Below are 144,179 nucleotides of genomic sequence, written 5' to 3'. Positions count from 1 at the left end.
ACGAGGCTCTTCCTGGAAACTCAAAAATCAGGATCTATGCCAAATGTGAAAAAAAAAACCCCACCACCAAAATGAGCTAGAAATTTTTAGCAGTTTCCAGTGAAGTGGCACAGATGATAGATAGATAGATGATAGATAGATATGTATATATGTGTATATGTATACATATATGCATATTAACAAAATATCCTAAAACATGTCAGAATATGAGAGAAACAGGAATGCAGAAGTGCAGAAAGAGAAAGGCAGTACCAGATGGGTCTTGCTTGTGTTTTGTCTCTAGAAAGTCAGTAGGAAAATGAGGTTGGAGGCCAATTGTGACACCCCAAGCTGTCGGATCTGCAGATAATAAGGGAACATCGCAAGCACTGCTCTCCCAAAATAGAAACTCTTCACTTATAGAAGCCACAGGTCATGACCTCCCGGGTTTTGGCCTCCTTATGTATCATCCATTCCTAAAATTACCCTCCGCTTCTGCCTGCAGGGTCCACACTGGGAAAAGAAACAAAGAGGTTTTGACAATTCTTAAAAAGTAGAAAAAGAAAGAAGCAATGTCTTTGCGAATTTTTTTTTTCTTTTCACCCATTTGGACAGGGAACATCGGATTCTACACGTAGATAGTTACAGATAATTTATTAATACATCCAAGTGTTTAAACAGTTTTGGGGGGCTTAACATGGCACAAGCACTCATACAACATCTCTTTAAAAAGGCAAATATGTATAATTTCTCACCACCAAGATTCAAAATACACATTTGAACTAAATATTGTAAACTGTCAAAAGGCCTTTAATGGTGCCTTTCACTGACCTGAAGCTCTCATAGAAGGCTCCACATAACTCTATCACCTCTGTAACAAGTTTTACTACAGAAAGAAACAAAATCAAAGAGGAACCACAGAACCGCAAGTGGTAAAGATGGAATTGACCTTGAGACATTAATTCCTCCCTCCCTCAGCTGCTCCTGCCGCCTCCACCTTTACCCCACACCACAGCCCAAAGGATAGTTTTCCTTTTAAGCCTCAAAATATGAGATACCACAAATTCCCAACACGAGCAATTGCCTCTTACAGAAAATTTGACTTGCAAGTGACCTACATATGTATAAATGGCCACTTCCTGCCCCTTTTGATTCCACACTCACAAGTAGCAAAGCTAAACCCTCTTAAGGAGCCCCTCAGCCCCCTCACCCTTGCTGGGCAGAGCCCCCCATCCCACAACCCAGCCCCTGCCATTAATGTACCAATTCTCATGGGAGCATCTTCCTAGTAGAAGTCACTGGAGTCCCCGACTCTATTCCCAGTAGACAAACCTCTGCCTCACTCCTTCTTCAAGCCCCCAACTTTGTCTAAATAAAACAAAAGTAGGATGGGAAAATCACCAAAGTTAAAAGGCATGTGTTTATAAACATACAAATGCACAACATATACATATGCATATGTACAAAGGTTCATAGGTATACCTTTATGTGTGTTATATGCACATGAAATTTATAGATACAGATAAACGTATGTATAGGGAAGAAAAATTCTTGACGTGTGAAACCAGATAGAAAATGTAGTGGGCACAGTTGGTGCCCCACCAAGATCCTTGTTACTGAACTGGTGCTCCCAAACCCTGGTTGAGATGAGGGCTAATAGTTCAGGGCTGTACCCTTCCCCATCAAACTACCCCGAGCTAGAGGAGAGGCATTGCCCAAAGATGTTAGGCTGTTAGAGTCCCAGACAAAGGGTCTGCACCACGTCCTCAAGGTAGGACAACTCTTGGTGTCTTTCATACCCCAGAGTTCCATGTGGGATCAGACTGAGGCTGGGCTTCAGCTAACGCCACATTTTGCCTGGCTTCTGTCTCAGTCTGCGACACTTACTCCCTGCCAGTGTCCACTTGAGAGAACTGCTTCAATAAATCTGTTGCTCGAGAATTCCTGTCTCTGGTTTGGCATCTAAGGAATTCAATCAAAGCCAGGGAGCAGCAGAGGAAATGACCAAATATAAAATCAGAAGAAAGGACATGAGTTCATACATACAAAGTCATCTGTTACTTTGGGAGTTTACTGAAGAACATGTCAACTTAATTGACAGGAACTGGTATTCCTGTCAACTCAGGAATATGACTGAGAGGTATTCTGCTGTTCTTCCCGAGAGGGAATTGGACCTAGGATGGAATTGTAGAGGAAACACAAGTGTTAGATTTGGGGGAGGGGTGGTATCATGACATGCTGGGCTGCAAAGGACAGAAACACACCCAAGCTGGTTAAAATTAATGGAAGTGGTGGCGGTGGAAATGAAGATACAAATTTATGAAATCCAAAGAAAAGCTTTTTAATCAACCTCAAAAAGAATAAAGAAAGGAGAGCACTAGGACCTCAGCAGGATTTTGTGGACCTTCCCTTTCATGCACTACCTGAACAGATGAAAGGAACAGATGCTGTTCCTTGCATTTTTAATAATAAAACTCAGGCATTTAACGTCTCAAGTAAAACCCCATAGAATTCTAGGAAGATGGCTGAAGTGGCAGTGGCAGTTTGGGGATCTTCCTGAATCCCTACACAGAAACTAACAGAGCAACTGGAAAGCAAAACTAAAAGCCCATGGACATTTACAATAAAACTAAGTGACAGAATGAATGAATAAACAAATCATGATATGTATTTACAATGGAATATTACTGAGCCATAAAAAGAAATGAAGTAAGGATACATGCTACAGAGTGGATGAACTTGAAAACATTATGCTAGGTGAAAGAAGCCAGACACAAAAGGTCGTATAGTGTATGATTCCATTCACATGAAATGTCCAAAATAGGCAAATTTGTAGAGATAGAAGGCAAACTGGTAGCTGCCTCTAGAGGCTGAAGTCCAAGGAGAATAGGGAAAGATTGCTTAATGGCTATGGGATTTTCTTTTGGAGTGATGAAAATGTCTTGGAAGTAGATAGCAGTGCTGGTTTCCCAACATGGTGAGTATACTAAATGACACTGGACTGTACACTTTAAAGTGGTTAATTTTATGTTATATGAATTTCACCTCAATTAGAAACAAAACATTCCCAGCCAAAGCACTAAAATAAATAAATATTTTTTTAAAAAGAAAAGAAAAAAACAAAACCATGTGACGAGGCAGTCCTACACGTCAAAATATAAGTGGATAGGGCCAAATTGCCAACAGCCTCTAGATCTGTAAGTTATTGGTGTCTGAATAAATGAAAGCAAAGGGAAGCAATAGGGCATCTGACAAACCTGAGAAGAGGAAACTATCACAAAAGTAGACAGATTTCCCTGGGAAATGTGAAGGGTCCATTTGAAATCCACAGCTGGAAGGTGTCATGCCTACTCCAGCAGTGGATGCAAACAAGGAGCCGTCCAAGGAGTCCTGAAGAGGCTGGGGCAGTGTAGCCCCTGTGAACTCTCACAACTGGCCCCCAGGCTACCTTCCAGAACAGAGGTCCAGCCTGAAGAGAAACTACTAGAAGAAAAACAAAACTAAACAGAACAGGAGCAACAGAGATGAAGGAAAGAGATGGTTCAGATAAAAAGGTGCAAGAGGAACAACAGCCTGGAAACTCAGAAAACAAGCCTTCATTTTATTGAACATGTGAAAAAAGAAAGGAGAAGGAGTGTTGTGAAGTTGAAAAGCTTTCTGAGCTCAGTGTTTGTCTAAATTTCAGGAAAACTAAATTCATGTAAAAATGAGTCACTGAAAATATTAAGGTCAAATCTACAAAAGTGCCACAAGAAAAAAGAGAATGGGAGAACAGTAACATCCAGCATGACAGAAATATGTGCTCAAAAACCAGATCAAAACTGTAATGGACTGTTTCAAAATGGGCTGGAAGATATTATGAAAACAACCAAGACATAAATCAGCATTAGAAAAACTCAAAAGTTATGTGGCAGAATTCAAGAAAGAATTAGAAATAAAAGGAAAAAATCACTTTAAACATGAAGACTAAACTGGATGAATACAAGAGACAATACACATAATAACTAATGCCTTATGAGAACTAGAAGGTGAAAAGGAGAAAATCTTTTTTAACATTTTTAGTCTTTTGATTTGTGTTTTGGTTTTGGGAGGGGTTTTCTTCACCCATTTTGCTTACTCTCACCCACCCCATAGAAAATATTTTAAATTAAAGGTAAGTGAAGTAAGAGAGAAAAAAGGATTGAAGAGAACATGACAGATATTGAAGACAGGCAAAGTCCAATTTACAGATATAGAAATTTCCTTTAAAAATAAATAAATAAAGGAATAGAATACTTAGAAACTTTATTTCTAGAAAATTTTCCTGAAATTTAAAAAATGTATAATTCTCGGGCTTCCCTGGTGGCGCAGTGGTTGAGAGTCCGCCTGCCGATGCAGGGGACGCGGGTTCGTGCCCCGGTCTGGGAGGATCCCACGTGCCGCGGAGCGGCTGGGCCCGTGGGCCATGGCTGCTGGGCCTGCGCGTCCGGAGACTGTGCTCCGCAACGGGGGAGGCCACAATAGTGAGAGGCCCGCGTAACGCAAAAAAAAAAGAAAAAAAAAGTATAATTCTCAAGTTCATGAGAACATTGGACCAGAACAACTGACACTAAAATGTATTCTAGTAAAATTATTAGGCTTTAAAGAAAAAGAAAAAATTTGAGGAATATCTAGGCAAAAAAAAGAGCACATGATTTATAAGAGAAAAAAATCAGATTATCTTCAGAGTTTTTAACAGCAACATTTTATGGGAGAAGAAAATAGACTAATATATTTAAGCTTCCCAAGAAAAGAAAACGTGAGCTAAGGATTTTGTATCCTACAAAGCTGTTTTCAAGTACAAAAGGCACACAACAACTATTATCAACATTTCAGGGAGTACTGTTCCCATGAGCCCTGCCTGTGGAATCTACTAAAAACAAGCTTGAGACAGCCAAAATGACAAAAAAGACATAAACATGAGGACTACTAGTGAGCAAACATAGAATAACTTATAGAACACAGACTAAATGAGCATTCAAAGGGAAAAAGTCTAAGGAGTAAATGACTATATATCTGAAAATGAAGACATAGTGCAGCCATAAAAAAGTGGGAGAGTGAGGATAGCATGTACTAAATAAAACTAGCAATAACTGTTTTCAGTAATCAGAATGGTGAAAGTATCATTGGCATTGTTATTCTGAGATTACATTACATGAATAATGTAGGATAAAGTTAATGTAGAATTCTAATTCTACATCCCCTGTGCCCTTAAGAAAAAGAAAAAAGGGGACTTCCCTGGTGGTCCAGTGGTAAAGAATCTGCCTTACAATGCAGGGGACGCAGGTTCAATCTCTCATCAGGGCACTAAGATCCCACATGCCGTGGGGCAACTAAGCCTGCGTGCCACAACTACTGAGCTTGTGCGCCTCACCTGGAGCCCACATGCCACAAACTACAGATCCCGTGCACTCTGGAACCCATGTGCCACAACTACAGAGCCTATGCACCCTGGATCCTGTGCACCACAACTAGAGAAGAGAAAACCCACATGCCACAACTAGAGAGAAGCCCACGCACCACAACAAAAGATCCCGCATGTCTCAACAAAGATCCCACGTGCCACAACTAAGACCTGATGCAGCCAAAAATAAAATAAATAAATAAATAATAAATAAATAAATCTTTAAAAAGTAATAAAGTTACTCCACGTCTTAGAAAAAAAAAAAGGAAGATAAAGAATTAATATAGGAGAAGTAAAGACCCTGTATCCTAAATTTGAATTGGAAATTTCAGTATGAATTTACAAGGTTAGATGTATGTGTATATGTCTATGTACATATGTGTGTGTTTATATCTGTGTATGTATGTGTGCACATTTATATGTGTGTATCTGTGTGTATATCTCTGTGTGTATCTGTGTGTGTTATGTATGTACACATGTGTGTGCTTACACATGTGTATGTATATGTGTGTATTTACCTGTGTGTTTGTGTGTATACAGGTATACGTGTATATCTATGTGTATGTGTGTGTGTTTATGTGTGTGTGTGTACATATTATGTATGTGTGTGTGTGTGTTATTATTTTTCTCTCCTTTAGTTCTGGACACTGAAAAGACCCAGAACAATGACCTACCGAAAATCAGTGAGGGCATCCCAGTACCCATATTGCTGTCTTGAAATATTTCACACTAAAAGAAACCAGAACTTCTTGGAGAAATGGCTTATTATTGGTCTGAAGAAACAAATATATAGGATGAGCCAGGGATGTACCAGAGAGTCAAAATGGTATCAGAGATTATTAGGGTCACATTAAAGGGAATCAGAAGCCAATTTGAAGAGACAGGCCAACTTTAACTTCAACAAAAATAAGAACTACAATGGTTTGAAGTCTATCAAATATGTCTAAATCCATGAGATTATAATGTTTAAAATCATACTAATAATTAGTCATCTGAGATGACAGGAATCAAATCCATTGTCTTAAAAAAACTGAGTAAATAGGACTTCCCTGGTGGCCCAGTGGTTAAGAATCTGCCTGCCAATGCAGAGGACACAGGTTTGAGCCCTGGCCTGGGAAGAACTCACATGCCACTGAGCAACTGAGCCCATGTGCCGCAGTTACTGAACCTGCCCTCTAGAGCCCGCGAGCCACAACTACTCAGCCTGTGTGCCACAACTGCTAAAGCTTGCCCGCCTAGAGCTCATGCTCCGCAACAAGAGAAGCCACCGCAGTAAGAAGCCCACGCACCGTAAGGAGGAGTAGCCCCCGCTCGCCGCAACTAGAGAAAGCCCACGTGCAGCAATGGAAATCCAATGCAGCCAAAAATAAATAAATAAATTTATTTTAAAAACTGAGTAAATAAAAGGAAAGAATCACATATTTTCCTTGTCTTTTCTATAAGAACTGTACCACTGGATAGAGGAGGGCAAGCAAGCATCTCTTCATAAAATTATTCTAGCTACTAAATGAAAACAAAATAATAAAATTAGAGTTACCACGATTTTTCAGTCCTCGGTGAATTAATGCAACTAGGCATTGCATATCAATATCTCCTAAATCAAAAAAGCAAAATAAATATGATAGCCCTTTTTTGTAAATGAAACACCAACACTTATGCTGTTTTCAAAGGGAAGGAACCTGAGTCTAATCTAGCACCTGCATCCTGCTGCTAATTTTCTGAAAAGACAGAGGACTGATGAACATGCAATCAGCAAAATTCAGATGGAGGAAAAAGCCTACAGGTTAAACACCCTGGGTTCTTCAAAAGATAAATTACAAGCAAAAGAAAGAGCTTAAGGGATTACCTGTAAACAGACTTTGAGACAGAGACTTGCATGCAGAAGGGTTCATTGGGGAGTGAACTAAGGAACAATATCTGTAAGGAGGTGAGGGAAGCAGCATCTGGCAGAGGGGGAAGTTGAGCTACGGGTTAGTCATAACAGACACACAACTGATGCCACAGCAGAGCACAGGAGCTAGGTGGCCCTTCACAGTTATTCAAATTGACAGAAGAGGACCAAACCAGGCAGGCAGAGTTTCTTTCCACATGAGCTTCCCCAGTAGGGTCACTTACTTCAGCAAACCAGAAAGGAGAATCTCTACAATGAATCTGCTAACAAAACAGTCTTCTATAATGTAACAATCACAGAAGTGGCACTCCATCACCGTTGCCATATTCTATGTGTTCGAAGCAAGTCATAGGTGTCCGCTGAAGGGGACAGAATTATACAAAGGCATGGACTCAAGGATCCACAGTGCCCCTGGCAGCTGGAGGTATGAGTGCCTCAGTCCTGAGTAAGGAATGGAGGGGCCACCACAATATCTATTTTAAGGAGCAGACTGTAGATTAGAAGAGACTTCTAGATCTGAGAGGCTTCTAAGTTTTTTGGTTTGGTTTGGTTTTGCTTTGTTTTAATGAGCAAGACTAAACCACAGGGTCTAGAATGCACAGTTTAGTAATAAAAGAAGAAAGAAGCTCAAGAAAGTGTTAAATGTAAAAGTCAGGATAGTTATTGGGATTGGACAAATGAAGGGGCTTCAGAGTTGGCTGACAAAGTTCTATTACATGATCTGGAGGGTAGTTATAAAGGTATTTGCCTGATTATAATTCATTAAGCTATGCATTTGCGTTCTTTTTTTTTTTGTATCTGTATTTTATTTTAAAACGTAAAGGTTAAGGGGGATTTCCCTGGTGGCGCAGTGGTTAAGAACTCGCCTGTCAATGCAGGGGACATGGGTTCGAGCCCGGGTCCAGGAAGATCCCACATGCTGCAGAGCAACTAAGCCTATGCGCCACAACTGCTGAGGCCACGTGCCACAACTACTGAAGCCTGCACACCTAGAGCCCGTGCTCCGCACGAGAGAAGCCACCGCAATGAGAAGCCGGCTCACCGCAGTGAAGAGTAGACCCCGCTCAATGCAATTAGAGAAAGCCCGCACACAGCAACAAAGACCCAATGCAGCCAAAAATTAATTCATTCATTCACTAAAAAAAAAACAAAAACAAAACTGAAAGGTTAAGGGAAAAAAATCCTAGGATATAAATATGATTAATCCAGTTGAGACAATTGTCCAGTCTCTTGAGTCAAGTGGTAGCTAAAGAATGTAACAAGATCCTTGAAAAACATGACCACCCAAGCCCACCCCTTTTAGCAGGGCTATAGCAAATGGCCAATTTCAATAAAGGATGAGTGAGCAAGAAAAAATGAGCAGGACCTCTTACAACTCCAAACATTTTATTTTTGGTAGAGGCAAGATGAAAAAAGTGGTGTCCAATGGTATCACTTCCAACTTAGAAGCCCTGTTCATTTAGAGTAATTGAGGTCAAAAACGTGGATATTTCCTAATATTACCCAAGCAGCCATGTGGATGATGGAATAAAGCTGTGTCAAAATTTTTCAGTACCATGGTAATAAGAGGTTATACCACTGAGAATGTTATTTGGCTATAAGCAACAGAACCGATCTCAAACTGGCTTAAACAAAAAAGAACTTTAATCCCACATAACAGAATGTCTGAAGCTGAATAAAGCTTCAGTGTTGGTTGATTCAGCAGACCGATGATATCAAGAGGAATCCAGGTTCTTTCGTCTCCTCTCTTCTGCCCATATCTGATGCCTCCCAAAGCTGGATCAAAATGGCCAAATTAGCACCAAACAAACATCACACCATGAAACAATGTCAGGAGGAAGAAGATGTGTCTGTCTCTTCCTTTGACTTTTTCTTGGGAGGCAAAACTTTCCTTGGAAACCAGCTGATAGACTCCCTTTCGCTGAGTCACATGATTAGTTTTAAATAAATCATCATCAAGGGGCATTAGATTCCCTCTAGACCAATCACACCCACCCTGGAGCTGGTAGGGGGCGGGATCAACATGTCCTGACCACACAGCTGTACGGGGTTGACTAAATACCCAAATAATATCACAGTTCTATTAGGAAGGAAGGAGGAAAAGGATGCTGAGGAGGCATTAACAGTGTAACTAACAAGCAACCAGCAAGTGCACCACATAAATAAATCCTCCATCTGTGAGCTTTGTCCCTTAAAAGGCTCAATTACTGGCCACAAAACCTTAGCAGACATGTAGGGAAAAAAAGTAAATGTTTTACTAAATCCCTATAAGGTCCCTGTCTTTAGAGCCTTCCTTCATCCACAATTGGGTCAGCAGATCCCCCGCACCCATCATTCCCATCTCTTCCCATATGTCCATCCCTGCCTCAGCCCCTGGAATGTCTCTTTCCAGTAATCAGGGAGAATTTAAGGACCATAACACAATGCCCAAGTTTAGTCAGCCCTGATATTCATCTGCCATTCTCTGAACTCTCACAAACTTCCTTTCTTCAGTAAGTCCTAATGAGCCAGGCATAAGGCCTTTCTACTAATGGTAAAAATTATGAGCTTTGCCGGAGATGGAAACAACCTAAGTGTCCATCATCGGATGAATGGATAAAGAAGATGTGGCACATATATACAATGGAATATTACTCAGCCATAAAAAGAGACGAAATTGAGCTATTTGTAATGAGGTGGATAGACCTAGAGTCTGTCATACAGAGTGAAGTAAGTCAGAAAGAGAGAGACAAATACCGTATGCTAACACATATATATGGAATTTAAAAAAAAATGTCATGAAAAACCTAGGGGTGAAACAGGAATAAAGACACAGACTTACTAGAGAATGGACTTGAGGCTATGGGGAGGGGGAAGGGTAAACAGTGACAAAGCGATAAAGAGGCATGGACATATATACACTACCAAAAGTAAGATAGTTAGCTAGTGGGAAGCAGCCGCATAGCACAGGGAGATCATCTCGGTGCTTTGTGACCGCCTGGAGGGGTGGGATAGGCAGGGTGGGAGGGAGGGAGACGCAAGTGGGAAGAGATATGGGAATATATGTATATATATAACTGATTCATTTTGTTGTGAAGCTGAAACTAACATACCATTGTAAAGCAATTATACTCCAATAAAGATGTTAAAAAAAAAAAATTATGAGCTTTGGAGTCAAACAAATATGGGTTCAAAATATAGATGACTTTTACTTACCATTGCACAAATTTCTTTTTTTTTTTTTGCTGAATTATAATTACCATAAATATTATATTAGTTCCAGCTGCATAACATAGTGATTCAGTACTCTTATACATTATGAAATGATCACCACAATAAGTCTAGTTGCCATCTGTCAACATACAAGGTTACTACAATATTATTGACTATATTCCCTATGTGTACATTACCAGCTGGTGACTTATTTTATAACTGGAAGCTTGTACCTCTTAATTCATTTCACCTATTTCTCCCATCCTCCACAGCCACAAGTTTGGTCTCTGTATCTATGAGCCTGTTTCTCTTTTGTTTGTCCATTTGTTTTGTTTTTTAGATTCCACATATAGGTGAAATCATGCAGCATTTGTCTTTCTCTGTCTGACTTATTTCACTTAACATAATACCATTCAGGTCCATCCATGTTGTTGCAAATAGCAAGACTGCATTCTTTTTTATGGCTGAGTAATATTCCATTGTGTATATAAACTACATCTTTTTATCCATTCGCCTATTGATGGGCATTTAGGTTGCTTCTATATCTTGGCTATTGTAAATAATAGTGCAACAAGCACAGGGGTGCATATATCTTTTCAAATTAATGTTTTTGTTTCCTTCAGATAAATATCTAGAAGTGGAATTGCGGAACATATGTTAGTTCTATTTTTAAATTTTTTGAGAAAACTCCATGCTGTTTTTTGTAGTGGTTGCACCAATTTACAATTCTACAAACAGTGCACAGGGTTTTTTTCTCCACATTCTTGCCAACATTTGTTATTTCTTGACTTTTTGATAATAACCATCCTGATAGGTGTAAGGTGATATCTCACTGTGGTTTTAATTTGAATTTCCTTGATGATTAGTGATGTTGAGTATCGTTTCTTGTGCCTGTTGATCATCTGTACATCTTCTTTGGAAAAATGTCTATTCAGGTCCTATGCCCATTTTTGAATTAAGTTTTTTTTTTTGATGTTGAGTTTTATGAGTTCTTTATATATTTTAGTTATCAACCCCCTATTGAATATATTGTTTGCAAACATCTCCCATTCAGTTGGTTGCCTTTTCCATTTCGTCAATGGTTTCCTTTGTTGTGGAAAGGTTTATAAGTTTGATGTAGTCCCATTTGTTTCCCTTGACTGAAGAGACATATCCAAAAAAATATTGCTAAGACCAGTGTCAAAATGCTTACTGCCTGTGTAAGAGTTTTATGGTTTCAGGTCATACATTTAAGTCTTTAATCCATTTTGAGTTTGTTTTGGTATATGGTATAAGAAAGTGGTTCAATTTTACTATTTTGCATATAACTGCTCAGTTTTCCAAACACTATATATTGAAAAGAGTTTCTTTTCCCCATTTTATATTCTTGCCATTTTGGTCATAGATTAATTGATCATAAAAGCGTGAGTTTATTTCTAGGCTCTCTATTCTGTTCCATTGATCTACGTGTCTGTTTTTGTGCCAGTACCATACTATTTTGATTAATATAGCTTTGTAGTATAATTTGTATCAAGGTGTTTATACATCCTGCTTTGCTCTTCTTTATCAAGATTGCTTTGGCTCTTTGCAGTTCTTTTTGGTTCCATACAAATTTTAGGGTTTGTTCTAGTTCAGTGAAAAACGCCATTGGTATTTGCGTCTAATCAGCAGATTGCTTTAGGTACTATGGACATTTTAACAAAATTAATTCTTCCAATCCAAGAGCACTGTGTATCTTTCCTTTTATTTGTGTTATCTTCAATTTCTTTCATCAGCGTCATAGTTTTTGGTGTACAGGTCTTTCACCTCCTTGATTAAATTTATTTCTAGGTATTTTTTATGCAATTGTAAATGAGATTTTTATTCATTTCTCTTTCTGATAGTTTGTTATTAGTGTAGAGAAATGCAATGGATTACTGTATACTAGTCGTGTATCCTGCAACTTTATTGAATTCATTTCTTAGTTCTAATAATTTTTTGGTGGAGTCGTTAGGGTATTTTATATACTGTATCAAGACACTGAACAAATTTCTTACAATTGGAGATGATAGTATCTCCTCCTGGAATTGTTGTGATAATTCAATAAAATAAAGCAAGTGACATGCTTACCAAAATTTCCATTTGATAAAAGTTAGTTTTCATTATCACTTTTTCCAGGAATTTGATTTGTGCTAATAAAATCATCATGCTGTAAATCACAGCAAGATCCTTTTTGACCCACCTCCTAGAGACATGGAAATAAAAACAAAAATAAACAAATGGAACCTAATGAAACTTCAAAGCTTTTGCACAGCAAAGGAAACCATAAACAAGACCAAAAGACATCCCTCAGAATGGAAGAAAATATTTGCAAATGAAGCAACTGACAAAGGATTAATCTCCAAAATTTATAAGCAGCTCATGCACCTCAATAACAAAAAAACAAACAACCCAATCCAAAAATGGGCAGAAGACCTAAATGGACATTTCTCCAAAGAAGATATACAGACTGCTAACAAATACATGAAAGAATGCTTAACATCATTAATCATTAGAGAAATGCAAATCAAAACTACAATGAGATATCATCTCACACTGGTCAGAATGGCCATCATCAAAAAATCTAGAAACAATAAATGCTGGAGAGGGTGTGGAGAAAAGGGAACACTCTTGCACTGCTGGTGGGAATGTGAATTGGTACAGCCACTATGGAGAACAGTATGGAGGTTCCTTAAAAAACTACAAATAGAACTACCATATGACCCAGCAATCCCACTACTGGGCATATACCCTGAGAAAACCATAATTCAAAAAGAGTCATGTACCAAAATATTCATTGCAGCTCTATTTACAATAGCCCAGAGATGGAAACAGCCTAAGTGTCCATCATCGGATGAATGGATAAAGAAGATGTGGCACATATATACAGTGGAATATTACTCAGCCATAAAAAGAAATGAAATTGAGTTATTTGTAGTGAGGGGGATGGACGTAGAGTCTGTCATACAGAGTGAAGTAAGTCAGAAAGAGAAAGACAAATACCGTATGCTAACACATATATATGGAATCCAAGAAAAAGAAAAATGTCATGAAGCACCTAGGGGTAAGACAGGAATAAAGACACAGACCTACTAGAGAATGGACTTGAGGATATGGGGTGGGGGAAGGGTAAGCTGTGACAAAGTGAGATAGTGGCATGGACATATATACACTACCAAACGTGAAATAGATAGCTAGTGGGAAGCAGCCGCATAGCACAGGGAGATCAGCTCGGTGCTTTGTGACCACCTAGAGGGGTGGGATAGGGAGGGTGGGAGGGAGGGAGATGCAAGAGGGAGGAGAAATGGGAACATATGTATAACTGATTCACTTTGTTATAAAGCAGAAACTAACACACCATTGTAAAGCAATTATACTCCAATAAAGATAAAAAAAAATCATCATGCTGCTGTTTCAAAGTATAACCACCCCTTCACAGATCACTACCTGAACTTTTGGGGATTTTTTTTTTTACAGCACTAGCAATGATTTAATAAATGTATTGGGAATTTTTCTCCTAAACTTGTATTTGTCTATTTATCCATCACTTCCAATCTTAGTTTTATCCATCTATTTTATTTCTTTCTCCCCTAAATCTGTTTATCCCATCTGAAAAATGAATATTTAAATTATAATATGCCAAAGATGCAATCCATTATAGCTTATTGTGCTAAAATAATAAATGATAATTTCATGATCTGAACTGATATTAATGTGGATGATTTCAAATCTTAATTGTGTTTGGCTGACGTTTGCACTAAGATTGAACAAAACTGAATTTTGAATCATGAACACGTGAACAGAACTGATCCACATAGAAATGCTGGAGTAGAACTCTGCTTGATAATTCTAGCTTGTGCACAACTGCACAGCTCTATGGGCAGCCATGGGTCCAAGATACCTCATTTCTCTCCTGGGCCATTTCAGTAGCCTCCTGCCTCCACTCTTGCCTCCCTCGAGTCTATTCAAACAACAGCCAGATAAATCTTTTAAAAACAGCAATTAAAACCTCAGTGTCTTCCCTTCATGCTTAGAATAGAATTCAATATTCCTACTGGGACCAGCAAGGCCTCCCATGATCTGGATCTTTCCAGTTCTCCCAGACACACGTCCCCTTCCCTCTCCTCTTTCACTTTTTCCCAGATGAGTTTATCCTCCAACACACCAACTCTTCCCCTTTACATTGCCTTCACACTTTCTGACCCTTTGTCTAGAATCTTCTTCTCCCAGCTCGTCGCATAACTAATTCTTTCCTGTCATTCAAATCTCCTCAAATATCACCTGGGTCTTTCACCAGGAGTTCAATGAGAGTGAGCATTGAAACAAGAATGTGACCCTTCCATGGCGGAGAAGTATTACTTTGAAGACGAAAGTCTTCTTTGAACACTGGATCTAACCCCAGACACACTGGGTCTAACCCCTACATAAAACAGCTCCCCAACCCTAATGTCTTATCTTGCTTTATTTTTCTCCTTACTATTACAACCTGACCTCGCATTTATTTACTGTCTGTCTCCCCCCTAGAATGTAATCTCCATGAAGGTAAGCATTTTGTTTTGCACCTCTCTACATCCCCAACTCCTAGACATGTGTCTGTCACATAGTAGACACTCAGTTAATGAATTTATACCACAGTGGCGAAAGCTGGTCACAACACAATCACTGTGATGTTTTGTAGACAGTTGGGAACAATCCTTATTTACTTATGATGTTTGCAATATAATGTTTGTTATATAGATGATGTTGTTATTATTCTTAAAACAGTTTCAAAAGTGCCACTGAAATTTCTAGTGTTCAGAACAAACACAAAGGGTTTCTAAATCAATCTAAAATATCAAAGAAATTATTGAGCAAAAGAGTTAGACAACCTGATACGTTGAAAATAAATACATGTTAGATATACTGTGCTTTTATATCAACTTAATCAGTATTAAAAATATACTTTATTTTTTACATTCATGGGAATAGCCTGTGGAAATAAATGACCATTAATGGATGGCCACCAATGAAAATCAGAGAAGCACTCGTAAGATTTATGAATGTTTTCAAGTCATGAAAAGGAAAAACGTCAGCTTTCAGCTCCTAGCTTTCCAGTGAAAGGATATAAAACAGCAGTGTAATTATGTTCCACAGATGTTGTGCTAGTAAGTTTCCCGTTGCATATTAACTCAACTGGGTGCTGGAGGGCAGGGGGCAAGGAAGGAATTGATATATTCCCATATTCAGTGGTATTAGTTCATAAAGAAGGGTAAAGCATGTTCTGCTACACTGCCTGTACTCCCAGAGTTAATTCCCAATGAAAGCAGAAACCCATGGTCTTTATAGCCAGAAATATAATAAGTGACAAATTCCTTCAAACTATTCACCATACCTGATTTGAACGTTTTTTCTTCTTTTTCTGTCCATAACTTAAAAGAACACAACCCAAAACATTCCATTACAGATGCCCCATGATGAATTAGTGGCATGTTAATAGTGACTTATAAAAAGAGAGAAAGCCATTATAAGTTATGCTGCTTCTTGCAAATTCTTTTGCAAATAAATCAGCTTTTTAGAAAGTTGGTCTTTTTTCTGCATTTAGGCAATCATTTGGCTTTTCAGGCTGGAATTAGCTGCATAAGGTGTCTACGTTCCCCCTGCGATAGGAGCCTTCTACAAGTATTTAGCACACTATCCTTGTTTCAGTGTTCAAAGAAGACTTTCGTCTTCAAAGTAATACTTCTCCGCCATGGAAGGGTCACATTCTTGTTTCAATGCTCACTCTCATTGAACTCCTGGTAAAGATCTTTCTTTGAAATGGCTTTCTTGGAGCAACTATAACCCAAAAAGACAGTTAACGCCAGGAAAGAGTAAAACAACATGACAAAGAAAATGAAGAAATAGGCATTGTCATATGGTTTGGATTTTGGATTTTTTTCTCTTCTGTAGCATTTTTTACTTCGCTTTCCAGTTTTCTTTCCAGTAGTTGAAAAACACTGAGAGATGCAAGAATCCAGTTCTCTTGATTCATGCTGTAGCTTTTCTCAAAAATGAAAAATGGTAACATCAACTTGAGATCAAACTAGTATCCTGTACGTTTACTCCTTGGAAGGTAGCAACTTCCCTACTTGCTGAACTCTGGCTGATTGACTGTGGATGACTTGCCCTAAAACCCTAAGTACACTGAAAAGAAATCTCAGTTTTAAAACTGAAACTAAAATGCACTTACAGACTGAATACAAATGTAAATATTCATTGCAACTTTAATTAAAACAAGTTTTACCGTTAGGGTAACATGCAGACTTGACTTCCCTTTTTTCCCAAGAAAAATAAATTGAAGTGGAAAAGGACACATCGGTTTTCTATATAGTTCTTTCAAACAAAAATCTGAGTCATACTTTTTATTTCATACATTTGCCCTTGAAAAAAATAAGAGATAGAAAAAGCAAATTCTAAAATCTTCAGGAGAGACTCAAAATTTAATATTTTCACTTCAGTTCCTATACAAACAAAACCATGTTCTAACTTCACTCCCAAGAAAAGGAAATGCTTTCATAAATTTCTAAGAAAATGAAATCCTTAACTGTCCTGAGCAAGGCAACCGCACAGGGACGTTTCAGATGTCTTTTTGGTGTGGTTTGTCCTAGATCAAGTCCCCTTGCTTGATATTAGTGACCTGGGCTTCTGTGGACACTAACTTCCTATTGTGTTTCACCAGCACAGCCACCTAAAGTAAATTGTTGTTTTACAAAGTAGTGAAACCCAATCTCAGCTACAAACATGCTCAAACAACACAAACCTTCCATCTCTGGACAAACGACAATCCCAGCTGTTTCTGCCTGGGATCTAAATTCTCGTGGCCAAGCACGCCCCCTTTGAAGTGGAGAGCACCTCTGCCGACCTGCATTTTGCAAACTTTGCACTGTTTCTCTAAGCCTGACCCCTGAACTGATTGTCTGATGACTAATTCACATGCTAAGCTCGCGGTATATCAGTATCACTGGCCTGCCTGCGTTTGTCATTAAGGGTTTGTAGTGAAAAGAAAGATGAAAGAGAAAGGTGTAATATTAGACCAGCAGCCAAACATCTTATGAGTGTGTTTTGAAAATGTGACTTATAAGAGAAATAGGCAACTCATTTTAAATAAGTCTTTCAAGTTAGGTAGAAGGCCTGTATATTTTTATTTGTAACTTCCCAAACTTTCATTCCTTTCTTTCCAAACTATTGGCTACTGTTAAAAGTATACCTTATACATGAACAACTTCACTGCTCTGTGAGTTTCAAAATTGCGTAAGAAAGTAAAGATTAGTTCAACAGTGCTTGCATCTGAAACTAAACTGCCCTTCTGCTACCATCGTTGTCGCCAACGTAGTCTAACAGAAATTAAAAATGTATATGGGTGTCCCTGATTGAAAAAGCTAAGTGGCTTGTTAAATCAATTACCAATTTTTCTGAGCTGTTAGGATAACCGTTTGTCTTACACGTATATACAGAAGATGAAAAATCTAAAGCATTTTAACTTTTTGTCACAAAAAATAATTTCACTGAGCATCATTTTGTCCACAAGATGTATGTGCTATAAATACTGTGAAAGATAGTCTGTTGGGACAGCTTGGCAAGTGCTGCAATGAAATTCTTTAGAGAAATAGTAGGGCCTCTAACTGTGGATAATGGCTCTTTGAACACCCTTTAAAGACCCATTTCCATAGACTGGACCAATTCTTTGAAAGGAATACATAACGAGAAGTCAAATAAAAGGGGTGGGGCAAAATGAGAAGATTAAAAAGAGTAAAAGATTAAAAGAGAGAAAGAATATAAGGAAAATTCAAAAGGAAAAAAGATCAAAAAGAGGATTAACCATGTTACTTGTTGTTTTTCAGAAATTAAAAAAGTATGGAGGATAAGGAATTTGTTTCCTTTTGGCCCAAGAAAAATGCCAATTATGGTAGCTAAACTGCCCGGATCACATATCAGCATGCTTTGGAAATGTGAGAAATGGATGGGAAATATAAACACGGAGCAATAGCTTACAGTTATGTTATGAATTAAGCCAGAAAAATATCAAGATTTAGTCACTGAATAAGCTGCCAAGGTCAATTTTCCCTGATGAACTTGAGCCAGATCAGAATAGAAGCGATAGCGCTGTAGTTGCATGTTTTGTGCCACAGCCCCACTGCCTTCTAGATTCAAATTCTCCATTTTTTCATTTAAAAAAAACAAAAACCTCAGGCTAAGAGAACATAGTCAACAATAATGAAGTCATGAAATCCCTTTTCATTTCTTGATGTTTATTTGATCAGTGTCCTAGGCTCTGAGTTGAGATCTCTGATGTAGTGAAAGCAGCTAGCCAACGCTGCCATGCACCATCATTTAATAATGGTCTTTGTAGATGACGACCTTTTCGCTTTTTTATGACATAATTTTGATATCAGGAATTAATCCTTTAAATTCACTTTAAAGGATTAAAGGATGTATATATTAATTTCAGGATGTATATATTAATCAACTTGATAAAATTAATTGGAACATCTTAAAAAGCAGTATTTACTTCATCATTGAATATGTGTGTGTGTCAGACTATTTAGTTTATTTTAGTCCTGGTGAATTTATAGCACTTTTTTCGTTATGTTTTTTCCGGTTCACATACTTCTTTTGGGTTTGGCTTTTTTGGTGGTTGCTGTTGCCTTTACTTCAGTTAACCTAAAACTAAAGGGTTTTTTTAACCACAAATTCTTTTAATTGCCAAATATTAATTGCTTGAAAAATACAAAAAAATAAATAAGAAGCTCTAAAAGATAAAGCAGAGAACTAGGAAATCATGAAAAAGAAGCTAGAATGAAGAGAAAAAAATCAAAAACCTGTTCTATTACACTAATGACAAATGAATTCTAATAAAAATACAGATTTAGGGCTTCCCTGATGGTGCAATGGTTGAGAGTCTGCCTGCCGATGCAGGGAACACGGGTTCGTGCCCCGGTCCGGGAAGATCCCACATGCCGCGGAGCGGCGGGGCCCGTGAGCCATGGCGGCTGAGCCTGCGCGTCCGGAGCCTGTGCTCCAAAACGGAAGAGGCCACAACAGTGAGAGGCCCGCGTACCGAAAGAAAAAAAAAAAAAAAAAAAAAAAAACAGATTTAAATTCTAAACCATGTGGTGAATTTATCTAAAAAACTGTCTGTTGCATTAGGTACTCTAATGATACGGTTAATATAGTCTTTCTTAAACTCTCAGGGGTGTATATACCAGCAACACATTAAATGGGACTTTGAATGGCAGCATCATTATCCCCTCCTCTTTTATGAACTATGTAAAATTTTTCCAAACTCCCCGATGTGTTTAGCTTCATTCAAAGTCCCCTTAAAGGCAGGTAGTACAGAATACAATCCAGAAAAGGGCATGAATTTTATATTAATTCCTCCCCTTGTCAGTGGTCAAAAGGAGCAGACTGCCTGCTTCTGAGGTGGGGGTCACTATAAACAAACAGCTTAGGTCAGGAGCCACAACAGCTAATTTACCTCCCGTGGTCGCCATCTTGTGTGCACTTTGGTGGGACGGTTGGGGGTGGGAGTCGTGAGTGAGCTAAGGCAAGAAGGGCGCTAGGTTGCTGAAGGGCTGGGAAGTTGACTGAAAATGAAATAGCTTACCACAGCAGTCCCACTTCTGGAAATCCATCCTGTAGAAGCAAAAGTGCCAACATGGAAAGAGATACAAATAGAGAGATAGAGACAGAGACAGGGACAGAGATAGAGATATATAAATAAGTTTACCCCAGCATATTTACTAGCAGGAAAAATCTGAATGTTGGTCCTTCCATCAGAAAATGGTGTAATGAATTAAGACAGATCCACCCTCTGCACCATTATGTAGCAACACAAAAAAATAAAGCACAATAAAGTGCAAAAATCAAAATAAAAACAACTCCATGTGTGCCAATATAGGTTTATATATTTGTATAAGCATAAAGAATAAGTGGAGAGATACTGTTAATTTGGGGAGTTGGAGGGAGCTACACGGATTCTTAACTTTTTATATATGTGCCTCATTCTAGTTTGGTTATAAAAAGTAGAGAATTTTATATACATATACTAATAAAGGATCTTAAGGAGAAAAAATACATGGGTTTTGCCCCGCATCCATTTTCTTTGGATCCTTTGCCCTAGAATCTGATTTTTTGAACCAACCTTTAGGCCTCCGAAAGTGACAAAGAAAATGGGGAGAGGGTGTCTAAGTAGGTAAAGCAAAATGAAGTTGCAGAATATCTGGATGATCAATGTTTCAGCACGAATAAATATGAAGTGCAGAGGTCCTGAGGTAATGGGTGCTTGGAGTGCTAAGAAACAGCAAGGAAGCCAGTGTGGTTAGGGCTGAATAAACAAAAGGATTACAACCAAGGAAGCTGTAAAGGGATCCAGGAGCCAGATTATAAAATAGGTTTGCGATTTTTTTTTGCTGCAACTCAAAGCAAGAAAAACACTTTTGCATCACAAACCAGCACATGGTTGCATACATGTACACACACAGAGACAGACAGATCACAAACCACAACTGAAAAACATTGATTGAATTTTATTCTAGGTGTGAGAAAACATCACTAGAAGATTTGATCTGCGTTTAAAATAATCACTGTGACTGCTGCATAGAAAATAGACTTGGTGGGGCGGTAAGAGTGGGGGCAAAGGTCACATTGGGAGAGTACTGAGGTGGTGGTCTAGGTGCTGAGAAAGAGCAACGACTACATTAAACTGTTAGCAACAGAAGTAGTAAGAGGTGATTGGATGTGAGAGAGAGAGAGAGAGAGAGATATATATATATATATATATTTTTTTTTTTTTTTTTTTTTTTGCGGTACGCGGGCCTCTCACTGCTGTGGCCTCTCCCGTTGCGGAGCACAGGCTCCGGACGCGCAGGCTCAGCGGCCATGGCTCACGGACGCAGCCGCTCCGCGGCATGTGGGATCTTCCCGGACCGGGGCACGAAGCCGCGTCCCCTGCATCGGCAGGCGGACTCTCAACCACTGCGCCACCAGGGAAGCCCCCAAGGTATATTTTTAAAGCTACTACAATGTGCCGATAATTTGGATGTGCAGCATGAAAGAAAAAGAAGAGTCAAAATGACTCCCAATCTGGGGGCATGATCAACTGGGTGAACAGTGATGCAACTTACTGAGATGAGGGGCAGCATGATTGAATCAGACTGTGACAGAACGGGAATGAGGGGTTCTACTTGGGATACGTTAAGTTTGAAGCGAGAAGGACCATGTGGTTTGCTTTGGCTGATGAAATACGAGCAGAAGTGAAGTGCGTCACTCTGTTGAATGTGTAAATTTGGGTGGCGTCACGATCTAGATCTAGACGGCTAGCTAGGAAACAAAACGAAACAAAAGGAAGATTTTGAGGGCAGGATTTTTCAGACTGTTAATCTTGGCCATGAAATTAATGTAGGGATCAAGACCAGAATGATTTTCATGAACTGGAATAAAATGAAATTAATCGAATAGGACAGGACAGGATAAAACAAGATAGAGCTGAATCGAACCACATAGGATACGATAGAATAGATCAAAGGACACCACATGTACACTTGGCAAAAAACTGTAGCTATTGTGATGAGCCATGTAAGAGAGACAGTTTGTAAGAAAAATGTAATGAATGCTTGTATCAGAAAACAGTGTTTTATCTTTTGCTCACCTGCATCTCATTTAACTTTCCAGTAGGTAATGATTTACCATAACAGGATAGTTAACATTGTACCTATTTTCAGTTAGGACACAGGAAGTCAGTAGAGAAAAATCCTGAGGTCATAACCTAATGCTAGACTTTCCCTCACTGACCCTTTTCTGCCTTGTTCTCTTTCTTTATAGCAGTTTATAAATTATATGAGATACATAATATTAAAAGGACTGAAGGGCCCAGTCACGACCACCCCTTCCATGGTTATTTCTGTGTGTACTCAAGGATCTTGATGATGGTGTCATTTTGCATGTTAATGTCCAAACCTCTATTTGTACTTGTGTGTCTTGGAAATTTAAGATCTTAAAATTAATAAATCGCAGTTTCCTTTCTGTTCTTAAAAATTCAGGTTTTATACAATAGAATACAGAAAAAATGAGAGAATCTCCACGGCATCTATACATTGGAGTGCTTACTAACTGTTACCTACTATTATAGTAAGATTCAGTATGAATAATCCCTTCAGTTCAAGCTCAGTGACTTGGAACACTCACCCACAAATTTTTATTGAAAGGCCATTAGGTTACAGGAAAATTACCCCATTTATTTCTCATGACAGTGCCGTAAGGGATGTGTTAATATCTCCATTTCATAGCTGAGAAAACCAAGACTTATAAGGCTTGGATGAGTTGCCTATTCAGCTAATCAGGGGGATTTAGGATTACAAACCAGATCTTTCCGAAGCCAAGCCAGGTTGGTTCTTATTACACTACATACACCACAGCAGCTTCATCGAAGTGTGCTCTTAGCATTGCTGTCAAAGGAGGAGATTGGAAACACCCTACCATCAAAAAGGAAGTGGTTAAGTAAAGTATGGTACATACAGCCATATGTATTAGTGGTACATAATGGCCACTACTGCAGGAGAGCTATATGATATATAGAGAAAGGTTTTTTTAAAATATATTATGTAGAAATAATCCAACAACCAAGAATAAAAGACAGAAGAGTGTTATTGAATATTCTTATTTGAGTACCAAAAAAGGGATGTATGCATACATCCATATACACACCACATATATTTTCATATGAAGAGAAAATTTTGAGCAAGATATACCAGAGCATGTTAGTAGTGGAGAGGCTGGAGAGAAGGATTGGGAATCTAGGTTAAGAAACAGAATTACTTTTCATCATTTACCAAGTGTGCTCTTAACCCACATAGTCATCACAAGAGCTCTAGTCAGAATAATTCTAGATCTCTTTCTAAGCACAAGGTGGGAATGCATATCCTCCACCTTTTTGGACGTTAGGCTGTGTGGCTTGCTTTGGTCAATAAAATGTGAACAGATATAAAATGTGTCTTGCCTGGGCAGAAGTTTTAAGAGCCAATGTTCAACTCATCTATACCCTTCTCCTGTCCCAGCCTTGCTGAAAGCATGTGCAAAGATAAAACCTCCATCAGCCAGGGTTCCTGAGTGACCACGATGAGCAGAGCTCATTGGACATGTAGAGAAAGTTAGAAGTAAATCTTCATCGTCTTAAGCCACTAAGATTGGAGGCTGTTTGTTATGGCAGTGTTGTCCTGGCTGACACAATATCAGAAGAAGTGCTGATGTAAAGAAAAACATAAACCTAGTAATTACGATAGAACTTTTTAGTATTTTTAGATGTTTAAGAGGGAAAAAAAAGATGTGTTTTAAAATATAAGTCAGTTCATTCATTAAATTAGGCAAATATTTATTGAGGACCAAATATATCCCAGGCCATTATAGGCACAGGAGAAGTACCATTAAGTAGGCCAGACAAGATCCCTACTGTCACAATTAACACAAATAAGTGAGCAAGAAAATATCAGGTAATGACGTGCCCTCTGATGAAAATAAGCTGCATAACGTTATTGAGAGGGAACGGGTGACTAGTTCGAGAGGTCGGAGAGGCCTCTGGGAAGAAATCACGTCAGCTGATGGCTGCCATTGTGATGATAGTTCTAAAACCACAAGGAAGTTTTCTTTTAAACTTCTTTGTAGTCTCCACATTTTTTCTATATTTCATTTCAAATCAGAATAACACCATAAAATAAATAAATAACAGTGAATAAAAGGATGGGGTGATAGAGCCTTCAGTTAGAAAACCCAGGAAGTCCAGCCTTCCTTGGGAAAGCGAAGGACCATATTCAGTTACACCTGCAGATGGAACTGATAGAGTCCTAAGTGGATGCAGAAGCCAATGTTGGCACCTCTGTAAGTGGAGGAGGCCACCAACTGAAAATTTATCCCATAAAACATCAATCAAGATAGCAGTAAAAGGGATGAAATGTGTATACACGTAAAAACAATTGAAAACGTATCTGCCTAATTATATAGACAAAGATATCAAGATGAGTGCTGAAAGGGGATGAAAACCTAGGAGATGCAGAATCTCTGCTCCGATGGTACCCAACTCCAGGGCTAGTAACATGGCCTCAGGGACAAATGCCACCAATTACAAAAACATTAAAGAGTTAATAAAACCTGTGAAGTGTTTCCAAAGAAAGGAGGATCTGAAAGAAGGAAGCCACAATTCTGCTTTTATCAGCAATTACGCCTTCATATTTTTGTATCAAGCTAACTTTATTAAATCATTCTGCAAAGGTCAAGTGGGATGTGTCTTTCCTGAACTATTTTCATATTTCATGACACAGACTGAGTAGCTGGATAATATACACCGTATTTCCAAAGACTGAAAGACATTTATGCCCAAGTGCTGATTTCCTGTGGCGTGAGATTGGTCACTTAGACAATGGAGATTTATATGATGCTGTGTGTGTGTAGTAACTCAGCCAATTCCTTTTTTGTGCGTGAAAATCTTCCAGTTACCAGCTGTCAGAAATACAATTTAATTGCTTATCATTAGAATAATGAATTAATTCCAATTCATCTCTTCAGCAATAGGGCATCATATCCTCAGGTTGCCATAGTCAACACGTTTTCTTAAATGTAATAAATTACTTACAAGGCATAAAATCCATTTAGCTGCTAGGATAATAATTTATGAGATACCAAAGTTCCCTCCCTCAAGATGTCTTCTTTTCCCTAATATTGGGGAAATGCTTGAGGCCCTGAAACGCTGATCAGTCCAAAAGAGGACCCAAATATTTAAATCTTTTTTTTTTTTTTTTTTTTTTGCGGTACGCAGGGCTCTCACTGTTGTGGCCTCTCCCGTTGCGGAGCACAGGCTCCGGACGCACAGGCTCAGCGGCCATGGCTCACGGGCCCAGCCGCTCCGCGGCATGTGGGATCTTCCTGAACCGGGTCACAAACCCGTGTCCCCTGCATCGGCAGGCGGACTCTCAACCACTGCGCCACCAGGGAAGCCCGATATTTAAATCTTTACAATCATTTTGAAAGTGACAATGAAACAACAGTGCACTATATTTATATAGTATCCTTTGTCCAAAATTTTTTAAACTTTTCACGAATAGCTCGTCTTTCTTTCAGCACCGCTAACAAGTAGACATTGTCTGCTGTGTTATCCTCGGTGCAAAGAGGCTAAGAAAACCAAACTATTAACCGTGGTTATGTTTGGGTCGTGTCTCTTTAGATGAGTTTTTGTTTGTTTGTTTTAATCTTTCTAGTTTTCTATGGTTTCTAATTTTTCTTTAATGGACCTTTAGTATTTTTACAATGAAAACAGAATTTTTAATGTTGTGAAGTAAATACTAACAGACATCACTACCCTTATAATAGACCCCATAGGGCAAGGATTAACATCTCTTCTCTGTCTTACTTTCACCAACCCATTGGCCTCTATGCAGCACACACGTCTTCATTAAGAAGTAGAGATCAGGGTTTCCCTGGTGGCACAGTGGTTAAGAATCCACCTGCCAATGCAGGGGACACGGGTTCGAGCCCTGGTCCGGGAAGATCCCACATGCCGCGCAGCAACTAACCCATTACATGCACCACAGCTACTGAGCCTGTGCTCTAGAGCCCACAAGCCACAGCTATTGAGCCCGTGCGCCACAACTACTGAAGCCCGCGCGCCTAGAGCCTGTGCTGCACAACAAGAGAAGACACCTCAATGAGAAGCCTGTGCACCGCAACGAAGAGTAGCCCCCCGCTCGCAGCAACTAGACAAAGCCCGCGCGCAACAATGAAGACCCAGCACAGCCAAAAATAAATAAATAATATTTTTTTAATTTAAAAAAAAAAAAAAGAAGGAGAGTATCAGGTCCTTTATCTACTCCCAGTGGGGAGGGAAAGAAAAATGAATGTTTCTTGAAGTTCACAATATGCACCAAACCTGTGTTAAGACACATAAAATTAACTCAGTTAATCTCACCACCCTATGAATTATTACTCACTTAATTTTGAAAATGGCAGCTCAGAGAAAGCACTGCCTGGAGAGCATAAGTAAATAATCATAGGAGATTGAATGAGGATCCACATCTGAGTGATTCCACAGCCATCCTCCCTCCAGGAAGACACACGCAGGTCAAGCCTCATCATGTTACTGCCCAGGATTTCCACTCCTGTCTTCCTCCAACACAACCTTCACGGAGGAAGGAAATTAGATAATGTCCCTCCTCTGCTTGAAAGTCCTCAGTCACTTCCCCTTGCATAGAGAATCAAATCCAAGCTCCTTACTGTGGCCTACAGGGGGCCGGGCGTGACCCAGCCCAGGCCAACCTCATCTTATGCCACAGTCCGCCTCTGCAAAACAGAAGGACGTAATTTCAGTACCTCAAACAAGCAAAGCGCTTTCTCAGATCCAGGCCATCACACATTCTATTCCTTCTGCTTAGAAAACTTCTCTGTTCACTTCCCAAGACTCATTTTTTCTCATTCCCTGTCAGACCTTCCTTAAAGACTCAATCTAGGTAGGTCCCATGAATCTCTCTTTGCATCTCATTCTGTTCCTTTCCAACATTCAGCACTATTTCTAATTATACGTTTGCTTCTTTACTCATGTAGATCTATCTTCCCTACATGAGCTTCCAAAGTCAGGAACCAAGTCTATTTGTTGAACAAAACATCAAAGACACTAAAACAGTTTCTGGCTAGCAGAAGATTCTCAAAAAGGTGTTTACCAAATAAATGAATAAAAGGGTTGGAACTCAGTTCTCAATGACTCCCGATTCACATTCTAGTTGTTAGCATAATATTGAGTATCTGCCTCACTCTCATCTTCAAGAGGGTGCTGGAACACAGTTCTTCCTTCCCTCCCCATCTACACCCTGGATTTCACTGGTTGCAACTGATCCGAGGACATGACTGCAAGAAAACTGAACGAAGTTGGGCCTCTTTCAGCAAAGAAGACATATAGGAATCACCATTTAGGTAGTCAAACACTAGACCATCTCCCGCCCTGGACCATGAGGTTAAAAGCCCCCGGACTTGTGCCTGCAAAAATCTACTCACACTTTCTCCCCCTACAAATACACATTCCTATAAAATCCAAACCAAAGAGAACTAGAAGTGGTCCTCTCCAAAAAGTTCCTGATATCCCCAGTAACTGCTCCCCCAGTGCCGTCATACACTGTTAGGAATCAGTCTCGCAGTGAGACATTCCTCTGTGTGTCAGCACAGGGGGTGGGGTGTTGGAGACCACTGCCTCAGACTGACCCTTACTGTACTTCCTTTGCGTCTTAGAAACGTACCTGTTTCCATGACAAAAGTTGCCTTGATAAACAAGCCATCATCAGTAAGGATTCTTTGGAGCAGAGGTCAGGTTATTATTTTGTTTGTGACTTCAATCCCATTATTTTGGGAACTCTCCAGGGTAAGAGAGAATCATTTAAAAACTATGACTATGTATGGCAAAGAAAAAAAGAAACTATGAATACATCTGCTCAATAAATTATATTCACATAGAAGAGCTATTTTTTGACTTCTCCATTCATGGTCATTAAAAATAATTCCTCCATTATTTTAGTAACTGGGATAGGTTAATGTGCAAGTTTAAAAGCCCAGGAGTACGTTTTACAGTCTGCACGTTATGACCAATGTGATTAAATAATAATATTAATAGCTAAAATTTATTGATTGCCCACCTTTACCCAGGCATATGCAAGATAACATTTAACCCTCAAGAGAGTCCAATAAGGAAACCATCACCATTTTTCTTTCTTTACAGTATTTCAAATTAGTTTAGAGAAATTAGATGACTTATCAGGTAGTACAAATTTTTAAACTGCCCATGGAGAATTTAAAACCTAGGTCTAGAGTCCTTAAAATCTATAGCATTAGGCTACACTGCCTTCAGAAAATTACTTTCAGAGCAATACGTCATTCTTAAGGATGTGACGATGTAAAGTCGTAGGAAGAGGGTTGTCTCAGAAGAATGTCCCCTACAGTTTGTAACTCTGTCAAGTGCAGGAGCTTGGGGTCCATTTTCAACATCTCTCTTGAATCCCTAGGCAGAGATGATGTCATCTCTTCTCTGGTGTGCAGTGAATCCTACCTCGGTTCTTGTCCCCAGCACCAAACAGCAGCTCTCCAAAATGATCTTTCCAACAATGTATGTCAGGTTGTGTTTCTCCCTCCTTTAAAACCTTAGTCTAGCAGCCTCATAGGTACTTAGGAGGAAACTCTTACAATGGCCTTCAAGGTCCTGCAAGACTCAGCCCCTTCCATCCCCTCCAGTAGCCTTTCCACCACTCGCACCTAGCTGGTGATGCTGCAACTCCCCCCGAAAGAATCAATCCAGTCTCCAGTCCACTCAATCCCTTTGCGTGAGCCACGAAGCACAGCTACAAGAAGTCTTCCTGCCCTCTCCCGGGTGCTCAAGGCTGCTCCACAGCCTCTCCGTGTCCCAAGACAGATCCCTCACTGCTCCCCTGAGGCCATTTTAAATGCTTGTCCCCTTCCGTTGCGCTCAGCTCTGAGAAAACAGAGGCAGCAGAGGTGGCCTCGTGCAACTTCATGGCCTCCTCACCCACCTGCCAATACGTATGTCTGTGTTCTTCCTTACTTCCCTTACTTACATAGAAAATGTTTTTAAAGCTGCTCATTTTCCTGGATAAAGCCAGTCCCTCCAAATACTTGCTTCATCTTATTCCCTTCCAACTACAATTCACACACCCTTCAGGCTGAGTTCCTTCTTCAGAAGAGCACGTTAGGACAGTTTGAGTCACTCTTCACTCATTTACTTATTCAACAGGCAGGCACTGAGTACTCATTTTGGGTCACACATGGGACTAGATACTTGGGTTGCAATGGTCAGCAATACCAAAGAGTAGGTCTATGAAAAAGACAGAACTAACGTATATCACTGGCATTTGGCAACAACCCTAAATTGCGTCCTTTATTCCTATAGTCTCACGTATCATCTAACACTGATTCCAAATCCACGAGTCCTCGTCCAGGGCTGAGGCTCGTCTCTGGATCTCTTTGCATAAATACTGCCACTTGTCACTTGTTCTCCTTCTTGATGTTTGACACCAGCTCTCCTTACCCATAAGTGATTAAACACCAAAACATCATTTACTCAGAAAGGTTGAGGCCCTACTCTTCACCCCCCCAAATAGATTTCCTTCTATAGAGATCTCGGTTCTGGTTCCATGTGGCAATTACGTAGTTTGAGGAGGGATTCTTCCATGGCATGTCCACACAAAGGGCATTAATTAATCCATCCCTCCCCCATTTAAGTCTCTTTCTAAACTCACAACCATAAGCCAGGGACCTGGTCCATTACACTGGTTCCATTTGCCAATGCTAATGAAGATCCCTCCTAACATGGAACGGTTCCCCAAGTATCCAAGTGTGTGTGAAAACACATTTCCAAACTGGGCTAGTTAAAATCCTAAATCAATATGTTTGTTTCCATCACAGATGTAAAATATACCTATTTCTAGGAAAATTGCTGTCAAGGTATGACTCAGCAGCTGACATTCGTACATCCACTATTTAATAATTTTAAGCTCTCATTTTCAGTTTTTACGTTTAAAGTTTTCAAATTAAATTCTATACGTACACGAACAAAAGGGAACCCCTTCACACACAATCAGGTTTGAACACAGTTGAATGCCAAAGAGTTCAAAGCCCTGAGGGCTGCCTGTTCCAGGGGATTAGAGTAGGGACCCCGACTAGGGTTAGGACTGGGGAAGTCAGATCCCCACTCCCCTGGAGATGGATTAGAGACCCAAAAGAAAGTCAGGCGAAAAAATGATCTACAGAGAGTTTCAACGTAAGAAATATGATCAGAGCAACAGATCTCAGAGACAGGTAGAAATAAGAGAAGGGTAGAAAGAAGTATATCAAAAAGAGGTATGAGCCACACATGGCAAGTTCTGAGATCAGGAGGGGAGGGAAAGTGATATGTAAGATCAGTTTCTACTGAGTAATCCCACATCCTGGTAGCATTTCTCTCATGTGTTGAGAGTGAATGATTTTTCTTTTAAATGCCTGCTTTCAACTTGAGTTTGGCGTGAGGACAGGTTGACATAATGAAGTGAGTACCACAAGGAGGATTTGCAGAGGTAAAGTAATGAGCTCCACCGTCGGACTGAACAGAAGTCAAAGCCTGCTTCTGCTATTTCTGACAGGGTGTGACCTTGCCCAAACTAATGAACAACTCTGGACCTCAGTCTATTTAGCTGTAAATTGGGGCTAATAATGTCCAGCTCACAGGATTTTGTGAAGATTAAGCAAGATAACAAGAGTAAAAACTCAGTAAGGATTACCTTCCTTTCCTCTTCTTATTTTTGGAATAGATAATTGTCAGAAAAGGGGCAACATATTTGACTAGAAGGATGAGTGTATTGCTAAAAAGACCTTAAGGCATTGAAAGAATTTGGACATTTTTATCTACTGCACTTCGAGTCCCTGGAGTTTTTAAAAGATGAGCTTGGGGGCTTCCCTGGTGGCGCAGTGGTTGAGAGTCCACCTGCCGATGCAGGGGACACGGGTTCGTGCCCCGGTCCGGGAGGATCCCGCATGCCGCGGAGCGGTTGGGCCTGTAAGCCATGGCCGCTGAGCCTGCGCATCCGGAGCCTGTGCTCCGCAACGGGAGAGGCCACAACAGTGAAAGGCCCGCGTACAGCAAAAAAAAAAAAAAAAAGATGAGCTCAGGTGCTTTAGATCAGCGCTGAACAATAGAACTTTCCATGATGATGGGAATGTTCTCTATCACTGCCCAATATGGTAGCTTCTGGCCACATGTGACCCTTGCACACTGGGGATGTGGCTAGTGCAACTAGGATCTGACTTTTAAATTTTATTTACTTTCAATAACTTATTTAAGTAGCCATACATGACTAGTTGCTACAAATTAGATGGAACTCCTTTATTATAAGGTTCTCTCATACCAGTCTGGGAAAGCAGAAAGAGTTTAAGCTCACAGGCTCTGAAATTGGACCCCCTGGGTTCAAATCCCAGCTCTGCCGTTGGGTGACCTCTCGTAAAAGAAGTATGCTAATGACATCACCTGCCTCATATAAGATGTTGGGAGGAATAAACGAGGTAATACAAGTAAGACCTTCAAAGAGTATCATGATCATTGCCCCAATCAAGTGTCCTCTTGCTTTACTGTAGCCATGTACTTGATTCTCTGTCTTACCCACTACATTAGAATCACCACTGTAACACCAGGGCCAAGCCCCATGCCTGGCACATTTAGACTCTCATTAAATAAGTGTTGAAGGAACACAGGGAGGGAAAAGAAGAGGAAAGGGAGGAGAGAGGATGGGAGAAAAGGAGGAAGGGAGAGGCGGAAGAAGAATGAATAAAATAGGCAGTCATGCCTTTTCATGAAGCGTAAAGAAAGCTTCTAAAACAAAATAAATAACAAAATATGAGAGCTTTCAATAAAAACCTCAGTGGGTATGACTGTCGGCGCTGAAGATGGAAGTGAGTACTCTGAGGGAAAACACGCTTCCCAGGGACAGTGAAGAGAGCTGACAGCTCTGAGAGAACCGGGAGAGAGGAAGGGGGGCTTGAGGGGCTTTTCTAGATTCCACATCTGTGAAAACACAAGCTTCAATCCTTAAATGTACGTTCAACCAAGCTTCTTCATGAGAACACAAGTGTGGGTTGTGTAACCTTATTCATCCATGGGACAGTCTAATCTAAAAGGCCAATAAAAATTAATTTTAAAAATATGTATATATAGTTGTGAGGCAAATTTTGTTATATTAATATTACTGAGTTATGCAGATGAACAAGGTGAACATGAGGTTGATTTGGTCATTGGAACGTCCTGATAATTGGTGGATGAATTTTGAGATTGTCTTTCCTTCTTATTCCAGAATAACCTTTTGTGATAATGATAAAGTATATACCAATATTTGATGGAGAATTATTTCTAGGTAAAGAAATAAAAGAAATTTAATATTTAAAAAAATAAGTTAAAAAAACAGGGCTTCCCTGGTGGCACAGTGGTTGAGAGTCCGCCTGCCGATGCAGGGGATGCGGGTTCGTGCCCCGGTCCGGGAAGATCCCACATGCCGCGGAGTGGCTGAGCCCGTGAGCCATGGCTGCTGAGCCTGCGCGTCCAGAGCCTGTGCTCCACAACGGGAGAGGCCACAACAGTGAGAGGCCCGCATACCGCAAAAAATAAATTAATTAAAATAAATAAATAAATAAAAGGCATTAGATTAGAAGTCAAGTATATGCTTTGTTGGTTCCCCATTTCCAAGTTTTTATTAATACTGCGTTCACCAGTTCCCCCAAAAAAGCAGTGTTGGGCAAGTTTTCATAACTGTTTATTCATTATAAATAGTAAATATTTACTGCACTTTTTACAGGAAAGACATTTTTACAACACATTGTTGTTGGCTGAGGCTGCAACACGAAGGTAACGCTTCTCTTGATCCACCACCCCTAAGACCAACGTAGGAACTAAACTCAGTACTATGTCTAGTCTCACTAACTCACTACGTCATAGTTCTTAACTCTAAAAGGAATGTACTTGTGCCTACCTCGTTCATGGTTCCAAGAATAGAAAGAAATAAATAACACTGCATTCCACCTTCCTGTTCCTCTTAACATCTCAAAAAACAAATTTATTGACATTTTAAAATGTCACCACACAAACGTATGTAAACCTCAGTTTCCTATCATCTTTCAATTTCAGGTATTATTGTATAATTTAAAAGTACATGACAGCCACATGGACATTTCTGGTGTTGCCCTGCCTTTCATAGAAAAGAGAAGAATGTAAACGAAGTCATTTTAAAAGCATTATTCTCAAACATGGTCTCTAATCAAAAGGAGCGAGCCGGGTATTGGTTGTCCAGCAAATGGCAAACATCACTGCATTCTACCACAATGAATCATGGGCTGCGAAAATAAAGCACCTGCAAAAATATAGTTCTGATTCTGTTTCTATGGCCCTGGCCAATGCCAAGGCATCCATGAGGTACACAGTATTGCACACTGATAAGCAGCTGTGGGAATGCACGTCACTTCTCCACCATGCCCTGCCCCCGCCCAGGTTGGCTTCCAAATGAAACTACATTGGGCAGATGTCACACACCTCTCCCACACTGAGAAAGAAAACAAGCTTTTCTTCTGGTTCCCCCATATCCTGTTAGCAAGACGTGTCCATCCAGGACATGTATTGACAACTGAATTACAGATGAGGATAAGATAACAAATAATTTATTTGGGAGGTCCTTTACATCTAGTCTTAACTTCCTAAAAATGGTGGCATTTATTTTTATATCCATTTCCAGTGTGTAAAAGTCAAGGATTCCTCCGTTCCTGCTTCATGGAGCGAGCAGTTTTCAGGTTGTAGAAGTGTCAGCATTGGACATCAAACTTGTTATACTTTATTCTCCGACTATATTTTCAGAACATTCTGCCCAAACCAGTCAAGATAAATCACACACACACACACACACGCACACGCACACGCACATGCACACAAATGGAATGTTTTAGCTCCTTGATCATCAGCACTAAAGAGTTGGGACATTTGATATGTAGCCATGTTAAATCATTGCCTTAAAATGTTGCATTTGTCTTTTATTGTTCCGGATCTTCCTTTTCTCCACTGCTTTTGTCCAACACGTTCAAAAGAATTTGAAACCAACTACTGGAGAAAGAAAATGAATCATTCTCCTTTGTCTCCTGTCGAGACTGCCCCCCAAGAGGGTGATTTTTTTTTTTTCTGAGAAGATTCCTCACGTCTAGGCTGTGGAGACCGGAAACAGGGCCAGTTTAAGCTCCAAGTGGACAGTTCACTTATGCGATATCTGGCTTGAGATAATGGAAGGCACCTGTAAGGAAACACATGCAGCTTTTCAGGTCAGGCTGGGACAATTCACAGCAAGGGGCAAAATCAGCTACAGGCTGACAATGTCATATTTAATACCGAGGTATCAAAGGATCGAGACGAATATTTTTATTCCTAAGACAAGTTTGACAGAACTCTGTGTCCTTGGGATTATACCCCATATGATCCTTGAGCTGACCTCATTAAGAACATGTGTTTCTAATGCCAGAGGTTATTTCATTTTGGCCAACCCTTGTGTTTTACCTAGTGGCAATCAGCTTTCACGTCTCAGCAATTAATAACCGCAAGATGTTGCTGACATTGGTTAAGAAAATAATTATACTGGGAAGCCCTTGCTGGAAAAACCAGCTGGCTTTGCCACAAAATTGATACCAGGATGGAAGGCTTAATCATGCTGGCAGCTCCCCTTTCTCAAGGAAGAGTTAAAGTGTTCCACCCTTACAGGAGTAATTACCCCCTAGAAAGTCCAAGGCTTACTTTGTCCATACTGCCCATATTGGTAGCCTGTGACAGGGTCCATACTGTAGCCCGTGGTGCTATAGGTGGGTGGACAATAAGATTGAGAGGTTGGCAGACTGTCCAAGCTCTTCATATGGTCTAGTCTCTGACTGCAGCTGGCCGACACCGTCGTGGTAGGTTCCAGGCCCCCAGTGAGAGGCGAGAGCGCATAGTCGGTCTGGGGCTGATGGGGTACCCCACCGTGGTTGGTCAGGAGTCCCATTACCTAAAATAAACAGGCAGATTAGGAAGAAGTGAGAATGCAGGGAGGACCAGACCCTAGCCTGTAGCTGAAAGGATAACTGAAAAGGGCCAAGTTTCACTTCTTTGGAAATCTGCTTTTAAAGAGCTGTCCCGAAGACGGTGACCTCCATTCAAAGTGGCAGAGATATTCCATCATGCCCAGTGATAGCATCTGACTGCAGTTTCAGAAAGAAGGAGAGGGGGAAAGGGGAAGGAGGGTAGGGGAAGAAGGGAAAAGAAAAAGAAGGAAGGAGAGAGGGTGGGAGAGAGAGGACACCATGCCCCTAGTGATAAAATCATATTGGAAATTCAAAGAAGGAGGGACACAGGGACAGAAGGTTGGAAGGAGGAAGAAATTATATCTGTTCGTATCAAATCATGTTTAACCATGTATTTACAACTGGGAGTCTCACATGTCATTTTAAACAGGCATTTGCTTGTATATTTTTTTAAGTTGAATCCAAATCAAATTCTTTCTGTGTATTTTGAGATCTCTATGTCTTTTTTCATAGAGTTCCCTCTCACGAAAACGCCACTCTCCATTTTGGCCATCCTTCAGTAATTAGAAATTAGTACACCCTCCCTGATATTCCCTTGCGTTTTCCTCAGCCCTCTTACTGTGTAATTAGTACTTGGTCACCTACTTTGAATTATGAGAGCTCTGAGGGGAGTAATCTACCGAGTTTCATATCATCAGCACCTAACAGAGGGCGGGCACATATTAGGGACTGAATGAATGAATGAATGAATGGTAAATGGTTCTCCAAATAACTGCCCCTATTACCTAATCCTTTCATTTCTTCTCTAAACTAACATTTTCATAAGAAGCACTTAAAAAAAATGCCTGAAGTGCAAACATGTTATAAAAAGTCTGCTCGGTTTTTTAAATAACCCTGGAGAGCAAGCGAACTTTTAAAAAAACAAAACTGTGATAACAGAACAACTTTCCGATTAGCATGGTGACAAGTTTCACAAACACAGGCTCGATGACCCTTACAACACCTCGTGATGGAAGCAAGTAGATAATTAATTTTGCATCTGGAAAACTGCCACCCAAGAGAGGAAGTGATTTTTCTCAACTTCATGCAAGTCAGTGGCAGGACTCAAAAAGCAATCGCAGAAGAAATCGACTGCTGAGTGAAGAGCTTCCAGAAAATATCACCTGCTTACAAAGTATTGCAATGCAGGGACCCATGACGGCACAGTATTTCCATCCTAGTCCTGTTGTATTTTAAGACGTCGGAAGCATATGGAGATTAAAGTGTACAAATAAGAGCGAGATGAGAGGGCAGTAATGAAACTCAACCCTGATTGTAGGTCTTGGGTTATCCACCAAGGTAATTCAGGCCACAGGATCCTGGATGGAGGGGTACCAGCAAGGCAGGAGGGAGGGATGAATCTCGCATTCCAGAAAGCTTCCTAAATTAGATTCCAAAACCAGTGAGGCCACAATCCCCTTTGGGAAGGGTTTGCATAATCCTCATAGCTAAACAAAATCTTCTTGAAATAAAGCTTTAAACGGATCCATCTTCAATTAGCCCCAAAAGACAAAAAAAAAAGAAAAAGAAAAAGAGAAAACAAAACAGAATCTGTTCCACCTTCTATGGATTACCCTTTCTTCCTCCATTTTAACAAGCCATGATTCTCCTCACCATCCCACCCCGGCAAGTCTCTATTCTCCATTTCCTCGTCTCCCTTTCACTTGAGCTCTTCTATGTGTGAGCAGATGGGAAGGCGGGCTGGTGTGGGGAAAGCAACACAGTCTTACCGAAATTTTTAAAGACATGCCAAGGGATCAAAATTTTCTTGAGCTTGAGATTTTTCAAAATCTCTAAAAATTACTTATATTCAAAAAAAAATCGTATGTTTCAGAGCATACTTTTGTTTTATTGGGCATTAGGGGAAAGTGAGAGTCACAGAGTAAAGTAAGAATAAGAGTCACAGCTAAAGGAGAATGAAAAGTCACCTGAACATGGGGCTCCCAGACACTGCTGATTACAGTAAGTTAATCACTTCATTTTCTCATTTAAAAAACCTGAACATAGCCCCAAATGCATTTATTTCCTGAATGTTCTTCCATCTATATATATATTTTTTTCTTTTTTGCCTTTGAGTTCATGTAGATGATTTTGCAGTATATACTTGGAAAATTCATAAATGTCAATTGATATACTAATTTATTAAATATTTTCTTTCAGCCCAAATTACGAACGTCTATTAGAAGAGAAGTCTTTAAAGTAGAGGTCGTTCAGTGCCAAACACACTCCTTTCAAATCAGGAGTACCTCTCTGTGTACTGGTCTAATGGGCAAGAATGGACAAGGAACATTAAAATATTAAAAATGTGATATTTTTAATGAAAGGGGGATTAGGGCACAGGGCACAAATAGTTTACTGTGTAAATAATCTGTGCTAAGTTTTTTTAAAAAGCACTTAGAAAAATCAACTTTGTTACTGTATAAATTCAAAGAAAAATAGGCAGTGGTACTGGATAAAAAGGAAATATATTTTTAGTAGTGTCCTTCATGAAGATACTTACTTGAAATTCTGTTAATGGTATACCTCTTTAAGGAAGAAATGGAATACTCTATACACAGCCACAGTTGAAGAGCAATAGAAGAATTTTATTCAAAACATGCACACTCTCCCATGAGCTATATGTACATTTTTGTGATAAACTTTTTTTAATCCTCTGCCATATATTTCTTGTTTGCATAACTTTGAAGGCCGCAATAATTCTGAACATGGGAGGAAAAAAACATGAAGATCCTAAAAGAGAAGAAATGAGTCCTTCCTAGAAGCAAAATTCAGCTGATGATGTTCACGTAGCAACTTTTTGCAGCTGTTGAATTAGAAAATACCTTAGGACAGGAAGACCTTGAAATATATCTGTTGGAGGATGGAGAACATACAGTACCATCTGCCAAGGCTATATTCTAGGGCAAGAGAAAGACAGCTCCTTAAAGGTGCCAGGGCACAGTGTCCTAAAGACATCCCAGCTCATGATCCAGTCAGGAGGGATGGCTGCTGTGTGAATGGAATAAGAGGGATGCTTGATAGATCTTCGTGTCACTATTATGACTGTCACACACCGGAAGCTCGTGACAGCTCCTGCTTTAGCAACTGCCCTTAGCTCAGCAGCCCAATACCTGCGGAAGCTAATGTGAGAAAATAAAGAGGACCAGAGACCCGTTATCTTGCTTAGAGACAGATATTCTCCCACGAGTTTTTCTTTCCACTCTGATGGTCACACATTGTAATCATGACTTCTTTCTCAAGAATTGGATGAGGATGGGAAAAGAAGCACTAATACTTCCCTACATTTGCCCTGAAATGGAAATTAATGAATAATGACAACGAACGCAATTTATTTCAATATTTCACACTGAGAAAACCTGAGAAATGTACATCGTTGTAACAGCTTCTTATTTAAAAATTAAAAAGGAAATCTGTGTTGGAAAAGAAAAATAACTATATCAATACAAAATGCATTACTCTCCCCTAACATAATTTAAAACCTCAAATCTCTATGGAAGGGTCCCATTACATTTGTATGTACATTTCTTTAAAAGCAATTTTGCTATTTAATGTGGTTCAAGGGAAGCTATGGAAATTTCTTTCTGCTGCACAAAGTTGGTAAACAGACTTCTTAGAACTCCCCCAAAATGGTCATGGAATGTCTTCCAGTCATATTTTCTTTTTAAGAATATTGTCAGGATCTCTTTCATATAAGCTTTTCCTACAGCAATTTGTAATTCAAAGCCTAAAATAAAATCTCCATTCGTTGCAAAGTGGGGGATTTTTCCTCATAAGCCATTAATAAGCTATTTCTATTACAGGGATGGCATTTTTGCCTGATTTTATTTTATTTTTTAATTTGAGGTAAGAGAAACACAATTGCCTGGTTTTCACAAACAATTTCTCAGGAAAAGAAATAGACTCAGGGCAAATCAGTTCTGTCTACTGAACATCAATCACATTCTTATTAAATGTCAGATGAGTCCAGGAACTGCAATGAACAGGAAAAGTTTTCCTTTTATAAAGATCTCTGTTCTGACTCCTTGGGAATGGAGGTGGGAGGAGGATTTTTTAATTTTTTATTTTTTTTAACTTTTAGTTGAGTACAACTCTTAGGTGAGACATCTGGAAAAAAATCTATTAAGTATACCAGTAAATTGTTACCTCCGAAACACTTCCCAGACACCGTTTCTAAATTGTTTTATGGCTAACCTTTAAAAACAAATTCAAGCCTTAGAATCTTGAACTGGGACTTCTGCTGGTTCCTCAGTCATTCCCTTTATTAGAGACTTGGTTGAAGATCTTTTTAAGCTCATTCTCAAGTTTCAAAATTCCAAAGAAGTTGTTTATATCTTGATTGGAAGATTATATGGTTCAGGAAAAACTAACTCTTTACAATTGCTTCATGCCATATTTCTCTTGAATTAATTTTCCTATTGTAAGATTAAATATAAAAGATAAAAAACTATGAGTCAAGCTAAGATTTACATTGAAAACAATGTGTCTGGAAAATATCCGTCTTGGCTTAAGTGTTATGATTTTGCCATCAGTTGAAAGTGCTCAGAGCTTATCAGAAATCTAAAATGATTTAGCAAATTATGGTGTACGTCTAGGCGCTTCTTTTTTTCCTTAGCAGGAATCCTGGTTCATGCCTTTATTTACGTTTTTGCTCTTAAGTAATCAGATGCTTTTCTGATTTAACATTTAATAATACACATTTAGTTGCATTTTAGAAAACCACTGTGAATTACAGCTTTGTATGACATAAAGGGGTTTTTTTTTAATAGCTTGTACACTTTTCTCAAAAGGCTAATGATGATAAACTTTTAAAATTTGGATATAATTTATTCCCACAACCAAACAAAAAATTCAAATGTTTATGCACGTGTTTTTTTGCCGATACGGGTACTACTGGAGTTATGTTATGCTTAAATATCAGTGACTGTATCTTTGAGGCTGTAACTAACCCTAAACTTGAACAGCGGAGATTTCCCTGAAAATGTTGTCTTCAGATTCAAATGCCTTGGGAATTATCCTGCAGTTGATTAGCATCTAAATAATTAGATTTTTTGGCCCTGTCTGTTTGAAAGCTGTAAGAGGGAAGTTGCCCGAAGGCAGAAGTTTCTAGCAAGGTAAGGATGGTGACCTTCTCACCCACCCAGAGTTACGGGAAGGGCATGGCTGACCTTTACCTAACCAGACAGAAAAACAGTGCATGTAAAATGTCCAGCTAAATACACACTTATTTTTTACTTTAATCCTTAGCTAACATTTTAAAGTAGCTATGTTTCACACATGATGCAAAAGTATGCGTGTCAGACAAGTGTGGTTCATATGGTGCGTATATTTCCAAGTTTTATTTGTAAAGATCACAGTGAGTACCTTCTCAGTTAAACTCTGTTATATGTGCTTTAATCTCCAGCTCTGTGACAAGTTACAGAATGAATTTTACTTTATTGATTCTTTAGAATACCGCTTTCTCAATAGACCTAAGCTGTCAAATGGGTAGCACTATTCTTTAGAGACCGATGACTAAAATATAAACCTAGGCAAAAAAATTAGCATAGAAATGGCTTACAAGAGACACATATAAACATACAGAGTTTACTTCTAGACAATGATGAACAATCATATCGTGTCCATCTATTATCAATAAAATAAAGCCCATTAAGAAAAAGCTCATTTCACCTAAATGAAAAAGTATGGTTCATACAGTTGGTATCTGACTATGTTAGACCCACCATGGGCTGTAATAAAATTCTCATATGTTTTAATTCATTTACGCATACCTGCATTTAATATGCTTTGTGACCATGTCTACAATTAATATGATTTATGAGAAAAGAACATGTGTGATATTGGGGGGGTAGGGTGTAGCATACATATTTTTTCTTCTATGAATGAAAAATATAGCAAAATGGCTCAAGGAAAATTGTTGGCTGTTAGCATATTAAGATGGACTGACAGAGCCCTGAGTAAACTTGGGGGAGTTAATGATATCCTCTTATCTGACCCTGACACATTTGCAGCATGTAATTTACAGAAGCTCTGTCCAGGGAATCTTGACAAATGCTCCTAAAGATGTCAGGGCAATGTTCCATTCTAATGTAAAACAGATGTGGGTCAGATACCCTCATTCATCACTTAACACAGAGAGTCTCAAACTCTTTCTGAGAGGAATGACATTACCTGCTGTTAACTCTTCTCATTTCAGGAAACAACAGCAGCCTTCTAAAGGGTACCACTCAAACCTATCACCATTTCAAAAACATGACTGTAGAAAATTAAGCATATATCTTGGTTTAATTATATGACTACTTCTGGACACGTTTGCTAAATATTAATTGACCTCGAGACCTAGGATTCCAAATACAGAAAGGGAAAAGCTCTACATTTGGGCATCCCACGGTACTTCAGTGAGATGGTGCTTAAAACTTTACCTCTAATTGCCCATAAGCTAAGCCTGCATTCAAGAAAATGCAGGGCTGATTCACCTAATAACCATTCCTAAAAGCACACCTTGCTGAATCTTAACAGCCCAGTGCTGTCTGAGATTCACACAGAACTTTACAATAACCTAGGTGTCCATGTTACCTTTTCGAAAGAAGGACCTCCACACTGCCCCTCTGAAGCATAGGGGTGCTGGGCTACACTGTATCTTCACTCCCCGAAAACTTCCCCTTCCACCCAATACTGCAACTGTGTGTAGGGCAGACATTCCAGCCTACTGAGGGAGGAAAAAATTTGCCCCGCTCAACAGTGAAATTTCTTCTTTCTTCCAGATCATGTGTGATACAGGCAAATGTTTCTGTGGCTGCCCAAAGTCCATGTCATAAGACTCCATCTACTAAACGCCTGAAGATTACAGAAGAGAAACTTCCCTACACTTCTCTTCATGTGAAGGAAGATAAGTCCTTAGGACAGAGAAAAGAGCCAACTGAAAAGATCAAGTGATACTGATTTAACGAGTAGATATCAGGAGAGTTGTTTCTATTAACTATGGGAAATCAGTGCACAGCCTTGCAAAAGTCTGAGAATGAACTTACCCTTCGGGAAGTGTTTTCTGCCCTGTTTCACAGGTTTTGTGTTAAGGCAGAATAAGCTTTCATTTAAGATGCATGAATGTGTAACGACTCTATACATATGGGACAACATCTGAGAATACAGCCGTCTAAGGACCAGAAGCTACTATTCCGGTAAGCTAAAGTCCTACCTACTTTAATTCCCCACCTTCCCGACTCCAGGGACACTGGACCAATAAAGATGTTGCAGTGCTTTTCTACCTGAAAACTTACTTGTGTTCTTGATCATAAATTGGGCAGTGGCTATGTCTCCTATTCCCAGGCAACTTGAAGTAGCTGGCAACATCCAGGACCCACAGTGAGGCCATATACATAGTTCTTTGACCTACAGAAATTAAATCTGCTCCTACAGATCTTGACAAAATAGTCTTTGTAATTTAGTGATAAAAGGAATACTCCCCAATCAGTTAAATCGAAATTACTTAGATTGCCCCTTACTTTCTAAAACCTTGCACCTGTTGTTTTAGCTACCTTTCTCTTTTACTGGTGAGAGAGAAGTATAGCGTTCATAAGATTCTCCTGCCTTTGAGGTATCTAGTATCATAAAAGCTGGACTGTAGATTTTTAAAAAATAAGTTCATGTCAATATTATATTTCAAGGGGCTTCCCTGGTGGTACACTGATTAAGAATCTGCCTGCCAATGCAGGGGACGTGGGTTTGATCCCTGGTCCGGGAAGATCCCACATGCCGTGGAGCAACTAAGTCCATGAGCCACAACTACTGAAGCCTGTGTGCCACAGTACTGAAGCCTGTGAGCCACACTGCTGAAGCCCGTGCACCTAGAGCCCGTGCTCTGCAACAAGAGAAGCCACTGCAGTGAGAAGCCCACGCACCGCAACGAAGAGTAGCCCGCCGCTCACCACAACTAGAAAAAGCCCGTGTGCAGCAACGAAGACCCAATGTAGCCAAAAATAAATAAATAAATTTTTTTTTAAATTACATGTCAATAAATCAAAATAAGAACAGGAAACAACAGGACAACCCTGTCCCCTCCCTACTCTTAGTCCCATGGAATGAAGGATGGTTGCCTCTTCTTTTCATTGTAGTGGGTTCTCATGTTATTGTGATCTGAATTACTCAAACAAAACCAATTTTTGTACATTGTATTTCTGGGGAGTATCATATCCCAGTAGCATTACAATGACTGCATTCTGAATGGACACCAATATGTGTCCTTAGGTCTTTAAAATGTCTGAGTAGAATACCTTAAAATACTCCAGTCCACCAAGAAACTGCTTTTCCTTTGATGGTAGTCAGCTTCCACATTTGTCTTATTCATCGGGGACAAAGAAAAGTATGTCTTTTTGTCAGAGGCCTGCATGATATTTTTCAGCAAACAATAATGAGAGCTCTGTTGCAACAAACAGTATTATCACTTTATCAAAATGCATTTAATCCTTTTAAGTACTGTGTTTCTCAGCGTAGCTCTATAGGGTGACTCTTTTTCAATATCTCCCAAGTTTAACAGGAGGATGAAACAGAAGCTGAGATAGTTTAAGCAACTTGCCTGAAGACACACAGCTAGTGAGTGGCTGTTAAGTACTGGAATCTAGTGCTTTTGACTTTGGGGCTCCTGCTTAGATCAATGAGTTATACCCACACGGCCGACAGTTCACTAAACAGGAATTCTCTCTGTTTTTACTCCCTTTTTCTGCCTATCTTAACATTATTAAGCAGTTAATAGCTTCTTCTTTAAAATTACTCTTTTTCCTGCTAAGGTCACTTGCAGAGGGTGACAATGTATTGAAGCAGGAGATAACATCAGACATTAAATAGAAGAAATATTCACTAGCGAAAAAAAATTAAAGAACAGTTCTAGAAATGGACAAATCATGAGTTGGGTCTCTACCCATTTTTTTCATTCAGCACTTCCTAGGAAATGTTCCTCAAAACTTGGTAGTCTGATACTCAACAAAAGGGATCTCCAGTTAAATTAGAGAACACTGAGTTAAACAAACATGTTTCTATACTGCAAGGCTCGTCAGAGCCTTTAGTAGGCTAATGTGCACCGGCACTCTGAAAGGTAAAGGGATATAATTTGAAATATTTACCAAATTGTTGGCTCAAAATCCTTTTTCCCCAAACCACTATTTCAAAGAGCCCACTTTGGGGAACAAGCCTTTATTATGAGACACTGTTTGGTTTCTGGGTGTTCAAAGATGATTATGACCTAGTATCATGTTTCTAGAAGCTCATGGTCCAAAGGGGGATGGATATGTTATAATACAGTGTGGTATGTATTTTAAAAAGGTATAAACACACTAATGTAGCATCAACGGAGACTAAAGTAAGAAATTCTGCCTACAAGTGTCATAGAAGGGTTCATACTGAACTAGAAATTTTCCCTTGGAATCTTATATATAGAGGGTCGGCTCTTTAGAGGGTTTTTACACTTGATCTTAGCCAAAAGGTCGAGAAGTGATACAGAGGCTTTTTGAATCGGCAACTGTTTAATTAGATTTTGTAATGCAAGCTACCCAGAATGAGACATCAGCATTTTGTGGAGGGAAAAGATGGTTATTTCTTTAAATAATGCCTGCATCCTTCATTAGTTCAGTGCTGAGGACAGCCTGCCCAGTCATCTCACAGCTCCAAAATATTCCCCGCAAGGTAGAAACACAACCCTTTGATTCCACAAAATGCACTATCTCAAAGGGTCTCCCAATTTACCATCTTTTCCATTGATCAGTGGAGACAATACAATCACTAATCTCAGAAACTCTAGTTTACTGAACTCTAGCTAAATGTCGAGAGGAATTTTTAAATATGACACTATACATTGAAAAATATACACCTCTGATGAAACCCAGACTGTTTTGCAGAGACAGATTCTTTAAAAAAAAAAAAAAATAGTATACAACGAATGACTGAATCCAGTCTTCTGTGTCTGCAGTACAAAGCACACATTCAGCCTCTAATTGAATAAATATGCAAGTATTGAGATTTCTATAGATATTGCCATTTTGCAAATGCAGTAATAAATTAAAAGCTTTACATTGCATTCCAACCACATATAAAGGGTTGATTCAGACCATTGGCCTCACACTAGAATTCAGCACGGCTTTCCTATGTTTTACTGACGAAAAAGAAAACCTTTTTATTCCAGTAGCTTAGTTATGGACCAAGCGATCACACTCAATTTTTTCTCTTCAATGGCTAAAGGAATTCAAATGGGTCTAAATACCTTGGGGTTGTTACATTTTTTGTCCAATGTACAAGAGAAAGTAGCTGATGGAATTTCTACATAAATAAATTGAATTCACAAAAAAATTTTATTTCAGCAAGAAAGGTTTTCTTGTGGCTCATTTCAGTGACATGACGTAAGATTCAGTCACTGGAGGCTGCTGCTCCCTTCCTTTCTTTTAAAAAGAGATTTTGGCCAGGTACTTGCTTCTCTCACAATTCTCCAACTAACTCAAGAGGCTGTGGCTAGAGCTGACATAAACCAGGGCTCTCCTCGCGCTCTTTAAGGGTAGCAACCACAGCCTTCGGAGAAAGACCAAAGGCACCAGGTCAGTTACAGCCTGCATTGATTCAACAAATGGATTAGCAACAACGTTTTCACCACGAAGCAGAATATCTTGAAAACCTAATATGGAGGAATGGAAACATGCAAATGGCCAGTGGTTACTCTGGTGTAGCTGAAATGGGCTTATTTATGATCGTAAACATCCTTGAGCCTTCATAAACATGTAAAAGGCTTCTGCAGCCCTGGCTGTGAGCTCATGAGTTGCTTGAGAAATGAAACAGAAAGAGGCTGAAGCTTCAGAGAGGCTGCCACTCTTGTACAGAACGTCTCTCTGTCCAAGCTTTGTTTGACACCCAATCAATCTCTTTAATCAAAAGCACTCCTTTTTCTTCCACAGATGAATTTCTGGAAATTGTAAAAAGGGAGTGCCTTTGTTTGGAAATGAGTTGGTGGCAGGCCACCTGTTTGTCTGGTTCTTCACGATGATAAAGGTAGGTTGAGGGCACAGGATCTGCAACCTGTGTGTGAAATGGACAAAACAAATGGCCTGGCATCAAGCAGCTTCCGGATGTGTGCCCAAAATGTCCAGAAAAATAGCTCTCCTGAAACAGGAGCTGGCCCCGCCATCAGGGTAAATCTTACTGCTTTTACATGTATCAACAGTACTAAAGAAGACCAAGGAATTGCTATACCACAGTGAAAAGGATATTCTCTCTATACGAAACAGAAAAGTACCCATCACAACCATTCTTAATGACTATACCCCATTCGCATAACAAACTGATGTGTAGTAAATCGCACACCTTCGATGGACAAAAATCCTTCATCTTGCCTTGCAGCTAAGGAATTTGAGATACTTGTGAACACTGTGGTCCAGGAAATGACAAGCAAAATCAAAAGCAGTCTTGAGTTCTGTGTACACATATTAATGCTTAAATGCTTCTCCCTAGTAAGTTTCAGGAGTAACAAATGTTTGTCAAAAGAAACGGTGCTGAGCAATTGAAATCTGATTTGAAATGGAACCACGACAGTCTAATACATATATGCATGAAATGGAGAAGCTGCCTAATAAGCGTAGCTGACACCAAATATGCAATTTACATACATTACACACTGATAATCTCAATTTTAATATTATTCTTTAAAAGTAACTGGATGGGTGGTGGAGTTAAAATTTTTCTTTTATAAAATGTGAATAAGAACAAAAGTGTATCCTGACGTCTTCCACCATTAACCACAGCCTCCTTAGTGTAAAGAAAGATGTATCTGCTCTTTCTTGGGTCTGTTTCAGAGGCAGTATCTCATCCCCACAGAGCTGTGATGATTCAACCAGACTTAACAGATGAATGGTCGATAAACTTGATGAGATCTGCAGACCTACTCTTTGTTCCTGAGGTGCTGAGTGGTGAGCAAACATTCAAGCGTGTTTAAGCCTGGTACACAAATCTTTATGAGAATTTTTTCTTTCCTCAGTACATTATCCATGAAATAGGACAGGTGTACTGGTTATTCAATTACATCTTACACAAACCTGGCCAAAATCTGAAATGAGGGGTCTGAGCATAGATCTTACTGTGGGGATTTATTAATAACAGTTAAAAGTTGTCTATAACAAAACTTTTTTTTGTAATTTAAGCCGATTTTCTTATTTTATCATTGGTTTCACTCATAAACCAGAAACAAAAATCCGCCCATCTGTTCTAAACATAAAATGTGTTCATAATAATCCAGATTTATACCAAATGTATTTTTAAGTATTGCTGAATTGAGAGAGTACTCAAAATTTATAGCCTCTGAGGTTACAAAGAGGACTTCCTCTTTTTAAGGAGGAAAACGCTTAAAATGAACGTAGGAAAGGCTCAGAAAGCTTCTTGGATATCAAATGGCTCCGTAGGAAAAAAAAAATGTCAATGATATAAGAGGAAATGAATCAAAACCATATGGATCAAATTTTCCCTAAAATACACAGTTTGAAAAATTAAGGAGGAAAAGTGCTTGGCAAAATGTGTTTTAGGTTTTACCAAACCCAAAACATTCAAAGAATCATTTGCAATGGTTGATGAACCCTAAATGCAGCCAACTTGGCCCATTTTTGTATACTACATAACAATAAAAAAAAGCTTCCTAGATAACTTCCTAGTGTAACCCACTGATACTGTATTTCACTCAAGAAATCATTAGAAGCTGTCACCAGAAACCGTGGCGTTTGTAGGAGTAGGGGGGTGCTGAAACGATATAAGTGTGTTCATTTAATTGGCCTTGTTTTGGGGGTTTGGCTCTGCGTGTTTGGGAGGTGGGGGGAGCAGTGAGGGTAATGTTTCTTGCAAAGGAAAGTTAATTAGAAGAACATGGGCCAAACGTTAATTAGTCTCACGTCTTGAGCATGAGAATATGGTAGTATTTCCTTGGCACTCTGTAGTCCAAGTCGGCATTCCTTTTTTTCTCCTGCACATGCAGGAAGGTGCTGGGAACACACCAGCTGGGTTTGGAGGGGAAATGCGTGGTCTCTATTTCCCTTTGCTCTTTCTGTGCTGTTCCCACACCAAGAAAACACAACTTTTCAAAAGAGGGTGCTACTGCAGGGTAGAGGGAGTTGAATGGTTTCCTTCTCAGATCGTGTTTTGTCATTCATCATAAAAGCCTCATCTCCTGAAAGGGTTATATAGTTCAAATGGTCCTAGAAATTCAGAGACAGTAGAAAATTTCAAGGGAATTAGCCTATTCCCAACCCACCCATCCCTGAGAATCTCAAGTTCCCTGACAAATCCAGCCCTCCATCTGTGAAGGCTTTTGACGGTTCCTGCAGGAAAATCGAGTTGAATGTCAGTGCTGGAGCCCATGGAAAACTGTGTTGCACTGGCCTCAGCTTTTGCATAAATAAAATGGGAATATTCCCCAGATACAGTAATGGATTCCCTCAGAACAAGATACACTTTTCCAATGATTCAGTAACACACAGACGCTTTAAGCAACTTGAGGAAGGATACGACCAAAGCTTCTAAAAGTTTTCATCAGGATTCTGAGATTTGGAATGTCATAGATGCCTGTCAGTCTACTACTACTCTAATCCCACCAGCTGGACAGTGTAACCTTTTCCTGATTCACTGCTTCACACCCATCCCTCCCGAAGCTGAGAATTTCTCTGGGAAAAGCACTGAGGGAATCTAAGAAACACCATTTGACTAATGGCTCTGATTCCAAGCATTTTTTTTTTTTTTTTTTTTTAAGGCCGCAGGTCATGAGAGATCTTAGTTTCCTGAACCCGCGGCCCGGGCAGTGAAGCACGGAGTCTTGCCCACTGGACCAAAAAGGAAGTCCCTGATTCCAAGCTTTAAAAGAATCTTTGCTCAAGGGAGCAGATATGTTAGAGACCCCAAAGGAAAATCAACTACATCCCTCACACCAACAGAGAAACAATTTGCTTTATCATAATGGTGTCTATTAATTCTTTGACAAGAAACTAGAAAGCCGATTTCACAATGGTTCACATACTTTCTAACTCATGATTTCCAAGTCTGAATGGCAAACAATACATCAATTTCGATGACACTAAGAAAAGAATCAAATAAAACGCACAAATAAAATAGCATCCACTAAAGAGATTTACAATGAATTGATCATAATGACTCAAAAAACTTTAGCTCCAATTCAATTTAAATGAATAGGTAGGTAAAGACCTATGATGAAGAGTAAAGGCAGGGAATAGGTAAGATGCAAAGTTACATATTATATAACATAGAATATGCATACTATCTCAATTATATATATGTGTGTGTGTGTATATATATATATATATATATATATATATTTTTTTTTTTTAAGCATAAGACCCAAAAAGAGCTGAAAGGCAATATGCAAGAATATTAATAGTGACTCCCCAGGGGAATTTTTTTCCTACTCTAGAGATACCTTTTTAAATTTTTTTTCCATTTTCTACAATAACCATGAAGTACTTTTTATTATTGGGGGAAGTTAAAAGATTGATAAGAAAAATGTGTAAAGCAAAAAAGCATGTAGGGCTTCCCTAGTGGAGCAGTGGTTAAGAACCTGCCTGCCAACGCAGGGGAAAACAGGTTCGAGCCCTGGTCCGGGAAGATCCCACACGCCGCGGAGCAACTAAGCCTGTGTGCCACAACTACAGAGCCTGTGCTCTAGAGCCCACGTACCACAACTACGGAAGCCTGAGTGTCTAGAGCCCTTGCTCCGCAACAAGAGAAGCCACCGCAGTGAGAAGCCTGCGCACCACAATCAAGAGTAGCCCCTGCTCGCCGCAACTAGAGAAAGCCCGCGAGCAGCAACGAAGACCCGATGTAGCCAAAAATAAATAAATAAATTTATAAAAAATTTTTAAAAAGCATGTAAAGAGTGCATTAGCAAAAAGAGTGTTAATTAACCCAAATCCAAAGTTTAGAAAACTAGTTTCTATAAAATGATTTTAAAATATGAATAAGACCCCCACCTCTATTTTTTATGAAACCTGTCTCCTCTTCACCCAACTGGGTGCTATCATGAATGAGATTCGAGAGTAGGAGCTGGGAATCCTCTGTCCAGTCCCAGCTCTCTCACTATTAGCGCCGCGACCACAAGCTCTCTGATCCTCAGTTGATTTGTCTGTATATTAGACGTCCAGATAGAGACAGAGGAAGTGGAAAAGTTGGAGGAGAAGAGGAGAAATGGCAGTCGCAGGTTTAGTTCTGTTTTTAATGTTATATGATCCAGTATATTAATAAGCACTTCTCTGTAGCAAGGAAACAGACTAAGCCATGAGCACACTTTCTTTACTCTCTTCTTTAGTTAACAGGTAAACCAGCTGTTAGACGTGGACTCTTTTCTTCAAATTTTCTTTACAATATTTTTAACAAGGCCAAACAATCAAAAACAGGGTAGTGCACACCTCCCCACCTTCCTTAAATAGAGGCATTCCTGAGAAATGGTAAACCTTAAAGGCTATAGAAATCTGTTTTAATTCCCAACTCTCCTAATGTCCCTATTCCATCTTTCTGTAAATATGTCTGGCAAGATATTGATTCACTCAGCCTTTTTTCCTCCAACTTTGCCTAAGGAAATAAGGAGGAGCTTTCATATTATTCATTTCTTTTCTAACTCACTGGAGATGCTACGAGAACTAAGACAACATGGGTTCCTAGTGGTGGGTTGAGGAGGAAATATATGGTAGAATTGCAAGATGTCCTGGATATTTGCAATTTAATAAGTGAGGAGTTAACATAATGTGTAAGAGCATAGTAAAGAAATACAGGAGAAGTTGCCTGTGGAATTTTCCATGGCTTGATATTGGAATGATTCCCACCCTACCGCCAACTCTGGAATCATAGCCAGGCTTCTTGAAATCAAGGATTAACAGTTTCAAGGTCAAGTGCTAGTACCTCCATTTATATAACACAGTATAATACACTTATACTTCCTATAACATACAAGAGCAGACATCTATAATACAAGAAACTAGGAGCTTCACTTAGAGAATACATGTTCGTGTCATTATTTTTATTATGCTCGAACACTAAGAAATGCCAAAAGAATCCTGGGTCTCACCTTACAGAAGTGGTTCGAGTTGAAGTTTACTTTTATGCAAACTTTCAACTAAGTCATGTTCATAGAAAGCTCTTCTATGGCCCCAAATGACTTATAAAACTGCAGAGATAACTACTTCTGATGTTACTTCTAAACTGTGGAAGAAGCTTCTATGCTATAGATCCAGACATTTAAAGATGCATCTATTAATATAAATCCATGATTTTCATGCAAAATCACATTCACAGAGGCGAGCACTTGGAAATTAAATGTATTAAAGTCCTGTAGGAAGCATGTCCATTGTTTTCATGTTGTTATTTTTCAGCTGAGGCTTAAAGCCACCCCTTATTTTTTATCCCAGGATGTGCTATAGGAATCTATGAAACTTAATTACATTCACTGTTACAAAAAAGGATTTATGAACTTTTGCCTTTAGGCAGAAATGTTTATTTCATTGCCTTTGCTATTCATTCTTTTCAACTCCAACGGCTTTGAACTTTTCAGCTGCTCGGAGTTATCACCCTTGTGCAGAGCCCAGGAACTCCACTCCCAAGACGCAGACCACAAGTTGAAGAAAACGAAGAAGGCAAAGATATATGAGTCGTTATTTTGGCCACCCTTTGTGCCATTAGAATCTCATTTTCTGCCTATTAGAATGCCCTCCTGGTGTTTAGGCAGCAGTGATAGTCAGTGATTAGTGTGTAATTGAGTATAATTGTCTTTTCACTTTTCATTTGTGTCATTCTGAGCTTCTCTCTGTTTTTCTAACCACCAAGAGGAAAAAGGGGGTTAAGAAAAGATAAAGCTGTTAAAACTCTCACTCTCGGCCCTGAAGAGATTCTCGATTGCAATTATAGATTGCAACCCCTTCGTGACATTTCTCCAAATTCAGCGGGCAGCTCTCCTCGCCACCTGGGCCAAGTGCTCTCTAATAAAATCAAGTGATCTGTATTTAAACAACTGCTAATAATGTCAACCTCAGACAGATGCCACATGTAGGAAATTTAACCAACCCCCTGACATGCAATTATCAAGGCAATTTATTAATATAATCTCTCAAGAAAAGCTCATAGTCCAATGCAAATTAGAAAAACAATTACAACATTCAAATATCTATATATTCCCAAAGAGCAGTAATTCTCCTAATTTGTGCATTTATAACTCATTTATCCTAGAGTTCTGTAGTCATCAGCTGGGTCTCTCTCCACACAACGTGTGAACCTCCTCTCCAAATATTGTATAAAAGCTTTGGTGTTTTCTTGTTAAGTGTTTTTGCTCACAACCCTATCAGCTGACCAAATACCATTAAAAAAAGAAATGTGTGTGAACCTCTTACCCAAAACCCTGAACAAGGAGTGCAGAAGATGAATGCCTTGACAGCTAAGTATAACATACAATCTCTGTGATTACATTAAAAGTCACTTGGATTTTAAGTCTAAGCTACAACTTTTGATACAGCCCGTAGGAAGGGTGGAGAGAAAGGAAACCAGAAAACTGAAATCATGTGGCTTGTATAAAGAATACATTATGGTTTAAATTTGGCAATTCATTATATGACTGCCTCGGGGAATTGACTATTTGGTTCTGGTATACAGCAAATCGTCTGTCTGGAAACACGGGACTGACCTGAGGTGAAAGGCCATTGCCAATGGCGGGGTTCATGGGGTTGGAGGGCCCGGACGGAGGCACAAAGCTGTCTGTATAGCTGGAAAATCCATGCCTGGTGCTGGAGAGGCAGTAGGCAGAGCTGCTGTCCGGGGTGGAAGGAATAGTGCTTTGGTGTACAGTGCTTGGAGGAAGCGGCTGAGGTCTGTGGACCGTGCTGCTGGGATCTGACACGGCTGCAAGGAAGAAGGTCATCAGCCATAAATCTCCTTTGGAGGCCAGCAGAGAAAGTTCAGTACAAAAGTTCACAGTCACCAAGCCATCAGCAGTATATCCTGGTCAGCCACATGTAAATTTCAAGCTGTCCTTTTTGACACTCAGGTCTAGAACCACTCATAACAAATACAGCCACCTCTCTGCATGAATGTGCAAGTACATAATTTATCTACATAGTTTCAACGCACACTCACCCAGAACCGAAATCCAGAAATCACATCGACAGTGCGAACAAACCTATTTTGGTAGTGAATGTTATTCATCAACACGATGATTAACCCATGTAAGAATTGCAAGTCTCAAGCTTCTTATCAAATATGCTTCCAAAGCACCTGAACATTAGTGTCACAGTATAGTTTCGAATGCCTGCAATGCTATCTTTCATAATGCAAACTAATTTAGTTTTATCATTTATCCCATTCACCTCTATGCACTAAGACAGAGGGACTTTTTATCAAAGCTTACCTTCCCTCTATTCCTACTGCAGTTAGGAGCCGTCACAGAACTTCAGTTAATGGCAGACTGGAGTATAAATGTAAAGTTTTAACAAATGAAAAGCAAATTGCCTGCTTATTTAGGGATGCTGTTTTGTTTTGTTTTAAAATACTGAAACAGTATTATATTACAACACAGTTTATCTAGAGAGATTCAGACAGGTCACAGGACAAACTATGTTTCTGAAATGGGACAGGTATCAGTACTTTCAGGACAACCTGATGTAATGTAATGAACATACAAACAGCCACAAGGACACCGCAGAAGATTTCACTGCATAAATTAAGCAGCAAGGAACAAGATTGGGCGTTGCATCTTAACCCCCGACTCCATTCCTCCATACCTTGTGGAATAGCTGTGGGCTGGTAAGAGGTCTCGGACAGCTGGTATGTTGGCAGAGTCGGCATGGCCGTGGGAGGGAATCCCCCCGGAATGAGATGGTTGAAAGCCATCAGTTGATTGGCCCCAGCCTGCTTCCTCCATCTTGCACGGCGGTTGCTAAACCAGACCTATGGATTTAATTTAAAATTTGAGGATTTCACTGATGAAATAATAGTACAGTCTTAATGAATTTTTCATGCTAAAACAGATTAAAGGCCCCTTACTGACAGGGCAAATAGACACAAGAGCCCTCCACCTTCTGGGTTGTATTGTCAGGGAAGAAAGGAGAGTTAGATGTCAGGGGTCAGTAGAGGGACTTCGAGGGCCTTCAGTGGTCCTGCAGGGCCCCCACGAGCCCGGGGGGTGACCATGGGAAGGGATGGCTAAGCAGGGATGGGAACAACGGGAACTCCCTGCCATCACCATAAGCACCCTCCCACCTTCATGTACCGCAGCATAACGGGGAGGATCCAGGAGTCTGTTTGGCCCCCGCGTGACACGTGTCCTAATTTGGTCTTACCTATCACACTAACCCTTGTTTTTTATCGTCTTATCAATGTGTTTGTATCTCTATGGACATTATGTGCACAATTCCTGGAAAGTCATATAAATTAACCAGAAGGATAAATGGAGCTATGCTACCATCCCTTCCAAAGTGTGAGACATTGTGCTGGTCTTCATGGAAATAGATGCTGAAGAGGTAAGTATTTCAAGAAATGAAAGCATTTTATCTACTTTTAAATAGTGGGTTTATTTATTATTTCTTTCAACAGCAGCTATAAGCACCTATCTTTTCAACAGAGGGCTAAAGGGGTGGATAAGATAGGATCCCTGCGTTCAAGTAGCTTACTGTCTCCTCCTCTAGGAACTCACAGAGTCATCAAGGTCACCAAAATAACTGCTCACAGGAGGTAGAAACTCCATGTTTGAAAATGCAGAGAAATTAGGAGAAGTTTAGAGTGGAGACAAAGTTTCAACTCCTTTTAAAACTTGGATATGATTTCGAAAAGTGGTCACGCCAGTTGGAAGAGATACAAGAGACCAGCATGTCTAAGAAAAGTTGAGACTTGATTTCCTTATAGAACAAAGTTAACAATTATACAACTTAAATGTAAATTTCAAGTCACAAAACTTTTTTTTATTTTTATTTTTTGCGGTATGCGGGCCTCTCACTGTTGTGGCCTCTCCTGTTGCGGAGCACAGGCTCCGGACGCGCAGGCTCAGCGGCCATGGCTCACGGGCCCAGCCGCTCCAAGGCATGTGGGATCCTCCCGGACCGGGGCACAAACCCGTGTCCCCTGCATCGGCAGGCGGACTCTCAACCACTGCGCCACCAGGGAAGCCCTAAAATTTTTAAAAGAGTGAAGAGAGGAATGTCTCCCTTCTGTAGCAAGAAAGCCCAGTTTAACAGATACTTTGCCAAGGTATCTGCTTAAACTTTTGCCAATCACCCAAGCATTTATCTGGAAAAGAGTTTGGTCATCTCTAACCATGATGCAAGACAGTTGTAAGGAAAGCTATTTGAACTTCCTCAGAATGCTAACATTTAATACTCCTTAAGTTTCCAACAGGAAAAGAAGGGAAGTCAATATTTTCCCATGTTGATACATAATTGAATTAGAGTTTTACTTAACTTAAGAAATTGCCACCTGGGATAACAGAACCATTGACAGTACTCAATTTCAGGTCTGCGTCAATTGTGTTTTCTCAGTGCAAGTCTAAGCGTCTGTTACCGGGACTCCCAAAGGCATCAGGGTAAGAAAACTGTTTTCAGGGAAGTGCTTGGAACAAGCTGGTTAGCCTGAGGAGGCTGGGGGTGAGAAATTAGGGTTGTTTTCATGCCTGAATGCACTGTCCCATACCACGCACTGTGTCATATTTTAGAGTATAAAACCTCCAGATTAATGAGGCACACCTGGCTCAGGTGATGGGTTGGTTTTTTTTTTCCCTCCCCACACTTATCTAGACCAGCCCATGGGCAGTGCACCTTCAGGTTAATGTACTAGGCTGGGAGGAGAGTTGAATTTCCAAAAGTTCTGATGTGACTTCATTCATTCAGACTTACTGTCTTCAAATCTACTGGTGAGATCCCTTATGAAGAACTCAGAAGCTTGCCACTTCTGACATTATCAGAGCGTGTTGCCAATCTCTCTGTGCCAACTTCCTGCTGTAACTTTTAGATAAGTAGACCAAATGTGATTTTTCCAGTGGGTGGGCTCTGCCTGGTTAGTTGATCAGTCTTAACCTACTTTTGATCTACACTCATGCTAACGCCTCCATAATCCAATTTTTTAAATCAAAAATGTCTTTGCTCAGATAATAAATTAGAAGAAACATCATAACTACAAATCCCTTCAAAACATTAAATCCAAAAGGCTAGGGGTAAAGTTTTGGGGGTTTTATTTCCATTTTTCCAAAATGATACAAGTAAATATTGATGACATGGAATAAACCTACCAGGAGTTGAATAAAAATTCTTATAGTTACAATACAGCATATATTATAACTACAATATAAGATGAAGAGAAATAGTTGGGAAGCAAATCTTTACTGAAAAACAAACCTTCAACAGGAGGTTTCAGAGTTTCCCAAAGGAAGGAATTTAAATGTTGTTTAAATTTAGGCTAAATAAATCCAGAGGGCTATTCCTGAGGGAAGCAGGGCTTACTGAAGACTGAGCTGCCTGTCTCTGGCCATTTAACCAGAATTTTCTTTTTTTTCTTTTTTTTTTTTTGCGGTACGCGGGCCTCTCACTGTTGTGGCCTCTCCCGCTGCGGAGCACAGCCTCCGGATGCGCAGGCTCAGCAGCCATGGCTCACGGGCCCAGCCACTCCGCGGCATGTGGGATCTTCCCAGACCGGGGCACGAACCCATGTCCCTTGCATCGGCAGGCGGACTCTCAACCACTGCGCCACCAGGGAAGCCCTTAACCAGATTTTTCTATCATCTTGCCCCTGCCAGCCTCTGCATCTCCTAGAACCAGCTGACACTGCCAAAAGAAGCACTAAAGGAAAAATATACTGAACTTGCAAAATGGGAAACGGCCCTTGCCTTCTTTATGCTTTGAAACTCATAAACATCTATTTTTAAAAGGAAAAAAAATGCCCTTGAAATCACCTTCATTTTAAGTACCCAAACTGGCTATGCACAGTGATCCTGGGGTACTGTTATTAGCCCATCTTTGACTGAAAGACATTCCCTTGCCCTCAGAAGTCCTACCCAACTCTTCCAATATTGTCTGTCTAATTCCTAACAGACAATCAAGGAATAATCTACTGAATGGCTTCTGTAAGTGCAGAATACTGAATACGTTCATCTAAAATGGGTGGAAGGCATCTATGATTCAGTTGTTACTATCACGAGAAACTTTGTTTTGAAAAGAGTAGCAATTGCAACAGAGACAAACTGGCCTTTGATGTTCTGGAGGAGAATATGAGTGTTCCACCAATTTCTTAGCCAGAAGGGCAGGAAGAACAAGTTTTACTAAGCTATCTACCTATTAAATGTCATTCTACGATCTCTAATTCAATGTGATTTCACTCTCCCCACGCAGCATTACCTGGCCTTACACATCACACTTAGCATGGTAAGAAAGTGGGGCGGGAGACATACATTGGTGGATAACTACTCCCAGGCGTGGGTAATTGCTTACAATTGCCTGTATAATATCACACTACATCAGAACCTTCCCTCGCACCAAGTTTTTATTTCATTTGATGAACTGCAGCCTGGTTCATTTTCATCTGCTCCTGGATCTTTCCCTACTTGTACGTCTCTCTTCAGAGCCCTTCTACAAAGTCATATTCACGCTTTTGGACATGATATTTAGATCCATTCTGGAGTAATATAATATCAAATGATTTTTTGAAGCAAAATTTAAAATACAACATCATGATAACTAGGGAAAAAAGGTAATGAATCACAAAAGAACAGGTCTTTATAAATTTTTCTCTTCAAGAGTAAAAAAAGTACCAATTTGTTCTCAACAATGAAAGTTGTAAAAAAAACTTAATATTTTAAGAAATACGGTAATACTTTTCATTCACATGGAAGCAGTGCAGACCAGGCAATAGTTGAATCCCACCTTTCCCCACCCCTCACTACCTCTGTGATCTTGAACAATTTGCATAATATCTGTGGGTCTCTGTTTTCTCATCTGCTAAATGGGAGAAATTAAAAACTCCTTCAGGGCTTCCCTGGTGGCGCAGTGGTTAAGAGTCTGCCTGCCGATGCAGGGGACACAGGTTCGTGCCCCGTTCCGGGAAGATCCCACATGCCGCGGAGCGGCTGGGCCCGTGAGCCATGGCCGCTGAGCCTGCGCATCCGGAGCCTGTGCTCCGCAACGGGAGAGGCCACAACAGTGAGAGGCCCACGTACCACAAAAAAAAAAAAAAGCTCCCTCACAAGATTAAGTGAGACAATATAATCAGTTAAATGAGACAATACAATCAAAGCTTGCAAAACACCTAAGAGATACTGTGTTCAGTAAATGTTAGTTATTAAATACAAACGTCACACTGAGAAATCCAAGAATTAGAGACTTGCTTTGTTTTCTAAGCTCTCTGGTCTACAGCCAAAGCCTTTTGTGCCCCTGAGCAAACAGGAAAGTACCCAAATAACACCTCAAATAATTGAACGCCAGTTTGGCTTGAATGGAGACTTAGGTCCAAATTGCTTCCAAGGTTCATGGATTAGTGTTAATTGTCCCACGGTGTAAGCCTAATTTTGCCCGTCAATAAATTACTGGTTCACATTTTTGGCGTGGTCCTCAAAGGCAATCTAACCTACATTGTTCCAGATGGGTTATTTCAAATGCCATTTAAAAAATGGGAAGAGAATGTAATCATTAATCCTTAGAAAGAGAATTCACAACAAGATTATAAAATGTTTCATTAAATACTAGAGCTGAGGGGCTTCCCTGCTGGCGCAGTGGTTGGGAATCCGCCTGCCAATGCAGGGGACACGGGTTCGAGCCCTGGTCTGGGAGGATCCCACATGCCGCGAAGCAACTAGGCCCGTGAGCCACAACTACTGAGCCTGCGCATCTGGAGCCTGTGCTCCTCAACAAGAGAGGCTGCGATAGTGAAAGGCCCGCGCACCGCGATGAAGAGTGGCCCCCGCTTGCCACAACGAGAGAAATCCCTCACGTAGAAACGAAGACCCAACACAGCAGTAATTAATTAATTAATTAATTACCTCCTACCCCCAACATCTAAAAAAAAAAGATTTTAAAAAAATACTAGAGCTGAAACTAAAGTGCCAATTACAGTACTTTCCAAGTAGGTAAATTCAGGACAAGCTGCTTGTTCCCTGGACCTTCCCACTCACTCCACTCCCTCTCTCCCATATCTCACACGCCCAGCCCTCTTCCCATTGCTGCTACCCAGCCTTGACCACTGTATGGAGAGCAGGTTGGGGAAAGGATGAGCAAGGCTGATGAGGAGAAATGCCACACTCCTGTGAATGTCAGAGGATCACAACACACATGAAAGCGTACTTAACTGCATCTTTATGTATCCCAAGGGCAAACTCCTGCAGAGAATTGTAGGATGACCACATTTTTGCTTTATTATGGAGTTCAGGACCAATATTCTGTACCTATCTTTAAACTATACAGATCTGGGGTTTCCCTGGTGGCGCAGTGGTTGAGAGTCCGCCTGCCGATGCAGGGGACGTGGGTTCGTGCCCCGGTCCGGGAAGATCCCACATGCCGCGGAGCGGCTGCGTTCGTGAGCCATGGCCACTGAGCCTGCGCGTCCGGAGCCTGTGCTCCGCAACGGGAGAGGCCACGACAGTGAGAGGCCCGCGTACCGCAAAAAATAAAATAAAAATAAACTATACAGATCTGTTAGATGGCTTTAAACCACCATTGGGCTTCCCTGAGGATCACAAATTACTGATGCTATAAGGGTCCTGAGAGATCATGCATCCTAGGGGGTTTTAATTAAAGGAAAGAACAGGGGGGGATTTCCCTGGCAGTCCAGTGGTTAGGACTTCGTGCTCTCACTGCTGAGGGCCTGGGTTCAATCCCTGGTCGGGGAACTAAAATCCCATAAGCTGTGTGGTGCTGCCAAAAAAAAAAAAAGAAAGAAAGAACAGGAGGTGGTGATTTTTGGGAATATGATGAGAGCTAGGGGCCCTCTCCCTATTTAACACTTGTGCACACACACACACACACACACACACACACACACACACACACACACACAGGCAAAGGCACAACATTTGTGCACAAATCTCAAGTTTCCCAGATCTCCTGAAGTCCATCCATGATTATCCTGGTCATCCATGGACCCAGACTAAGATCATCTGATCTAAACCCCATATTTTCAAATTTGTATTTAAATTTTGAAAAACCTGAAGTCCAGCAGGATTACAGCAAAATTGTGACTTGCCCAACAAAACATTTTTGGCAAAGCTGAAACCAAAACCCACATCTTCTGACTCCTAGTTAAATGCTTTTCCACAAGCAGCTTCCTTTCCTGTCTTCCATTACCTGGGTGGTAAGAGAACAATGCTTGCCTACTTCTTGGAGTTTTAGATGGAATATTTACTAAAACTTTTACACATCATAAACATCTGCAAGTCACCCTTCCTTACAAAACTTTAGTGCTCGCCATTATTTGCATAGTAACAGCTACCCAGGAGGTGAATTAGGCAAATTAGTCTTTGCTGTACAATAATTCTTAGTCTGTGTACTCAGATTTGACTCTGATAAATATAACATAGCTACTGTCTAAACAAATTTTTATGGAATACTGACATAGGTCTAATTTATTAAAGCTTTAGTCTCATTTTTATCCAGAAGGGTTTAGAAGGTGTTTTTTTTTCCCCCCTCTGGGAGGAAAAAAAAAGGAATGTAGACACATTTGGGTTTTTTGTGGGGGGGGGTGCGGTGTTTGGTGTTGGGTTTTCCCAGGTGCCCCAAATTAAAATAACTCACACTCTCTGGCTATCACTCAAACTGAGTTGACTTTGCTACTGCTTTCCCAGATCCTTCTAAAAACTAAAGGATTTTGTTCTGGCATTTTAATCAGTGATTAACTACTCCCTTCTTTTTCCTGCTGGGTTAAGTAAAAGATCCATATGCCGGGTGTTGTAGGGAATTTGTTAGGCTGTAGATCATAGCTGTGGTGCAAGACGTGATGTGTCTCAAGGGAACTAATGAAGCCATAAGGAATGCAAAGAGTCACCGGGTTAAAGCCACATTAGGACAGCTGTTAGGTTAATGAGGGCCCCGCTTCGGAGAGGAGGTCACTGTATAGAAAAATATGAACCACTCTTTATTGGTTTGATCCCATGTCCTCTGGAAGTTAATGGGCCATTCTTATTCTCCTTTGACGTTCACTGAGCCAGATGCGAGTGCCGGGCACTGTACAAGCTGCATGCGGTTGAGATTAACTCTGTCCCCCCATCCTTGTCTTTGGCAAAAGCAACAATGAACGAGGGAGAGCAACACAGCACGCTCTTTTCAATTTTCCGTCACTCTCTTTGTTTGATTTCTTTACAGCCAATGTTTATTTTTTGACTCTGAGTTCAGAACTGATCTTCGATCTATCTTAAGGACAGACCCAGTATGTGGGCTTGGCCAGCCAGAGAGGATAAGGACCAGATCCTGGAATATAGTGGGCAGTCAGTAAAGGTTTGCCAAAAGAATGGAAGAATGAATGGACCTCACTTTCCATTTAAACCAGGTGATCACATAACTATAATAAAAACAAATAGATTTGATATATGTCATATTTGTAGCATTATTATATATATTATAATACATACGCTGTATATATTACCATAAAATAATGTGATATTTATATATACGTCTATAAATATCATCATGATTTGTGGTCAGCGGTGGACATTTCTGGGAAGGAGCGCTATATCACAATGGAATAGGCAGAGGGATCGAATAGCTCCAGCTGTAAAACATTTGTGTTGCAAACCCCAGCATATCTGTGACTCTTCCCTACACTCACCTTTGCACCCACCTCCAGCTCACACGATCAGCTGCCTACCTTCCACCTTTCAAGGCAGTTCTCTCCTTTCCATCCTCACTGCCACTGACCTACTTCAGAAACCACTGAAAAGTTTGCCGTTGTCCATGTACCACCCCTAAACTCCACAGAGTGCCTGGTACATAACAAGGATTCCCGAAATGACGAGTGAATAACCTGAGTTGACACACTTCTGTATGTTATATCTGACATAATCATATTCTCCCCATAATGATAACCAAAGTTAAGAATGAACATTTTCATAAGTACCAAAAAATAAACACTAAGAATACAAAGAGAGCAAATAGATTTTCAAGCAATCATATTCCTTCCTGCCACCCTAGCACTCCCTACCCTTAACCAAATTGAACTATTATTCACTGTGTTCTCAACACGACTAGAGTGAAAAATGAAAGGTCATCTGATATGCAACTCATGTGCTTCCGACTCTGTGCTTTTGCTCATTATTCTGTATTACCAAAATACTCTCCCAACCTCCCTGTCCAATGAATATCTATCTAAACTCAAAAGGCCATCTGAACCCTCCCTTCTTCATGATCCCCTCTTGTTTACTCCAATAAAATCTCACCCTTTCCTCTTCTCGACTCTCACTGCACTTCAGCTCTCTCTAACGCACTTATCATCTCGGCTTTGTTTTTAAATTATTCATGCGTTTACTTTATTACCCATTAAATATTAGTTCCTTGAGAAATTTGTCTTAATTCATCTTAGTGTTCCTTGGCCTTCCTAGCACTGTGATGATCAGAAAGAAAGTCAAGTTGAAGGAAACAATCCCTCTGACTTGGCTCTGCAGGCTACGAGAGGCTATTCCAAAATAGTCTGTGATAGGAGAGGCAGTTAGATGCTTATGGGAAAGTGTCGATCAATCTGGAGACCATATCAACTGCCTAGTTCGCTGCTGAGTCCCCAGCCTCACTCTAACTATGAACGTCAAGTATCTGGCAATAACATGACGTTTCCAGACAAGGTAACTTCACTCCTGGGGCAGTAAGGGGTTCCAGGATACCCTGAGGCATTTGTAATCTTTCCAACCATGCTTTACTGCCTTGAGAAGAAAGTTCATTACTCATAATGAAACATTATTCTATCACTCAATAGAAACATATTACACCAAAGTAGCCTTTCCAGAGGGTTCAGAACACTTCTGAGTTGAAAAGATAATTTAAAATGTTCTTTAAATAATATAGTTACTTGCAATGCTTCTAGACTTAAAGGAAGGGATTTTACCTTATATAACTTTGCACATCTTCATAATTGAAAGGCCATAGGGAGGAAGTGTATGGAATCCAATTACCTCGATCACTTACTAGCTACATGACTTTGGGTAGCTACTTAAATAGTCTGAGTCTCAGCTTCCTCATCTATAAATTGGGGATATTAATAGCACCAACCTAGGGTTTTAATGGTGAGTAAATGAACTGATTCTTATAAAGCATTTAGAACAGTGCCTGGCACAGAGTAACCACTCAAAATTTTGCTATTATCTATGTACCACCCCCAAAGTCTATACAGTGCTTGGTACATAACAAGGATTCCTGAAATGATATAATGTGAATTGACACCCTTCTCTGTGATACATCTGATATAATTACATTCTCCTCATAATGACAACCAAAGTCTAAAATAAGAATGTCTACTTTCATAAATACAAAAAAAAATACTAAGAATACAAAGAAAGCTAATTAAATGGATCACAGTTTTAAATCTATACATATAAAATACTTGTATCAAATAATGTAATAGAAAAGAAGCCAAATATAGCCATCACATCAATCAATTTAATTGGACTTATCAACCTATTAAGAGGAAAAGGAAAACTTTCTGACTGGTTAGCAAAGTAATATGTTGCTGTATACCACAAACATACCTTGGGGGAGATGGCGGGGCAGGGGGCAAGGGGGGTTGTTGGCAGGAGGTGCTTGGACCAAGCACATGCCATAAAATGGAAACGGAGGTCATGACGTCGTTATCACGACACGGCGAAATATGAAGGAAAGAAATGAGAGAGAAAGGAAGAACTTTATAATGTGAGAGGCTGCCATGCACAATGAAGGACCATTCCTGATATATTTACTTTCTTGGTCTGAAACATGCTTTAGAGGAGAAGACACTCTTGTTTCCTGTGTGGGTTTAAGCAGGAAGGGGATGTTTGGATGTCAGTACCTGTACTCGGGCCTCGGTGAGCTTTGCCCTCTGGGCCAGTTCCTCCCTAGTGTAAATATCAGGATAGTGAGTTCTTTCAAAAGCCCGTTCCAGTTCTTCAAGCTGCTCTGCTGTGAAAGTGGTTCGGCTCCTGCGCTGTTTCCTCTTGAGCGGTAAATCTGGTTCAGAGTCGATGTCAGAGCCTTCATCTGATTGGGGTGCCGAGGCTAAAAGCACAGGAGAAAAAAAGTGATCAAATGTGAATCAGAAAACAAGTCTGGGGAGTTCACTGGTAGCTGAGCAGTGAGGATTCAGCACTGTCACTGCCATGGCCCGGGTTCGATATCTGGTCAAGGAACTGAGATCCCACAAGCTTCTTGGAGTGCCAAAATATGAAAAAAAAAAAAGTCTGACCAAGCTATAATGATTCAAATCCTAGTCTAAAGTACATTCCCAATGTCCTCCCACTGACACAAAGCCCCTCCTTGCAGTATTACATTATTAAATGGTATTTAATCTCTTCCCCTATCCCATCTCCAAGGCCCCCAGGCAGAAATAATGGCTCTCTGCACCTGTCATTCTAAGCCCATTATGAACTCTTAGAAAGCAGAGACAGGCCTTACTCCATGTTTCTGGCCCATGTCCTTAGCCTTTAATGGGTACTCCGTTCTTGTCTAATAAATGAATCACATTTAATCTGGTTCCTGATCAATCTTCACCAGCCTTTAGACCAGGAAAAAATTTGTTAAAAAGTGATTTTTTAAATTAATATTCCAAAACTGACTTCGTATCTAAAAAGGCAATAATCGTAAACTAGTGCAGGATTCCTATAAATTTGTAGACTGTACCGCTCCTATAAGAAACACTGTGTTAAATTTACTCTCTCATTGCCAGATATTAGGAAATGCTTTAAGGAGAGTTTAGATATTGTTAATGCAAATCTCAAGAACAGACTCAGGAAGAAGCAGGCATAGTCTACTAAACTGTTTCTAAACAGAAGTTCAGAGTCTGGGTCTGAGAGGCAGCTGCTTAGGACCGCTGCCTAGTTTGAGGAGCGCAGTGCAAAATAAAAACGCAGGACCCCCGTGTTCACAGGTTATCACGAATTTCAAGATGGCAACTACAGAGCATAAAACTAAGCACGGGGCCTTCTGCACATGGGGCCCTGAGCGACTGCATAGGCCACACGTCCCTGAAGCCAGCCTTGCTACAGGCCTCCTCCTCACCAAAGCTTGAATTTGCCTGTCTGAGCACGCATCAGGAAGGAGACCTTCCAGTTTTAGTATGCAGGCGCCCAAGAAACCGGAGGAGGAGTTGGGAAATTAAGTCGAAATTGGCATTAATAATGCAATTTAGCGTCTGTGAGTTGTGACAGTAGAGCACCTGTTGGCCAATAGCAGGTTCTTCAGCTTGAGGATGCACCAGACATAGGGCTCTCGGTAGGAGAGCAGCCCCCTCCCAGAGGCCTGGCCCTCAGGACAGTGGCAGAGGTTGTCAGAGGGCTACCAGGCCACAGACTCTTGAGTGTAGCGTGGGATCCAGAGCAGCCTTGCCCCTGAACACATGCAAATGCTCTCAAAACTTCCCAAATAACTGGAGGATCCTCTGGGGAAGAGGCTGAGGTGTGCTGTCAGCAAATGAGGAGAGAAAGCCAGAAAATTGTAGATGACTAATGTCAACGTCAAGGTAACTCACTTCCGCCCCCCAGGCTGGTAGAACCTGGGGAAATGCCGGAAGCGCTAGAAGCAATCCTAAAATGAAGTATCTCCTATACTACTAATTCTCTTTTCTCTTAAGCTCAAACTTAGTTCTGCCCTATAGAAATTTAAAATTTCATTTTACTTCAGTATAAATTATAAGCTGCCCCAAAAGGTACACATCCAAAATAACCCACAAATATAATTTTAAGTTTTCTAATATTTTAGTCCTTCTACATTTTATTCACATTCAAATACTGTGAAATTAAGAGAGTAAATTAATAATATATATGACAAATCAAAGAAAACCGATACATAGAAGCAAAAGGGAATTATAATATGTAATTAATGCTCTACTGTATGTTAGCCATTAAGCTTGGTTTTTCAATTGTTCTCTAATTTAATGTAAAATGGTCTAATTTAATATAAATCTTATTTTAGGAAATGTTAGTATTAACTGAAAGAAAGAAAAATAGACTTTAAGTATGCTAACACTTTACAGGAGTATTAACATGCTAAGAAATATGTCATTCATTGCATTATAAACTTCAAAAGCAGCCAATACAACTTACATGTGTATACCTTTAATAAACGTGAACCAAATTAAAAGAACAATAATTTGTGCCTAATTGCAGGGCAGCGGTTCTCAAACCTCTGGAGCATCAGAATCCCTGGAAGAACCTATTAAAAACCAGATGGCTGTCCCCTCTTCTTATTCCATACGTCTGGGGTGGGCTCTGAGAATTCACATTTTTAACACATTCCCTGGCGATTGACGCTGATGTTACTGATCCTGGACAGACACTTTGAGAACGCTCTGCAGAACATTTCAGATTAATTATTCACTTCCCCCTCAAAATTCCCAAGTATATAAAATATTTTCTGCCACAATTTATCCAAAAAATTGCTCCCACCTGTATTTTTTTCCGTTATAAATAATATACTCCCCAAGAAACAGATTACTCATTCCCCTAAGAAGAAAATAAATTTTTATAAAATGTTTTCCTTCCATGCTTCCAGTTTCTGTTGCCCTGACTTTTCTGTCTAAAGTGAATTCAGGTGAAAAACTCAACAGCATTTAAGAACTGACCAAAATCTCTCCTCTGCCTGTGAGAACCTTAAATCTTTGCTTGCACTTTCTCTTACTATGACCCCATTAGGATAATAGTATGTGGAAATTTTCATGTTTCCTTTGGGAGTCTCTGGGGCTAGTAAATCCTCCCAAGTAAATATGATGTGCCATGCACTGTCAGGTCAATTAATCAAAATCATCGCTGGTTTCTGGAGAAAGAGGGCTGCTTAGATGTACAAGTACCAACCAGAGTTAATTCTGAGGGTCAAGACCACTGTTTCACCTTAACAATTAACATCCCCCAGAATAGAAGCTCTATGAGCTCAAGACCCTTCCTTTGCCTTGTTCATTGCTAGAATTACTGCTGGAACATAATAGGTGCTCAATAAATACATGCTGAATGACTAGAAGTACAGGAGAAAAATTAAGTTTTGAACCAAAACTCACTTTTCTGTCACAATTTTACATCTTTAAAATGGAAATTCTGCTCTTTTGAGTCACCCAACTACCACTTATAGATGAGCTTTGGGGCGGGGGTTGTGAGTCCTTGAAAATCACTTGGAAATTCTTGCAAGTACTTGCATGCCTGAATTTTTCTAGGAAATAATTACCAATTTTTTCAAAGAGGATTGTGATTTTTAAAAAAAGATGAAGAACCACCAACAGTCAGTGATAAACAAGATTCAAGACTATCTGAGTTCAATAGCACAGCATGTACCACCAAAAATAAATTTTTCTTTAACAAGCTAGCAAATTACTACTTTTATTCCTAGACTGTTTATTCAAAAGCAATCCAAAGGTTCCATCTAACTAGGAAAAACTCCAAATAGCATCATTTTAAAGACACTGAGGAAACGATTTGCCTGATTTTTCTGCTAGAAAATTATCTGAACCAGCTGATCATTTTTGACACGATGAAGCCACAACCTTACAAGTCAATTCTAACTTTTCCCCATCTGTAAACTCCAAAAGGATGTGGGCTTTAAAAAATGTTCAGTCAGCAACCCTAGATTAATCTACCAGCTAGGAAATACTAGCTCTTTCTAAAGATGGAAACACTACCATTTCTTATACTACTCAATAGAATTAAAATGTTTTTTGTGGTTTTTTTTAATTTATTTTATTTTTGGCTGCGCTGGGTCTTCATTGCCGCGAGCAGGCTTTCCCTAGTTGCGGTGAGCAGGGTCTACTCTTCATTGCAGTGCACAGGCTTCTCATTGCGGTGGCTTCTCTTGTTGCAGAGCACGTGCTCTAGGCAGGTGGGCTTCAGTAGTTGTGGCTCACGGGCTCTAGAGCGCAGGCTCAGTAGTTGTGGCGCACGGGCTTAGTTGCTCCGCGGCATGTGGGATCTTCCTGGACCAGGGCTTGAACCCGTGTTCCCTGCATTGGCAGGTGGATTCTTAACCACTGCACCACCAGGGAAGCCCTAAAATGTATTATTTACACAGAACATGGTTCACAATAATGTCCTAAATTTGAATCATTCAGTTTTTACCAAAAACAAGTCTAAAACTTAAATCCCATTTTAATAGCACAAATTAAATCAATCCGTTGAAGTTCTATTTTACATATTTAACTTTACTCAAGATACTGGAACAAATTCGATACTAGATACCAAGTATCTAATCTTGCTAAATATTTCAGCAAAGTAAAAACAAGGCCTTTCTTTCAGACAGCTTGACAGAAAGAAATTATTTTTTTTCTGTGAATAATATTTAAGCTATGACTTGAAAACTACAAGCAGTGTTAGCAAGACAGTTATCTAAATGCTAATAAATTGCCAGGATATAGCAACTAGATTAAATATAATTTCTTCAGTCTATTTATACTGTCTGGCCTTAATTTTTTTTTTTTTTTTTTTTCGGTACGTGGGCCTCTCACTGCTGTGGCCTCTCCCGCTGTGGAGCACAGGCCCCGGACGCGCAGGCTCAGCAGCCATGGCTCACGGACCCAGCCGCTCCGCGGCATGTGGGATCTTCCCGGACCGGGGCACGAACCCGTGTCTCCTGCATCGGCAGGCGGACTCTCAACCACTGCGCCATCAGGGAAGCCCTGGCCTTAATATTAAAGGGAGACTTTCATACATTTAAGTTGCTCAGTCACATTCTACACCTGCCTTCACAAAGTTTGCTTTACTGTTCTTTAGAGATATTGTCCCCTAATTTGAAATTCCAGAATAGTTCTCATAAGAAAATCCATATCAATACATAATACACGGTCCTTTAAGTGGAGATTTTATTGTTTTAATTACATAAAAATTCTCAGATTTTATCCTAATCCATATTCTTATCAGACTTTGAAAGTTTTGACTCTATTACCAAAACCCCTTCACAATCCATTCTCTGACTTACACATTTGTTTAACTCAATGTCACCAATGAACCTGAAGCAAACCTTCCCAAGAGGTGGAGAATTTCTCTCCTTTCCTTATGTAACTACACAAAAACCCGTGAAGTAAATACTCACCCCAGAAAAAGGAAAGATTCAGAGAGGTTATTCAGGTCACACAACTTGGAAACTGGGATTTGACCCAGGTTTATGGGACTTCGGAGAACTCTCTCTCATCTAGCCTGGAGTGTTCTAAATAGGTGTTGAGTTTCTTTATCACACACACACACACACACACACACACACAAACAGTCCCCTTTTGAAGAGGAATACCGGAAACACACCAAAACAGGAATCCCAATGTAAATCATTTAGCTGATTGCCACTACTATTCTTATTTGTCCCAAATTTTCAAAACTTCTTAGAACCAAATGAAATTGACAGAAATACAACAGTTTAATCAATAGTATATGCCAAATCAATTTCCCAATTGAATTTAATTCAACAAATATTTATTGAATTCTTTATATATTCAAAGTATAGATGTTTAACGACAATAAAGCACTAAGAAATGGATCAATTTTCCAAGATATTGAATGAATTTAAGAAATTAAAGCAGTCAGTCTGACCATGTGCAGTCTCCATTAATAATCATCACAGACGCTTAGTTCTAAGATCCAGGGTCAATAGGGAAAATACTACTGTTCACAAGCAGTTGAACTGATCACTCTGTTTATATCTTTATTAAAGTCTTCTTTTTTGATATTAAAGGCACCTTAGTGAAAGGATATCAAGAGCTGTAAAGTAACCTCAAATTCTTTTTAGGCAAAAGCGTAGGAATAAAAACTTGAAATCTGTTGGGATATTCACAAGTTATTCAGCAGAAACCTCAGCGCGATCACCAGGAAAATGTCACCTCTCACCCAGGTGCCTGAGTGTTTCAACTCTGTGCTTTATTCTTAATTTTAAAAGAAGCTCATTTCTTCTTTTTCTATGTTAAGCTAATTCTAGGTCTTAGGAGCAAAATTTTTAGTTATCCCAATCATCTCACATTAACTCCCCAAATCAACCTTGGGAAAATGGACATTTTCTGCTTAAAGAAAAAAAAAAAAGATCAAGCATAGGCAACAATCATACCCCATAGGATTACAAATTCTTCTTTCGGAAACAAATCAAACTGGGAGGAGAAGGCAGAAGTATTACCACCAGCGGACCAACCATGAAGTTTAATTAAAGAAGGAATTACAGAATTAGAGAGTATGTCTTTGTCTGTTAACCCCTTGTGACCTCTTCTATAGCCTCAGGAAATATTTCATCCTAGTTAATGCTATTATACATGAGATCTTACCTCAATTTTATAGGGATTTAGTCACGTGGAATTCTATAATTATTGGTTTCCAGACCAGTATAATTCAGAGATGGGAGACAGGCAAAAAATGGAGAGCCAAAATCATTCACAAGCATGCACTTGGCACACTGTCTTTCTTCTCAGCAAGACTTTTCATCTGAATAATTAAAGAATCAAAACATGACAACCATTTAAACTCTATGTTTTCCCCAGATATAACACAATGCAATTTACAGACACGGGAGGAGGTGGGGGGAATCTCTCTCTGCAGGTTTTGAGGCTGAACTTCCTTGGTCAACTGTCATTTATTCTAAGACAGCCTCAGACCAAATCAGATGGTCGTCCCATCTGTACTAACCTTTCCAAGCAAAACCTGTCAGCGTCGGCACTCGAAGCTATGTTTCACCGATGAAAGAACAAGATACAGATAAAAATCGTGCCTAAGAGCCCCACAAGGTGGTTTCACCCTGTGTCAGACAGCATGAAGGTATTTCAGAAGTATATCCCATGAGGTCTTTAACGGGTCAACTTGAAGTTGGATGTACTTACTTGGCTAATTGTAGAATGTCTCCTGTGCTTGTGAGTTTTACCATTCAACACCAAGGGGACAATGGGACAACTAACTGTTTTCTGATCTGAAATAGCCCTTTTACACTGAGAGAGATGTGAATGACCTCTCTCGTGTTTACTCGGGTGAAAATCAGGAAGAGTCTGATATTCCCTCACAGACCCAGAGTAAATGACAAATGACACTTTCCCTTTGTGATCTTTGGGATTTTTGTTGACTTATTTGGAGGCTTTTGTTGGATCCCAAGAAATGGCCTGTGGCCGAGGCCTATTCTACCGATTTCCACGCTCCATCTGTGGAATCCATCAATGGAGCGTTTACCCTCATTCAGGGCTCTGACACCTGCCTGGCAGGGAGCAGCAGACACAAAGAAAGCCGGAGTGGATGAGAAAGGGGAGGTTGGGTGTTTTTTTTTTCCAGAGGAGGGAGGAGGGGGAGGTTGAAATGGAAGCACAGTAGGGGTTAATCCAAGCCAGTTGAGAGACTTCAGCACCTGGAAGCTTCTCTGCCACATTAATTCACAAGCTAAGAAGTAATCGGCAACATTATTTTTTTTAATGTTTTTAAATTGTATATAAGTCAAGAGAAGAAAACAAGAAGAGACCCCGCTGAAAGGAACAAACCAAAGATTTACAACAAAACCCTAAAGTAGATCTAGAAAGCGGGTGTGACCTAACAAACTCAAGCTATCTAAGGAACTTTCCAGAATTCCTAACTCAGAACTAGGATTTGAGTAATTGTGACCATGATCGTTGATAAACTAGGAGAGATAGTTTATAACCTGATCAGTGGCCTCTTGGCGGGTGGCGGGGGGGAGGGGGGGGTCAGGGGGTCTTGTTTTGCTTTTATTGCCTCTACAACTTCTCCCCCAATTTGCCAGTCCAAAAATCTTTAGCAAGTGAAAAAAAACAAAAAAAAAGCAGGACAGTGTATGGCAAGAATATTCTGGGCTCTCTCTCGGAAAGGTTCTTTTAAGAACTCTAAATCTAATTAAGACCCTCCAGCCATTCACCTACTCTCGTTCCCGCCCAGCAGTCCCCATCTGGGGGCTGCAGAAATGTAACGCCGGTCCCCTCCCCTCTGACCCAAGCCCTTCCCTCGGAAGCCGCCTTCTCACAGCACGGGGTCATTAGAAGGAAAATAAGCTCCTGCCAGGTTGGTGCTAATCAAAATAGCGCAAATAAACCCTGACACTCAACAACTCCCCGAGTCCCTGCTGCCCTGGGAGGAGAGTACAGATTGGTTATGAATATGGCCGGCCGCGGGGGCAGTCCAGGAGGGCCGCGCGTGCTCCGGGGCCCGAGAGTGACTTGAAATGCACAACATGGACCATTGGGTGTTTATTTAAGATAAGGGCTGACAAGCAGAGGCTGGCTGAACGGCCAAGCTGCCTCCGAGGCAATGAGCTGCGTGGCCCTAAAGACCTCGGATCCTGAGGTTCTAATAACATTGAATTTCAGGTGTGTGTTGGATCTCAATCCACGTTACACTGAGGAAATGTAATCCGGTGGAGTTCCCTCCTAACAGCCACTACCTGACCATTAGTCACTTAAAAGGCCTCCTTTGTAACAACACAGCTAGAAAGAGGCTATTTCTCCTTCACTTATTGCAGCCCCGCTAGTGATTATTTTTAGTAGCTGTATTCGTTGATGTGTTTAAGTAAAAACATGTTTGTGCCCTTTCTTTTCCCCGACACAAGCAACATGTTGCTTAAAGGAGCCACAAAATCCCAACCAAACTGCTGTTTCAGCACCTCCTTCCAAAGGCATAAAGTGAAGAAGGAATCGTTACTACTTTTGGGGACCCTGACAGTGACCCAGATTAACCCAGTGGCTTCTTAAACCCTTTATTTTGAGATCTATGTGTGTGTAACAAGAATCCTTTTAACGAAATGAATCTCTCTCATCAAGCAAAGATGAAGCCGCACTTCCCTACCCGACCCCGGCAAATGATTTCTACTCGCAAATATTTGTTTTCAATGGCTTTTTGAAACTTCGTGGTAACCACCACCAGCGTGTTTCAAAGAGAAAAAAAGAAAATGTGTTGCTATTCAATTAGGAAAACCGATTAGTTAACTAATTAGTCAGCTAACAGCATTCTAAGAATAGTCTCCCCTGATAAGAACTTTCCTCCCTCAAGAGCTTAAAAGTCAGTCATAATTAAAATTAAGAGCCAGAGCTCTCTCCGTGCTGAAGTCTCCGTGTCTCTAAAAGCAGTAAGCTAGGTTTTGGTTTACTGGGACTGGATTGCAGGGAGCAAAGAAAGGTAATTTGCACACTGAAGGGGAACAGGAAAACAGTAGTTCTTGTGAAAGGAAAAGGGCCAAGTGACTTTTATTTACAATTGCCAAGAGAGAGGCCATTATTGACCATATGTGCCACAATTGCCCTCTTATCACGGGCTGGCCATCATGTCCTTTGGGAGCTGTTAATGAACTGGGTAATTGAGCTGCTGACATGTGTTACCAAAACAAAACAATAGGAAGAAGAGACAAATGAACATTTTATTTGCCAATCAGAGTAGGTTCAGCTTTTCAGGGAGCTGCAGCTAAGTAACTGACTGAATACATAAAACAGTGCATTGAGAGCAAGCAGATGCAGACACAATAATAGTTAACTGACAGCTTATGGCCCATCTGTGCTTAACATTTTGTTAGAGAAATTACTTGACTTGCTAAAGAGACAAGTCATACATCTGCCCCAAGTGCTGCATTATAAGAGATAAATCATCAGCTAAACTGTTTCATGACAATGAAAATGACAATGCTTATTAACAGTTATGCTGGGATATTTTGTCAGCACAGCTTGACACAGTTATTACTTACTAAAAGTGTGACAACTCATAGATATTCAATGGAATTGAGTCAGGAAAGAAAATCAGGACACAGCAAACAAGTTGAAAGAACAATAGGCATTTTTAATCTCTCAGGATTAAATATGCATTTCTAAAATGTTATGAATGAAAAAAATAAATGCATGAAATAGAACATAAGATCATGTTCCATATAGTAATTATATATCTTTCTTCCATTTACACCTTATTTACGCACAACTGTAGAATATTGGAAATGCTCTCGTTCTGGGTGGCTTACCACTAATATCACCAATGATATCAGTTTAAGAAATAATTGTGGCTAGCCATTTTACGTTCCCAAACATACCTTCTTTTCCTCCTTTGGGAAAATATTTCTCTAATAGGGAAAGAAAAACCATGTTGCAAAACACCCACTTTATGAGGAGATTTAGCTTATGTTTTTGTTACTGCATCTGAATTGATACCATATTTTTTGGTCCAAGTGTTCATCCACTGCCATGTAGAACAACTTAATTCTGAAATCATTTTTATGTAAACTGGTTAACTAGAGGCAGAACATGGATCTCTCAAAGCCCTTCTTGTGATAGTTCCTTCAACATTCTGGCAAAATCACCTCCATAACAGTAGTAATGATATAAGAAAAGCTGCTATTCACTGATTTACTGACAGCTTACTATAGCCAACCACTGCTTCCAGCGTTCTTTATGTGCATTTTCTTTCATCGTTACCAAAACCCTATTGGAGTATTGTCATCCCCATTTTACAGATGAGAAAAAAATGAGGTCTCAAGAGTAATGTAACCTACCTGATCAATGAGAACTAAGAGAGGCTACCCAAATATAAGATCAACGAGTAACATTGTTATTTGAGGAACAGGTCGGTTAAACCATGGATGTGGGTTTTCTTCCAAGTCACAGTCAACCCTATAAATCCGTTGCGAAAACATGACCATAAAAGGTGAGTGATATTTTCCATGGTGGTTGGTGTATGTGAAATTATGTTACATACAGTTACTAAGAAAGAATTCTGGCTATGAAACCCAAACCTTAACTATATTTACAGAGCTTTAAATAAGACACAGTTGACAAAGAACCACCCTGCCTTTATTTTCCACTATCGAATATTTCTGCTATTGTGTGCATCAGTCATTTAAAAGTCAACAAATAAACTAAGGCTGAATATATAAAAGAGGTGACCAGTTACACAAAGAGCCTTTCAGCAGGTAGGAAACAAAAGAACGCTTTTGCCACCCTTACGAAGACAAGATAACCCAAGACACACAAAACCTAAACAACTAAACTTTGTCAGGATTAGCATGACTGGGAGATGTCTGGAAAGGAGAAGAAAGGCAGATTAAAGAAGAAAGTTAAATACTACACTTTTTGTGCCAGAAACCAACCAAAGGAGTTAAGAAGAAAAATGACTAAGAGACCTGAAATACCAAAGCAAAACATTTACAGCATTTCAGAATCAAAGGAAGCAACTTTTGGCCAGTCCCTTCATTTTGCAGTTGAAGGTCAGAAAGAGCAAGTAGGGTTGCCCCAAATCACACATCTTTCAGTAAACATTTACTGAGTGCCTAAGATTTGGCTGGTATTGTCCTTGGCACCAGGCATGCAAATATGAATAATGTATGGCGCTTAAACTAAGAAAGTAAAACTCAAATCACCTAACTCCCTCTCCAGTGCTCTTTCCAGTGAATCACAGTAAAGTATCACTATATACGGAAGATAATCCAGCCATGCCCTGCAGCAACAGGAAGATTAAGTGGTCTCTCAAGGCTGAAAAACCTAGATACATTATTTACTAAATAACAGAGCCATAGATTCTGTGCGCCTGTGATCTTTAATACAGAGATCAAATTAGTACATAAATGCTTTAACTGACACCTACCATATGGTATTTCAAGATTGTTTCTTTGCTTTTCGTTTTCTCTTGGGTTCCAAAAGGAAGAAAAGAGGCAGTATGGGAAGCTTGTTTTGAAAATCCAAATCTTATCTGGGTCAATTATTGCTTGTTGGAAGATAGAAAGAGGTAATAACTGAACATAAATGAAAGAGGAAACTTTTCCTGGAGGCAAAAGAGAAGGCTGAGCTTAATTCTCCCTGGCAAACGCATTAGTAGCAACATCAAGGTCATCATCAGAAATCACTCATGGGAGACCTACTGTGCAAGTAGTACTTTGATGGAGGCCGGGAGGAAAGGGATAATGAAGAGAGTGGGATTTCTCTCCATCCTGCAGAGGTATGATGCTCAGACTTGGAAGGCTGGCTTCCAAATTAGTGTCCTATCCCACCAGAGGACCCCAGGAGGAACTGGCAAACCAGTCGAGATGACTAAGCAGATAATGGTAAATGATACATCACTGTCCTTAGTCAGATACGGATGGCTGATTTTTGAAATTTTGTTTTCTTCTCTTTGCATATAAGCAACAGTCATCGTTGAATTCGGAAGAGATGATACCAAAGGTTTGGACAAACAAAGCAGTAAGCCATGGTAGAAGACCCCCGGCTCTAGAGACAAGCCAGTCTACTCCAAATGCCCACCTGGCCACTTCCTCTCTGATTTGGGGCAAGCTGCTTAACCCTCTGAATCGGTTCTCTCATTAGTAAAGTGTGGTTTAAAACATAGGCTTCAAAGACTGGTTTTAAGGAAAGAAGAGTTTGTGAAGCACAGAACAGCTCCTGATGTACAATATATCCTCCGAAAATGTGGTCCTCTGCATCCCTTCACCTTCATATTATCCAACCCCACCGGGCATTAAAAAAAAATACCATGAAAAAAGGCTCTCTAAGTTCTAAGACTCAGAGAGAAAAACAATCAACAAAACTTTGAAGATGTATGTAGAATTTCCGGATTTTGTGAAATAAGAGCATTATCCTGTCTCTCATCTGCTTCCTCTTCTGAAGATCCTGCCCATAATCAGCCAGTATATACATATCCACTTACAAAGGATATTCAGTTCTTGCTCCATTTCCAATTCCCTTAAAAATCTACAACGTAGCCCAGGATACTCTACTCCTCCTGGCCCAGGGCACGTGTCTGTGCTGTGGGATCAATGGTTATGGTAGCTATGAAAGTAAATAAATCCTGTGCTCCCAAACACCTCAAGACTTAAACGAGAAGGCTGAGCTTAACAAAAGTCAGGCAAACAGCCTAAAAGAAATTAAGTATATTGACCTCTCCTTTATGCCAACATTCATTTCGATTTCCATGGGGAAGAACTTTGAGTATGTTTGCTTGGAGGCAAATTCTCATCTTCAATTTTGTCTACTGATATGAATCTATATAGGCAAAATGAAGCATAGTTGTGACCAATTCACTATCTTCTCATTTTGATTAGTGGCCACAACCAATGTGAATAGGTCAGGTACCCAACTCTAGAAAAGAAAAAAAAAAAATCAAGAACTCCTTCAAAAGCAGGCTTCTATGTGAATTGTTGGGCAATTGCCTTTCCTCTCCACATTAGCTTTCCAGGAACTATCTTGCAGAGCTGGAAGGAAATGAATAAGGAAGTTTTAGGTAGGAGAGAGTAAGGGAGGGGAGGACAGAAGAGGAAAGAACAGAAGAGAAGAGGGTCAACTTTCCTTCCTCAAGAAGAAGAGTAATAACACAATAAGTGATTTCAGAGTTAGTGGGTTGACCCCAGGCACTCCTTTCTCCAAAAGGCTCTGATGACAAGTCTTGTTGAGTTAGGAATGCCTGCTCGGACAGAATGGGGCGGGCAGAGGGTAAGGGTCTGAAAATGTGTCCTGATCTTCGGCAGCTTTGAATAAATTAAGGACCCTCCTGGATGCTGACCAAATGTAGTCCTACTCATCCTTCCCACCCACACCAGCCAGTAATTTTAACTGGAAATCACCCCATCAATATGTAAGGATAATGCCAGCATTTAAAGACTATGTTGCCAATTTAGTTCAAAGTGAAGCCCTACTCTTCGTCACCCAATTGTAAGCTTAATCCTAAGAAGAGTTTCTTGGACAAAATACATTTCTTATTTTGTTGTGGATTTTTGACTTTACATTATAAAGGTAAATTACATTATAAAATAAAATTTGAGCAGTGTCTAAAATTAGAGATCAGATTGTATAAATGGATGGGTGGACGGACGCATAGATGGATGGATAGATGGATGTATGAATGTGTAGATGGATCAAGAGAGAGATATAGATTGGCCAATCTCCTTTACCGTATTTCTTTCCATTCTTTTGTTCCGTGTATATTATTAACGAAATATAAGTTTTTAATAAAAACCCTCTCTTGGGCTTCCCTGGTGGCGCAGTGGTTGAGCGTCTGCCTGCCGATGCAGGGGACACGGGTTCGTGCCCCGGTCCGGGAAGACCCCACATGCCGCGGAGCAGCTGGGCCCGTGAGCCATGGCCGCTGAGCCTGCGCGTCCGGAGCCTGTGCTCCACAACGGGAGAGGCCACAACAGTGAGAGGCCCGCGTACCGCAAAAAAAAAAAAAAAAAAAAAAACCCTCTCTTGATTAGCTACACAATTAAAAAGTAAATAAATGTTTTTCCTCAAGTATTGAAATGAATTTGTTGTTTTAGAATAACAACAAAATTGTTTGGTTGGTAGTATTGTTGATATGTAAAAATTTCACTTGAGTTCTGAGGTTATGTAGGGTGCTTCCAATTTGCTCATCGAAACTTGTAGATACATTTGAATGTACAAATATAAGCATTTGCCCATGAGGACCGAGATAAATGACGTGTATTCACACTGCGTTCACATGTGAATGCAGTTATGCAATTCATTCAAACAAGCACTGAAGCCACTGTCATACATCTCTCTCTCCACTCTCACAGTAAATAAGCCACAGTTTTAAGAAAGCTTGTCAAAGGCCTGAGTCATCAGAGGTGGTTGTCCTTACTGACCACTCCTCTCAAATCCTCATCCCCATTTCCAACCATGATGCAACTGAGTAAGAGGGGGCCCTTAAAATGCTTTCTTCTTCCTGGTAGAAGAAGCCAGAGCAGGATCAGTGTGTGAATGTCTGAGCATAAGATGGGCATAAAGAGAGACAGTGGCTAGAAAAGAAAACCAACAGGAGAAAACCAACTGAAACAGGAAGATGACGTTCCAGGTAACTAACAATGTAAATTGGCAGGGGAAAAATTAGGAATATTGTTTAAAATACTTTTTCCACTATTTGCTAGAGATGTTCATGTTTTGTATTAAATGCGCTGCTTAGCACAGAATTTTAAAAACTGGAAATTACTTTAAAAATCATCATGATTTGCCTTACTGATAAAAAAATAATAACTGAGTCTCAAATGAATGAAATGGTACCTCTATCATCATCTGGCTTGTTAGTGACAGAGTTAAATCTCAAACCTAGGTCTTCAAATTCTAAATTCTGGTTCTTTTCTCTGTATCACACTATCAACTCATAATTTTCTGTGGATCTGTGGGTGAAGTGACTTCTATTTTCTGATCAACTATGGTAGGTAGAAAACTTCTCCCAGATGCACTGAATCCAAAAATTAATGAAATGAGATGAAGCACTTTGGGCTCAAATTGGGCTCAGATGGAAAAAAATATCTAGCATCTCAACCATTATATGTACATTTAACCATTATATGATTCTGTTTTTTTCTGATTATTAAAGTTCTTTACCTCATTATATCTTTGTAACAATTCTGTGAGTTAGAAATTAGTATCCTTGTTTTTCAAATGAAGCTGATACTCAGAGGGTTTAAAAGGACTTGCCCAAAGTCTCAGCAAGCCAATAAGGTTCCAGAATTAAGGAGATAATCACCATCTTCACTCTAAAATGCATAGGAATGATTTCTAGATCATCTATTTCTTAGTATCATTCACAAATTTCTTTGCTCAAGTAACATGTATATTCAAATACCAAGCACTAATAACCAATTTTTACAAGAAATAATGACTAATATATTCCTGAATAAATCAGCTTCAAAATGTAGAAAACTATTAATGAACATGTACACGAATATCTACAAAGAGTTCACCAAGTGGAGTTGAAAGTTTTCATGGGACTGAAACAAATCTACTTCCCAGAATCCCTTGTGCTTACCAAAATGGACCAAGGATTGGCCATATCTTGACTTTGCCACCTTAACCCACTGTCTGTTCTACCACCTTTCTGCCCATCTTTACACAATGTCAGGTCTCAAAACCCAGTTCCACAAAACCTTCCCTGAACCTCCCAATCCTAAATACCCCTCCTTTCTCTGTACTGCAGGAGCACTTCATCTTTTCCATTCCATCGGCACTTTTCCTTCCTAATTGAACTATTGACTAAACTTTCAGGTCAACTCTTTTGCAACCACACATTTCTCTGACCACTTCCTCGAATGTGTATAAATTTAGTTGTATGTCCCAGTGGTGCCTTTTCATTTAAAGGGTCAAGCAGTCAGAGGTCAGCAAACCAACTAGTAAGTTTATACAGACAAATCTAACAGATGCAAACACCGCCTTACGAAGAGCAGGTTTTGAGGGAACTTGGTCCTTTGCTTGCCAGTTGAGTAGTTGTGCAAGCGAAAAATGAGAGGCCATTTGAAGGGAAACTGCTTTGTGTGTCAAAGTTCAATGGTTATTTAGACTGCTCTGATGCTGAGGAATTCACAAAAGAAGAGAAATTGACAGATGGTGTCATGGCTTTATCACAAAATAAGGAAAGAATAATTAAGAGAAGCATGGAGACCACTCTATCTCAATTTTTCACAGAATTCCAGTTCATTTTGGAGGCATCCAAAGGCCAGAAATAAAGAGACTCTTTCTTGGCTTCAGTGGTTACCAGCGAGAGAAAGTATATGGAAGTGTTTTGTAAACTGTAACATTCATGTAACATATGTATTTTTGTCTTCGTCATTACCACCATATCATCGTTATCATTGTAATAGATAACGCAGCACCAAACTTTATGAGCCAATATTAAATTAAAGAGGCATTATATTAAGCCTTTCACTTTCTACAGAAAATAAAAAATATGAGTGTATGAGGTTCTTTTCTGATAGCTTACGATATCTGCCCTTCAAGATTTCTCAAATATCCTGATTTTTTTTAATACAGGAAGCCAACTGCAATGTCATTCCTGTCTCAGCTTCATGCCCCTTTCCCTGAGAAAAATCTTTCGTTTCACAATGTCTTCTTCAGTCTTAGGCCTTAGGGAAGATTTACTCTCAAATCCCAGAATTCTACATATCTCCCAACAGAGGTGTTTTTCTTTTCCCCTTCCGAAAAGGTTTAAGTAAGTCCCAGCCTGCAAATACAGAGCCAGAAACAGATCCAGGCTTTGTGGGGTCTGAAGCTTTTATAATTTGGGGGGACAGAGTTCTTTAAAAATAACCCACAAAACTAGCTTATTTTTGCCTATTTTACAAAATCACATGACCATGTGACACATTTTGAGGGCCCTTTGCAAGGATTTGGAAGGACTCCTTGCCAGTAAGGGCTCTGAAGTTAGCTTCACTGTAAATCCACTTTTGCTCATAAACCTCTGGTAAAAGCAGAGGGGCTCTAAGTGCAGTGCACAAGGGAAGGACACTTTTTCTACATCCACACTTCTTGCCATGAACATAGTGTAAACATCCCTGAACAGCAGCAATGAAGCCCAGTTTATGTCAATCAATACTCATGATTGTAAACTTCTTTCACAGGGACATGGGGTTTCTTCCTCAATTCCAGTGAAATCAGCCTTCAGGGGCAGCCACTTCATCAGCCTGTGAGCAAAGCCCACTCCATAAACTATAACAGAGCCATACGGTCATGGATAATACAGAGAACCTCATGATAAGTACAGAAAGCCATTTTGCTTTGTTTTCAAACCTTAAAGAAACGTCTTGGGAATCCGGGGCATGTCCTGGGTAGGGATCTCATGAGGCTGCTGACACCCTCATGAAATCACCACCATGAGTGTGGTTCTTCCATGTGCTTATTCCTTACACTCATTAGCCTCAAAGGGAATACAATTCAAATGACTTGTGAATTATTATTTAAATATTTTTTCTGCAATGAATATGTGTTACTTTTATAGTAATGGAGATAGTTCCAGTATTGAGAGGTAACCCAAAAAAACTTGGGTATTTTTATGAGAATTTGCAAACAACCTTCAGTCAATTCAATACTTTAACCAGCACGCGAAATCTTTTGGTACCTAAAAGGTGACACTACTGGCACCCTCTTAACTTGAAAAAAATCAGAAAAATAATCATAAACACAATTAAAAACTCTATGCATGTTAATTAATATGGTCACATCTTGCATGGGAAACGTTGGCACCACAGAAACTGGAAAAAATTACTATGATAAGGAAGAGGGAGGACTTCCCTGCTGGTTCAGTGGTTAAGACTACATGCCTCCACTGCAGGGGGTGTGGGTCTGATCCCTGCTTGGGGAACTAAGATCCCACATGCTGCACGGTGCGGTCCAAAAATAGAAAAAATTAGAATTTTTTTTAAAAAAAGAAAGAGGTACTTGCATCAGATTTAGGCCAGATATAATACCCTAGAAATTGAAGTGGAAGAAATGGGGCTATTACAAAGTTACAAGGAAAAAAAAACCGGTTGGCTGTTTCAGGCACAAGTGCCTTATAATTTCACTTAAATATTACCTTGCATTTCTTCTTTAATTGCATCTGAAGATATGGCTTCATTCTCACCTGAGGTTTCTGAATTCTGAATATGTTATAGGACCTCATACAGTTTTACCCCAAATAACTCATTCAAGACTAAATTTCTTTATATTTCTTCACTTTAGATCAAGCACTAATTTTCACTGACCTCAGTAGTTCTAATACATTACCATCTGAGAAAGATTTCTTAAAGATGAAATTTTGCCAAGACTCCACGAAATTGAAAATGCACTTTGCATTTAAAGGACCATCTATCCCATGACTTCAGTTGTCTACTAGAAGTGTTCCACTTTGAGGGTATAACCAGTCTCGGATGAATGAGGAAGGACTGTCGACACCCCATCACATGCTTTGCAACAGAACCAGATGTCGCCAACAGAACTCTAATAATGGGAATCTCCACAAACATAGATGTGGCAATAGGAGATAAAATAATACTTCCAAATTGGAGATGTAATGGTCTATAGCAGGGGTCAGCCAAACACGACCTACTACCTTACCTGTCTTTGCATGCCCCGTGATCTAAGGATGGTTTTTACATCCTTAAAGAGTTGAAAAAAATTAAAAGAAGAAAAACACCAATGCATGAAAACTAAATGAAATATTAGTGTCCATAAATAAAGTTTACTGGAACGTAGCCATGCCTATTCATTTATGTATGGCCACATGCTACAAAGGAGTAGTTGTGACAGAGACCAGTGGTCCACAAAACCAAAAATATTCACTATACAGTCCTTTATAGAAAAAGGTCTATACGATAGTACCTGGTCTATACGATAGTACCTGGTCTATACAATAACCAACATCTTATGGGTACTTATTACGCATCAGGTACCATGTCAAACATTTTACTTGCTTCTGTTCATCTAATCTGCAAATGAACACTATTCCCCATTTTATGGATGAAAAAACTGAGGCACAGAAAGAGTTACTTAACTAGTATGAAGTGGAAGTAGATTTGACATACTAACTTTCTCAGGTAGATGCTTGTGTTTATGAATTCTGTGCCAAATTTCATGCTCACATTCCCTGTCACCCCCAAAGCCCACCACCACTTGCATCACCCAGGGGTAGGCAAAATACAAAACACAAACTCTCATTTTTCCCTAGCATGATGCAAGTCCCAATCCCTCTGCAGTAGGCATGGAGGGATGCCTTACCCTATCTCCAGGGATGAATGAAGCCAGAGTTGTGGGGGATTTTTTCCCGTGAGGACCCATGTCCCTGTAATGTTACTCAGCTTTACAGAACAAGTGCCAAACTTCATTCATGAATTAATCACACCCAAGAACCAAAGTTATTACTCAGTTCACAAGCAGATAGAGAACCAGGAAACTCTTTTAATTGATCAACTTTCCCAGATGGTTTGAAGTCTTGCACCTATGGTTACTTTAGCTTAATGTTGACCTTGGCTTTGACTTCAGACTATTGGATTGTCTTGGATCTCCACATGAACTCAGTGACCTCTGACGCAAGCCACTAGCTACACCCACAGAAATGCTAGAACCATAGTTGTCACCTGACTCCCCACTCCTATGTCCCGATGCCCCATACACAACTGGCATCCTTTTTATCTAAGTGGCCACCACCGGGGCAGCAAATTTACCTATTTGGTAAACAAGGAAGCGAGAGGCAGCATACACACACAAAAAAAGAACTGGTATTTTACTCCCAGGATTCTATTCTCAACCCAGCCCTTCAGCTGGGCAAACAGTTGCCTAAATTGTATTCACCATCTGTTAAGGGGTAATAAGAATCCATAGGCAGGGCTTCCCTGGTGGCGCAGTGGTTGAGAGTCCGTCTGCCGATGCAGGGTACACGGGTTCGTGCCCCGGTCTGGGAAGATCTCACATGTTGCGGAGTGGCTGGGCCCATGAGCCATGGCCGCTGAGCCTGCGCATCCGGAGCCTGTGCTCCGCAACGGGAGAGGCCACAACAGTGAGAGGCCCGCGTACCGCAAAAAAAAAAAAAAAAAAAAGAATCCATAGGTGATGGTAAGGAACAGATTTACAGGAGCACGAATAGACTTTGAAAAATGTGGAGAACTGCAGAAAGGTAAAATAAAAGTAAGTTATAGTTTTGAAGTATAAAATATGTATCCTCATTTGACATTAGTATGCTAACTTTCTCAAACACTGAAGACATTCTAGGGTGTGACTCAGAATCTAAAACTTCATGCCAGCCAAGACCCTATTTATACGAGTAACCCTAGATGATGCACCACCAGAAATAGCAATAAAACAAGTTGTCAAAGATATAACCAGAGTCCAGATAACAGGACATAACCTGTACCATACATATGTTTAGACATACGGTTTTTTTCCAGGAAAAAAAAAAGGGATCAAAGTTTTTAATAACCTCATCACACAATTTTTCTCTAATTCCTCATTTATTTCTTCACCAAATGTTTATTTAGTGCTACTCTACGTCCAAGTCTGTGCAAAGCAGTACACGCAAAAGGGTGAACAGAACAGAGCTCACACTTTAACAAATATCAAATTAAAAAAACATCTGACATCCAGTCTCCAGGAAATGCCAATTGCAAAGGTTTTTTTTCTTAATGCATAGTTTCACTTTAAGTTTTCAGTCAGACATATTAGATGGTTTACCAGATAATAGTTCTTCTAATCCCATTTTGTGTTCAGTGGATATATTATTTGCCTGCGGGGCGGGTAGTGGTGGGGAGCTGTCACAGTCTTTTTTCACTTTACATGTTGTCAGTGTTTTCTCACCTTACATTTAGATTGTCTTTGTTGTACTGAAGTATGTTTGTCTGCTCTGACATGCTTCCTCCTGCCATAAGCATTGTCCAATGCTTCAGACATACATGGTTGCTCTGAAGGTCTGAAAGTCAGGGTCTCTTAGATACCCAGAAAAACCTTTGGAAATCTGGGTTTCCCAGAGTCTCTGAGTATTATTTTATCACAAAGTCATCTCTGAGACCCATCTCAGGGTCTGCCCCTAAACTGATGTCTCCATCAAGGCCAGGATGCAAGAAAGTATCGTCGCTGTCTGAGACCACTTGAAGATCTCTGAGATTTTTGTTCATATTATTTTCGTATCACTTTACAGTGCAAGCATGTCAAACATCTCAGTTAATATCAACATGCATTTGTCATAAACCCTCATGTACTTAAGATTTACTATTAAACTTTCTATTCTCAACTCAGTCAGTTGGACGAGTTGCAACTCATCCAACTGAAGAGAAATAGAGATTTTGTTTTGTTCAGTAGCCAAACTCATTTACAGATTTCACTGGGGAAAGAGGGAATGTGTAGTCTTCAAAAACATGAGTCATGGGATCTGATTTTAATACTGAAAATGAGTGAGGCAGTCCCACTCTTGAGGTTTTGTGATAGGAAATGTCTGCCCTGCCTAAATATGGTCACAGTCTCGAGGAGATGGGGGGAGGAGTAGCAGGACCTCCTAGCTGGAGAGGCCTCATCAGGTGGTGAAGTTAGCACCACTATTACACGGGGATGTCATGCAAATCACCTACCAGCATCCACATCAGAATCACCTGCGGTGTTTGTTAAAAATGATGATTGCTGAGCTCCACTCCAGATCTGCAAAGTCGAAATCACTTGAAGATGATCCCAGAAATATTCTCTTATGCAAGAAGCCCAGAAATTAATTGTAGTAATATCTACACTTACCTAGCACTTACCATATCCGTCAAAGTTCTGAGAATTTTTTGCATTCTAATTCAGGTTCTCTATGTATGACTCTTAGGTTCTGTGAAGTTGGACCACCGGGCTAGATTTCGGAGTAAGATGCACGTGGAGTCAAATCCTAGATCTGCCATTTTTCCAGCAGTGTGGTTGCCGGCAGGTTATTAAACCTCCCCCAACCCCAGGGAACTCATGTTCAAAACAGGGATAATAATTCCTATTTTGCATGGTGTTGTGACGATGGCATTTCTTATACACATAAAGTACCCCACAGAAGCGCACTAGAACTCTCCGCCGAGAGCTGACGCAGGGCGCACTATCTTCCAGGGGACGCTCAAGTGCCCTTAAGCAAAAGTCCACCCTTGAGCACTAATGACAAACCCGGTAGCATTCTTTACTCGCAGTTGTGAGATCCTCCCTTGAGAATGAGGAGCTCCTTCCCTATGGCTTGTGCCGAACCCTGTCCTTGGAAGCCTCAGAGCCCCTGGACTCTTTTCTTTCTTCCGGGATCGGGGGTGTGCGGTAATCAATCACATTCCAGGGGGGCAAACAGAGTGGAGACAGAGCTCTTAAGCGTTGTCAGAGTTTCCACGAAGGACTTTCTCTGCTCACAGAAAACCATTCTTTCCCTCCGACCAGCCCCGAGGACCCGAGAACTGTGCTCACCATCGCCTGGAAGATGCCTTGATCCGAGCAGGACCTCCTCTCGGCCGCTAATACCATCCCTCCCTCTCAGAGCCCCCTGCGGTCCCTCCTTGATCCCTCGGGCTCACACCGAGGCAGGCACTTCCTGATCTTTACCTCCCCCTCTCCGCTCCCACCGAGACAATCCCCCAGGTACAAAGACCCCCTAACCTCCTCCAGGCCCTCGGCCCGGGAGACTCGGAAACTGCGCTTTGATTTCTCTACTGCAAGGAATTAGCTTTTCTTTACTAGTAGCCTGGAAGTCTCATTTTCTCATGAATACAAAATTAAATATTGTATGTAACGGCGATGTTTAAACTAATCACCTTTTAAATTTCCTTTTCCAAAAATTCAGAAAGTGAATACCAATACGGTATCCTTAATGTTATGCCTCAACTACGCAACTTGTTTCAGGGAACGGTAACCTGACTCCATCTCGGAAAGCGGGCGTCGAATTTGATGTATTGGTTCTCCTCTCCATTTTGAAATTTTACGCTGTCCCTAGACCGACACTACTTCTAAAGGTATTAAACTTCAGCTCAGCCTGCATCAGGGAAGTGGACCCTGCAATTCTGAGACAGTTTTGCTTAATAAGGCAAATTGGAGACAGTAAATATAACTATTAATAGTTATAATATGCTGTAGAGCCTGCTGGTAAAATCAGGAAAATATTCACAGAATGGGCACACACAGACACACCATGCCATAGGCTCTTTTTTTGTGAGGAAAAACTACTAAATGGGGAAAAAAAAAAAAAAAAACCAAACTGCCTACATTTTGCTTCAATGTCTCCGCATGCCGTCCATTAACAAGGACACAAAAAATATTTGCTGACTAAAGGGCTCAGCACTTTTAGGCCTCAGATAATATCTAATTCCTCACACTCTTTGCCTGACTATTGAAGTTATGACGTCATGGTAATTCAAGGTGTATATTGTTTTCCTCTGCTTTTAACTTATACAGCTAAACAGCCGATTAATAATAGACTTTCACGTTTTAAGCATTAGCAATATGCTCGAATAAGTATTTTTCCGCAGGTACCAGAAAAATTAAAACCAGCACAGCTTGTGATTTTTTTTAAATTATTATTGGAGGTTTTATCACCCTAATTATAGAGACTTCTCAACGACTTCCCCTGGGAAACTGCCTATTTTCCAGACATTGTTTCAAAAACATCCTTCCATTTGTGTAGAAAAAATAATCATATTAACTACCTGTCTCGGTTCATCTTTTTGAATGCTGATCAGAATGCCTGCAGTCACTGGTCCAAATGCCCTCCCGCAATATTTTCCTAAAACAAACAACGAGGGATGGTGGAGAGTGGAGGGCCGTAAGCATCTGAGAGCAACGCAGACTTCGGGGCCTGCTGAGGCTTTTGTGTCCACGGGGTCTCCCCACGTCGCCCGACCGCCGCTGCTGACCGCGTCCCCGTCCGGTCCTGAGTCTCCGCACCACCACCACCACGGCCGGCCGGGCAACGTCCAGGCGGGGGACAGAAGGGGCTTTGTAACGGTATGGACGGCAAACCCTTCTGGGAAAAAGGGAAGAAAAAAAGAACTGCTTCAAGGAAGAGGAATATTCGAGAGACAACCTTCCATCCTAAAACCAACGTGATTTTCTGGAGTGCTCTCAAGAACATTTCTATTTCATGCTGAATCAAATTAGGACTAATTCCTATCACACCATCCAATTTGCGGGGGGACGGGGGCCGGTTGGCGGGGGTGGGGGGGTGGGGGCGGGGGAGGGCGAGGGGAGAACTATAGTGGTGGAAAGAACAGTATATTTATCTGCCCCTTACTCTGAACTTAGAAAAGGCGTCTGTGTATCTAAGCTTCAATTATTTCATCTGCAAAGTGGGAATAATAATATATAATATAATAATAATATATATCTCACAGCATTGTTTTAAGGATTAAATTATATACTGTATGTGAGGCTTTATTATTATCATTATTATTTCATATTAATTATAAGTGAGAACAATTTTCTGATTTCATTATTAAGTAATATTTAATAAACCTAATAGGGTAATTTTTTAAAAAAAACTGAATATCTTGCCACAAATTTATTTAAATACAAAGCTTATATTCAGAACCTGAATGATGACCCTCCCCCCACCCTTTTCATTGACCTAGAGATAAACTTTGACCTGTTGTTTGATAATCACACTTTTTCTGAAGATGCCTTGTTCCTTTTAGGCACAACAGCTTGACCCCAGAATCTGGAAACTGACATGCATCAATATACCTCTTTCCTCCCTCTTTCACTTGCCAGCAAGAACCTTTAACCTTTGGACTTGATTCCTAACCCTTGCATATTGTTTGCAATTAGTGAATATTTGGGGCAGATGGAGGATTCTTTTTAATCTGAGTTTTATTGGATGCTGACTATATCTTTCTAAAATGTGGATCTGAAATTTAGTTCTTAAAAAAAAAGAGAGGAATTCTTATTGGTAATGCTGAGATTATTTTTCTCTGAGTCTTATTCTCTTGGGTCACATCTGGGATTGACTGCATGGCACTGATTTTATACACACTATAAAAATCTCAAACCCTGAGGCATACTGTGAAGTGAGCCGCTAAAATGGCCTTGACCAGGGAACCAGAATAAGAAAACTTCTTCCTGCAGATTTCCACCTCTGTGGCTTCCTTTTAAAAAAATCATCATCATCATCATCTTAAAATTTAAATTTTCCTAAACCAAATTTATTTTATCTTTTACCTCATCTACAGCTGCTGAGATCTACCTTCCAAGAGTGATTTGTTGGGAGAGGAAAAACCTACTGTTACTGCTTTTCAATGAACATACACACACACACACACACACACACACACACACACACACACACACACACACACACACACACACACACACACACACACACACACACACACACACACACACACACACACACACACACACACACACACTGAAGCAACCGAACACAATGTATCCAACAGAACATCACTGCTGAATAAGCCCACTCCCCGCTTCCTGATACATTCTGAAATGGAAATTCCTAATTCCTGAAACCATATTACATTAAAGGCAGGAATCGCATTGCTTCTGCCTGTTTTATATCTAGATCAAAAGGTAAGACCAAAAGATTGTACAAAGCAAATAAGCACTTTGCAGGTACTCTATGATATATCAAATATAAAGACTAGGCATAGCATTATACCAATCAGCATCTATTAAGAACATCAAAATACAAGGGTTTATAACTACTAGTCCAAACAGAGAAATTACTCTGGGAAATAACACTGATTGTGTTTAGAGAAAGAAAAATACAAACGCCTATGTTTTTTGAAATATTTCAAAGCCAGAGCTGGTGCTACAGAATTCAGCATTTTTGTCTTTTTTCTTTTTGTTTTAATGGAAAAACTCAAAAAATATCAAATAACTTTTGCCATAGAATCTGAAATTCAGTACTCTGGAGTCATCCTTTACCTTTTTTCACAGATATATGGTAGGAATTTATTTTATCTAAAAGTAAAACGCTCTCAGGAGAATGAGGTTCTCATGCTGATTCTGCTATTTATTACCAGCTCAGTGGCCTTGGATCGGCCACTTAACTTCTCTGAGGCTTGCTTTCATCTCTGAGGCGAGGAAAGCCATGCCAATCTGCAGCACATCACAACATGAAGTAGCAAATAAAAACTACATATAAAAGAACCATGGAAAAATAAAGCATTATAATTATCATTTACTGAATTGTGTTAGTTTTACTGGACTATATTTGTATCTGTTCTTTAACTAAGAAATCAGACAACTTACTTTCATTTACATGTGGCTATGTTTCAACACCATAAGGTCTTGGTTGAGGAATGAAAAAAGTATTTCTGAAAACACAAAATTTTAAAAATAATGCTCTCCTTGTAACCATAGAACCTAGGGCCACCTAGACTTCGTATAATTAAAATGAATTCAAGTAGCCACAATCGTTCAGCATCACATCCTTCAATGCAGTGCAGTCTCAATGCAAAATTCCTAAAATTACTTAACTGACAAACGTTAACGTTGGATATTCATCTCAATATACAGTTTTTAAAGAGTAACCTGAGATAAGCTGACTTTATCTAACCCAAAGTTTCCAAAATTTAGATCAACAAACTGAACTATTCTGGCAGACCTGGTATGCACATAACAAGGTGCCAAGAGGTCCAAGATGACCAATTTTAACAGCATCCTTCAAAAAACCAAGAGTTTCATAGGCAACCTCTGCGAGATTTGAGATTTACTTGTTGCATCCTTAATTATAGCTTAAGCTCATTTTCATAATGCTCACATTGACTTTGTAAGCGTTAAATGTTTATTCTATTCTAAATGTTAGAAAATGGGTAGGAAAAACATGCTAAATACCTGGCATACATGTCAATTTGTATAAAACATTAGAACATGGCAGTCAAAGTTCATTGGAACTTTGCAATGAAATTTTAGGCTCAGAGAAGAAGGTACCAAGAAGATTGTAACACCTTTCTAAGTATCCTCTTCTGAAGCAGAGCAGGGGATGAATTTCTTTCTTCCCTCAAAGCAGAAAAAGAAAGCAAAGCTTCCTACTTTCTATTTTCCTCCCTGAGTTCCTGATGTTCTAGTTTTTAATTCATGGCACAGAACATTGGTCTGGAAACCCTATAATACTGCACATTTGCAAATGTTTCTGAAAGGACCCAAAGGCCTAAATCTGTATAAATTAAATAAATTATACACAAGTCAAGGACAGGTTGACCTGTTTTTCATGAATATACATTAAATATTTTATGTATGCCTTCCTTGTTCTCTGAGACTGATTTTGAGTGCTGTGTGACCAATTCAGAAAGCAGGTTAAACACGTGTGGTGATTCAAAGTTTTTATCTCTGGTGTAGACATGACTTTGCTCCATCTCTCTGACTTATTGCCAACCATTTCACTAAAACCGAGTACTTATATAGAGGAAGAATTTGTAATAGAATGGCATCCCCAGTTTGGTAGATGATTTCATTAATTTTGCATGTAATAGAAATAAATTCATCTTATTATCACTCTCTGATTTCCAAAACTCTTCAAAACCAAAACAAAACATCTTTCAGAAAATAAACTGTTCCCAGCAGGAATTTTTGTAGATATAGGCTGATTCTAAAATGTATGTGGAAAACCATTAGAATAGCCAAAAACAATTTTGAAAAAGAAGTTTGGAGGAATGACATTACTGGATTTTAAGAATTACCACAAAACTATGGTGATGGAGATGTGGTATTGGCAAAGGAATTGGCTTATAAATCAATGGAACAGAATAGGGAGTTCAGAAACAGACCCACACAAACACCACCAGTTGATTTTGACAAAAGTGCAAATGTTTTTCAACAGAGAAAGGATAACCTTTTCAACAAATGGTGCTGAAACAATTGGACATCCATACGCAAAAATAAATAAACCTTGCCCTAAACGTAAACCCAGGTACAAAAATTAACTGAAAATGGACCACAGACCTAAATGTAAAATCTATCTTTTAGATGATAATAGAGAAATATTTCTAACTTTATTGAGTGTCATATGGTACAATGGTTATTCTTTTTTAAGGCTTTATCCATTGGATATTATACACTAGTTTTATAGATGAAATGATAAAATATTGGGGAACTGCTTTAAAAATACTCTAGGAAAAAAGAAGTATGAGGGTGGATACCTAAAGCAAGAATGGCAGAGTGTTGATAACTGTTGAAGCTGGGTGGGTGAGAGGCACATGAGATTCATTAAACTATTCCCTTTCTTTTTCTTTTTAAAAATTTCTATAATAAAATTTTTCTAATGGTGAAAAAATCAAATCTATCTTTTATAGGAGAAAATCCTCATGACTGGGGCTATGCACAAAGTTCTTAGACATGATACTAAAAAGCACAACCATAAAATAACAAATCAATAAATTGGACTTCATTGAAATCAAAGTCTTTTGTTCTGCAAGAGACACTGTTAGAAGAATGAAAAGACAAGCTAATGATTGAGAGCAAATATTTGCAAATCACATATTTGACAAAGGAGTTGAATCCAGAAGATAAAAAGAACTCTCAAAATTCAACAATAAGAAAACAATATAAATAATTTTAAAATGAGCAAAACAACTGAACAGATATTTCAGTCATACATGGATATCTGGAGGATATACAGATGATAAATAAACACATAAGAGGATGTTCAATATCATTAGTCATTAGGGAAATGTGAATTAAACCATGATTAGATATCTCTACACATCTATTAAGAATAGGAAACAATTTAAAACACTGACAATATCAAGGCTAGCACCAATGCGGAGCAACCAGAGCACTCATCCATCGCTGGTGGAATGCAGAATGGTATAGCCATTATGGAAAATAGTTTGGCAGTCTCTTATAAACTTAAACATACATTTAACATATGACCTAGCAATCCCACTCCCAGGCATTTACTCTAGAGAAATGAAATTTTGTGTTGCAACAAAAATTTTACATAAATGTCTATGCCAGCTCTATTCACAATGAACAAAAACTAGATATAACCTAAATGTTCCTCAGCAGGTGAATGAATATACAAACTGTAGCACATCCATTCGATAGAACAGTATTCATCAATATGGCTTGAAATGATACATGCACCCCAATGTTCACTGCAGCGCTGTTTATGAGAGCCAATACATGGAAACAACCTAAATGTCCATTGACAGATGAACGAATAAAGAAGATGTGGTACATCTATACAGTGGAATATTACTCAGCCATGAGAAAAGAATGAAATAATGCCATTTGCAGCAACATGGATGAACCTGGAGATTATCACATTAGGTGAAGTAAGCCACACAGAGAAAGACAAATACCATATGATATTGCTTCTACACAGACCCTTAAAAAAACGACACAAGTGAACTTATTTATAAAACATAAACAGACGAACTTATAGTTACCAGGGGAGAAGGGGAGGGGAGGGATAGATTAGGAATTTGGGATTGACGTGTACACACTACTATATTTAAAATAGATAACCGGGGCTTCCCTGGTGGGCCAGTGGTTGAGAGTCCGCCTGCCGATGCAGGGGACATGGGTTTGTGCCCCGGTCTGGGAAGATCCCACATGCCGCGGAGCTGCTGGGCCCATGAGCCATGGCCGCTGAGCCTGCATGTCTGGAGGCCGTGCTCCGCAAAGGGAGAGGCCACAACAGTGAGAGGCCTGCGTACCGAAAAAAAAAAAAAAAAAAAAGATAACCAACAAGGACCCACTGTATAGCACAGGGAACTCTGCTCAGTATTCTGTAATAACCTAAAAGGGAAAAGAATTTGAAAAAAATAGATACAGGTATAACTGTATCACTTTGCTGTACACCTGAAACTAACACAACATTGTTAATCAACTATGCTCCAATATAAAATTTAAATTAAAATAAATAAATACATCCAGTTTTTAAAAAGGAAAGAAATATTGACACGTTCAATGGCACAGACGAATCTCAGAGTAACTATACGGGGTAAATGAAGCCAGTCTCAAAGCGTTACATACCGTATGATTCAATTTATACGATATTCTTTTTTTTTTTTTTTTTTTTTTTTTTTTGCGGTACGCGGGCCTCTCACTGTTGTGGCCTCTCCCTTTGTGGAGCACAGGCTCCAGACGCGCAGGCCCAGCGGCCATGGCTCATGGGCCCAGCCGCTCCGTGGCATGTGGGATCTTCCCGCACCAGGACACGAACCCACGTCCCCTGCATCGGCAGGCGAACTCTCAACCACTGCGCCACCAGGAAAGCCCTATACGATATTCTTAAAAGAACAAAACTGGAGAACATACCAGTGGCTGCCAGGAGCTGGGAGTGGGAGGAGGGTGTCCGTTCAAAGGGGCAGCATGAAGAGATCTGGGGGGGGTGATGGAACTATACTGTATCCTGATCGTGATGGTCGTTACATGAACCCATACACGTGTTAAAATTTCAAGAAAGAACAAATGTATGTACACACATGTTCATAGCAGCACTATTCGTAATAGCCAAAAGGTGGAAACAACCCAAAGGTCCACCAGTGGATGAACAGATAAACAAACAGTGGGTATACAATGGAGTATTATCCAGTCGTAAAAAGGAATGAAGCTCTGATACATGTTACAACGCGAATGAACCTCTAAAACATTATGCTAAGTGACAGAGACAAACAGAAAAGGTCACATATTGTATGATTCTATTTCTATGAAATGACCAGAATATTTAAATCTATAGAGACAGAACACAGATTGGGGGTTGCTTAATGGGTACAGGGTTTCCTTTCAGGGTAATGAAATAGTTCTAAATACCTTAGAACTAGGTAGAGCTGGTGGTTGCATCACTTTGAGGATGTACTAAATGCCGCTGAATTGTTCACTTTAAAGTGGTTCGTACGAACTGCACCTCAATACACAAAACAAAAATTAAGTCTATTTTACTATATGATAATTTCAGGATACAAATTTAAGTCACAAAATGAAGGAATCTAGAAAAAAATAGTAAGAGTCTGTAACTGCATGCTCAGATCACCTCCTTGAACACAGCATAAAGGAAGAGTTAGAGTTAGGTTGTTACATTCCCAAGAGCTTCCCACTTCCGTGTATGAGGCTCTGTTCTTCCCCAAAATGCTCCTGCAAGATGGTCACTCATAGTGGGAGAATTTTTGTCCCATTTAAAAAAAGAACTCAAGTGTATGGAATCTGATTTCTTTTCAAACAACAATTACTTAACAACAAATATTAAAGAGACCTATTTTGACATGGATGGAGGCTTGAAAGGGTTATGCTGAGTGAGACAGAGAAAGCAAATACTGTATGATCTCCCTTATATGTGGAATCTAAAAAAAGCCAAACTCATACAAACAGAGACCCAAATGGTAGTTACCAGGAGCTGTAGGGGAGGGGGGCGGGGGAAAGGGGAGATCTTGGTCAAAGGGTACAAACTTCCATTTATAAGAATAAGTTCTGGAGATCTAATGTACAGCACAGTGATTATAGTTAATAATACTGTATTATATACTTGAAAGTTGCTAACAGAGTAGATCTTCAATGTTCTCACCACAAAAAAGAAATATTCATTATGTGATGTGACGCAGGTGTTAGCTAACGCTTTGGTGGTAATCACTTTGCAATATACAAGTGTATCAAATCAACACATTGAACACCTTAAACTCACATCATGTTATATGGGAATTATATCTCAATAAAGCTGGGGGCTGGGGAAAGCAGCCTATCTAGCCTTTTGAAAATATGATTATGTTGTAGAGTATATCGCTTGTTCATTTACAACAGAAGAAAGATGAAAAGGGAGTGCTTATTCTTCCTTTAAAGACTGAGGTGACAGGACCCCTGGTTGTCCTCAGCTGGTTGGCAATCCCCACATACAACATGTGTTTGATTGTTCCATGCCTTTGCTGCCCGTGCTGTTCCCTCTACCTGTAATGCCTTTCCTCTAGCCCTTCTTGTGCTGATCAACTCCTAGTCACCCTCTAACGCTTAGCTCTGAGATATTCTCCTCCAGGAAGCACCTCTGAACCTGGAGATGGCCAGACGAATTTCCCTGCATTCCTTCGGTGCCCTGGACTTTAAAAGCACTTCGACATCTTAGATTGGCATGATCTGCTCATGCGACTGTCTTCCCTTCCAGGCTATAGGCTCGTGGAGAGGCGAGGGGCATCTTATTAATCATTATTCTCTCCAGTAACTTAGCATATAGTAGGCATTTGATGAGTGTAGCTGATTTGTTGGTTGTTGTATGTTTCTCACAAAATAGTCTGAATTGGTTTCTGAGCAAGTGCTGGTCTCTCCTTATTCATACAGGTTCTGTCACCCTTGTTTTAAAATGAATTATAATTCCCTACGTTGTATACTTTCCCAGTTGTTCTAAGTTAGCCTCCTGTGAATTCTTCATACTTGGAGCAAGATTTTTCCTCCAACCCTCTCAGGCTACTGGCAATTACAACATTAAGCAAACCAGATTTCAAACAATACCAGAATAGGACGGTGGTTTTGACTTCTCTAGTTCATGCACATAGAATCTGAAGGATCAGATAGAATTTTCAGTTAATGCCTATGAATGAATCAGACTCTCAACTAACCAATCAGTAAAGCAACCATCTCCTACCTCACGCCAGAACCTGGCTCACCAGTGCCTGGAGAGGGTATCCCTCCAAGAGTTTTAAAGCAGAGCCAGCCCCATAGTGTGGCAGCAGCCAGTAGCTGGTCCAGGTTTGGGGGACCTTCTTAAGAAGAATATAAATTTACAATTACAAAAGCCAGGTACAAAGTGAATATTTGTTTAGAATGGGGAAAAAGTACAGTAAGTTACTGGAGCTAACTTTTGTGTTTATCTCTCAAGGCAATTTAGTAGGAATTCGTACACGGAAACACATCCTGATTTCCTCTGCCCACCCAGAACACTCTACAGCACCCAGCAAACTCCCAAGGGTTCATGCATGAAAAAGTCCTAAAGTGGAAGCTTTATCACCTTCCTGGGAAATCCACCACTGAGTCACGCCCCAAAAATAAGATTAACAAAGACAATACTTGATGTTTATTGAGGGTCACTTGTGCCCCCGTGTATTCTCTCATATAATTTTTATTACAATTTTATAAGGCAAATACTATTTTTGGCCCCATTTCATAGACCTACTAGCTGCAGAGTGGCCTGGCACAGTCCCTGAGAACAGACCCCCTTCTCAATACTTTCTTAATGTCACTTGCCTTCCCAGAAGCCACAAGCCAGTTACATAGTGTGGCAGTTACAAGTGCACGTTCTGGAATCCAACAAACCTGGATTCGAAGCCCAGCTCTGCCTTTACAAGCTGTGTTACTCCTGCATCCTTAGATAGAAAATAGGAAGTACATTATATTGTTGCTTTGTTGTAATCTGTCTGGCCCTTGAAGGACTGATGGTTGATCCAAGGATACATTCTGATTTGGGGGAATCATTAAAATCGTAACATCCCAAAGATCATACAGATTCCAGGAATTCTTTGTGTACCTCTAAGAAGCAGCTGAGGGGATGACAGAATGGGGTCCTTTGCATTGTAAGCCTATGAAAGGATATGGCATTGAACCTGAATATAGCAGGAGCTACAAGTGTAATAACTGCAACACTGTTCTAGATTCAGCCATTTGGATTCAAATTCTCCAAGGTACAGGCAGAGCAAATGATAAAATGTATCTTGACTTCAGAACCAGTCTCCCCTAGAGATTGCACACGATTCTGAGTTCAGGAAGGGGGGCAAAGTTAACACAGGAGACAAAAGGGAACCCAAATTGTTCTTCCCCTCCACTGTTCCACAGCCTTCACTTCTGGCAGCAAAAATCAGGGGTTTGTGTGGGGAAAAAGAGGCTAAAAAGGTAAAAGTTGGTGGAAATTTGCAAAATCACCCAGGATTAGGAAAAACACAAAGAATAACGAAAATGCTCCCAGTCTTTCTTTCGACTTCGAGCTGATTTTGATCGGAAAGTTATGTCAATGTTTCCGTATTCTAAGACCATGGACATTTCCTAAAATTCCAGATACTATGATTTTTAGTCATCCTGAAAAAGAACATAAAAATGAGCCCTGTAATTTTAAAACTAAAATAAAACAAGTTTTCAAAAATAGTCTGAAAAAAAGTCCTCTTTCTAAAAGTGGTAAAGTTTCCATAGTTATTATTGATGAAAATGTCCTAGATTATTCTATTTCTATTCCCTGAGTTTCCCCTTATTTGACAATTACTATTTAACTATGTTTTTATTATTATTTAGGGTATTTCATGGTACTTTTCTCCCAGGACACCTAAGGAAATTTGTAAATTTCACTGAATTCCAGTTCCTTAAGCAGCTACTACTCTCTGCTAACTTTGTTTCCAAGTGGAAATGCCTCCTAGTCCCTCAAACATTGTTCTGTCATATGTAGCATTAAACAGGACAGGAGAGAATTTACGCGTTGGCTCTACTAAATAGTTGAAGCGATTTATATGTTCAAAAATTAACCATAGGGCTTCCCTGGTGGCGCAGTGGTTGAGAGTCCGCCTGCCGATGCAGGGGACACGGGTTCGTGCCCCAGTCCGGGGAAGATCCCACATGCCGCGGAGCGGCTGGGCCCGTGAGCCATGGCCGCTGGGCCTGCGCGTCTGGAGCCTGTGCTCCGCAACGGGAGAGGCCACAACAGTGAGAGGCCCGCGTACCAAAAAAAAAAAAAAAAAAAAAAATTAACCATATAATTTGTTTTCCTAGCTTTGTATACAATTCACCCTGGGTGACCCTCAAATCAGGTTTGGGTTTTTTTTTAAAGAAGGAAGTTTTCAAGTGCCAGTGAATGATTGGTGTGTTAAAATGCAGAGCAATTGAGTACTTAGTTCAATAATGGACTTTTTACAAAGGCAAAAACTTTTAAATTAATAGATACATTCTAACAGTATATCCAAAAGCTGCATAACAGATCCTTCACATCCATTACAGTCCCTCCAAACAAAACCCATTATGCACAAACCCAACATCAAACAACAATCTGCAACAGCCCATGTTGCAAATGATCTATATAGAGTCCTCAGGAGCCCTTTAAAAGGCGGCCACGTTTTGCAATTCAGAGACAAGTTCGACCTATCTGCAGACATTCCAGCGGGTGCTTGGGGTTTCCTCCTCTTTTACCCATACACCCCTGAGGCAGTTAGAAATCTTTTTAAAATCAGTTTGCTCGGCGTTCAAAGAAGCGTGTGGTTGACGCTGTTCTTTTGTATTTTTATAATGACCGATAAAAGTGGAATCCAAAAATATCCGTCCTAACCGCAAGAATAAAAGCCCATCCTGCCTCCCATCAGTCTCCCAGTCCTTCCTCCTTCCCTCGCTGTTGAGGATTTTCTGGCCACCTCCCCGCAAGGGTGTGTCAACAGCCGGGCGCGATGGGGAAAGCTAGGATCCGAGTGCCGGCTTCACTCATCTTCCACGGAGGCAGCAGGGACTCTTTGCCCAATCCGTCATATTATTTGAGCACAGCTTTTGCAGGTTAATTTTTTTTTTTTCCCTGAGAAAGAACTTTCTTGGATGGCTAAACGTGTTTGTCTTTAACGGCTGTTAAAGGAGAAATCGTGCACCTTTCAGCCAGCTCCAGATGAAACGTGTTAAGTGATTCTCCAGCATGTAATGTTTGAAAATGCTATATTTGGGCCCTATTTGGGCCTTTTACCAGGAACAGCAACTTCCATCAGCCTCCGCCCCCGTCCAGCTCCCTCCCACCCCTTCCTACTCCTTTATGTATATATGTTGCATAATTATGGAGCAGTGAGTATTTATCACCTTTTTCTGGGCAGGAAGCAGAAACAAATACAATACCATTACTTCCAGTTACTGCCTTTCCCAAGATAATTAGGTAACACAGTGGAGGGAGCTCCGCAAGCCTAATGCTGTTCAAGTTAAGTGATTGACATGGCTCTGTCTGGCTGCTCTATTAACTGTTTCATTTTGTTGCTATTTGCAGTTTGCTTGGCTAATACTCCGAACAAATACAGACTGTTTCTTTAGCCCTTTTTTTCTCTTTGACCTTCTCCTGCCCATTTTCTTTGACTCACTTCAAACTGTCTTGAAAAGGCCTGTTGAATACACACAGTCCATCAGAGGCCCAGGTTCATCCCTACCCTTGCCCTGAATGCCTTACTTCAAAGATGGGCCGCATTCTTTAATTGCCCTTTGAATTAATATCAAAGGGTCACAATGCGAGTGCCAAAAGAGAAAGGGGCTTTAATGAAGCAAAGAGCTACCATTCATTTGCAGATAAGCACGTTTTTATGCCTGAACGGTCACCTCGGCTACAGGCTTCGGGAAGAGGGGGCCGACCCGGAGAGGACTTTTCCTTAAGTAGTGATTAGTTCAAACAAACAAGAGTAAACAAATAAAAGAAAAAGTCTACAGACAGCGACAACGTACAATAAATAATAAGACGAAAATCGGGAGCTGCACATCCCCATCCCCACATACTTTCCTTTAAAAAAAAAAAAGGAAAGAAAGAAAAGCTGCACCTAATTAGCAAATTCATTCACCATTTTTAATCCCATATTTCAACACTGAAATTCCAAGGATGGGGTTCAGCAACACGCCTGAGATAAAGTATTTTCAGTCTGAAATTCTGTACCGTGGGCAACACCGAGGGACAATATTATGACTTTAAAATGCAGGAAAGAAATGGAACTTGCAAAATAAATGTCCCAGTGCTCAGGACATAATTACTTTTGATATGAACATTTGTGCTTAAATTATTGTCTTCACTAACTCTCTCAGTACAGAGAATGTCGTTTGAATCTAAAATAGTAAAACATGTCTGTGTATCTTTTTATTCACCAAAGCCGTATTTTCCATTTCTCCCAGAGAAGTCACCATTTAGTGCCCAATGTCTCCGCGGTAGCTGCAAGTACAGAGTGATACACTAACAGCACCAGAGGTCATTGTAAGGTAAAATACAGCTCAAATCATAAATGATTGCAGAGTGAAACAGTAAGCCGTGCTTCCCCTCTGCATCATTCTCCTTTCCGAGAGGTTGGTGATTAGGGAAGGATTTCAGTCCTGGTGAATTATCATCTTAGCTAAAGCTCAGACAACATTCTTGGTGCACAGCTACAAAGTAGATGGTTGGCTTCTGGTAGACATAATATTTGGACCAGCGCCTGGACATTTCTCTTCAGTGGATGCCTTGGTAAACAGAGTTTATGTTACTCTCAGTGACGTAACAAGGAAAGTCCTTGTTCAAATGTTTTAATCAGTCGCCAGAAGTGACTTGCCAGTTTTGAATTCGTGCACAAAAAAATTGCCACTGCTGTGTTAAAAGAAAGAGGGAAAGAAAGCGTTCTCCCTTATCTTTGAAGAAATCAAAAGCATCTTCTCTTCACTGGCCTTATTTTCCATGAGCTTGTCCATCTGGTTCAGAGTTGCCAAAACAGAGTGAGAAAAGGGCAGCAAATAAATGTCAGAGAGGCAGCCAATCTGCATAAATCTCCAACTCCTTCCAGAGAAACTCCTTCCTGGCCTGCTGGGCCTTCCAATTTTGTGACATGAGCCAACAGGCATTGGAACAATGTGGAAATCAAAAGACCTATTTTGCACAAATCCAAACCCTTAAAAGCAGTTTCTCCCAAACCACTTTTCCACTAGATGTGCACCACTGTGCCGCTCGGCAATAAAGCAATGTTATTCCAGCAACCAAGTCCCATATGTCCTGGATACAGAATTATTTCAGGGTATTCTGAGCTGACCACAGGAAGACGCACTTAATTCTCGTTAAACTGTACTCTAGGAAAGCACTAAGGCGAATCAGCTACCAGATCTTGTTTCACTGAGTACAAAAGCAATGGGCAGATTATAAGTAAATCATACTTTATACTCGTTCAGAACTTCAGACGCGTTCAGGGCCACTAACACATCACAACAATCCTTTGAGATAGTGGAGCGTGTTATTGTCACCCCCGCTTTGGAGGAATCCAGCTCAGCACGGCTAGTGAGTTTCCCTTCATCACACAGCTAGCTAGACATTGAACTGGGACCGAAAGCAAAATCTTTTCACCAAAACACCCTTCTCAAGTCCACAGTTACATCTGGTGCAGAGCTAGATCAGCAGTCCAGCGTGCTGTGGGGTTGGTTTTGTTTCTTTGGGTGTTTTTAACCAAAATACTCAAGTGAAATAAACTTCAAGATGCTGCAGATCCAGCTTAATGAGCCACAAGAAAAGTGTTCGGACCATATCTATTTCAATGCCTCCCCAGGATGCTACAGTCATATAAATACAACCATTGATAAGCTCCATTCAAAGATAGCAATCGTGTTGGTACCGATGATAATGGTACTGCTGATGATTAACGATTATATCTTGCATTTCTCTAGGGCGTTACTCTTCTCGGAGTGTTTTTCATAGCCACTAACCGATGGAATTAAATGATTCCTTCAGATGAGAAAAGAATTTTTTTCACTTTAATTTTCAAGTGCCAAGGAATACAGCGATGTAAGTCTCTAACATGCTTGATGCCAGGCAAAGTAAAGCAATGTGAATTTTTAAAATCTAAACAGCTAGTCACTGAAGCTACCCAAGTAATAGGTTTCTTACTGCCTGTGTAACTCTCAATGAAACTAAGGGGCACTTGATACCCAAGTAAAATTTGTATTCCCAAGGGACAAATCTTTCATGATAGCATTCTCTTTTCTAGACACCTTCTCACTTGCAGCTTCTGAAATTCAGGCCCCTGTGAAAAACCCCTATCTGAAGCTTAATCTGCAAGCTGAAAACATGCAACAGGAAAGGTATTGCAACTTTACAAATAGCTGTTTTATTAAGGGGCTTTCTAGACTTAAAAGAAAGCTTTGTCCAGATGCTGGCTAAATCTCTCTCCTGTAGGTTTTCACTTTCTCTGTGTCACCAAGTCATAACCAGCAACGCAGCCGGCGTTGCATGCAACCCTTCAAGCAGACAACATTGACCTGGGATCTGATGATTATTTAGTTTAGGAAACACTGCCTAGTAGCCTCCACTGTTTATCCCCGTTAGGAATCGAAAGCACACTTGCAAGAATCTCTCACCTTCCATGAAGAAAAAAGCAGAACAAGCCGTCCTGAAATTCGTAGACTTACAAAAGCGGTAATAGCTTGACTTCTTTAAAAATGTCAGTCTACCTCTTCTGTTCTTGCTGCCACTCCTCCCAAGAACCAGCACGGTGCCCAAGCACGGCGTAAGTGTTATGTCAACTAAAGAGGCTTAAAGGGGAAGAAAATGTGATCTAAACAAACCTCCCTGAGCAGACATCCTGCTGTAGGCTTCAATGGGAAACATTTGTTATGAAGTAATAAGAATTTGCATAATTTGGGGGAAGACTTTGTTTTCAAAGTAATTCTATTTTTCACCTGCTCAGCCCTTTGCCGTGTGTGGCTTTGGTTAAGTTTTGTTGATGGAGGCCCATGTTTAACCAACTGTTTTTAATTTACAAATTAAACTTGTCAGAAGTAGAAATCCTTCCCTTGGAACTCTTCCAATATGTCAAGAATTAATTCTAATGAAAACGGCATTGCCTAAATGCAGGATGGCCAGTCACTTATTTTATTTACACAAAGTCCCTCTCAGTTTCTTTGATAAAAGCAGCTAAATCTTTTTCCTCTTTCATGTTTTGTCAGCACTTGATTCCTTTTGTCCCTTGGCTATTTGCCTAGCTGTGGACAATAAGGCAGGAAGAATAGAAGCAGATTGTTGGAATGGCCCTCAATAAACCTAATTATGACATGTTGACTGCCCTCACCATGACACAGTCAAGGGACCCAGGCTTATTCAATTACCCTTGCCAGGTTTCTCTTTCAGACCTAAAGTTATCCTTTGACTGTTTGTATTTCTGAACAGTATTCATGTTCATTGTGAAAGAAAATCCCCTGGACTTTGAGGGGTTTTTAAGTTGATGCTGTTATTGTAGCTAATTTTTATTAACTGAATGATAACATGATAAAGAAATAGACTTTTGTTATGTAATAAGAACAAATCAGTGTGTGCTTAAAAGTTACACCTCTCTTTCCTTTCTCTTCCAGCTAGCCTGGCAGGACATGTAACCTGAATTAATAAACAAAATAATTTCTTCAACCTGCATGTCCCTTTCAACATGATACTGAGTCTAGCTCCACAGAACGGGACTGTTGCTTCCATGTGATTCTTCTTAACTTAAAAAATAATAATCACGTGATTGGGGGTATTTTGGAGGGTTTTTTTTTTTTTTAACCACCAAGAAGATTCCTTGCCCTATTAACACCAGAGAACATAAGTTCATTGGTACCTTTACGCCAACAGCTATTTCTTCAGCTGTTTGAGATAGACAGGATGCACAGTATTTAATTAAATCCCTGGCTGCTGGTTGGAGGAGCCCTTTCCTCCTCCAACAGATTGTTCAGAGATCACGCCAGTGGTTCCTGCAAAGCCAGTGTATAAAAGCTGTGTGTCAAGTGAACAAAAGAGTGGAAAAATGAATGAATGCCAAAAATCAGCTACTGATCCATCCTAGCTTTTAAATCAACTAGGTCTGATAGAATTAACATTCAATTGTATTTAAAACTGCACGAAGCCTAGCAGGAAAGATTGTTTTGTAAGTTGCAGCATCTCTGGGTAATTTCTTTTTCCTTCTTTTTTTTTTTTCTGTTCAGAAACTCATTGTTCCCTTTAGGTAATTTGACAGCTCTTGGGACTATAATAGAATAAAAATTCAACCACAGTATAACAAAGTAGGTGCTGTAATTTCTTGAATTTGTTCCTCAGTTCAACTTCCTTCATTAGAAAATTCCCATCATTCTAACAAAAGCACGTCTGAATTGCCATGTGCTCTGCAAGTGAATTTGGAGTTTGGTGGGGTTTGCTTTGGTTTGGTTTCCAGGGAAATTACCTTTGTAATCTTAATGTGAGAAAGAGACGTCACAAAGGACTTATGAAATAAAATATACAGAATCCTTAGCGTTTGAAGAATGTTTGGAATAAGTACTCTCTAGAACATGTTCTGCTCTGCTGGTTCCTCTCCTGGCAAAGAGCAACAGTTTCAATTTCTCCAGATTCTAAAGGGATATTTTTAATCTCAAACATCCAAACTGAATTGTACAACAAAGTCTTTAAGTATTATTAATATAAATACTTTTAGTGGAATGTATATTTACTTTATATTATAGAATGTCATTCTACAGTTTAGTTTTAGCGTTTGTTGATTTCATTTTCTTTAATTTGTATAAATTTACATTAACACTGATTTTTTAGAAACAATTACAAAACTGTTTTGTAATTGAACAATTACAAAAATAATCATAATGGTACTCTACCTATAAATAAAAAAACACTTCTTTTAATAGTAGCATGGAAAACAGTAAATGTCCTACCACTAGAAAGTTAGTGCCCTTCCAAAGTGTTCAAATTACTTTAATCAGCAAATGTAACCTCATGAATAAAGCTTTAAAAAGTCTACTTTTGCTACTCTATAGTGGAAATGTTATTAAAATATCCAAGATGTCTCACTATTTTAACCTGAAGCATATGTATTTTTGCATTCCCTAAAATATTTTAATGTTTTTATATAGTTAAACAGAAAAACAACTCTTCTTCAAATCTCAACTAGCACTTCCCTAAGAAAACATGAAAAAAAAATAAGCAAAGGAAATCAAATACTCAGATCGACTACTGCTCACCACCCCAAACTTGGCAAAGCGTTATAAATGCCTGCCATTTTAAAAGTTATACTGTTATCTTGCTATTCAAACTATATTAAACAAATGAATGCCATAACTCTCACAAATTCGACTTCTTCATACCTGTTGGAACCCAATTCATGTGGAGTGTAAGTCAGACGTCTGCTTATGGATACGGAAAGGGAGTCAATAACTTAAATTGTTTTGATTTGTGTGGAGTTACTCAACAAAAATTCTAATGTTGACCAAAAGTAGCTGAGATCAGATTTCTTCTTTAATCTATAGGTCAAGTAGTGACTTTCTCAATCTTATCAAATAAAAATTTTAATTTGCCATTCAAAGTTCAAAATTGCAATACATTTGATCTGAGTACAGGATAATCACTAAAAAAAATAGAAACAAACTCTTTCATATGGTAAACAGTAGTACTTATTATTCTGAATGTATAAAGGGGTATAGTTTCTCTTCCTGATGTTCTCATTTTATAATGTTCTGCTTCTATTTTTAAAGATTGGTAGATATTTTTTCAGAATTTGCTTACAAAATCTGTTTGTTTAAGATAAAGAAAACTACAACAAAATTTAAGCCACAGATATCAGATACATAAGAAAAATTATGCATGCATATATTAGATTGGGTATTTTAGATGCTCTAAAAATTCCTCAAACAAAAAATGACTTTTCACAATACATTTTACATTGTTAATTTTATCATTTAGTCTTTGTAATTAAGGACTGTAGCATTTGAACCATTCTCTATTCTCAGAATATATATTAAAAACTTGATATGTAGTAGATGTTGACTTCTGAAATAATTTTCCACCACAAAACTAAATAAGCGAGGGGAAAACTTTATTAAAATCTTCCCTTGTTAGGCTACGACATCTTGCTTTGAGTTGTTTCCAATGTAACGAAAAATATTTCTTACATTCTCCTCAAGTTTCTAAAATTCTTCATAAAAAAGTCCTTGAAAAAACAATAAAAGTTTTCAGATTTGAAAATATCTCCCATTTAATCTTTACAAGTTTTCTCACAAACTCTGTTTTGAGTGGAAATTTTTGATTGATTCAAATATGATTTTTTTTTATTTGTAAGTGTATATTGCATGTATTTTAACTCAGAGGCAAAAAAAAAGCAAATCTTGTTTATCCAATTGGGTTTCTGAGAACTACTAGTGAGGGAGCTAATTTAAGTTTAAGATATGACAGCAGAATCCGATTAAGTGAATGCACCATTGTCTGATTCTCCCTCTCCTCAAGCCCAGACAGTTCCTAGCTTTGACTTCATCAGTTGCCAGAAATCTCGTGTGTTCCTCTCTGGGCACAGGAAAAAATGTCTAGGCACAGATGATTTGAAAGAAGGAATGTTACCGTCCTGCTCAAGCAACTCCAACTTAAGGAGAAGTTCTCTAACCAATACCCCCAGGCCTTTCCAGCCTCATCTGGAAGCCACAGCTATGACAAGAGGTACAAAAAAGCATGCATTTCCCCTGTGTGGATGGGGAAAAGCCAGGGTGCCTAACTGTTCAATGGCGCAGCAAGTCCCCACCCTCACTCTTCCGGCACCTAAGGGCATCCTTCCCCCCAGAGATAAGACAAGTAGGAGTTGCTCACCTCCTGAGACATCGAGGGGCCACCAGGGGCCTCTCCATTCCTGCCCCGATTCCCCAACTGCCTGGAGGCCCCACTGTTTCCTCAAACAGCTGCCTGGGGCTTCCCAATGTCTTGGGACTTGGACTTGGGAGCTGCCACAACCTGCCAGAGCTGGGAGAGACTATTGCCTTCACCTGGCCAACGCTTCCATTTTTCAAAGGAAGAGAGAATGAGGTCCGGAGAGGGAAAGCAACCTGGTCACAATGATAGTTTCAGAGACCTACAAGAAACATCTAAAAATTGCCTAATACAACCTTTACAGCTGAGGCGACCAAGGCCCCCCAGAATTAGGGTCTTACCCACCTGCCTGTAACCAGTGAGTGGATGGAGGTTCCTCAGCTTCTCGTGAGGAGTTGGTCCATGATCCCTCTAAGGGGCTCCTTGCAAGGACTGAGGGTCACGTGAGTAAATTCTCAGCAGCTCTGGATTGCCAGACCCAGACTTTGGCTCCATAAGTAAACAAGATAAGGCATAAGAAATGAGGAGGTATCCTAGAAACTCTAAAGTCCAAGATACAAGTGGAGGGTAACTGAGTATCAGTATTATTATTATTATTATATCCTTATGCTCTCACACACAGCTGTGCCAGGCCCATACTCCATGCACAGGGAGCCCATGTGTCTTATCTACCTTCCCCACCCTAAACTGAATGAGGACAAGGGTAGATGCATTTTTGTGGGACCTGAAGCTTTTATCGTTTAGGGGTCCCCTGGAAGGGATACACACAGGTGAGGGGCCCTGGAACTGAAGGCTCCTCAGCTCTATGGTAAACCCACCTCTGCCCAGGACTCCTCTTTCATCCTCCACTTGAGAGGACCTGGGGGAGATGTGGGCTGTTTCTAGATGCTTGTATCTACTGTCATTACCTAATACTTACAAAACATCCATCAAGTCTAACTGCCAACTATGGGGGCTCAGCAGGAATTCAAGATCATGAGAGTCCACAAACACAGTGGGCTGTTTCTGAACCCCATATATCACAGGTGGGATAAATGCCAGCTGTCCCTCTGGGACCCTCGTGGCTTACATTCTCCAAAGCAATGTGTTTCTGAGGCTCTCCAGGACCCTAGCGCTGGGAGTCCAGGAGCCTCTGGCCTTCCAGAAGCTCTCCTAGCCAGTAGACCCATCATGGATGCCCCTTGGGCCCTACTCTTTCTGAAGAGGAGGACCTCACTTCTTCTGACTTCTGACAATGGTCCAGGCACCATTAGAAGCATGAATATTCAGATCAGATATCTGCTCCTTAGGATCAGAGGCAAGATGGGCCCCAAAGTGCCCTCCCTGTCTATGGCTCTAAGCCAGAACAGACGCTGTATGTCCTTCCTCTGGCCCTGCTTTTTGCCAAGAAACCCAAAGGACACAAGCCAAGTCCCTTCCCTGGCATCCAGGAAGTGTGGAAAATCCACCTACAGGAGAAATGCTCTTGGTGCCCACCTGCCTCTGCCTCCCCCAGATAGCTCAATGGGGTACCACGCCCTGGGAGGCCGTGCTCACCAACAAAGAGCTTCCTCATAGCAGAGCTAGTCCTGCCCATTCACAGCGAAGTTGGGATCTGCTGGAGTACGATTTGAGGGGCAACAGAAACCTATACCTTGCCCCAACCAAAAAGCTTTCCTACATGGGTACCTGGAATTCTGCCATTGGGGAGTCATTCCTCCGTGCCAGGCAATTGCTCCCAGGGCCCTTTTGGAAACTGCGTCCTTAGGAAGGGCAATTGGTCGAGTCAATGTGAATGAGGTAGAGCTCGGTGGAAGCAATGGTATGTGTGTGTGGAGCTGGAGTGCACAAGGGGAGGGTAAGCCAGGTAGAAGCAGGACAGGGGTTGGGGAGACAGGAAAGAAGAGAGAACAGCAGCTGAGACTGCCCTCTTTTCACCCAAGGTCAGCCCATAGAGTCCTTTGTGAAAAGAAAGTGAGAGAAACATTTTCACAGGGTTTGGGAACGGAAGATTGGGGGCAGGGAGATGATCAAACATCCCTGTACAAAACCCAAACTTGTTCCGGTAACATCATTTCCTATAAACTACTACAGTCTGAGTGACCGTCTCCTAAAGTTTTTCCAAAAGGATTTTCCAAGTACCAGAAATATCAATGTGAAAGATAATCATTGTCTTCCCTAATGAATTTAATTTGAGCTTTCAATTTTAAAAATAAATAAGTAAAAAGGATTCATTTCAGGGGAAAAATCATTACTTTAAACAAGTAACATTAAATTATAGTAATTCAGTAAAACGATGAAAGTTCGCCAGCCAGCAAAGATTCAGACCAAATTCGGGTCTCTATGTCATTTGTATTTTGTAGTAAGGAGAGTGTTGCTCTCCTTATCTGCCCCAGGTATGTGCTAGTACTCCACCGGGAAGGCAAGCCTGTATAGTGGCCATTGGTTTCAATTTGTCTAAAAAGGACAAACCACTTGACACAAAGCTGTGCCAGGGAATGAGTACTTGACCTACACAAGATCTGTTTGTCTCCACACCCACTTCTTGAGCCTCTGATGAAAACGAGATGAGGTGGCCTTCCCAGACCCCAGCTGGCTTTGTACTCAGGACGCCCCGAGAAACCCTAGCTGACACTTTCCACAGGCAGGAAGAAGACAGACAGAAGTTGAGGCCCAAAAAGTTCACTGACAAAAGCCTGGAAGCTAATTCAAAACAAGCCAGGCCTTGAGTTTGCACCCTGGCCTTCTACCTGGAGCTGATTCCCTGTAGAATGGGGGACATTCCACTACCCAGGCACCCCTCTTGCCCCTGCACTCTTAAGCCAGGCTCCTTGTAGTTTCTAACCTGTTGCTAAATGGGAATTCAGTGCTCCGTTTGCCTTCTTCTTTCAGACAAAAATTCAGCAGTATTCAGAGCTTGGCAGGGCCAGTGACCACAAGCAGACATTGGCTTCTGGGAAGAAGCTACAGAAGTTGCCTTTCTACTGCCCTCTGATAAAAGTGTCTTGCATGCGTACAAGTGCCGGATGTGTCCCATCTGCGTAAAAGTCAAGCAAATCGACCACCTGGAAAGTTTCCACCCTGGAGAGCTTCCCAAATCATATTCTGCCCTGGCATATTGCAGGTTCCCTGGATGCTCTGTGAGGAGACCCAATTTATTCGCTCGACCTCCTGAAATGGACTCCCAGCCCCCTTTAGAAACGGTCTGAGAGGATTTTATGTCTTAAAAATTTCCAACATATAACCAATAATTCCAGACACTGAGATCCCATTCACTTGGGAATCATACAATGGAAAGTTGAAGTGTTTCCCCAGATGAATTCATGGGTCTCTCTTTATTTTAAAAAGTTACAAATCTAAAAATCAGAAGAGAAGGGGCAGCTCTCCCACTGGAACCCCTGCTCCCTGACGCTGAGCCAGTTCCCCAGAGAACGCCTCAGCCTGCTTCCTCCTTCACCTGTGTGATGAGAACAATGTGAGGATGTGTTGAGAATCTAAAGAGTGGTTGTTCTGCTGATGTGGACCTGAAAACCACTGATTTTATGTGGTCGAAATTTCTGTTGAGCACCTCACAGCAACCTGACAAATCACAATTTTCCTCATTGGGATTAATCCTCCCAAGACCCTCCTTCCTACGTGGAGAGCTGCATACTTTTGCAGGTAGTAATCAGATGTCACAAATTATGGGCCTGATTCAATCCAAATTATGCACAGAGCCAGGAGAGGGGGAAAAAAAGCTGCTTTTCATTCTTCTCAGCTCTTTGCAGATGCTCTAAATGCCAGGCCTGTTTACATCCCCACTGACTCCTCTGGAGTTCCGTAAGGCAGTCAGAGGGGAAACAGAAAGAGAACCAGGGTTCCCAGCTGGCTATTTCTATCGAAGCACAGACAAAAGTTCTAGCATTAGGAAAACACACCTTACTGCCTTGTGTCTGGCTGAATAGTGCTACATGCCATGGGGCTGGCTGCAGGAACAGTCAAGAAAGAAGACTTGTTTTTGTTTTCCTGTTATTTTGAAAAAAAAGAATCAAGATTTTGATTTTCAAAAATAAATCCCTAGCCCCTAACTTGTTCTCCTGTTTCCAAAAGGCCCAGTCCTAAGAAGGAATGACTTGAAATACTGACTTTAAAATATGTATTGGTGGGCTGCCCTGGTGGCGCAGTGGTTGAGAGTCCGCCTGCCCATGCAGGGGACACGGGTTCGTGCCCCGGTCCAGGAAGATCCCACATGCCGCGGAGCGGCTGGGCCCGTGAGCCATGGCCGCTGAGCCTGCGCGTCTGGAGCCTTGCTCCCCAACGGAAGAGGCCACAACACTGAGAGGCCCGCGTACCGCAAAAAAAATATGTGTGTGTGTGTGTGTGTGTGTGTGTGTGTGTGTGTGTATTGGTGTTCACATCTCCAGTTTTCTCAGGAGGCTTTGGAGAGTGTTGTTTTCTCATATAGTTGGAGCCCAGTTCTTTCTGGTTCATTCCACAGACTTGAACTTCCAGCTTAGGACTTGAACTTCCAGCTTACACAGCAGCATCAACAACTGAATTCCTGAGTACCAGATACACGGGAAAATGGGCTGAAATGATTTGAGGGAGGCAAGCTATGTGCAAAGACATAAAAAGTCTTCTGTGCCTAGAAGGGAATGGATACATACCCCTTAAAAGTTCATAAAATCAAAAACTAACCTTTACCAAACTCAAGAAACCCCTAGAGAATCAGGCCAGCACTTTTCAAATATTAGAAATACAAGACCATGTTCTATTAGACATAATCTGCTTTCTTACTAGTTCAAACCTAATTTGGTAACCCTGAAAGACAATTTCTCTTTTGTAACTAAACAATCAGAATAAGTTGTCTCTGAATTGTTCTAAAAACTATCCATAATTTTTCCAGCACAGAAAGAAAAATAAGAATGCTTAACATAAGTGTACCATTTTTGATGGAGGCGAAGTGAAATAAATAGTAGATAAGAAAAAGAGAATAAAAAGGGGAACCAATAAGTCAAAGCAAAAAGCTTTCCTTGAATTTAGAGAACGTTACATTTGGAGAAATATCAAAATATTGGAGGAATTTCCTAAGCAGAAATTTCAAAACCTATGCTCCTACCTATGTACAGTGGTAGAAGGAAGTGTCTGTTTTTTTCTTGTACAAGTGGCCACAGGCAAACACACACACACTCCATGTTTAGTGAGCATTCCTTCACCATTTGTTCTCAATGCAGAACCCAAATTCCACCAAAGCTATCAAAATCACAAATGCCGTTCCCTTTGTCTCTACCACAGAGGAATTATTTTACAAATAAAGTCACACATGTGCCAAATGGTGCTGTTGGATTGGAAACACTCTAAATGCTGTTAAGTAAATCATCACTTGCCAATAGGATGGAATACTATGCAGCTATATAAACAGGCTGAGGAGACCCTCAGTCTGATGAGGAGTGATTGCAGAGATATATTCTAAGGTGGAAAAAAAAAAAGCAAAGCGCAGAACAGTTTCTACAGTGGGCTACCATTTGTGCAAACAAAGAGGAGAGAATATTTTTAAGAGAGAAATACAATTGCTTGTTTATGCAGACTCTCTAGAAAGACAGCCAAGATACTGAGGGTCCTGAGTGGGAAGAAGACTTGTCACTGTACGCTCTTTTCTATATTTTGAATTATGCCCAGAGTGTAGGTTTTACCTGGTCAAAAATAAATACGATTTAAAAATACAATCTGACAACACATGTATTTTTCACTAGAGGGGGTGGACAGGAGGGCAATCCTCGGAATAAAAGAACGCTTTCGTTTTTTAGGCTAAGAGTTGGCCCCCATAATCCAGGAGTCCCCTTGCCTCTAAAAGCCTTCAGGGGGCTAGCACAGTCCAGAAGGAAGGCCCAGGGCTCACCAGCGAATTTTTATCAATTCACTGGGGGTCGACCGGCCAAGGAGCCGGGCTGCCCGCTGAGACGCCTAAGCCGTGACAGCTGCGTAAACTGGCGGTGCCCCAGCCTGACCTATTTCAGAGACAGGTCAGCCCAGTGCATGCAGGGATAAGAAAACAACCTTCCTTCTCTCCAGTGGCTGCACTCCAGCAGGGGAACCACAGGGCAGGAGCTCTCCAGCCCCCCGCGAGTCTTACAAGCCAGGCTACTTTTTTTTTACCCTCGCATTGCACCCTACTCATACAGAAGTCCCAAGCTTTGGGGGCTGGATAGAGAGGGAACCTGAATAGAGAGGTCATTGAAATGTATCCTCCAGCTTAACAAACGCTATTTTGGAAAGTTTCCTTAATATTTCTGAACTCCAATTTTAAAGGAGAGGGATTAAGAAGAATCATGCAGAAAGAAAGAAGAATGCACACGATATCACGTGCGGAGCCATAAAGACATTTAAGAACAAGGAAGCAGGCTGGAGAAGGGACGCAATGAGAAATTACACAAACACAATTCCACAAAATGAAGGATTGCACCAGGATTTCAGGAATAAGAACGCATGTGCGAGATCCATTTTCAAAAAGCAACTTATTTGTCAGTCCAGTGGAGGAAAAAAATCTTGTGCAAATACACAAACAAAACAAAGTTTGATTTGGAAGAGTTTTAAACAGCCAAGTTAGTCTAAGAGAGAAAAGTAAACTACAGAACGGGAGAAAAAGTAATTAAGAAATATCTTTTGACATCTCGGCAAATGGTTTTCAAATTTTATTATTTTTCAAACTATTAAATCAATATAGTCTATTACATTAAAGAGTTTCTTATCAACTCAATTTTCTGGAATCAGTGAAAGTGAATTTTTTGGTGTGTGCATGTATGTGTGTTGGTCTTCATTGTTGCTCCTAAGCCTGAATTAAGCTTTTATTTGCCCTTGGGCAGAGCCCATCTGCCAGTAGGCTAGTCACTTTCTGCATGTTCAGAGGGCTTTTTTCCACACAAGATTTTGAGTTTTCCTGTGAGATAGGTGTAACTTGCACATAACTTGCATCTTCTCATTTTATTCTCATATCACCCTGGGAAATTGGTATAATGTGCTCCCATCTTACCAGACATCAGCACTCAAGGGGCTCACACCCAAAATGTGCTGTTCTCAATTTTAGAGCAAAATCAGTGATGCAAGACAGACTACTTTTACCTTGGGTGCTATGCTCTTACAAGGCAAGCAAAGACATGAAAAAGGACTTTGGGGTGTGTTTAAGTCAGACGAGAAACATTCATTTGTACTAGTGAACTTCAGTCAGGAAACCAGCCAAGTGGGGATTCATAAAGAAGGAACCTGTTGCTTTTCTTATAATAAAATGAATTGGACCAATTAATTTTCTTTAGTTCAGGTTAAGCTCAACCATGGTAATTGGGAGACACCACACACACACACACCCTGTGGCCAAGATTTTCTTAATCTTGATAATATGTTTGAATACTGGAAGAATTTTAAAATATGTGTTTGAAGACAGACTCTATGAGTCTATAATTGTTTAAAAACAAGATTTTTTTCAAAAAGAAGATAGACCCTATAAAGGAAACAAAAATGATGTTAATACCCCCAGACAATGCCTAAGTAAGTTAACGCCTATATTAGGGTTTGCCAAAAAAAAAAAAAAAGATAAAAGATAAGAGGGGTATAGTGGCTGTACTCTTAGTTTATCTGTGTACCTATAAAAATCACAAGCCTACAAATGTAGGCTTTCTGTTAAAAATGTAAATTTGTATGTGACCATACAAGTATTGACTATGAAAGTATACAAAAACCAACTCCATGTTGCTAGATAAATTGCACACAGCCATGAACTTTCCTTTCTTAGCTATTCTACCCTAACTTACGTATTGTTTGCATGTAATGACATAAAGCCAAGTACATTTAATTCTGTAGTTGTTTCCAGAAATATGCCTACCATCTGATTATAAATTTTTTTAAATTTACATGTAAGCCTCCTTAAAACTATACTATTTGAATTCTCAATATGATCCTGGAAATTTTTAATGCTGAAAAATCAGTGGTATTTCCTCTCCCTCAATCCTATGTTAGTCAGCCAAGAAGAGTCTCCCATCCTTGTCACAAAGCATTTTGATCAGATATTTTAAAATAGAATCCAATGGAATCGGATCCAGAATGAGTGGGAAATTGCTCCTCGAATCAAGAGTTTATATTAATATGCTACTGTAGGTACAGTAAAGCTGGCCAAATAAAAATACATAAAAATCAAATCACTAAATGGGTTTAAGGAGACAAATATATGGCTAGTTTGTTATTGCCTGTCATGAGTTCTAGTTTGTATTACTGGGGAAGATTCATTTCCCAATCACTGCAGTAAGAAGGCGGACATAAAAACTCAGACTACTTACTTTGATTGAGTTGCTTCACTGCAAAGAGAAGGGGTTCTTTGTTGTTTGGGATTTTTTCAACTTAAAACCCTGCCGCTAAAATTTAAATGCTACGAACTTTGTTATATGCAATGTGCAAGGTAAAACTCTTTCTCAGGATTTTTTTTTCCAGGAGAAATGTGCACCAAATCAAATTTGAAATGTTACACCATTGTTCTTTATTAAAATACAACTACTTCTTTAAAGAAAAGTGGCCATTTCCAGGGCAGAAATTATCTGTTAGTCTCTTCTCAGTTTTTATCAGGAAGGAAGGAAAACAGACATTGAAGATATGAATTCATAAGGCCTTTTACTGCTCAAGTGTCTTCAACAACTATTTTCCATGGTTTTCATAGCTCCCTTTGACAACGGTGAAGCTTCTAACTCATCTCTCTTAAATAAACGTTTTATAACGTTAACGGCCATTTCGATAACTGCTCATTTTCCAGTTACAAACTGGAAAGTACATATATTCTATTCCTTTGAGACCATCACAGAAATGCGGGGGAAGCTTTCTAAAAGGAGAGACGTCCCGATTCCAGCAAAAGTTCAACACCGTTGGAGCTCAGCATTTGTCCCAACACTGCAAGATAGAGCTGAAAGCTGAGCTGTGCCACTCTCTACCCAAGACTGGCATGAACGGGGCGAGAAAATCTTTCCCAACGGAGCAGAGGATGGTCCTCTGTTCTCACTTTGGTGTGCATCTTCCAAGAGAGTGGCAACTTCTGAAACTCCTTTTCACTTTCTCTGATCACAGTTCCCCACTGAGGCAGCCAGTGCTTTTTTTTTTTTTAACAATAATATCAAATATTTATTTTTTCCAGGCTTATTGAGATATAATTGACATAGCCCGTTATTGAGTCAGTAATTCTGCCCTGGTATTGACATCAGACCCCACTCAGAGTATGACTCTGCTGTCCCCCTGGCAGTATATGAATACATAGCCTGATATCTAAGGGGGGAAAGTCACTTTAACTCCACATGTAAATGAAACATGAAATATACATATACATGGAAAATGCAGCAAAGAACTCTCTAGCACTGTATCTGGACCCAGGGCAAGGTAGTCATAATAGATCTGCACTGACTCACACTTCCAGCTTAATCTGTTTCAGGCAGTTGTCCCACACTGCAATGACTGGGACTATTTCAAAGGACATTTGAGCACAGATAGATTATTAACTAATTGGGAGATTATAATACAAAATGTTAGAAAATACCCACTAATGATTCTGACTCTGTATGTCAAGATTCATCTTGTTCAAGAGTGAATAAGGGGACTTGCCTGGTGGCGCGGGGGTTAAGAATCCTCCTGCCAATGCAGGGGACACGGGTTCAAACCCTGGTCCGGGAAGATCCCACATGCCGCGGAGCAACTAAGCCCGTGCGCCACAACTACTGAGCCTGCGCTCTAGAGCCCGCGAGCCACAACTACTGAGCCCACGTGCCGCAACTACTGAAGCCCGCGTGCCTAGAGTCCGTGCTCTGCAACAAGAGAAGCCACGGCAGTGAGAAGCCCGCGCACCGCGACGAAGAGTAGCCCCCGCTCGCCGCAACTAGAGAAAGCCCGTGCACAGCAGAGAAGACCCAACGGAGCCAAAAATAAATATATAAAATAAATAAATTTATATAAAAAAGAGTGAATATGAGTAAAATAAAATAAATGAAATAAAAATAAAATCCTAAGCACAGTTATTTAGTAGTGAAATGAACACAGAGAAAGGGATTCAGAAAATCCCGCACACAGGCAGATCTATGATGCTCAGTTGAATATTCAAAACTGAATCTGGCATAAATTTCACAACCTCAGAGTGACTTGTTGGAATTTGCAAATTAAGCACAGAGATGGTATTTCCAAAAGAGTCTTTAGCTCTCATAATAAAAGAAAAATCTATCCAAATATATTGAACTCTTAAACAAAACAAAACAAAAAAAGCCTAACAGTTCATCAAAAAATCAACAGCCAAAAAAGTCATAAAATTTTTCAAAGAAATATTTTTCCTAGCATTCAACAGCAGTGCTGAATATGAACTGGTAAGCTGTGCTGTTACCTCAAATTCTCATGACTCTAGAAAGTGTAACCTACAGGAGAAATAAATCCTTGTGTGTGTGTGTGTGTGTGTGTGTGTGTGTGTGTGTGCGCGCAACTGGGTATAGTTTACTGCCAACATAACTCATAGTGACCGACTTATAAATAAACTTTAACTATACACACAAACACATATCTGCTCCTACATTGTAGGAGGTTTAAAAATATACATGGGACTCATCTAACGATCCATAAACACAAACATTGTGAAAACATATGCAGAGAAATGCAGTCAATCTAACTCCCAGTTTCCTGTGTATTTAATTGTTCTCCAGCTAGTTTTACACAAAACTCTGACATCTTGCCTTTACGTCATTCCAGCTTGGCAGGTAACTTCAGTAAAACTTCCATATTTAGAAATTCAGTGACATTCAGGATCTTAGCTTCCATGCCTCTCGTCACCTCCCCCAAACGAGAACTTATTTGATGATAAGTTCACCATCTTAGCCTAAGTTCTAAACAACAAATCACCATAGGATAATTAAAAACACCCCATGAATCTCTTCTCTGCAAACTTAGGACACGTAACTGGTTTCGGTTCCTATTTCTTAAAGAGAATTCAGTCAATCCTCCTTAGAGGTTTCAGAGGAAAAGAAGGATTTTCCAAGACAGATAAGTTGAAATGATCCCGCTTTGATCTCAGTGGTTAAGAATCCCTCACAATGGAAGATGGCCACTGAGAGGCCGGGATGCCGGCCTTTTAATGCGTAACAATGGTATCAACAAACAGCTACTTAATCAATATTTGGCCAGAGCTGCTGAAAACTTCCTTTTCAGATTTTAATTCCTAGTTGTAAAACAACCCCAGAGCAGCCAGTGAGATAAGGCATTAAACTGACTGCTTAATTGCCTTTTACTGTCTTGTTAGTTATATATGTACATTCTTAATGGTTCTTTAATCTTTATTTACCCACATAAATAAGTTACCTGCTATAGGACTCCACCGAACTGAACCAACCTTCTCTGCCCCAGCCCTGGCCAAACTCTCTCACCGTTTATTGCTGCTGTTGAGGCTTTTAATATTCATTGGCTACTTATTTACGTACAATGTGAGCATATAACCTCATAGTTAGGAAGGACTTTTTTTCCCCTTAAAATATATGTATTCATGAATGTTGAACCTGAGTTCGGTGGCAACGCTCGTATTCACCTGATTAATTTCCGCATATTCCACTCCCTGAACTGACGCGCACTTGCTGGTTCCACCTCACCGCGCCGATGGCTTTTACTGCACAGCCCTGGGGACTCTTAAATGACCCTTCAGTAATTATTACCCACGTGAAGCCCCTACGTCCCCGCTCCGGTGCTATCAACAAGCAAATCAAACTTCAAAATAAACATACAATTTCAAGCATTAGTTAGAAAATCTGCATGTTTTCAATAAGGCTAGAAAGTGAGCCCACAGCAGTCAACCAAACAGAACAAACCCTCGAAAAATAAAACCACGATCCGAACTCGGGTCTTTCCTTTCAAATCGGGCCAACAGGAAAGTCGTTACCGTTATCTCCTTGAAAAGAACACAGCGAGGTGTTTTAATTTAATTCAAGTTTTGATATTTCCAATACATTTCTAAACGGGTGATATTTCCTTGTTGAGTATTGTAAGGGCTTCAGATAACATGAAATTTACCCCAAAGACCAGAGACGACATTGGGGTCAAATTCGTGATTCTGACAAATGGACTCGGAGAGTGGGCCGTCCACTTTAATAAAGGTTCCGATGCCACAAACCTAAGATCTTATAGCCCGTGATTTTAATCTGTGGGAAAGTTCCTCCCTCCCCCGCCCCCGCCTGTTCCCCGCCCGCCCCCGCCCCCCCCCCCGCCCTTTGCCTCGCGCCAAAACGTCCTTCCCTGCTAACTTGAAGGCTGGGGGGGTCCGGGGGGGAGGGCGGGTGAGGGAAGAAACGGCCTTCCGCTCCCCTCGATGTCAGTAGCACTCCAGTTAATGATAAAATGTTCTTTTCATGATTCCACTGGAAACGAAATAGTTCCAGGACTTTTAAAACTTCTGTAGGTTTTTAATTGCTTTATCTTATGTCCCGCTGAAAAGTTGATGTCGTCCTCGTTAATTTTAGAAAAGCTCCTAAGTTTACAAACTCAAGCAAAACTTTTGTCACCTTTACTTTCTCAAATTAAAAAAAGAAAAAAAGTACTGTTTTTCAAAAACATCAAATTGAAAGGGAGCGTTAAAAAAAAAAAAAAAGGAGGGTAAGCTCCAACCTACCTATGCTTGGGGTCTCTTGGCTCAATCATTGAAATTGTTGCAAAGCTCCCACGCTCACTGGTGATTCTTAAAAGGGGTAAAGTCCTATGAAAGTGTATCTCCAGCCCCAATCAAAACATCAATTTGGCAATCTGGCCTCTCTCCCCCTGCACTCCCGAGCTGCCACTTCAAAGCCGCAGCAACAAGTCAGTAATTGTAACTTTGCATCTAAATATTTAAGCGAGAGTCTTGCAGTCGCGTGTCCATTTACAGTCCTCATCTGTGCTCTAATTCCATTACGGCACAAAGCAAAAATGTTTCCCAAAACTCACAAACAGGAAAAGCGTCACCCTGCTGCTGCTGCCGCTGGAGGAGGAGTTGATGAAGGAGCAGTTTCTATTGATTAGTCACTGCTTTTGTGTTAAGGGCTTTCTTTAAAATAAGAAAAAAAATGGGGGAGGTTGCAGAAATTTCACTAATGTGAGCCTCAGGCAAGGAAGGGGGAAAAAAGAGGAGAAGAAGAGGGCGGGGGAGGCGGGCTGTGTCTAGATGAAAGTGAGAAGGACATAAAGGAGGCAATTGAGTCGGCTGCAGCCCGGCGAGCTAAGCTTCGAGCCGGCCAGAGCTCAGGGGAGGGGGCGGCGCGGCGCTTTGGCGCAGGGCGCAGGAGTGGGGGCCGGCCCATTGTGGCGGCGCCCGCGGGCCAGCTCCGCAGCGCCGGGGGAGGAACAGAGACGCCTATTGAGTGGCCGCAGCGCGGGCAGTGCCCACAGCCCCAGTTGCTGCGACCGGGGCTAGGTTCCTACCGCTGCGCCTGCTCGACTCTTGGGGAGAGGAATGGTGTGTGGGGAGGGGGGTGGGGGTGTGGGGAGATGAGGAGGGTGCTGGGGGATGTTCCTGGCTGCCCTACCCTCTCCTTCCACCCTGGCAAAAGAGCTGGAAGCAAAGATCCAGAAGTGGCGCACAGCGTCTATTGCGCGCCTAGGGCGCACGGGCCTGAGCGCCCCGCGTCGACCCGAAGCGCTGCTCTTGCACTGGGCAAGGGACACGGCAAAGTTGGGAAGGTGAAAGAGGCCATCCAGAAGAAAGGACAAGACCCTGGAGAGAAAAACGAGGGCCGTTCTGACCTCTTTCAGGGTACCTCTTTCCCTGTGTCCCAGTCTCTGACAAGTAGAGAGAGGTACTCGGGAAAGCCAGTCTCAGAAACATCCGGCAGGCCGGAAAGGAAGCTGGAACCTCCAGAGAGAGCGAGCCGCCCTGATCATGACACCTACACGTCCCTCCTCAGCCGGGCTCCTCCTGCCCGGCCTGGGAGCTCAGAGCCGTTTATCAACATTCAGTCTATTTTCCAAGCGGGGCAGCCTGGGACTTTTGCAGCCCAAAGGATAGAGGGAATTTTATTTTATTTTTTTGAGGTTTCTAAACTTCCCTTCAAACTCCACTCCACTCTGTCCTTTCTCTGGGCCCCTCTTGTCCTCCAGGGCTCATCTGGAAAGGGAGCTAGAGGCACTGAAGTGACTGGCACTGCATCTTCCCTGACAACCCCAAATTAAATTAGACTTCAGCCCCCGAGGTGTGTGTATGTGTGTGTTTTCAACGGTTCAGCCCCCTCTGGGGAGAATACTCTGATTTTGAAAATGGTAGGAATTGCCCTTGAATGGCAGCGGGCCCAGCTAGACGGCCCAAAAGACTAGAAACATTTTGTAGGTGAAATGGCCACTTTCTCCACGCTGGAAAGTCCATAAAACTTCCTGGCGCAGCAGCTATTGGGGCTCATTGAATAATTCATCCCTCATTGCAAGCCCATAATGTCTATTCTCGGGCCTTTGTGGGGCTGTTTTCTCTTCTTTTCTCCTTGAATTATAAAAAGGTTGCCTTCCTTTGTTCACATCAAGCTGCTGCGGGCCGGAGCTTTGTCTGGGCCGAGCTAAAGTGTGAGTTTCAATGGACTCTCCAGGCTTTGTCTCCCAAGTTCATCTCCAAGTGTAGATTGTGTAGAGAAGGCCTTCTTTGTAAAAGCTGGAAAAGTTGTACAAATGTTTGACCAGCTCATTTGGGGCGTTTTGTCTCCTGGGCCTCGGTTGCCGGTGCTGCGAGGGAGCTGTCGAGCTGCGGAGCGGACGCCACCAGCAACAAGTAGCAAAGCCTTGCCACCCTTCACCCCCCCTTCCCAAGCCTCTCCTACCCTCTGGGCTCATTGCCCCGCTGCCTGCAGGGGCCCGTTAGGTCTGGGGTTGGCTGGTTTCTCGCCTTCCTCCCTCCCCAGCACCTCCGTGATGCATCTAGACCTGGAATAAGAGCTGCGGTCTCTTCTCAGAGACCAGGGCAGAAACGCACCCCTCCAAAAGGAAGGGCTTAAACTGAGTCCATGTGAGGCCCCTGCTTTAGAAGGAGGGCAGCAACAGCACACGTATCTCCCCTGCCCAACCTGCCGTGGGTTTTGGTGTCTTTTCTTGATTGTCTGTGTATGCCGGGGCATCTAGGCACCTGTTTTATCGCTGAAATCTGTGGTTCGGATACATAACATTGAAATCTGGGTCCCTTCGAGGTTGTGTACAGAGTTTGCATTGATTTGTAAAGCTGCCGCTCCGGAGGGCCAGCGGTCCGCCCCGGAGTTGAGCAATGGAGGTAAAAGAAGCGACCACTTTCCTGGCCCACAGTCCTACCCTGGATGCCACCGGCTGAGGGCTCAGACCCAGCCGGTCGAAGTGGGTGATCGCTCCAAGCCCACCTGGAGAGCCGCCTGCCCTTCTAGGGCAGCTCAAAAGTCAACTCAGCCCAACGAAGTCCCGGCCCCGGGCGAGGGAAGGCCACGCATGGGGGAGGGGGGCACCTGGTAACTCCCGGCCCTTTGCGCTTTGGAGGAGGTGCAACCATCCCCAAGGCCAAAAAGTGCTGAGACGCAAAACGGCTGAGACTCTCCTGCTGCCGTGAACCCTTCCAGGTTCAACTCCTACGGGGTTGGCTTTCTTCTGTGGGAGTGGGCGTACCTTTAGAGTCTGAAGACAACCCGCCGGCTGCACTTATGACTCCGCGGGGGAGATTCCCTCTTGAGGCTGACAGATCGCAGCCAACAAGAAGACAATGGTCCGCACCCCTGGGCGGAGAAAGGGTGCCAGCACTGCGAGCCCAAGAACCCAGACCCCCTCGGTTTGTAACCCAGAGCTTAGGCTTGTTTTACTCCCCAGACACGCACAGCTCAAACCCTACCGCATTTGAAAACCGATTTAAAACAAACAAAAAAACAGCCAACTTACAGATATACATTTATAAGGCAATCAGTGTGGTGGGACCCCACTGCCTTAAAGAGTTTTGAGTCTCTCTCTCTCTTGTCCTCGTTCCCGTCCCTCTCCCTCTCTCCCTCTCTGCGCCCCCCTCCTCTGATGTGGAAACCCCTTTGGAGACCCGGGCCTTTCCTAAGGGCGGAAAAAGTTCCTTTAACCTCCGGAGGCTCACGGACTGCCCCCTGCCTCACAACAGCTCAGAGACGCCCAGTCCCGTACCCCAGAGGGCAGCTGGGTGGCCCCGCACCCAGACTGCAATTTGCAGTTCTGCCTTCCGTGGGGCTGCGAGTGGTGTGGAGGAAAGGTTTAAAAATAGAAGAAAAAAAAAGAAAAAAGATTTTTGTGTTCACTGTAAGTGCGTCTCTGGTCTTTCACTTGAACGCTCTTACCCGGGTGCAGGGGATATGAGCGAGAAGGGGCCTTGACACGAGCGGGGCCGCGCCGCCCTCAGGACCCCAACGTCAGAGCGCGGAGTCCGGGGAGGCGCCGGCCCCCAGGGCGCCGCCCAGCGCGCCGCTGCTTACCTCGTTCGCTCAGGATGCCGTCGATGCTGTGTTTCGCCTTCTTCTCACTCTCCTCCGCCTCCTTCCTTTCCAGGTCGGCCTCCTCCTCCTCGCCTTTCCCGAATTTACTCCTCAGGATGCGGCTGATGGAACTCACTGGGGGCGGAAGGAGGAAGGGGGCGCTTACGACTGAGACGTGCAGGGCCGCGCTGCAAGGGGCCCCCCGGCCCCCAGTCGGGGTATGGGTGGGGGGGCCTAGAAGGCCTGCCCTAAACAGCTTGCTTCTGCCTCCTCCAGCGTCTTTGGGCATCCTCGTCCTTCTACACCCCCTCTCACCCTCCCACTCATACCCCCCATCGCATAATCGGCCTCTAGGAACAGCGAGCCGGGAGCCTGGAAAGCTCGCACCTCCAGGTTAGGGCCGGAACCGCGGTCTCGGTCTGCTCTCCTCAGTAGGAAGTTTCCCTCCCTAGACTCCACAGACGGGTCTCTAGATCTCCAATCTAAGAGATTTCTCCCGCCAGCCACACTGCACCGCCTCAACCTGAAGGCATTGCGCCCCGCGGTTCGCGGTAAAGGCAGGAAGAACCAGAGCGGACCCGTCCCCTGCAATTCAATGTTTTTCTTTTTTCTTTTCTTTCTTTCTTTTTTTTTTTTTTTTTGAGGCCATAAAGGGTTTAAATTTCAACTGCAGGATCGTTTCCTATTGTAAAAGTCAAAAGAAAATGCACTCTCTCCCATTTATTTTTTCCAGATTCCAGTCTGGTAAACAAATCCATGCTCCGAAATATCTCGTTCTCGCAGGGGGGAAAAGGGAGTTTCCTTTTAATTAAAAACAAACCCGCGCGCCCTCGCCCTCGCCTGCACTCGCCCCTCTTCTCCCTCCGCCTCCCCCTGGCCGCCGGGGGCACCGGATGGGCCCTGGGACTCTCGGGAAAAAATCCCGGCCGTTGCCGAAGCCTCCCCTCCTTGGCGCGCACGGTGAAGTCTCGGTTGGCGCGGCCCCATCTCCCTTCGGTTAGGATTACCAAAACATTTGTTTCTCTTTAAAAGGGAACATCAATATTAATAAACGCTTGGCCTCCGCCTCGCGTTTCCTGCCCTGCCTCTTCGACAGAAATCCTCTTTGGGGAGCCCTCAGCGGCGGTCTCTCAACCCCAGGACAAGCAGCTCATCACTCCCTCCATAAAACGCCAAAAACGTCTAGCTCGTAAATATTTCAGAGCCCTGGGAGGGGCCGTCTTCCGATCGCCCAGATCGATCATTGGGGTGATGATGGTTCAGATGGCCTGCCCGGATAATAGCGACTGACGCCTCGCCCCAGGAAGACGTTAATGAGCCTGGTACCTGAGGGTACGGTGTTTCGGTCACAGACCGCGTCCTTGAGTAATTTGTCTCGAATTTCCCAGCTGAACATGCCTGGGTTCTCTCTTTTGTATTCCTCAATTTTCTTCTCCACGTCAGGCGTTGTCACCTGCTTTAAGAGAACAGGCAGGCAGGCGTTGGTACCCAGTCCTCTGGGCCAGACGTGGCGACCGCACCGCCTCGGGCCTGGAGGGACGCTCCTTCTTGCGCCCCCTGGGAAGGTCCCTCTGCTTAGCAAAAGGACCCTTGCTCTCTGAGGCTGTGTACTTTAGAAAGGGGCAGAGAGGAAACCATCCCACCCGGAAGCAGCCTGTGTACTCTTCTCCCCAGCTCAGCCCCTCAATCGGCTTAAAATAAGAAGAGGTATGACATATGGGAAGGGGTGTACTTTCTGATCCATGGAAATAAAGAAAGGCAACCCCTTACACTGAATCAACACGAAAACGAAACTAAAAAAGGAATGCTTGAAAGAGTAGCAGAAAACTCAAGTTAGATCTGCGACTTGGGCCTTTCCAAAGGAGCACAAGATTTTAGCTAAGGTGAAGACCAAAATGAAATCCAAAAGGTGAGTAGCCAGGTTTTTTAAAAATTAGAGAGGATAGCAAATATGGATAATTTTAGAGACTGACTCTTTTTTTCCCAATAAAAAGAGTTTCCAGAGATTCTTAGAGAGGTTGCAAAGGGGGCTGGCATGGCAGGAGGAGAGGCGGTTGTCTGGAAGTCTTCAGTTTACCAGAACCCTCCTTTGGGTTTTGCCCTGTGGCAACTAGAAAATTATATTGGATTTTCCCCACATCCAGAAGAAAAGGCAGACCGTATACAATCCCCTCCCACTCGGCCGTAGCCAGTGTGATTCTCTTTCCTTTTTTAAGGAGAACCAAAATAATTTGAGGATAGCACCAAAGTACCTTTTAAAAGCCAAGTCATTGGCTCATTACAAAGAAAACAAATCACCCTGGCTTTTGACTCCTTGAAGACAATTTGGACTGGAGGCGACTGGGGATGGGAGCTGGGAGAGAAACCATTAAAAGCCAAAAGTGGCTCCTTGGATTAGTTTTGGAAAAGGCAGTGCAGTGGCTGGGAGCTGGGACGATACTTGGGGAATAAACCAGCAACAGGTGGGCACATACAGCTTGCACACTTTGGGTGTTTGCCTATTAAAATAATTTGATGGGGATTCCAGGACTCTGAGGCATAAAAAACAAATGCCTTATCACCTTTGCAGAAAGGCTGGAGTTTTTCCTTAGCATTCATCAAGGAGCGCCAGCTAAGACAGCACTCTAGCCACTTCCCTTCAACCCCTAATACACACACACACACACACACACGCACACGCACACGCACACACGCACACACCCCTTCTCAGATTTGGAAAAACTCCTCAGAAAGCCCCAGATGGCAGTCCTTGCCCCCTGCCCATTCTTCCCTAACTCGGGACACTGCAGGCAGGAGGCCTCCAGGGCCAGGACCACGCGCTCACCTTGGGCTTGCTGCCACCGATGGCGCCGGGACGGATGGAGCCCGTCTCCTGATATCTGCACAGGATCTTAGAGACGCAGCCGTGGGACACACGCAGCTGGCGGGAGATGACACAGGGCCGGATGCCGTGGTGGGCCATCTCCACGATCTTGTGACGGATGTGGTTGGGTAGTGGCCTGCCGTTGATAAATACACCGCCAAGTTGGTTGACCCGGCCCTGGCCGAGGGGGGTGGACACTGAGAGCAGAAGGCGAAGAGAGAGACACACAGAACGTCACTTCGGGAGACCAGAGAGCAGCCCAAAAGATGAACCCACCTAATTTCTCACTTCTCTGGCCCATCGCCATGTTACAGCCTCAACACTGAAACTGCTCCATTCAGGCTCCCAGCCCCAGACCCTGTTTCAACTACACTTGTTCAAATTATTAAGCAATTCAGGGGTACATAATCTTGTGTGAAGGGAACAACCAGGGCAAACTAACTCGCTCCAGTGAAACTGTCTTCCCTTTGGGCCCAGGAAAGGGGACAACTTGTGGGGGGAGACTCGGAGGCTGGAGCAGCCTCCTGACAGAAAGGTGTTCACCCAGGCCTTCTCGAAGTCACACGAAACCCTATCTAACTGAGGCAGCTTTCTTTCTAAGGCACTTGGAGAAGCTGACAGCCCTTCAGGTTTCTGGCTAAGAGGGCCGCAGCCAAAGGTCAAAGCGGGTCCTGAAAGCAAGCCGCAGGTGTCAGTGCGTGTCACCTGTTACACCTCGGGACAGAGGTGACAGACGGGTCTGCTCGCAGGTCCCCTCGCCTCCGCTGGTGCCCTGGATATTACATCCTACTCTGGACTGAGGGCCAAGGCTAGGCGCCACCCGGTCAGCATCCCGGCTCGGGCGCCTCAACCTCGCAAATTGCCTAGAAAGTTTCGGGCTTGCAAATCCTCTTGCCTCCCTGGGATTCCAGAACCTTCAGGCTAACTGAAAGGCAGTTCCCCAAACAGGTTGTGGAAACTTCGAGATGCCGCTGGAGATGAATGGAATTCTAATTAATAAATCAATTAATACTAAATTTTCCAAACTTTGCCGCGGCAAGAAATTCCTTCCGGAATTAACAAAAGTTTAGCAAACACGGGAGCAGCCGGGACAGTTTTGAGATGCCTTCGGGTGGACAAAATGCTGAGAAGTCGCTTTCTGGTGCTCAGAAGCCGGCTGATCCTCTCCCCACCACGGCATTTCCAAAACAACAGAGGAAAGCGCAACGGCCCAGGAGCAGGCCGGACGGCCAAGCTCCGCGAGGACTTGAGAGAAGGGCGCTTCGTTTGCCCAGAGAAAATCGAGTCGGGGTCTCGCCCGACTGTTCCCTCCTGGGGCGGGGGTACCCCGGGAATGGGCTCCTGGACGCGCCTGTGGAGACCCGGGGCTGGGCGGAGCAGCCCCGCCGCGGCCCCGGGGTTTTGGGCGGCCCTGAGGCCCTTTCTTACCTTCCAGCGGGAACCCGCTGCGCGGGTAGTTCTGCCCCGGGCCCGGCCGCATCATCCTGGGCACAGCTCCGGCCAGTGTGGTCATCCTGGGGACAGCGCCGCTTGGAAATTATATCCAGGTGAAGGCGAAATAGAAGGACGAGAGAGGCGCTGGTGACCCTCGGCAACTCCCCCGAACGTGGAGAGCCCCTCCCCAAAAAGACTGGAGCGAGAGGAGGGACACGGGGAGGGGGTTGCTCGCTCCTAGTCCAAAGAGAGGCTCGAGGTGGAACCGGGGAAAGGGGCGGGCAAGGAGGGCCCAGAGTCCAGGATCCCGAGCCCAGGGCCGAAAAGTTTGGTGCGAAGCTGGGCGAGCGGCCCCGCGGCTGGGAGCGCTGGGGAGGGGGCTCTGAGCGCCGCGACGAGCCGAGGGGAGGGCCGGGGGCGGTGCGCGGCCGGCCTGAGTCTCCTCCCGTCGTGACACCGAGTGCGGGGATCCGGGCTCGGGAGCATTTATTAGTTCTTTCACCCAAAGCTTGGTCAGGAGCCCTGAGCTGCGATTGGCCGACGGGGAGACCGTCCCGGGTGGCGGAGACACGCGCTGATTGGGCGACAGCGGCCACTTTCTCTTCCCATCCCCGGCGGCGCCGAAGCCTCGGCAGGCCCGGAGAGGAACCTGCGCTGCGCCTCTTCCCCGGGAAGAGAAGGGTACACCCACGGAAACAGGGAGAGAGAGTCCCTGCTGAGACTGGAGAGGGGTCCGCGTCTGTCTGTCATTCTATGTGTGTCTCTCTCCTTGACTTTCTATTTCTCCGTCTCCTTATCTCTCGGTGTGTGTCTTTCTCTGTCTCTGACTCTTCCTCTCATTCTATCTCTCTGTGTGTCTCTATGTCTCTGTTCTTCTCCCTGCGGCTCTGCCTTGCGCCCACTTTTCTTGGCTTCCTTGCCAATGAAGGGGGTGCAATTACAATAAGAAGGCGTTGGAGCCCCCAGACATCTTTAGTCTTCCTTCCTCTGGTCCATGCCCCTTGGCATAGGCTTATAATGAGGGTCTTCCCTATGGGGTTCCTCTCAGGAAGAGTCCAGAGGGTGCTGATAAGTTCTTTTGTCTTCACAGTCTGGGGGCAGGGATAGTGTGAAGCTTAGGCAGTGGCTGGAGGCCCCAGTACTGGTTGGTTGAAGGCTGGGGAAGGGAGGAGAAAGAAAAAGGTCTCCTCTTCTTGATTAAAAAACCGTCTCTAGGAAGCCCCAGCTCTAAGTCTGGAGGCATAGATTCCCCAATGCTTTGGCAGAGATGCCTCTATATGTTAAAGTTTTGCCCGGCTGCTGCATTTGTTCTCAGGAATTTATTATGGTATTCAGACTAAAGTGCTGGAAAAATAAAAGGAGCAAAGTCTTGGCTAGGAGCTGAAGTGTCCCCAGCAGGATATGACGCCAGGAGTGTTGTAAAGACTGTCTGTCCTTAGAGAAGGTGCTATTGTGCATAGTCTTTTATTTATAACTTGGTAAGTGCCAGCGAACTCGCCTCCTTTACACCCCCGAGTGCCAGCCCCGCGCTCAGCACCGCGCTTTATTCGCTCGAGTCTATTCAAGGACTGTCACTCGGGGCCTGCGAGGTATTCAGGGCCTTAATCAATCAAAAGGATGAGAATCAGGCAGGTTTTTCCCTTTGAAATAAAGGAAACAATGACTTCTGGGCTTCAAGTTCCCCCTTTTCCTTTTACGATTTTTGAATTTTTTCTGCACTGGAGTTCTCCACCCTCTCTCTCCTTCCCCTTTCCCTTAACTCACTTGACAGTTTTTACATGAACTCGGGCCCCCAAACCCAACTCCCCACCCCCTAATTAAGGCAAACTAAGAAGGCAAGATGGAGGGGGGAGTATAGCTGCTCAACCGACTGTGAGTGGGCTCTTCAGCAATCCACTCGCAAGTGGGAAAAGCAGGCAGCTTTCGGCTCTGCCCAAAGTCAAAAGGTTTGGTTGACCCTCTGAGCAAGGGGAGACCAGCCTCTGGAGACACCAGAAAAAGTCTGGACATGCCCTCAGCCACCCAAGTGGGGAGGGCCCCACGTGCATTCATAGTACACAGGAGGGACGCTGCTTAGAATGCAGCCCTGTTTAACCTGGTTTTACATAAAATGATTCAATTTCTCAACGGAACAACTTTCTCAGTTACTCTTTGCACACTTGGGGGCCACAAAAGCCTGTGTCCTGTTTCCTAAGCTACTTCTTGAGCTAGACTTTTTCCAAGTTTTCTGTCTCCAAAGGTTGAGTGGAGCGGCCAGAGCACTTTCTAGGGGCACCCGTCCGTGTTGGAGGAGGGAGACCTGAAAGTGCGTTTCCAGAGGGCAAACGCAGACTCAACTCACAGTTCAAAGGAACCCTGGGACCCGCGGCAACGAGGGCTTAAAGAACGTCCAGGACTGAGTCTCATTTGTTTGGAAGCCGAGGGCTACCTCTTCGAGCCCTCGCCGTGGACCCGGGGCTCTCCCGCGGGGCGTTCTCTCTCTCGAGAGCCCGCGGATCCGGGAAGGGATGCGCTTGCCGCAGACTCGCTCTGCCGGGTTTCACGTCCTCCCAGTTGTAGAGCCGGGAGGACCTTTGAATGGAGGTGCTGCAGGTTGAAATGGATTTCTTTCGAGGGCCCATAGGTGCCCGTCCAGTAGGCGCATCCCTAAACCGACCACCACTTGCTATAAAAATGTACAAATGGAGACGGGGTGGGGGGCGGGGAGGAGGGACTGGCGGCCTGCAGCCCGGGAGTCTCTTTGCTGGCCTCTCCCCTGCCAGACCGCTCTGAGGTACACATGTAGCCAGAAGATTAACTCAGCTCTTCCTCAGCCTGGCAGCAGCCGGAGGACCCGGGAGACCCAGAAACGGGTGGGAGGGCATCCTCAGGCTCCTGGCAGCTGGGCCGGTCGGGCTGCGGGGTCGCTTCCGAATTCCCCAAATTCCCTGAGGTTGGTATCCCCGAGGTCTGACTTGGGAGGGCCAGGACAGCGATGCTGGCTGAGACTCCCCGGCCGGTGGTGCCCACTCGTAGTCAGGCCAGACCAGGCGGGGAGGGGAGGGGGAGGCGGGGCGGGGAGGGGAGGCGGGGTGACCAACAGGTCACCGGAGGGCGGGGTAGTTCCCGGTTTCCCAGACTGGTTTCTAAAGAAAGCACCCGATTCTACACTCCAGCCACTCCTTCCCTATCTCGGAAGCTTGGGCCTCCCCTTACTTCTTTCCAAAGTCTCTCTGGAAGCCGAAGCTACACCCACACCTGACTCCCCGGAGCAGGAAGGGGATCTCCACCAGGGCACCTCCCCTGCCGGGAACCTGTGGGCCCCCGAGTCCCCATTCCACTCGCGGGCAAAGGAGTAACCCTGCAGTGGGGTTTGGAAGGCAGGCGCCTGGCCCTGAAGCCCTGAGCCCAGGTTTGGGAGGCAGTATCATTTCCTCAGACTGACAAATTACCCAGAGAGCAGCCAGGAGGGTCTCCAGCACCGTTCTGTGAAGGAACTGCAGTGTCCACCCGCACGTGCACGTGCAAAATGAAACTGGAGCCCTGAGGACAATAGTAGGATAATTCGACCCCAAAAGGAAAATAACTTGCAGCTGCTTCCTCTGCCCTCTGTTACAGAGGCACTTCAGGTGAAATAGATAGCGGCCGCCCCTCCAAGCCTGTGGCGAGAATGCCCGGTTCACTAGAAGTCCCTCCGTCCCGGCCAGCTCGGATGCGTGGATCTGGAGTCCAGTCAGGTTGAGTGGAATCTGCTTTGGGCCAAGTGACACCCTTCAGCCCACAGCCCCGCACTTGCGGACCCCAGGCCACAAGAGTTTCATGGCCCACGGACTTCTTGGGCCTCCGAGAGGAGAGAGACCACTTCATTCTAGCCGGACACAGGCCTTAGGAGGAAATTATGAGCTGTGTAAAATAATGTCCCTGAACTGGAGGCGGGGGTGCCTTATCTGGAGGGTGTAGCCTCGCGGGGATGCGTCCCAGGGTTGCAGGCATCACTCAGGATGGAGTCCGAGGTTCGAGCAAACGCGACGGGAAACCCTCAATTCCGCGGAAAGGTTTTCCCGCGTTGACCGGCAGGAAATCAAAACGCCAGACCCTGACCACGCGCTTCTTGGCCGAATACCAGATTGGTGATTGCTGGGGTTAAACCCGTGGCCCATCACAGCGCCTGGCTTAGCGACCGTGATCAGGCCCCCAGCTGTTGTTTGTCAAAAGCTTTGGCGCCGCTATTCTCCCCCACTGGAAAATTAGTCGGGATGGGGTCGGATTTAGGGACTGGATGGGGATCTGCGCATCGCACTGAAACGTGGTGTGGGCCAGCCGCAGTGGTTTTGTCCCCGCGGTGCCCCTGTAGCTAGGGAAGCGGCCCCAGAACGTGTGAGTGGGTTCTCAATAAAGAACATATGGTTTGTGAGAAAAGAAGGAAGGAGGAAAAAGAGGAAAGGAAACAGAAGGGAGAGGAAGAAGTGAGGTGTAAAAATATATTTTTTGAAAGGCAGTGAGGGAGGGAGAGAATGAATCTCACAGCAGCTTGTCTCCTACAAGATGTTCATTTTGTTCTGCAAAAATTATTTTTATGCAAATAAGGAAGACAAGATGCCAGAATCTGGGAGAGGGGGGAGAGGTGTCTCATAAAAAATAGAATACATACTCTCTAACCTTCAAAAAGTGTTTTGCCCAACTCGGAAAGAGTGTGTGTGTGTGTGTGTGTGTGTGTGTGTGTGTGTGTGTGTGTGTGTGTGTTGGGGGGTGGGTGTTGAAGTTTACAAGAGAAATTTGGTAACTGCTCTGCTGGTGTGTGTATGAGATGCCAGCACACAGGGCCGCGTTTGAAGGGATCCTGGGGTGGGAGAGGGGAGGTAAAGATTTAGGGGTCTTGGAAAGGGGGTACTGGCTGGCATTGGGGGCTGTCTGGGCCTTGAGGAGGAGAGGAAGTGCACAGGCCAGATCTGAAGTGGGGTGGAAGCAGAGCTGCAGACGTGGATGTGAGGGCTGGGGAAGCGGGAGGTCTTCTGGGTTTCCTTGACGTCTGGAGCAGAACGAAGAGCAAGTGACCACGCCAGGAACTCCTGCCCCAGGGTGCTTGGGGGCGCTTCTGGACACGAAGTGCCCGGACTGTGTGTTCCGCTGGTGTGGGGCGGGAGAGACGTGGAGGGGGCGTAAGGGGAAGCAGTGGAGGGGGTGGACTGACAGGTCTTTCGCTTTGATCAGGCCAGGTCTCTCTCGGACTCCGCCGCGGCCCCGGTGACGGAGCCAGCGCCATGAGCCGCCATCGCCTCTCGGCCTGAATCCCTTCAACCCCCGCAGCAAGTTTCTCTGCCAGGTGGATTTTAGAGGGAGAAACGGGAGGCGGGTGACACAAGGAGCGAGAAAGATCTGGGAGGCTGTTCAAACTCAGGGTATCTAGCTGAGCCACAGTGAGGTCCCGGGAGCCTAAGGCGGCAGAGCTGTGAGTGAGTCCCTGGCCTGCGGTTCCCAGGTTTTAAAAGCGGGTCGGGAGCGGGGACTGCACAGCCAACTCGGAGGAGTAAACGCAACAGGTGCGGGGAGCTGGAAGAGACCAGGTTTCCGTGAGCGGAGTCCTGGCGCGATTTGGCTAAAGCCTGAGGAGGACTGGCAGGGACGGAAGAAGATGATTAGGAAGTGTTGTGCGCAGTCCGCCTCCCGGCCACGCCCACCCACTTCGGGGCGGCCCCTGGGAGCTCACCTGGTACGAGGAGAGGAGGGGTCCCTTGCCCTGGGATACGTCATTTCCTGACCCCCTCCACCCTTTCAAAGGTGGAGGGGAGGAGGAAAGGAGGAGGGAGAAAGAAAGGAAGGAAGGAAGAAAGGAAGGAAGGGAAAGAAAGAAAGAAAGGAGGGAAGGAAGGAAGAAAGAAAGAAAGAAAGAAAGAAAGAAAGAAAGAAAGAAGGAAGGGAAAGAAAGAAAGAAAAGAAGAAAAGAAGTCACCACAACCAAAATAGGTTGCCTCAGCCCTTCCAGTCTCTAGATAGGACTTACACTAAGTTCCTTCCTAGGTCTTAAACTTTTTCTCCATCTCCCTTCTCCCAGGAAAACACCTATTTCCTCATCTAAACAAAGTTTCTCTTTTGGGGGATGAACCTTTAATCCAACCTTGGGTTTGCAGACGAGGAGTGGAAGAAAACTTTTGATTTAGAAGTTTAGAGAAAGGAGAACCCTAAGGGAAAAACCCTGAAACGATGAAAACTGACCATCTCGAACTCAAAGTGATGGGAAGGGGCGGCCAGGAGAAGTCTGAGCTGGAGCGAGCGTTGGACAGAAGTGCAGACCCGGCCCTAACCGGCTGCCCAGAGCCCTGCCACAGAAAGCTGTCCCGGGTCCCCTCGGTGGTCCCAGGTGCAGGTCACCCTCGTGGCCTTTCTTTCCCCCCCCTCCAGATAACCCCGCGAGAGGCATGCTGGTCCCAGACCCCCAACGCCCAGCCCCGGCCAAGAGTTAGGACAAGTAGCCCCGAGAGGAATGAGCTTCAGAAAGCCTTTCTTCTTCTTTTCATTTCTAAACGAAATCTAATACTATCTGGCTGCAAAAATATATGTCACTGGACCAGAGTCTGAAAGATTAACATTTGGATGTGTAGGAAATGTAATCTGCATGGCTAATTGATTCCCAGTGTATCAGTTTAAAGGATAAAGATCAATATCTACATGATGGATATTGTATTAATAGGGGCATAAATAAAGGCCGAAGAGTCGTTACGAAAACCTTTGAAGCCGCTTCCCAGCTCCTGGGCCCTCCACGCTGCCGGCCACTCGCGGCGTCCCCCACCCGCCCACCCGCCCCCAGCCCCTGCTGGGTGGGAAGCACTCGGTCCCCACAGCCAGAGGAAATGCTTCCGGCTAGAGCGGGAGTGTTTTAATGCAGCGAAGCTCAAGAGAGAGCCGGCCCTTTTTTCCCAGGCTGTAGCAGGTGGACAGTAAGGCGGGAGAGAGGGTGGTATTTTAGCAAAACGCACCGCTAAGATGCTTAGAAACAGGCACAGAAGACCCACACGGGGACATACACAGTCACGCACGTTCACACACGTGTTCGCACACGCACAGGCATACATAGCCATACAAACACACAAACATCCATCCCGAGATGGGTTCACACACGCACATGCCCACGGGGGGGGGGTGGCTTCCCAGCCTTTCCTGCGCGCCTTTGGCCTAGGGATGTGGAGCTGGCCTCTTCTTCCCGCAGGCCCCTCCCTGAGAGCACCGACGGGAGCCCCGGCCGAGCCCTGGATCAGTGATCCCTGCCCAAGGAAGCCCCCTCTGGACAGGAGGGGGAGCGGTAAGGAGGTGCAGAGGGGAGCGAGCCGGGAGGAGCGAGAGAGGGGAGTGCCCGCCAGGTCTCCCATTGTCCTTTGAGGAAAGGGAGGGCCACCCCGAGCTAGAGTGATGGCAGACTGGGAGGAGGGGGTGTTGAGTGCCAGGGAGTAGGTCCCCGAGACAACGAGGCGAGGGGAACAGGATGGGGGACACCTCGATCCGGAACGAGAACGCCTCAGTCCGGTGGTGGCCTGGGTCCCAGCGGCCGCCTCCACAGGGCAAAGCCCGCACCGCAGAGCGAATTTTCCACATGCAAATAAATCACCCTTCGCGTCCTCCTCTCCATTAATTAAGAGGGACGTTTCGACAAAACGGGCGTAATCTTTATTAATTACGCAGCCCTCAGTGCGCGGGGCGCATCAATCAGGCCCAAAGCGAAAGTACAGCGGGCGCCTAATCCCTTCCCGGAGCGCCTTTGGGGAAGGAGCCGAGAAGCCAGCGGTGTCCGCATCGTGTCCACCCTTCCCGGCTGGCGCTGCAGTGGCGGCCGGGGGAGACGCGGCCCTCCGGGCCACGCCAGGCCTCTCCCCGAGCCTAGAGCCTGCTGCGCGCGCGCCCGACGGTTCCCGGAGCCCCGACAGAGCCCGGTGTCCCCCACTCAGATCCCTCCCGCATCTGGGCACTCGCTCGTTTACTCACACAGCAACTCACAAGCAGACTCGTTCGAACACACCCCACGGCCAGTTTCTTCAGCCCCCTGCCCCCCAGCCAGTTCCCCACCCTCCTCTTCCCTCGGATGCTCTTAGAAGGAGCCGGACCAAACTCGATTCTGCGGGGCCCGAATCCGGGCTAAGCAGCGTTCCTGGGAGGGGCTCATTTACTCCCGGAGCGAGGAGACAGGGGTGGAGAGAAGAAAACCCAGTCCTGTCGCCCCGAGGACGCCCCTGAGAGCTGCCCTGGGGGGCGGGGCGGGGAGGACCTTAGAAGCTGTCCAGGAGGCCAAACCCTCCCAGGCGCTGGAGGGTGCAAGAGGACGCCTGCATTGGGCAGGAGAGCGTGGGAGGGGTGGGGCTCTAGTTCTTGGCAGAGAAACCCAGAAAAGCTCGAAGCCTCCAGGTCCCGTGTGGGAAAGCCGGCTGGAGAGGGGGGCCGCCAAATTCAGCTTCCTTCCAGGCAGCCCCACTGCACTCTGTCCGCTGAGGGCAGGGACCCTTGAGCTCACTCCGGAAAGCGTCCTGCGGTAGGGTCTGTGAGACCACCCTTCTCAACCTGGCCAGCATTATTCCCTCGGCCTGAGCTCCTTCTCACCCTCCCCCCACCCCTCCTACGCCATCCTAGCAGGTCCCGTCCTCTCTGCACCTTGAACCTGGAACATCGGAGCTGAGATGCTTCCGCTGGAGCCCCATAAAGAGATTCTGCCGGATTTAAAAAAGGGGGGGGCAATTCAGGGCACAAACCTAATAGGGTAATTATTTCCGAGGCCATAGCGGAAGAGGTGGGTGCTGCGCAAGCCCTCTTCGTGGCCTCTCTGAGATCGGACAGCGAGGATCCGACCCCGAAGCACGTAGGGTGCGCTTCTAGGTGCCTCTCTTGGTTTTGCAACCTCCAGCCTGGCGTCGGAGGTTGGGCCTTCAGCCTACTGTACCCTAAAGGACTGGTCTGCCCGCCCTTGCATCCTTCCGCGTCCTTGGCGGGCGGGCTTTTCGTAGCCTTCCCAGGAGGCGGAAAGTCTCAACGCGCAATCTGAGCTTCTTTCATGAGCGCGGTGCCCGGAGCAGCCTGCTTTGGCGCACGCCCTGGGGACCCGATGGCCCGAGGAGAAGCGGGACCTGCTGTCCTGCTTTGGGCCGCGCTGGCGGAGCCCAGGGGTGAGCGAGGCGGTGGCCGGCTAGCACCATCCTCCTGGCTTTAGCAGCGCCTGGAGCGTCGCCCTCTTTCCTGGGGCTTCCTCCGTGCGGGGGCTGGGCATACTCCGTGTCCGACACTCTCTCAATCATTCATTCCCCCTCTGAAAGTTTTCATGAAATGTTCAGGCTCCTTTACTCACTGGTCATCTCCAGGGCCTGAGACACTTGCAAGCCTGGCCTTTGAAGCCTTTCCCTGGGGCGGTTTTGATTACCTTACTCTCCCCCTGCCCCCCCCCATTGGTCGGCCTGTCTTCTGGCTGTGTTCCCAGAGCTGTCTCAGAGCTTCGCATTGATTCCACATATACTTCTTGAGCGTCTACTACGTGCTTTTCCGAGGGCTGGGGCCACCCTTGTGATGAAAACAAACCACAGTCCTCAACCTGGCAGAGCCGATGTTCCAGAAAATAACCAAAGAGAATATAAATGTAACTTGTCAGGAGATTGATTGTAAGGGTGCAGCTCAGCTCTGGCGAAACTCACAGGACCTAGGGGGAGAGGGGGTATTCAACCTTGGAGTGGGGTGGAGTGGGGCGGGGGCATTGCTATGTCAGCAGAAAAGGCCTGGGCAGGTTCAGTAGAGGTAGATTCCTACAGAGAAGGGAGGTAGGAAGGAGTGATTGCGGAAGGAAGGAGAACGGTGAAGGGAGAAAGTGAAAAACACGTGTAGATAGAAAACACCTTACGGAGTTATTACTGCCAGTGGGTGGAGCATTCTGAAGTCCTGGCAATACTCGGGGCCGGGCCTGGGCAGCCAAACCTGCAGAGGTGCTCTGCCTGGAAAGAGGCAGCTGTTGGGTCCTCTTGGGGCTTGAAGTCTCTCCAGATGTTTCCCACTGTCCTCTTTCTGAAGACACTTCATTCAGGCTCCTAAAGGGGTGACAGGGGACTGAATCTTCCCAGCAACAGACAGAGGCTTCCTTGGAGCCATCCGTCACCCCACCTCTGGGAGTAATGTCACCTTTGAGGGTCAGGAGATCGAGATTTCCCTGTCGCCTCCCTTCCCACGTCTGTGGCTCAAAAATCCAGCAGGAGCTTGGGAGTCTTCCTCTCAGTGCCCATGGTCTGAAAATTGCATGATTATTTGAGAGAAAATGAAGGCCCAACTTCTTGGTATCCAGACCCCCCAGTCACCGGGACCTGTCATTCCCATTCCCCAAACTGGAGAAAAGTCCTTCCAGGCAGGAGAAAAGTTGGGCAGGCTAGAAATGCGCTGCTCCACAGGGCGGGGCTGATGTGCGTGTCCCTCCTGAATGATTCCCAGCAGCTGCCACCACTCTGAGGGGACGGGGAAGGGAAGGGCTCCTCCAGAGGAGCCCTAGACCCTAGCGAAACCAATCATCCTTCCCCAGCTAACGGCCTTGTGAGGTAAACGCGAAAGAAACAAGCAGGACCATTCAGGAGAGAATGTCTTCACAAGGCTTCACATGTTATTAATAGGAAGGCTTTGAAAACACCTTTCCCTGTGAAAGTCTGGGATCAAGGGAACCAGCAGATAAAGTAGAGACAATGGCATGCAGCCCTGCAGTGGGGGCTCGAAAGGAGGCCGTGGCTTTCTCAGAATGGTAGCAGAAACACTACTCAACAAAAGGGAGCAGTTCTTACTTGTCAGAAAACTACTGATAAAGTCTTACTAGATTTTGGAGCTACTTAGTAAGGGAGAAAAAGAGAAACAGGTGTACCTGCAGCAGAGGTAAGAAGGTGCACGTGGAAAGGGAATCCCTGTAGCACCTCAGACCTATGTTTTCTATCTCCAAAGCAGGCTGAAGAGGTTCTCAGAAAGCCCAGGCTGTCCTGTTACAATGAGATCATAAGAGTCATCCCTGTAATAGAAAGGATAATCAAGGGTCCCCCCAAACAAGGTCACATTTCCAAGTAGGGGAGGAGGCATACACTCTCCTCCTCTGATTGGTGAGGTAGCCCCAGTTTCAGAAAGGAGCAAATGGTGTGGTTTCATTTGGGCAGGATGACCTAGGAAGGCAGGAGCTAGATCCTGGAGCATGGTGGACTCTGTGGAGAGATTGGCAAGTCACTCCAGGAGGGAGAAATCAAAAAAGATTCCTGAGCTCAAAAAGCAGGAAAGTACCCTAAAAATAGAAGTTTTCAGAGACAGACAAAAAGAGAAGAAAATGGAAAGTCCTGGAAGAAGAGAGGATTTTGCTTGAAGACTGAAAAGGGGAGGGGGAGAGAGAATAACGAAATACTGAAGAAACATTATGACTAAGATATTGCTGATTAAAAAAAATCCTAATTGATGTTAGTCAAGGTGGGTTCATTGTAGACAACAAGAAATGACTTTTTCTCATTTGAAGGACACATTTGCACTGGGAAAAGTGGTCTGAATCTCCGATCTCACTGTTCCAGAATATGTGGTCATGGGGGACATACTTGTATACTAGGGGCTACCAGGATACAGAGAGTTGACTTAAGAATAAGTCATTTAGTTTGCTCCCAAGGTCTTAGAATTCATTTATGTTAAAAACAAGAAATAGGGAGAGGACTTTGCCCACTCACACGTTACAGAAGTGCAGGGGGATGGGAGAAAGCATGGATAAAATCAACACTTGGAACAAACGCTTTTAAGGTACCACTTATCAAGGTACCAGCGTAGGGAGGTCAGGCTTTTCTGATGCCACCAACCTCTCCCCACCACTACAGGCTGCTGAGCCATGTCTCCATCACCTGTCCCAGGCTCCCTCCCAGGAATCAGACCACACTTTCCAGGAGACTTCTCAGAACATGCCCGGTGTCCTGGGGTTGGCAGCATGAGTCCTCAGAAAGCCCGGCACTCCTTGGTCTAGAGGCTTGGGTTCCCCATCTTGGGAGAACTGGGGGAATTGTGTGGCAACAACAGCCCTTAATCATACTAGCACATTATCATTGTATAATAATAGTAATAAAACATTATATAAGAGTAATAGCGTAAATGTATTGAGCACTTCATAGGTACTGGCATTATCCTCAGCCATTTACAAAGATTAATTTACTTACTGCTTAAAAAAACCTAGATTGTACCCAATTAAAATGTACCCAATTAAAAAACAAAGGACCAGAGACATTACTTAACTTACTCTAGGTTACACAGCTAGGAAGCAACAAAACTAAGATTTAAACCCCCCACAATGTGGTGTTGCCACTCCTGTTCAGTTAGAAAGCCCTACAGGTTTCTAACGCTGGCATCGAACCCCAAAGGGATGGAATCTGGGAGCTGGTTAAATACTTTACCTCTCATTGTTTGCCCTGTTCTGGTTGTAAATAAATGTCAACAAAAGTTACCTTTAATGCCTCCGGGAGGCACTGATCTATCTTATCTCGATTGAAAATAATTTGGAAATTTACTCCCTTTGAGTCCCCTTTTTAAAACCTTCCAATGAAACAATCCCACTTTAAAATTTTTGCTGATTTTAAACACCCCGTTTTCTTAACTCCCAGAGTTTATTAGCCTGTATTTCCGTGCGGAGAAGAACCTGAGACACTTAGCATCGTTCAGCCGCCCCTGCTTCGGGCCGGGCACGTGGCAGGCAGCTGGTGAGTGTTGGCAGAAAGAATCCAAATCTTCCTGCCCCCTGCGGATCAGCGCTATATTTGGAACGTGGCGTGGGCCGGGCTTCTTGAAGTCCTCCTAGGCCCCTAGCCGTGTGGCGAACCTCTCCTCCTTAAGGACCGCCTCGTGGTGGTGGAAGGTCTGGGGTCGGATGCCAGCGCCGCCCCCGCGGGGAACTGCGAGGAATTTCCAAGAGGAAACCCGAAGATGCCTAAGGTATTTCCAAGCCCCCAACCCTTCGCGTCCACGTCCCGCTGACCCGCCCGCCCGACAATGGGAAGGTTTGTCAGGACACCTTTTGCGTCTTTGAAAGCCGTGGGGAAAATGCGGAAGGGGGCGGGAGGTGGGAGAGGGCTTCGGAGCCCCGCGGGGCTGGGATTCGGGGAGAAGCCGGCTTGCGGACCAAAAAGCAGCAGAGAAATGACGGGACAGACAAGCGACTCCGCGCCCCGCAGCCACCGCACTCGGTGTCTTTCTTCTTAACCTACATATGTGGGGCTTCTCTGCTCTTTTTAAAAATAGATGCGGGAAATTCCCTGGCGGTCCAGTGGTTAGGACTCCGCGCTTTCACTGCGGGGACGGGTTGAGTCCCCAGTGGGGGAGCTAAGATCCCTCAAGCCCCGCAGCGGGGCCAAGAGGAAGGGAGGGAGGGAGGAAGGAAGACAGATGCGAACCGAGAGCTATGGGGCGGGCGCTGGGAGGGCCCGTGGACATCCAAAGATGGTAAGGACACCACTGGATCATAGACTTTCAGACCCTGAAATCGGGACGTCACAGAATCCGGAGAGTTAGGGACTGAAGACCAGTTTCCATACGAAGACAAAACAAATAAACAAGCTAAGCAGCGATGTCGAGTGGCTGAGTTTGTAAGGCACCGTGCCAGTTGGTTCCGCCGCGCGCGACGAATGCGCTGGTGACGGCGTCCTTGTGTCTTCGACTTCTCCCCGGCCTGCCCTTCGGGATCGCAAGCTTGGAGATTACTGGGCTGGGGTTTGGGGTCGGGGGCTGCGAAAGGGACACGCTTAAGTCGTTGTCGTTGGCCCAGTTGTGCGGGGACTAGCCTGTCGCCCCGGGCGGCCTCGAATTCTCTCCAGCCCGGGAGACTGCGCGGGAGCGGGCACAGGCCAGCCCCAGGATGCGGATTCCACCCCGCCCGCCCCAGGAGCCTCCCCGGGGACCTGTCGCGGTGGCTGCCCTCGGCGGTCCCCGCGCCCGCACTTTCCCCCCGATAGTCCTTGCGCTCAGCTACGAGCTACCTCGGGCGTCCGCGTTAAAACGCACAGAAATCGAGGTGATCCCCCTCCTGCCATCGCTGGCCGCTGGGTCTCAGCGCAAATCCCTTTACACCTGGATCCAAGAGTGTGGAATTAATTTGTACGCTGAACGGCTACTCGGAAGGGTCTTTTGAAAGAATGTAATAACTCTCCTAGCGAATATCTTAAAACACTACTCTCTGCTCTGGATCTGCTCGCATGTCCACACCTGTTGGTGACCAGCAGCTTCCCCTTCAGTTGTCACGGGCGATGACACCCACAGCTGTCAACTGGCGAGGTTTTGTTAATTTAACCTCTAGACTTTCTTGGTTAGCCATATAATCCACCCTCAAATCCCCAAGTTGTCACTGAATTTTGACTTGGAAAGCACACCCCTATTTTGAGGGACCGAGGGGAGACCACGGAAAAGCCCTGTAATGTGCGGAGGCGCAGCCGTCATCCCCGCCACATTAGGAAAGATCACGAGCGCCCGCAATTAGGAGGCAAATATTTACCTAACTTTCCTGGGAATACAAAGTCAACAGTGTGAGTGTGCGTGTGTGTTTGTGTGTGTGTGTGTATGTGTTATGGCCGTTTCCAAAATCCAAGCATTAGTCCACAATCTCCCATCTTCTAAGAAACCTGGCGGCGTTTAGTTCATTAAAGTGGGATTGGGGAGAACGTAGCATTTCAATAAACAACGTTGTGAAGTATAATGGCTTTCAAATCTTCCTGCTCAGTAGAATCACCTGGGGCGCCTTTTAAAAACTGCTGCTGCACCTCCCCTCCCCACCCCCACCCCTACTCCCAGACCAATTAAATAAATGTCTCGACCCGGGGGCGGGACGGGTGCTTCCGCGTTTTGTTTTGTTTTGTTTTGTTTTGTTTTGTTTCTTAAGCGCTCCAGGTAATTCTAAACTGCGGCCAGAGTTGAGAACCTCTGCTAAGACTCCAATCAGGAAATAAGTTTGCTGTGTGTGAATTTAATAAGAAATTGACTCTAGGGACAAATCTTTTCCTTGCAGAGTTCAGTCCCAAATTTTCTTCCAAGCAAAAACTGTCTGCTTGACAACTTGAAGTTAATCCTTCCCCTCCCCACCCCACCCACCTCCCCAGCCCCAAGCTGCAAGTCAGGTGCAATGGCTCTCCACCTCCCAAGTTTGACTAGAAACTAGTTTTAAATGCACACACGGTAGACATATAAATCTTATCAAAGTATCATTTCCATGTGATAGAGAGTACTGTCATTGTGGTAAGAGATAGCTGAGCCACTCAATTATTACCATGGTTCTTGAAATAACTGCTGAAATAAAAGTGTTCTCTTCTTGCAGCGATTAAACACTTTCTCTCCCGTTTATTTCGGAATGTGTGTTTGTAATACTAGGGGTTAGGAGAACATTTTTGCACATCTTCTCTACCTTCTTTCTTCCTACTTCAGCACTACCCCCTCTTCCACCCCATGGAGATGTGGTATTTCTAAGCCAAAGATAATCCAATTTTACATGCAAAGACAATTTTTTCTAAAGGAAGTGTGCACATTCTTCCTGAGCTCCTAGGAATATTCTTGGAGATTGAACACTCTTACTTCCCTGAATGTATTTTATAATCAAGCATGATGGTGAATTTATCACAGAAGCAAACTTGCCTCTCTTTGGCATGTTTTAGTTTTGTGTAAGAGAAAGGAAGCTGCAAGTTTGATCAATGGATAGAAACTATGCTAATGGTATGTATTACAAAGCTTTTCTTGAATGCACGATGAAAAGAGATCTAGCAAAAGATAGATAAAATCTCTCTCGTAATTTCTTCATTCATATAACTTGGAACCAAGCTCCGGCTACGGTCATTTCTAATACTCATTTCATAAATATTTACTGTAGTAAATATTTGATA

General features: G+C 42.4%; 1 protein-coding gene and 1 long non-coding RNA gene across 4 annotated transcripts in view; one reads left to right on the top strand and one right to left on the bottom strand.

Annotated features, from left to right (window-relative positions):
• Nucleotides 1–32,734: 32,734 nt before the first annotated feature.
• On the bottom strand, nt 32,735–128,776 carry PAX3 (paired box 3). Of its 3 annotated transcripts, none has more exons than XM_060151265.1 (9): nt 128,329–128,776; nt 126,862–127,097; nt 125,364–125,493; nt 124,038–124,205; nt 64,116–64,321; nt 53,903–54,068; nt 52,810–53,024; nt 34,822–35,068; nt 32,735–34,327 (listed from the first exon to the last, which is right to left on the bottom strand). In XM_060151265.1, exons 1-9 carry the CDS (start codon nt 128,411–128,413, stop codon nt 34,293–34,295), a joined length of 1,488 nt encoding a protein of 495 aa, XP_060007248.1. In that variant the 5' UTR covers nt 128,414–128,776; the 3' UTR covers nt 32,735–34,292. The 3 variants fall into 3 exon arrangements, with proteins under 3 accessions (XP_060007248.1, XP_060007249.1, XP_060007250.1); XM_060151266.1 differs by having other exon boundaries at nt 124,038–124,172; XM_060151267.1 differs by having other exon boundaries at nt 124,038–124,172; nt 125,364–125,490.
• Nucleotides 128,777–135,516: 6,740 nt separating this feature from the next.
• Nucleotides 135,517–144,179, top strand: part of LOC132522060 (uncharacterized) — a 15,764-nt gene continuing 7,101 nt past the window's right edge. The window contains exon 1 of the long non-coding RNA XR_009541051.1: nt 135,517–135,610. This is a non-coding gene — a long non-coding RNA (uncharacterized LOC132522060). The remainder of the gene's footprint in view (nt 135,611–144,179) is intronic.

The sequence above is a fragment of the Lagenorhynchus albirostris genome, chromosome 6, assembly GCF_949774975.1.
Source record: "Lagenorhynchus albirostris chromosome 6, mLagAlb1.1, whole genome shotgun sequence".
Lineage (NCBI taxonomy): Eukaryota > Metazoa > Chordata > Mammalia > Artiodactyla > Delphinidae > Lagenorhynchus > Lagenorhynchus albirostris.
The sequence above is the reverse complement of the archived record's forward strand: the minus strand, read 5'-3'. Positions and strand labels throughout refer to the sequence as shown.

Excerpts from the sequence above, each read along its gene's own strand:
- PAX3 (XM_060151265.1), bottom strand. The coding sequence starts at position 128,413 with ATGACCACACTGGCCGGAGCTGTGCCCAGGATGATGCGGCCGGGCCCG. Across the intron at positions 125,494-126,861 it reads TCGGTGGCAGCAAGCCCAAG|CAGGTGACAACGCCTGACGT; the intron begins GTGAGCGCGTGG and ends GTTCTCTTAAAG. Across the intron at positions 35,069-52,809 it reads GCAATGGCCTTTCACCTCAG|GTAATGGGACTCCTGACCAA; the intron begins GTCAGTCCCGTG and ends TGTTTATTTTAG.